The sequence below is a fragment of the Bubalus kerabau genome, chromosome 5, assembly GCF_029407905.1.
Source record: "Bubalus kerabau isolate K-KA32 ecotype Philippines breed swamp buffalo chromosome 5, PCC_UOA_SB_1v2, whole genome shotgun sequence".
NCBI lineage: Eukaryota > Metazoa > Chordata > Mammalia > Artiodactyla > Bovidae > Bubalus > Bubalus kerabau.
The window spans coordinates 39,707,188-39,851,366 of NC_073628.1; the positions used below are offsets into that span (position 1 = coordinate 39,707,188).

Here is a 144,179-nt window from a genome sequence, read left to right on the forward strand (position 1 = left end):
AACAAAAGAGTCTGAAATCCAGTACTTGGATGTGATCTCAAAAACGACAGAATGATGTCTGTTCGTTTCCAAGGCAAACCATTCAACATCACGGTAATCCAAGTCTCTGCCCCAACCAGTAATGCTGAAGAAGCTGAAGTTGAACGGGTTCTATGAAGACCTACAAGACCTTTTAGAACTAACACCCAAAAAAGATGTCCTTTTCATTATAGGGGACTGGAATGCAAAAGTAGGAAGTCAAGAGCACCTGGAGTAACAGGCAAATTTGGCCTTGGACTACGGAATGAAGCAGGGCAAAGGCTAATAGAGTTTTGCCAAGAGAACGCACTGGTCATAACAATCACCCTCTTCCAACAACACAAGAGAAGACTCTACACATGGACATCACCAGATGGTCAACACCGAAATCAGATTGATTATATCCTTTGCAGCCAAAGATGGAGAAGCTCTATACAGTCAGCAAAAACAAGACTGGAAGCTGACTGTGGCTCAGACCATGAACTCCTTATTGCCAAATTCAGACTTAAATTGAAGAAAGTAGGGAAAACCACTAGACCATTCAGATATGACCTAAATGAAATCCCTTACGATTATACAGTGGAAGTGACAAATAGATTCGAGGTATTAGATCTGATAGACAGAGTGCCTGAAGAACTATGGATGGAGGTTCATGACATTGTACAGGATGCAGGGATCAAGACCATCCCCAAGAAAAAGAAATGCAAAAAGGGAAAATGGTGGTCTGAGGAGGCCTTACAAATAGCTGTGAAAAGAAGAGAAGTGAAAGGCAAAGGAGAAAAGGAAGGATATACCCATTTGAATACTGAGTTCCAAAGAATAGCAAGGAGAAATAAGAAAGCCTTCCTCAGTGATCAATGCAAAGAAATAGAGGAATAGAATAGAATGGGAAAGACTAGAGATCTCTTTAAGAAAACTAGAGATACCAAGGGAACATTTCATGCAAAGATGGGCACAATAAAGGACAGAAATGGTATGGACCTAACAGAAGAAGATATTAAGAAGTGGCAAGAATACACAGAAGAACTATACAAAAAAGATCTTCATGACCCAGATAATCACGATGATGTGATCACTCATCTAGAGCCAGACATCCTGGAATGTGAAGTTAAGTGGGCCTTAGGAAGCAACACTATGAACAAAGCTAGTGGAGGTGATGGAATTCCAGTTGAGCTATTTCAAATCCTAAAAGATGATGCTGTGAAAGTGCTGTGCTCAATATGCCAGCAAATTTGGAAAACTCAGCAATGGCCACAGGACTGGAAAAGGTCAGTTTTCATTCCAATCCAAAAGAAAGGCAATGCCAAAGAATGCTCAAACTACCACACAATTGCACTCATCTCACACGCTAGTAAAGTAATGCTCAAAATTCTCCAATCCAGGCTTCAACAGTATGTGAACCATGAACTTTCAGATGTTCAAACTGGATTTAGAAAAGGCAGAGGAACCAGAGATCAAATTGCCAACATCCGCTGGATCATGGAAAAAGCAAGAGAGTTCCAGAAAAACATCTACTTCTGCTTTATTGACTATGCCAAAGCCTTTGACTGTGTGGATCACAACAAACTGTGGAAAATTCTGAAAGAGATGGGAATCCCAGACCACCTGACCTGCCTCCTGAGAAATCTGTATGCAGGTCAAGAAGCAACAGTTAGAACTGGACATGGAACAACAGACTGGTTCCAAACTGGGAAAGGAATACATCAAGGCTGTATTTTGTCACCCTTCTTATTTAACTTATGTGCAGAGTACATCATGAGAAACACTGGACTGGAAGAGGCACAAGCTGGAATCAAGATTGCTGGGAGAAATACCAATAACCTCAGATACGACCTCAGATATGACACCACCCTTATGGCAGAAAGCGAAGAACTGAAGATCCTCTTAATGAAAGAGAAAGAGGAGATTGAAAAAGTTGGCTTAAAATTCAACATTCAGAAAACTAAGATCATGGCATCCAGTCACATCACTTTATGGCAAACAGATAGGGAAACAATGGAAACAGTGAGAGACTTTATTTTCCTGGGCTCCAAAATCAGTGCAGATGGTGATTGCAGCCATGAAATTAAAAGATGCTTGCACCTTGGAAGAAAAGCTATGATCAACCTAGACAGCATATTAAAAAGCAGAGACATTACTTTGCCAACAAAGATCCATCTAGTCAAAGCTATGGTTTTTCTAGTAGTCATGTATGGATGTGAGCTGGACTATGAAAAAAAGCTGAGCACCAAAGAATTGATGCTTTTGAACTGTGGTGTTGGAAAAAACTGTTGAAGAGTCCCTTGGACAGCAAGGAGATCCAACCAGTACATGCTAAAGGAAATCAATCCTGAATACTCATTGGAAGGACTAATGCTGAAGCTGAAACCAATACTTTGGCCACCTGATGCCAAGAACTAACTCACTGGCAGTTCTAATGCTGGGAAAGATTGAAGGTGGGAGAAGGGGACGACAGAGGATGAGATGGTTGGATGACATCACTGACTCGATGGACATGAGTTTGAGTAAGTTGTGGGAGTTGGTGATGGACAGGGAAGCCTGGCGTGCTGCAGTCCATGGGGTCGCAAAGAGTTGGACACGACTGAGCAACTGAAATGAACTCAACTGAAAGCATCTTTCTCATTATTAGCAATGTTGCTGCTGCTGCTGAGTTGCTTCAGTCATGTCTGACTCTGTGCAACCCCATAGACCACAGCCCGCCAGGCTCCCCCATCCCTGGGATTCTCCAGACAAGAACACTGGAGTGGGTTGCCATTTCCTTCTGCAATGCATGAAAGTGAAAAGTGAAAGTGAAGTCGTTCAGTTGTGTCTGACTCTTCGCGACCCCATGGACTGCAGCCCACCATGCTCCTCCGTCCATGGGATTTTCCAGGCAAGAGTACTGGAGTGGGTTGTCATTGCCTTCTCTATCATTAGCTATAATTAGCTTATAATTTTCCCATCCTTAATACAGCATAGGAAACTTATTTAATATTATATTTGGAGAAGGCCTTAAAGATTATTCACTACAGCCTCTTATTTTACAGGGAAGAAATCCATAGTGCAAAAAATTTGTCTAAAGTGAACTCATTAGAAAATTGACATTCAAACTCAAGTCTTCAGATCCCGGATCCATAGCACATTCTGTGTCATGCTGGAAGACATTAGTGTACTTAAAACTGGTTTGCTTTTCCATTGTTTGATGGCATATGATCGTCCAAATGTGGGCAACAAGAAATGTTTATTTATTTACAAGTACATGGGAAAGCAATTTCCATTCATCTTTTTTAAAAAATTCTGTTACAAATAAAAAGTTATTAATACATTCATCCTTTGCACACAAAATACATTCTTTTTACTCTCAGTATGAATTATTTCTTAATAATAAAAACCAAAGCTACAATGGACAGTCAAGTGGCTTGGCAATTTGACAATGTTTTTTCAAGATGGAAAATCCACACTTTGAAAGACAGTCGATATTCATAAAGGAATTGTATATTAAAAGTGCTCTTTCATTGCATCCTTGAAGATTGAGTGCTGCTCTCCAGTATGATTTGTAGCCGTCCTTTCCCACGAAATTCTCCATGTGATGAAAACCCAATCTGCACAAGACTGAAGCAGTCTTCATGACATTGGCTATCATATCTAAATGATGGCCTCACAGAAAAATTCTTACAGACACAGTAGTGTGTCAGCCATTGTTCAAGAGTCTCCTAATTGACCAACTGATCTAAGATTATAAGTTGCATTCTCTAAGGATTTTAAGAAGCTCTGCTTAAATGAACACAAGTGACTTGATTTGCTAGACTACTTGCTTAAATTTTAAGAGACATGAAAACATATCCCCACACAGAAAACTTGTACACAAATATATATATATATATATACACACACACATATATATAGCAGCATTATTTATAATAGCCAAAAAGTGAAAACAACCCAAATGTCCATCAACTGCTGGACAAGTAAAATGTGGTATGTGTATACATACAATGGAATATTATTTAGCCATAAAAAATGTATTAATTCATGCTACAACATGACACTTGGTACAACATGAAACTTAAAAACATTATGCTAAGTGAAAGAAGCCAGACACAAAAGAGGACATATTGTATGATTCTATTTATATGGAATGCCCAGGATAGGCAAATCTGTAGCAACAAAATAGATTAGTGGTTGTGAGAGGTTGATGGGAATCAGGAAGAGTGATTGCTAATGGGTACAGAATTTTTTTGGGAGATGATGAAAATGTTCTGGAGTCAAAGAATGGTGATGGTTGCACAACTTTGTGAAAACACCAAAAAACATTGAATTGTACACTTTACAGGGGTAAATTACATGATGTTCGAATTATGTCTGCATTTTGAAAAGAGAAATGCAACTTCATTTTAAAATATCTTGTCAGATTCCTGCTCCCTCTACCACTTTTTAATGTGGATTAAAGTGTTCAGACAATCACCTTTCTACAAAATGTTTTCAGATAATTGCACTCACATCATCATCGGCTTATATTTCTAACAGGCATTTTATTAAAAAGGAATACATGAACACAGAAGACATGATACAGCATACCGTTAATATCTGCATATTAACATTTAAAATCAAGTATTTTGCTTGTGTTGAAGCTAATAGTTAGATTTTATATATTGATGTATTTAGATATTATTGAGAGCCTATGCTTAAAACCAATAAAGAGCTGAGTTCATAAGATTCCATGATGAACAAGTTTGTTTATGTTTGTTGGTTACACCTATGTTTGTTAAAGATCCACTTCGATGGAAAGAGATATGTAAAGGGAAACTAGGGATTTTCTAAGTCTTCATAAAACAGCTTATCTAAATATTTTAACTAGCTGCTGAGAAGACCTCCAGAATTATATATTTTGTATTTTATTTCATCCCTATACTAAAAGTCATGCATTAAAATGTATGCAACAATATATATGGGGCATACTTTTTCCTTTTAGGTTATGAAAAAAAATCTCTTCTTAACCCTTTATTATCTGAAAGTTTGATCAAAAGTGGTTGGTTTTTTTTTTGTTTGTTTTTTTTTTTTTTTTTGCTGAAAACAGCAATTTTATTCACACACTTTATGTAAGTGTATTTAAGTAGCTCCCTTCAGATCATCAAAGAGGCCCCAACCATCTGGTATGTCTAGAGGCCACTTCAGTGAGCAGAAATTAGAAGCCAGCATTCCAGTCATTTGAAATTTTCTACAACAGGAACATGAAAGCCCCAAAATGCCTTAAAGGAATAAAAGGATTCACACACAATTTTTTTTAAAATAAATCAGTTGACATTCAAGTAGCCTACAAGAAATTTCCACTAACATTCGGCAATTGTATAGAACAAGAGAATATTTATTCTTAATGATTACTTTCCAGAAAGCAGTATGTTTAGCAGCTGTTTTTCAGAGGGCTTCTCAAGTTTTGCTATTGTTATTTAATCCAGGCATAACTGTGTAACTTTAAACAAAAGCTCTGCACCATTCAACCAACTAGTGACAAATTATTCTAGCAGACCAGATTCTTACCTTTTGCTATTCTGTGCAAAGAATTTTTGCTTTATTAGGCATTTGGTATTCTGATTTTTATTTCAGAATGTAGAAAAGGCAAGAAACCCTGCTAATATTAGGTGTTGGTAATTATGTCCATCAAATTATGTCATATATGAAATTACATTCTAAAAGTAGTTGACAAAGCTGGGATTCGTGACTCCACTTTTACCAAGAGGAGAAAACGAGAGCCACACAACCAGAATAAGTCTTCAGAAGCACACTTGGTTATCAATAATATGTTAACTAAAGAAGAAAATACTGACTAACTGAAGAGTTACAACAGTGTTTGTGATCTAAATCTGATCACTATCAATAAGAATCCTGACATTCCCCAAGGGGATAATAATTATCACCTTAATGAACTTTTTCTATCAGCTTTTTTAAAATGAGGCAAAAGGGTAATAATAAATGGCAAACATGGCCCTTTAAAAAGAAGACAGGATCAACCAATTTTTCTTCTCATGGAGGATGGGATCAAGAAGAAAGAGGTTCAAATTGCACTGTGAGGTATTTCAGTAAGAAGGTTAAGTTTCCTGATAATGCGTTTACAACCCTGGAATTGCCCATTGGAAGAGAAAGAATACCTTTCTTGAAGTAGGTAAAGAAGTGGAGTCTCTTGGGTAACAGTTATGCACTAAGGCAGAAAAGTGGATTAAATACATGACTTTCTTTTAAGGCTCTTTCAGAAACAGAGTTTTCGTTTTTGTTTTTCTGAAGTCAGGAGGGCTCCTTGTTTTGTTCAAAGGATCTATACTTGTATCAAACCATCCAAAGTCTGCTCTTCATCAAGGAGAAAAGAACAAATATTTGGGTGCTTACTGTTTACCAAGTTCAGTACTTTCAATTTATCTAATCTTCACAATAATCCTGACAGGTATAGTACTATTAGTCTATCTGGTAGATGAGGAAATGGATGCTCAAGAGATTGTGCTTTGCATAATGTTACAGCTAATTCAAGGGAATTCTAGGACTCCTCACCTCTACCCTAGTGTTCCATCTTCTAATCACCTCCCTACATCACTCCCTGATGTGTCAAAGTCACAACCCACCAAGGATTCCATCAGGAACTAGAACACAACACCTCTAAAAATTTTGCTTTAAATCAGTGGAAAAGTAAAATTTTTACTCATGCACATCATGCAGTCAATTAAAGAGGAGGCTAGCTTTTGTGCTCTGATTTCTCATCCAAAGGAATCAAAGAAAGTCTCACCCAGACTCAATGTTTCTCACCATAGTGATGCAAGACCAATGACTTTTGTTTAAGAAGACCAATAAAGAGCCATCTACCAGCCTTGCAAGGATGCAAGTTATTTTGCAGGTGGAATCATTAGAGTGGGCTTAATTAGTAAATGTTGCTTATAATTACCTCTGATTTTCAAATCAAAGATCTATATGTTGTTACTTTCTACATGAAGCAACTTGGTCTCCATTCTTTTAAAACCATTTTCAGATCATGTTTTTTCAAAGGATCAAACAAACTAACCAAACTTCATTTGAGATTTTTCCAAGATCGATCTTGGGGACTGTTCTATGCCAGTGACCACCAGCCCATCTGTGATGGGAGCTGTAAAACTTCATGTTTGTGTATTTATGGGATGTTTTACTGAAGATTCTGCTCTGCTAAAAAGGTTTATCCTGAAGAGATAGCAACTATTCACTAAAACTGAGCATGGCCTATGTTTGGCAAGAGACAGATACATAATTTCCATGATTTCACGTGGGCTTCCCTGGGGGTTCAGATGGTAAAGAGTCCGTCCGCAATTTGGGAGATCTGGGTTTGATCCCTGGGTTGGGAAAATCCCCTAGAGAAGGGAACGGTTCATGCAACTTCTACTAAAACAATACGTTTTTAATCTTTAACTCAAGACCCAGTTTGTGATTTCAACAAGACATCAATGAATGGACCAAAAAAAGCAATTCCAGCCTAAGGGTATAATAGCCAGTCTTGACCTAATGACATGTAAGCAACCTCCTTCCTGGTGAGGGGCATGCACTTTGGGCAGAAGAGAAAAACCTTTAAAAAATTATTGGCTGTGGGTCAACAGATATTTAATTGAACATGTTATGAGGAGCAAAGTGCTAGAAACAGAATTTTAATAGGTCATCTTGTCCACCCCAAGAAGTGCTGGGATCCTCTCCACACCATCTTTGCCAAGTTCTCATTGAGCCTTTGCTTGACAGAGGCCGCCCCTTCCATGGGGAACCAACTTGTTCTTTCTAATGTGAAGTTCAAATCCATGGCCCTGTGACCTCTATTCAGTGGGTCTTATTCCACCCCTTCAAACCAGAGTCTTATTCTAATATACCCACTGTATTCCTCTTTCCCAAGCTAAACGTCCCCAAATCCTTCAAATATTGTTCAAACATTTTAAATCTAAAACTCCTTCACCACCTTTGCTTTGCCTCAATTTGGTTTCTTTTTTTAATCACCAAAAACATTTTGTATTGGGCTATAGCTGATCCCAATTTGTTTTTAAACAATGGCTCCCCAAAATGACTGCAAAGTTCCCATGGGCTTAGGAAAGGAGATGAAGTGTTGTCTCCCCTGCTCTAACATTACTATAATTAATGAGCTATTGGAAGTGATGATAATTTCTCAGTTCAGTATGCTCTCTCCCCAGTCTGAAGAATCTAAGGAAAATCATTTTTCCCTCCAAACGCAAATAGGCTCAGGTCACAGATATGAAACCCAGGAAGAAGAAGATTAAAAAAAAAAAAAAAAAACCACAAAGCACATCCCTTTCTTAGCCCCAAATTAGTGTTTAACCATACTGCTTATGTAGAGTACATTTTGTCAGAAGGGTAACATGTTTTTTCCCTGTTTTTCATTTTCTAGTTAAGTCTCAAGAGTATTAGTTGCACTAAAACACATCTATCAGGGCCATGGTTGAAGAGAATAAGTAACCAGTTGAAGTTGAAAAAAAAAAAACAAAACTAAAAACTTCTAGAAAAAAACAAAGGGTAAACTCTAGAAGAGCTCTTTCAGAAGCTAACAGGGCAGTGATCCTTAAAGTACTTATGATTATGAAATACACAGGGTTTTGCAGGATTGAGAAACAGAAAATGTCTATCTTTAAAGCTGTTGGTTTGATACATGGAAAAAACTAGCTTTTTTTCTGACTATAATATGATCCCATTCATGTAGATTATTTAAAAAGGAAGAAGAAGTTTTCATTTTAGTCAGAGTACCAATTCAAAATCATTTGCAACTGGTATTTACTCAGAAAGATTCGTTGACTGAACCTTGATAATGGATCTGGAAGAATTATGGTAAATGAGGCAAATCATTATCTAACACTGGAAGTCACCAGTGTCCTCCAAAGACATATATTCATCAACAGAAGAGGAAAGAAGAATCCAGTCCTTGGTTAAATACTGCCTCTTCTCTCCAACAAGTCTAAATTGCTTAAATAGCCCTAATCCAAGTATCTTATTTTGGCCAATGGCTTTTGCCTCTCTTACCAAACTGTAACTCAGAAACTAACACACTGTCAATCCATTTCATTTTCACTTTTAGTTATTTTCTTGCCTCTTTACTCAGAGGTGCTAATATGAAACAAAAAAAAAAGAAGAAGAAGAAGAAGAAAAGGCCAGGGAAAGCTAATGGCCTACTCGAAGTAATCCACAGAAGGATAACTGGCTATATATAATCAAACTTAAATGTGACTATAATTCAATAGCTCTAACAAAACACATGGAGGACTAAAAAGCCTTGCATAGGTAAAGGACAAAGCATAAAATCCTTTGAGGATACAGCCTATACAAAGCCATAATATCATTAACATGAGTAAACTATATGATTTCACAGATTCTCCAGATCTGGCTCTATGACATGATTATGATGCATTGTAAACAGAAAAAAGTTTGCCATATATTTAGTAACTTTATTTAAATTAAAAAAAAAAATCACACCAAAACGGAGGCAGACATGGACTCTGGTGGTCTCACGAATCAGATTAGGCCAAACTCAACTATGAGAACACAACCCTCTTTTTCATCCATCATTAAATGAGAATTTGTTTTCATTTAAGAAGGCTCATCTTAGCAAATATGACCAAGGCAATAGCAACTAATAGACAAATCAACACGTTTGGGTCCTGGCCTGGGTTAAGATGACCATATTTAAATGGTGTCCTTTCTCAAGTTCTATTTGAGAAATTTCTGTTTAACCAGAAAAGCTCCTCTTGGCACTAAGTTGTTTATTCAACTAATATTTACTGAGCACCTACAATATTGTCAGGGCTTGTTCTCAAACTTAGATACATTAGGGAACAAGTGTCCATAAGGCCTAATCTAGAATTCATACAGCTAAGAGAGAAAAAAAAGAAACAAAGCCCTACATTCTCATATGTCCCTGCTGATGTGGTGTAGATGGGTGACTGTTAAGTACAGAAAGGCTGCAAGGAATAAAGGAGGAAAGGGGCCAAGAGCAGAGCCTTCTAATCCCCTTAAAGTTAAGCCAAGAGTAGATAAAGGAGACTGTTCCCTAGGAAATAATCTCAGAATGCAAGAGTGGCCCTACAGCCTGCTATTTTACAACTATTGTGTCCAATCTAACAGTATTCTAGCCTCTATTTCATAAAGCAACTTTATTTTCAACATACTTGCTGCTATGAAACAAAGTTGGGTCATGATGTATTGGGGACTTTGGATTTTGCTCTAAATGAGACCTAAACTTAAGGGCATTTCCTCACCATGTAAAAAGAGCTCTTCCGCTCACCTTGATCAACTTTTCTGAATACCTTTTATTTGCTGGCTTGATGAGGAAGATGGGGAGGGAAAGGCAACCATGATAAGTTATTTTGGTTGGTGTTTATGAAAATGATTTTCTTTCCTATAGAGACAGATTCTGAAATAAAAGCAACTCCAACTTCTAGGATCCCTTTCTCTTACCCACAGTATCAGGACAACCATGGTGAAGCCAACCATAGCATCAGTCCCTTAAACAATATGTACAGTTCCCATGTGCAAGTGACAGGTCACTCTGAAACCTGCCCTAGAAATGCTAGAAAGGCTTCACCAATATTGTGTCTGTACATGACTCGTTGCTTTAAAATTCAATAGCTTTCACACATCAGTATATCAGGACCAAGACTGCCACCATCTACAACAACAGTGGAATTACCTATCATATCCTAATCCCATGACTCATCCCTCAGTTATGCTAAGCAGCAAGCTACTGAAACATCTGACAGCATCAGCAGCAAACAGCTTTAATCATTTTCCCAATTTGCATTTATATCCGTGAACAAATTGGAAGCATGGCACTGAAGAAACAGGAACACACATTCAGCATCACGGCTCCCATTTGAGTTCTGTTTTTTAAATTGGCTAAGTAAAGGCATACACACCTCCATCTGAATTGGAGATTTGCAGGAACATATGCATACAAGGGAGGGTGGGGAGGAGAGGGATAAGGTAAAAAGGGGAAAATCGGGAAAGAAAGCGAGGAAAAGAAAAAGATATCGGAAAGAATGACTGGTCATGAGTCTGAGAGTAACATTACTACAAGGAGATGACAAATGACTACTCCATCTGCTTCCACAAGCAGATTTTTTTCTAAGTTATCACTGCAGATACAAAAATGGTTCGTGAGACTTTTCATCCACTGCAACTCTCACTTACCATACTAAAAACATCTACAAAATCCTAAGTGTTGGTCTGTCCAAGATGGATAGTACCAGGAAGCAAAAGACAAGACTTGCTATCAAGGACTGTGCTCTGCTTGGAACTCCGCACTGCAGTCCATTAATCCACAGTATTTTGGTCAGATCAGGTCTGGTTTTTCATACTACTCATAATGTCTTAGAGCTAATCTCTTATATGGGGGTGTCAACCATTCTCTCTCTTTTTTTTTTTTCCTTTTTCAAACTTTTTCATTTACTTGAGGGGCAGGAAAGATGGGAGAATGGAAGAAGAAAATGGTAGAGACTTAGAGGGGAAGAGGAAAGGAAAAGTATTCTCTTTTCCAATAAATCTATCCTAGGACAGGTCGTAATGAAACTTCGAGAAAGAGAGCTGATTCATGGACTTCCCTTAATTTTTGTTTTATTTCTATGTAAGGTATGTAAGGACATCGATGTACTAAAATGTTTGGTCTGTGAAAGAGCAGAATCATTAGCACCAGAAGGAGTCATGGAGCTTGTTGTGTACAGTATTAAAACAATGATTGTTACTGTTGTCATGGGTAAAGGTTTCATCTCACTATTACATCCCAAAGTTCTTGAAAGTGCCCGTGGAAAAAAGAGAAATAACACTTGTCAAAATCTCCATGGAGTCATCCACACGCACCACAGAGACAGGACTTGGCCTTCCTGGTTTTGGTTTATCTGGTAGACAAGAAAACCAGGGCCCCCAGAAGCCCTAAAGAGCAGCCCCCACATGCAGCCACTGACGTGCAGGAGGGGTCCCTACAGTACGTTTCCCCCTGGACCATGTTCAGGAATGCGTTTTACTTGCTTGTTTAAAAAAACAAAAGCAACATGCTCTGCAGATCATGGAGCGCCTAGTGCAATCTTCTCCTTGACCCGACTCCAGACTGCAAAAGGGTGAAACCATTATATGTTCCGCGAATGCTGGCCTGCGGACGAGGCCCTGGCCCGCCGTGCTTTGTAAGCTCGGGAGCCCGCAGGAGTCAGAAGGTCCCAGAGCGGGAGCCACAGTCATCGCCAGGTCTCCCCAGCAACTGGTGGCCCATCAGGGCAGCTGCGGATTCCTCTCGCCTCGCCTTGCCTCAGCCTTTAGTTGAAATTACAACAAGTCAAATAGCTGATACTTTTCCCTTCTCCAGGTAAGGGTGAGGATACATTGTTCACCAGGGTGTTCTGCCTGGCTTCACTGATGAGGCGGCAAGCCAAGTCAAGGAAGAGTTTCTCCACGTTATCGGATTCCTTGGCTGAGGTCTCCAGATAATACATGTCCTGAGCTTCTGAGAATTCTTCGGCTCTCTGCTGGGAGACCTCTCTCCTTTCAGCCAGATCAATCTTGTTGCCTAAAACAGCAGTAAAATTAGAGAGAGAGGGTCGTCATTTGACTTTTTTGCAGATTCAGAAACATCCAATTCAGCTCCGTATCTGAAGTCAAACCAGACAGATGGAAAGTAAAGCAAAACAAATGGGACTATGATTCCTGGGTTGTTTATTTTAAAATATCAGTTCCATTTGTAATGGCAAAGAACTGGAACTAACCCAAAAGCCCACCAGCTGGGTACTGGCTGAATAAAGTGTTATAACCATAGCTATCTGGAGTTATGTGCCACAGGAAAAAGCAATAAGGAAGGACTTCCCTGGTGGTCTGGTGGTTAAGAATCTGCCTGCCAACACAGGGGACATGAGTTTGGTCCCTGGTCTGGAAGATCCTACAGCTGTGGGGCATCTAAGCTCATGTACCACAATTACTGAGCCCTCACATCACACTTAACAGAACCCACACACCCTAGAGACCGTGCTCCACAACAAGAGAAGCCTGTACACCACAACTAGAGAAAGCTTGCGCTCAGCAACGAAGACACAGTGCAGCCAAATATGAATAAATGAATAAAAGTAAACAATATTACTTTAAAAAAGCAATGAGGACTATCTCTACAGGCTATCATGGAATGAGACATTAGGACTGGTCATTAAGCAAATAAAGCAGGAAAAAAGTATATATAAGACCCAGCTCTGGATCTAAGGAAAGGGGATGAAAAAATACATACATACAGTGTCTTATTTTATTAATGAGAGACTGAAACAAAATTTTAATTTTAAAGATAATTATTACCTGTGAAAGGAACAAGGGTGAGGGGTGAAAATCAGACCTCTCTAAATATACTTTGTGTCATAGATTTGACTTCAGAACCTTATCAATGTTTTATATGACTATACAATATGAAATTGAATTTAAAAAGCAATTCCTAACATTGAAAACAAAATTAAACAAATGAAGCTGGTTATCACAAAGTGGCATGACCACACAAAAAGGAACTATTTCAGGTAAGTTGAAGGGAATTTAACCAGTAATGGAACTACGCATGCCCAGCGGCGTATAAGGACAAACAGAACTGAAGGAAAAAATCTTAAAGTGCTGCAGAAATCATCTTGTTAGTGGTCATGTTAGCAGCATTACTCTGTGGCTGCTGTACAGGTTTTAGGGGATAAAGCGAATAAGTAATTAAGCTGGTGACATGGAGTCAGGGATTTGGGACATGGGAGAATGGAAACACGGATATAAGCTTAATGAGGTAAAGGAAAATTCCTGTAGTCCTGAATTACAAATGGAAGTATCGGTGTGAATAATTCATGGTGTTACTTTATCTTTAAAAACTGTTGTACTTCTGTTTTGGAAATCTGACAAAGGTGATACATCGACTGTGGTGGCTGGCAACATTGCTCATGGTAAAAGTGACCCTTGATTGATACACTCCATCCGGCCTGGGAATTCTGTGTATGAATTATAAATACCTAATGGAAAGCCTTAACTTTGGGCTTCCCTAAGTGTGGCAATTCTTCATTTGGAAAGACCCTGGAAGTTAGGGCTGTTGGGCTACTACAAGAGAGACTGGCTCCTATGGGGGCACTGAGGCTGCAGCCAGAGCGGACCCTGCACTTGCCTGAGTGAGCCTTGCTGCCTCACGCCTGAACTGTCCCGGGAGGTCCTGGGCAGCTCTGTGGACTCACTCTATGAGGGCTGCTTCCACTGAAGGGGAACGCTTGGCACTGACCTGCTGTTAAGCTGTGTTTGCTGTCCTGTATCCCCCTAAATGTCTGTGATGCCATGTGGCCGATGGTAGTCTTGTGGGTCAAAGTGTTCCGCAGAGCCTAATGAGACACTCCCCTGTAGAAGCTACAGAATCCACCACACAAACACACGTACACGAGCTCTGTCCACTGGAAAGCCTAAAAGCCGTCACACCCCCCGCCCCAACTCTACGGTAAAGATGATTCCTATCACCTTGGCTTAGCTTCTAAATACAACTTCCCATTGAAAATCAATAGAATTTCTTAAAGAAATTGCTAATTCCAGGTCAGGGATAGGAAATGCATTAGATGCACCTGGAACATGTCATCCCAGAAAGCAAGAAAATCATCAAGGATTCCCAGGTCATGTCAAAAGGACTCAAGAGTGAAGAGGCTCCCCCTGTCAAAGTTGGAACAATAGAAGCATCAATAATAATAACTGCAAAGGACTAGAATACATCAAATATATTTAAATCTATAACAATATTTAAAACAAAAACAAACTTTAATAGTTACTTTTGGAAGACTTGGGAACCAACTCATTATTTTGAAAAGTAATAAATGAAAAAGAGTGCTTTCCTGGTGATCCGGTGGTTAAGAGTCCACCTTGCAATGCAGGGGACACCGGTTCAATCCCTGGTCTGGGAAGATCCCAACGTGCCACGGGGCAACTAAGCCCTTGCACCACAGCTACTGAAGCCCACGCACCTGGAGCCTGTGTTCCGAAACAAGAGAAGCCACCACAAGGAGAAGCCCGCACCACAGTGAAGAGTAGTCCCTGATCTCTGCAACTAGAGAAAGCCTGCACGCGACAGTGAAGGCCCAGAACGGCCCAAACTAACTAACACAATAAAAAGACTTTTTACAAAACTTCTGTGACTAAGCTTAAAAAATAAAAACAAAGAATCAAGCATTTTTCTCGACTGCCCTGAGAACAGCACCTCAGAACACCAACTACACAATATATTTGCTACAACAAAAAACAAAAACCATGAATCTGAGCAGGCTCTAGATTCCCCTGCAAATCTGCCAGAGATTTAAGTGACAGAAGAATGCATCAAATGACACCGCCAAGCTGAAATAGTAAAATGCAGACTTGAAAACGCCACCGCACAAACAAATGCTTTAACAAGCAAATCCCCAGGAAGCAAATATGGAAGGATAACCTCCAGCTAAAAGGAGAATTAAAAGACATATCTTTTATAGAGATGCACACTGACATAATACAAACTGAATTAATACGACATCTTGGATTGGCTTCAAAATAACCTGAAGGGGAGGGCAGACAGAAGAGGTGGGGAACAGATAAAACAAGACCGGCTGTGAGCTGTTCACTGTCAACTCTGAGAGACGTGCAGATGGGTGTTCATTATACGGTTTGCTCTATTTTGCTTATGTTTAAAATTTCCCATAATAAAAAGTTTTTTAAAAAAAGCCAGTGCCTCTTTCATATCGAGCTGACTAATTATGTTCCCTCATCTGTGCATTTAACTTCCTTAAACAGAATCCCAAGTAGTAATGCTTTGACTCAAGTTCTCAGGGCTTTCTGTCCAGAGCAGAGGGCTTTCAAGCTCTTCCCAGCAAAGATTCTCCAATGTGCAGGTGGGTTTTCAGATCTGAGTAGGGGGCACTGGTACTCATAGAGAGGCAAATACTTAACCCAGCAGCCTGAAGGAAAAGTCCAGCAATTTGTTACAAGGCAGCACATCACAGCTGGATAAACACAGCCTCTGGAGTCGATCTAACATGCTGTGTGACCTTGAACAAAGAACTTGACTTCTCTGAGCCTTGCTTTCCTCATCTGTAAATTTGAGATCGTGACACACAATGTCCTTAATATGATTCCTCGCACACACACACCAGCTATAATGCTTTATTCTAATGTGTTTGTTTAACTTACTGTTAACCATGATTTTTAACTTAATGTTTCTGAGAATCTCTATCAGATTTCCAAAATTTGGGTCTTTCTAGAACATACAACAATGTTACTTCTTAGGAAGAAAAAAATCTTCTTCTGGCCACATCACACGGTGTGCAGGGTCTTAGTTTCCCGACAAGACATAAACGAGAGATCAAACCTGTGCCCCCTGCAGTGGAAGCGTGTGGTGTCCCAACTGGACCACCATGGAATTCCCAGGAAGGAAACTTTTTAACAACCATATATTATTAACATTTTTCCATCACCAGTAGAGGATTTTTAATAATCTGGTCCATTTCACTGCAATTCCATTTATAACGGGTGCATTTATTACCACAAAAAAACCATGGGTTGTTTTCTGTTTTCCCCTCATACTAGAGGTTCTACCCTCCTATAAGATGAAATACACTGCAGAATTTCCCTTAAGGGATTCTTTCTGAAAATTAGAATTTCTCAGATCAGTATAAACATAAGAAGGGGAAAAAAGTTAACCAAGATCCATTTTTTAAGCAAAACACAATTGCTTCAATAGTGAATTCCTTATCAACTTAGATATATCTTCTAGATCAGCAGTTTCCATGGCCTAGATTTTTTTTTTTTAATGCTTAGTATTAGTGCTGTTAGTTGCTCAGTCATGCCTGACTTTTTGCAACTCCATGGACTGTACCCTGCCAGGCTCCTTTGTCCATGGGATTCTCCAGGCAAGAATACTGGAGTGGGTTGCCATACCCTTCTCCAGAGCATCTCCCCAACCCAGAAATCAAACCTGGGTCTCCTGCATTGCAGGCAGATTCCTTACCATATGAGCTGCAGGGAAGTTCCTTTTTTAATGCTTAGCAGCCCATATAACTTTCATGGCAATCCACCTTCTTCTAGAGACTATGCTGATAGGAAAATCAATCAGCAGTGTTCTCTACTTTTCTAAATCATCACCGTGGGTTAGACTCTATTTCATTTTCTCTTCAACTGCAATCAGAAGAACTGAACGCTGACTGCATGAATTACAGAGCTGTAGACCAGTGGTCCCCAACCTTTTTGGCACCAGGGACCAGTTTTGTGGAAGACAATTTTCCCATGGGCAGAGTAGGGGCATGGTTTCAGGACGATTCAAGCTCATCACATTCATTGCGCACTTTAGTTCTCCTCTAATGCTGCTGCTGATCTCACATGAGGCACTGGTCCATGGCCCAGAGGTTGGGGACCCCTGGTGAAGACTATTCTTGCAAGGTGCCAAGGCACAAGCCTTATGTGATTATAAATTCTCTGATGCTCACAAATCAATTTCCCTCCTCATCAGTCCTTACTTACCCACTAGCACAGTGATGACCTTGTTGCTAGCATATTGTTCTATCTCCCGCAGCCACTCAGGAAGGCAACGGAAGGATTCCTCACAGGTTATGTCATAGGTAAGGATCAAGGCATTGGCGCTTCGGTAATAACTCTGGGTGATGGACCGAAATCTCTCTTGACCTGCTGTGTCCCAGATCTGAAGCTGTAAAGGCATAAAAGAAGGATCAGGTTGGCGAAGCAAAGAAGAAAGAAAGCCTTGCCTTCTTGTTGTTGGTTGGTCACTCAGTCACGTCCAACTCTTTGCGACCACATGGACTGCAGCACGCCTGTCCTTCAGTGTCTCCTGGAGTTTGCTCAAACTCATGTCCATTGAGTCACTGATGCCATCTAACTATCTCATCATCTGCCACCACCTCTCCCTCATCAGGGTCTTTCCCAATTAGTCAGCTCTTTGCATCAGGTGGCCAAAGTACTGGAGTTTCAGCTTCAGCATCAGTCCTTCCAATGAACCCCCTTCATGGATCACAGCCTTGTCATGGTGAAGGGGCTTGTGTAACTCAGCTATAAGTCATGCTGTGCAGGCCCGCCCAAGATGGAGTTCTGACAAAACGTGGTTCACTGAAGAAGGAAATGGCAACCCACTCCAGTACGCTTCCAGTGTGTAGAAATAGAAACACCTTCACCCAAATAAGTTCATGGCTGTTTTTTGCTGTAAAAGAAAGGCACCTCTAATTTTTTAAAAATTCCTTCTGGTGAAAGAGAGGGACTTGCTTTGCGTTTTCTTTGCTAAATTTTTTTTAGTTTCCCCGTTATTCTTTTTTTAAAAGGCATTCAGATTATTTTCATACAATTTCATTTAAAACGTAAAATTAGGGTATTTACAATTACTTAACTTTTATTATAAGCCTGTTTCCCCTAAGAAGTGCTATTTTTTTAATTTATTTATTTTTAATTGAAGGATAATTACAATACTGTGTTGGTTTCTACCATATAAGAACTGCTATTTTTATCCATAGATTCTTCATTGTTCATATCTTTAATTTTTCTTTTTGTTGGTTTTCTAAATCAGAAAGTATATTCCTGGGTCTTGTTAAAGATTTACACTCTTAGAACATATTTTAAATGCTCTCCTTTTTATTTTGAAAATTCCCTCTATTCTTTATTAAAAAAAAAAAAACTAGACAATCAAACTGTCAAGCATTTATGTGCCAAGCTCTATTCTAAGTACTCTACACATAATAACTCATTTACTCCTCACAAGAACTCTATGAGGTAGGTAAATACTATTCCTGTATCATTTCTCATGTGAGGAAACTGAGGCACAGAGAGATTAATTAACTTGCCCAGTGTCTCACAGCCAATATGTCCTAAAGCTGATTCAACCATGCATTGTGGTCCGAGTCCTTGCTCTTTTTTTTGAATTGGCCATGCCAAGTGGCCTGTGGGATCCTAGTTCCCTGACCAGGAACTAAACTCACACCTTCTGCACTGGAAGCATAGAGTCTCAACCCCTGGACCACCAGGAAGTCCCAGAGTCTCTGCCCTTCATCACAATGCCCTAGTACAAAAGTCGGGATCCAGGGCAAGGTATCACTCTGTGACTGTTGGCATTTCAGCCAACAACTGGAGAGGGGGAAAAAAATCCATTCACATGAATATATTAAGGTATGATCTTTGATCATGAAAACAGGAGCAATGCCATGGCAGACAAGGAAAATAATTTCCCTCCACCATCTGTAAGCCCTCTGACCTTCGGCAAGTCACTTAATCTCCTTTGGCTTTGGCGGCTTCTTTATTAAAAGAGGTTAATAACATGCAAACCTGCTGAAGTCATTTACTAGTTTGAAGACCTCATAACTGATGGTTCTAAAAACAAAGAAGGCGAAACACCTCTCACTTCAACCTGAATTTCCCTGCACAGAGCAGACTTCTGCGAGAGAAACTGTTCCCCAGAGAGACTGCTGAGAGCGGAACAAAGCCGAGGCCTTGAGAAATCACACTGAGAGTAATCTTCCCTTCTCACTGCATTGATGTCATGTGTCACAGGGTGCATCCACCCCATTAACGGACATCATTTCCTCAGGGAAGACTTCTGGAACCTTCAGATTAGGCCAGGTTCCCCATCTCCACCCCCAAATCATCTCAACTCTAACCAAGCCTATAATTTCCTATCACAGCACCAAACACACTTTTTCTCTGGGGCTGCACGGGGCCTTGGTTGCTACTTGCAGGCTTCCTCGAGTTGCAATGAGCAGGGACTACTCTCTAGCTGCACTGCATGAGCTGCTCAGTGCAGTGGTTTCTCTCCCTGTGGCCCATGAGCTCCTGAGTACAGGCTCAGTAGCTGGGCACACGGGCTTAGCTGGCCCCACAGCATGTGGGATCTTCCCAGACCAGGGATCAAACCCGTGTCCCCTGCATCGGCAGGCAGATTCTTCACCACTGGACCAGCAGGGAAGTCCCACCTGAAACACTTGAATCACTTATGTATTTGTAATAACGTGTTCCATAACCATCTTTCTCATTAGATGGAAAGTTTCATGACGGGGGGAGTTTGGGGTCCATTTTCCTCTCAGTTATCCCCTACAGTGTCTGGAAAATAGTAAATGTTCAAATAGTTATTCATGGTCTCATCTCATCCTTACAAATCCCAGTGAGGTAGGCGAGTTTACGCCTCCCTTTCATTAGCAGGTAACTCACAAGGCTGGGAATCAGACTCCGGACTCTGACCCCCCAAGAGAGGACTCAGTCCATACACCGTGCTGCTCTGCTGCCAGAGGCTGATTTAGACATCCAACTGCATCCAGAGAGGACGAGGCAGTCGGTGTCACCCTCTGCTCAGATCAGCTTAGCCGAGAAGACTGAGACTGACCAGTGGTCCCTGCCACCAAAGAGAGGCACACAGGCTCTCCTTTGATTTGAAGTCACAGCTGCCCTTTGACGATGTACATGAAAGCCTGTGTGTGCTGAGGGCAGCCATACAGATGTTACAGCTTTTGCCAGGACAAAAGCTACTTCTCTTCTCTGTCTCAAACCTAGGGACATGGTTCCCCTCTCCAGGCTGTGTCTTAGAACAAAAGACTATTATCTTAATGCCACAGTGAACCTTGAAAAACACTTGTGATTGGATTTAATACTGCTGATCCTTAGACATCAGTATGTTCTCGTGACAGGCATATCTTGAGAACAGCTCTGAGAATTAAAACCACCAAAATATTTTCCAGAAAAGCGATTAGATGTCTTGGCGGAGATGCAGGCTGCTTTCCCAAAGGGAGCTTCCTCTTTCTAGCCTTATGGTTAATTTCTGAGGCGATCCATATTCCACTGCCTTTATTACTCAACTTGGTTTCACTGTTCTCTCTGCAATTTGCTTGCTCTTTTTCAGCATTTACAGATCATAAATAGATGCAGAGCACTGTGCTAAGCTGAGGGAAGATTCAAAGATAAATAAAACACAATCCCTGATATCAAAATGCTCATAGTAAAGGAGGATGAATACACAGTTGACTAACTATGATAAGATAGGCGTGCATGCGAAGTCGTCCGGTCATGTCTGCCTCTTTGCAGCCCTAGGAACTGTAGCCCACCAGGCTCCTCTGTTCATGGAATTCTCCAGGCCAGAATCCTTGGCGTGGGTTGCCATGCCCTCCACCAGGGAATCTTCCCCACCCAGGGACTGAACCCATGTCTCGTACATCTCCTGCACTGGCAGGCAGCGTCTTCACCACTAGCATCACTTGGGAAGCCCGTGGTAAGATATGAGATGTTCTATTAAAGAGGGGCCAGCAGGAGAGTGTCTCCTGGTATGGGTCTTCTGCCCATTGATATGTTCTCAATAACCCTGCCTGGGGCTTTCTAACCACTCTCACTTCCAGCATGAGGCTGTGCTATCGTCCACTCTCTTCTTTGCACTACCACTCACACCTCTACTGCCTCACTGCTACAAAAATGTACTACAGGGACTTCCCAAGTGGTCCAAAGGTTAAGATTCTGCACTTCCAGTGCAGGGAGTGCAGGTTCGAACCCTGGTCAGGGAACTAAGATCCCACATGCCATGTGGCACAGCCAAAAAAAAAAAAGTATTGCAATCTACTGTGTCCCCTTGTAAGACTGAGTTCTCTGAGGGCAAAGGCTGTCTCTTATTTAACCATATACCCCAGGGCCCCGCCTAAAACAGTCCGTGGTTCATGCTGGACACACTGAAGTGATGGCTAACTGAATGACCTGAGGATGGTGGAATCACAAAGGAAGGATGGGCTCATCCTGCTTAAGTGATGAATAGGGAGTAAAGAAGGTTTCACAGATGAAATGTTTGTGAAAGATGACAGGAAGTTACTAGGGAAGAAAGACGCTTTAGCATACCACAGTGCTTGGTACAAAGCATTCACTCTGACACAGGATGGCTGGATGAACAAAAGGATGGACAGATGGTTGTAAAAGCAAACACGTGTGCATATTCTCAAGACTTTCCTATCTACACAATGCATACCTGATGAGAGAAAAATCCAGCAAATCTTCTATTTCTATTATAACGAATCTCCTAAGGTTAAAATGTCATAGACTGAGCTTCAAGTTTTACTTAATACACATTAATTTATGACAGGCTAAGAGAAATCAATGGATAAGAGAAAATTCTATATAGGTTTTAATTATATTTTCTACCCAAGGTCACCTTCATAATGCAGACCACTTTAAGAGAAGGGCCCCTTCTTTAACTTTGCCTCCACTGATTTGACTCTAAACCTCAATAGCTATGGGCTTCCCTGGTGGCTCAGACAGTAAAGAATCTGCCTGCAATGCAGGAGATCTGGGTTCAATTCCAGAGTTGGGAAGATCCCCTAGAGAAAGGAACGGCAACCCACTCCAGTATTCTTGCCTGGATAATTCCAAGGACAGAGAGGAGCCTGGTGAGCTACAGTCCATGGGGTAGCTCGGAAAGAGTTGGACACAAATGAGTGACTAACACTTCCACTTTCTTCACTTAATTGCTATGGGAATCCTTCTAATACCGTTGATTAGCTGCCTGTGATCCTGGGAGCCATCCTAGAAAGAAAGGGACTTGTAGGGAAAGCTGAGAGAGGATGGTGAGCAGTCGGGAGAAAAATTAGCATTCAGGTCTTGCCCTGCCTCTCACCAGGTGGGTGATTATGTGCAAACCAGCAGTGAATTCTCTTTCCACGGGCTCTCCAGGGCACTGGGAAAGCCTGCAGACTCCCAGCAAAAACTCACTAAACTCTCATTAAGAAGAGGTACTCGGTTCCTGTTAATGAACACTGACAATAGTGAGAAAATAACTGTTTCCTCAGTGAGACGCGGCTGCTCTCCTCCTGTGTCCGTGTTCATGAGACCCTTGGATTACTGTGGTTGAAGAGGGTCATCTTCTGTCTTGATTCTACAAATATGGCTAGAAAGATTCACAGGCAAAGAGTCATTAAAGCTGGATTTGGGAGATGAGCCAGCTCTCACTTCTCACAGAGGCCTGAAGTGACGATAGAAACGGGAACTGTGCTGTGATCCAAAGATGAGTAAGACACAAACCTTCTCAGGGAGTCTGAGGTAGATTCAGATGCTATAAAAAGATGGATTTTTAGCTGAGTATAATAAGTACTTAAAAATGAGGTTATGGTTCACAGAAAGTGGAATAAATGTAATAACTAAACTTGGGAATTGAGGAAAGAAAAATAAGCCTGTTCTTTAACAATGGGGACCATTTCTTTATTCGCTGCTTTCTATTCCCAGAACCTGGCACACGGCAGGCGCGAACCTTTCGGTCAAAGGAATGAACTCGTACATATATATGGATATAAATGAGAAAACCAAATCTCTGGAAATAAAATGCCTGGTGATCTTAACCCAGCTCCTTGGGATGGCAACCAGCTCCCTCTGCTGGAACAAGAGAGAACTACTCATGGCTCTTCCTGCCACTGCCTCGTGAGTGCACACTCCTGGCTTCCTCCTCTCCCCACAGCCCAGCGCCTTCTCTCCACCTCAGCGCACTGGTTTTCTGACCTTTCCAGTGGACGCTCACATGGAGTCCACATGCTGTTTTCCAGAAGGCCCAGCTCTCCATCACTATTGTATCTGGTGTAGATGTCTGCAGTAACGAACCCCTCTGAGGAGTCAGGGCTGGAAGCGACACTGGGAAAGTTTCTGTCCCCCACTCAGGAGCCTCATCCTAAACACAGTTTTGTGTGCCTGTGGCATGCTGTAAGAGCACCCTGGAGCTTCTCTGTCCTTTCTGAGGCATCCGAAGGCAGGACTGCAGGTACCTGTGGGAGAAGGATGCAAGTGGCATGGACTCACACTTAGGATGCTGAGGTTGGGGTATGAGGTTGGGGTACTGAGGTTGGGGTGCTGAGGTTGGGGTGCTTAGGTTGGGATGCTGAGGCTGGGGTATGAGATTGGGGTGCTGAGGGGGTGCTGAGGTTGGGATGCTGAGGTTGGGGTACTGAGGTTGGGGTACTGAGGTTGGGATGCTGAGGCTGGGATATGAGGTTGGGGTACTGAGGTTGGGGTGCTGAGGTTGGGGTGCTTAGGTTGGGATGCTGAGGCTGGGGTATGAGATTGGGGTGCTGAGGGGGTGCTGAGGTTGGGATGCTGGGGTTGGGGTACTGAGGTTGGGATGCTGAGGCTGGGATATGAGGTTGGGGTGCTGAGGTTGGGGTGCTTAGGTTGGGATGCTGAGGCTGGGGTATGAGGTTGGGATGCTGAGGCTGGGGTATGAGGTTGGGATGCTGAGGTTGGGGTGCTGAGATTGGGATGCTGAGGCTGGGGTACTGAGGTTGGGGTACTGAGGTTGGGATGCTGAGGCTGGGGTATGAGGTTGGGGTGCTGAGGTTGGGGTATGAGGTTGGGATGCTGAGGTGGGGTATGAGGTTGGGGTGCTGAGGTTGAGGTGCCGAGGATGGGATACTGAGGTTGAAGTGCTGAAGTTGGGGTCTGGCTAGAACGCTGATGCCACATGTTGATCCAAGGATCATCCCTTCTTTCCATAGCCCTCAGCTCTGAAAGGTCTGACTGTGGAATCTCACTCAGTCTGATGGGCATAGTGCCAAAGATCAGTATCTCTACCCGCCTTCCAAGTAACTTAGTCTTACCGCACATTTCTTTCCATCATCTCCCTCTTTCCTTGCTCCAAGGTAATGGCTCATTATGCCTGCCTTCTCCCCTGCTCCATAGCAGGGGAGACCCCAGGGAGGCGATGGGGTTCACTGGCTCATATAAAACCAATTCATATCCCACCTACCACCCTTGCTAACTGTGTAATCATGGATAAATAAATCACTCGACCTCTCTAAAAAATACAAAATGAAGATAATTTAGCATTTACCTCACAGGGTTTACAATAAGGATTGAGTTAAATGTAAAAGAAGGCAGCGGAGGGATTGACACATATTAGGCACTTGAAAACCACTCCCTCCCTTTTCTTGTTACTGAACCCAATGTAGCTCTTTCAGGTATCAAAGTACCCAGAGGCCACAAAGCAGGTGTGGGGGGCAGATCATGGACCCTTCCTGGACCCTTAATTTAGTATTTCTCACTTATCAGGGGTTGGGGTAGGGTGGGAGACGGAATAATTTGAATAAATGATTCACATGACAGAATGAGGAATGTAGAAATCAGCAGGCTCTCTAACGAGGCTGTGATTAAGAAAGAGGTAGGGAATTCCCTGGTAGGCCAGTGGTTAGGACTGGGTGCTTTCACTGCCGAGGGCCCAGATTCGATCCGTGGTTGGGGAACTAAGAGCCTGCAAAGTGTGCAGTGTGGAAAGAAAGGAGGGAAGGAGGGAGAGACAGAGAAAAAGAAAGAAAGAAAAAAAGAAGTACCTAGGTCTTAAGAGCCCAACTCAAGACATTTCCAGAGGAAATTTCTTCCTTGTTTTTACATCTCATCCGACATGACCAGAGCAAGACAAACTGGCCTTAGCTCTTCTCTCAGTGTCTTCTGATCTGTAAACACATTATCCTCAACCCCCTCCTGCCCCTGTGAAGGGAACAGAGGCACTCTGTCTGGAAATAAGCTGTCACGGCTGAGTACGTCATTTTCAATGTGGGTTTCCACTCGGTGATTTAATAAATGTTATGAAAACAACTGCTTCTTCTCACATAGCACAATGAAAGCCTTATTGGACATTTAGCATCTTACCTTTACTTTTTCACCATTAATCTCCACTGTCTTAATCATAAAATCAACTCCAATTGTGGCTCCTTGTCCTGGGGGGAAAAGACCCTAAAGCAGAAATAATAGAAAAATAACAATAAGCAAACCTTTCAATTAAATGAAATCCTCCCCTACCCCCATTGCCAGCCCCTTGCTTTGGCTGAGTTAACTGACAGAAGAGAGAACTCTGGTTAGTGTCATGGGAACCCTATTTAATTTAGCTTTGTGTGTATGTTTTGAGAGAGGAGAAAGGGGAATGAATGGGGGAGAAAGAAATGTTGAAAGAAGAAGGAAGGGGAAAGAGGGACAAAGAAAGAAGGAAGCAGACAGAGAGGGTAAAAGGAAGAGAACTGGGAAAGGACGGGGGAATTAACTCCAAAGAATGAAACAAAACTCAGACACAAGGATAAGACTCAGGAACATGGAGCCGTAGGGATGAAACTGGGATGGTTAGGGTGCGGGCAAAGTGGATAGGTGCTCTAAAAGATAAGGTCAAGGAAGATTACAACTGGCTATTAGTCTAGGGCATGAAGAGCCATGGGTGTGAACCACCAGGCTGAAGAAACAAACAAGAAATCAACACAAGAAACATGAAGGAGACAGTGATGCTCTGAATTTCCCTCTCCCCTGACAGTGATAACTATTTCCTCTATACAGATACAACTACATGAGATCAGGGCCAACGACCCTGGGACAATAACTGAAAAAGATAAATTCATCCGGGGGACAGAATAGTAGAATAGCACCAACCCAAGAGGCAGTAAGCAGCCTATGGAGCTCCGGGTGACCTCAGAAAAACCAGTCCCTCTCTGGTCTAACGTAAGTACTTCAAAACAAAGCTTTACATCAAATTGGAAGCTGAACTAAAAAGGTATGATTTTAGTAAAATCATATGTATACTGTAATTTACTGTTACATAATACTTCCCATAAGCTTAGAGAGGAAGTTGGAGGGAAAGAACTCTATCAAGAAAAAACCCTCCACCTAGCTTCTCTTCCCTCTTCACATTCACACTCCAGAATTTCCAGAAATTAAAATAAAATGGACTTTATTAGCTCTGGGAGCTAAGATTGGGGGCATCATTAATTAAGTCTATTCCCTAATAAGAGAGGTCTTTAATTAAAGTTTGAACTTGAAAGACTGAGCATCAAACTGACAGCAAATGTTTCACTGCACGTCTGCAAACCATGTAAATATAAACATTCATAACTTTACTTACAAATATTGAATCAATTCTCTTCTATTTTGGTTTGGCTCAAACACAAGGCTGCCAAGCTTCAAGTTTATAGCTCCAGCTGTTTTGCAGTGGAACAAATGCCAAAAAATAAAACAAACCCTTCCCAATGTCTCGCTCATCATTTCAGTCCCCAATTCCTCGTGCCTCAAAAACAGCTGAATCCAATCCATTTTTAACTGTCAACTAAATAACAAAACCAAACATACTCCTGTCTATGAAATATGAACTCTAAGGGGGGTGGAGTTGAGGAGTCAAGACGGATATAAAGTAAACAGAAAAGAAAAACTAAGGGGTGGTGTGCTTATTGGTTGGGCTTCCCTCATAGCTCAGTTGGTAAAGAATCTGCCTGCAATGAAGAAGACCCTGGTTCGATTCTTGGGTTGGGAAAGATCTGCTAGAGAAGGGATAGGCTGCCCACTCCAGTATTCTTGGGCTTCCCTTGTGGCTCAGCTGGTAAAGAATCCACCTGCAGTGCAGGAGACCTGGGTTCGATCCCTGGGTTGGAAAAGATCCCCGGAAGAAGGGAAAGGCTATCCATTCCAGTATTCTGGCCTGAAGAATTCCACAGACTGTATAGTCCATAGGGTCACAAAGAGTCTGCTAAATATAACTGTTTAAAAATGGAAACATTTCTGGACTTCCCTGGTGGTCCAGTAGTTTAGACTCCAAGCTTCCACTGCAGGGGCACGGGTTCGATCCCTGGTAAGGGAACAAAGATCCCACATGCCTAGTGGTGTGACCAAAAAAGGGGTGGGGAGGCATTTTTACCCCTAATGATAAGAATTAGGCTTTTAAATAAGAAAGGCCAGATTCCTATGATCTCCAAGGAAAGAACATGAAGAAGATAAAAATGATCAAGCTGTGAGCTAGAAGATCTAGCTTCTCATCCCAGCCTTGCCACTAACATGGTACCAGATTGCTAATAAGTCATTTCATTCCTCTAGACCTCAGGGGGTTTTTAACCTATTAAATGAGAAGAGTGAGCTGAAAAATTTCTAAGGGAACTTTCAGTAATAAGACAAGGTCAAGGGAATTTTCAATAAAGGGGCTGCAAACTTCTTTACATCTCTGCAGTCTCATCTCATCCGCTTGCCAAAAGCAGAAAAGATTACTAACGTTAGATGGAAGTAAAACCAGCTGGAGTTTCAAATATTATGCCATGGTGGCTGACTGAACCCAGAAGCCAGTAAGCTTGTCATTTTTTCTTTCACCAGACCATGGTTAAGTAGACTTTCCCAGTGGCTCTGTGGTAAAGAATCTGCCTGCAACACAGGAGAAGCAGGAAATGTGGGTTTGATCCCTGGGTGGGGAAGATCCTCTGGAGAAGGGAATGGCAACCCAGTCCAGTATTCTTGGTGGAGAATCCCATAAACAGAGGAGCCTGGTGGCCTACAGTCCACAGGGCTGCAAAGAGTCGGACACAACTGAAGCAACTTAAGCACACATGCACACCAGCTCAGTAACAAGTTCTATTCTGTGTTCATTATCCTGGGAAAATCCTTGACATTTCCATAGACTGCTCTGTGCCCCCCAGCTGTTTGTGTTATTCAATCGGCCTCTCTGGTTTTCCATAGAACCACAGACTCTCAGAGCTGGAAGGGGCCTTGGAGATCAAAGGAAAGCAGGGAGGCTGGGCAAGGCTCCCAGGCGAGCCTGGGCAGAGTTGGGATGAAGGTCCAGGTCTTCTCAAGCCAGTGCACTTTCCCCAGCATCAAACTGCCCTCTGCCTTAGACAGAAGAGCTCTTCTCAACTTCCTCACTAGCACTTGATGAAAATGCAAGATGCGTGCATGATAAATCCTGAAAAGGATGCCATTCATCATCTTCCGGGAAAACACAAAAGAAGATCAATCTCAGAACGATTTCCCACCCATTTCTGGGTAAAATCAGGTATATAATCTCTGGCAGTAATTCTCAAAAGGGCAGCCCCTCAAAGGGAACTTATACTTAGAACAAAGGACTCAACTCAGAGGGAACATCTAATTTGGTTCAAATGGTCCTTCATTGTTCTCATTTCATTCTCATGGAGTAGGTTAGAAAAATCAGCATATCTGATTCTAAACCAAAATGATTCAGTCAGTTTTCTGGGAGGAACTGAGAGGGCATCAGCAGGGAGCTTGAGGGGTTTAATTTGAATCTGAGTTTTTAAAAAGTGAACATGTTTGTTTAACTTGATGTACAAATTCGTTTCCACTTAATTATTATTGGTTTTCATTTGTATTATTATTAATGAGTAATCTGCGGGGTTTTTTTTTAATCCAATAAGGTATTTTTGATGGGTTTCCCAGGTGGCTCAGTGGTAAAAGAATTCGCCTGCCAAGCAGGAGACACGGGTTCGATTCCTGGATTGTGAAGACTCCCTGGAGAAGTAGATGGCAACCAACTCCAATATTCTTGCCTGGAAAATCCCATGGACAGAGCGTGGAGGGCTACAGTCCATGGGGTCACAAAGAGTTGGACACGACTTAATGATTAAACAACAACAAAGGTATTTTTGATCCTGAAGACTGAAAGCAAAACCACTCACCCCTTTCACTAGAGGAAGCCACGGGAGGCTTGGGAGGGTTGGTGGTAACTCACTGAGCCGTGCTCCCTGGGGATGGTTTAAAATCTCTAGTCTATACATACTATTATGTATAAAATAAATAAGCTGTGTGGATCTTTTACACAACACAGGGAATACAGCCAATATTTTAAACTCTCAATGGAGTATAACCTTTTAAAAATGGTGAATCACACCTGTAACATATAATACTGCTCACCAACTATACTTCAATTTAAAAAAATCAAAACAAAAGGAAAGAAAAGAGCAAAGGGTATCTCACAGAGGAAGGAGTGGTCGTGTTCACCACTGCTGAGATTTCAAATAAGATGGAAAATTTTAAATGTTAAAAACCAACCTTCTAGTTTAGGCTACAGAGCTGGTACACTTGGAAAGGGCTTGGAAAGGACTGGCAGCCAAGAGGCTGGGGCGGGTACCGCTCACCCATCCTATTAAGATCCCCTAACCCTGTAAAGGGCTTAAAGGCCCTGGTGGCTCAGCAGCAAAGAATCCGCCTGCCAAGCAGGAGACTCGAGTTCGATCCCTGGGTCAGGAAGATCCCCTGGAGAAGGGAATGGCAACTCACTCCAGTTTTCTTGCCTGGAGAATCCCACGGACAGAGGAGCCTGGCGGGCTACAGCCCATGCAGTTGCAAGAGTCAGACACGACTCAGGAAGTAAACCACCAGCATCTCCACAGGCCACACAGAGAAACCCACCCCAGACTCCAGAGTTCTTACCTGAGTGAACCGTCGGACTAGGCACGTCTTCCCCACACCAGCATTGCCGATTAAAACAATTTTAAACAGGAAATCATAATCTTCCATACTCATTTACACAGCTGCAAGGCAAACACAGGCACGAGTGAGATGGGCCTGGTCAGACTTGCCCACAGAGCTCAAGCTGCGCCAGCCCGTCTCCCCGGGAACCACGGGGCTGACTCATAGGAGGAGCAATGTACCGCTCCCCTCCCGTGATCCTGCCAGCGAGAGAGGAACACAGGTGTGTGGTCACAGATGGCCTTTATCCCTTCCCGGTCCCCTCACGCTATGGAGAGCAAATGACACAGACGGCCTTTCACCTGGTAACCTTTACTCTTCCAAGCAGTCAGGTCGCAGGTCGCTCCTGTGGTCAGCTGTTTTCTTTTAGCCACAAAAAGGAGATTATGAATCTCTGAGCAGACAAGCTGGGGGTGCAAGGAAGCGGAGCGAAGCGGAGCCCATGCAAAGCTGACAGGTGGTTTACGTAGATGCTGTGAGTGCCTCTGGGAGGAAGGGCTAGAGACTGGGAGTGTGAATGAAGGGAGGAAGCTTTCAGTCTCTTGCAAGTCCTGGGGGACCTGGGGTCCTACCGGGGGGAGATGCTGCCATCTTCCCCTCAACCACCTCCCTGTTGCTGTTCACCTCCTGCCAGCCGTGTGGATGCTGCAGAACCTCTCAAAGTACCCTTCTTCTCATCCCCCTGGGCTCTGTTCCAGTATTTCCTCTGCTCAGGAAACCCTCTCGATCACTTTCTGTGTGTGTGTGTGTTTATTACAAATGTTTATTGAGTACTTGTAACTGTAGGGAATCAAATGTATATAAAAAAACAATCCTTAACCTTTCTATGTTTGGAAGTTAGTCCTTTAGGGACTGATGGAAGCACCTCTTTCTCTCTGAGTTTTCTGCTCATCTTCCCCAAATAAACATGTTCACCATTCCTCTGTCCTAAAACGTCATACAATTCTTTGTTCTAATGTCTGCCTCATCTTTGAGGGAAAGGATGATGTCTTTCAGCTCTATTTTCCTAGCCCATGGGACACAGTTACACTTAGTCAACATCTACTCTGCAGAATTAAATAATTAACTAATGAGCCTACAGCTGAAGTAAAGGCCTTAGTTTCTCGACTGTGCTAAAAAGAAGACTACCTGCTTTGTCTCCTTCAGAGAACTGTTATGAAGACTTAAAGGAAAAAAGAAGACCGTGTAAAAGAGCCTTGGTACCCATAAACCCCATCCTGGTAAAAACAATTCAGTACCTACTATAGCACTGTGCTAGTCTCTTGGACTTCCCTGGTGGCTCAGAGGTAGGGAATCTGCCTGCCAAGCAGAAGACGTGAGTTTGATCCCTGGTTTGGGAAGATCCCCTGGAGAAGGGAATGGCAGCCCACTCCCATAGAGAAGGGACTGCCTGGGAAATCCCATGGACAGAGGAGCCTGGCAGGCTCCAGTCCATGGGGCTGCAAAAGAGTCAGACAAGACTTAGCGACTAAACAATAAAAACAGTCATCCCAGGAAACAGAGAGATGAAACAGTCTCTGCCCTTGAGATCAACATAAGAAAAGCTAAAGAACAATGACGAAGTTAGTCACAATTCAAAACACCAGGAGCACAGCTCATTTCATAAGGTGAAGGCGGAACAAGCCTGGTGGACTCGAGTAAAGGAGGGTCAGTGTAAAGGAGGTAAAGGGGGGTCAGTGAGCACATGGGGGCGAGGGAGCCTTGGGTGGGGGGGCCATCCAGGGTGATGCCCACCTGCCGCCAGAGCTCCAAGGGCTGAGGGCTGCAGGGCGCAGGGATGGAGGGAGAGGCCACTGCAAAGCGACCTGCGAAGGAGCCAAGGCAGTTCCATGTGAACAAGGGTGATTTCTATGTGGATTCCAACGATCCTCGGAAAGACGACTGACAGCCAAGCCAACATGCAGGTCTCTGTTCCCTGGGACAGCGGAGGAAAAGTATCTCTCTGTCAAGAATCTGGGTCCATAAATGGTCACTCAACTCACCATATGTCAGGCACCATACTTGGCACTTTATGTCTATTTCCATTTCTTTTTATAAGTCTATGAGGCGGATGTTTCATGTGACCCAGTTTACAGGTGAGTAAACTGAGGGTAGTCCAAACATAAAGACAACTGCCAGACTTCAAGTCCAGAAGATATACATGCCATCAAAAGGAGCCTCCCCTATCCCCTCCCCTCACCAAGTTTTACTGTATTTTTTTATATCTGCCTCACGTTCCAAGTGCATCCCTCAGCACACGCGTGCACGTGCATACGCGACTGCGGGCAGCAGGAAAGCAGTGAAGGGCTCTCTGGTTGAGCCCTGATCCTAGTCCCTCCGTATCATCGTCATTGCTGTCAATATCGTCTTCGCCACTACCACCACCACCATCATCACCTCATTCTATATTATTAACTCATTTAATCCTCACAACACTCCTATAAGGTAGACACTATTAGCATCCTAACTTGACAGATGGGGACACTGACGCACGGGCTAAGAAGTCATTAAGGTCCCACTTAAAAAGCTGATGGAGCTGAAATTCAAACCCAGATAGCCTGGGTCCACCACCCACATGGCCCGAAGCACCACCCTAGAGTGCCTTTCACAAAGCCCGGCTCATACTAGCAACTTCAGAAAAACCCGACAAATCGAACGACGAGGGCAAGACTCAGTAAACATGATTTCCCTTTTCTTTTCCCCTCTGGGTCCAAATCCAAAATTCTTTCTACCACACTGGAGCAGTTTAGATAAGAATCAAGATCAGGGTTCAGCTAAAAACGCAAAGGTTAAAACTCAGTAAAGTTGTTAAAAGCAAAAAGAAAAGAAATCTCATGGTTAGGTGCAAGGAGAGCGGGAAGATGTGCGGCCGTGTGACTCACACACAGACCACAACTCACACTTCCTAAGTCAACGAAAGAGAACGCAGCCCTGTGTCATGTGCTTTTTCTGTGCTCAGATCATTTGCGACACATGGATGTCTCCATCTTGGGCAGAGGTCAAAGAAACAAAGCGGAGGATCGAGAGGAGAACGTCCAAAAATAAAGGGCTGAGATACAGGGCTCCTAAGAGAAGGTCAGCAGAGCCCAAATTATGCGCCTTCGGGGAAAGAAGATGAAGTCACCTGCCCAGAGTCACGCTCAAGCTGCAGGCAGTGACCACCTGGAGCGAGCCACAGACTAAGAGCAAAGGTCCCGCCCCTTTCTGTAAGAAATTACTTCAGTGCTCCATTGAGTGGTTCTCTTTTTTTTTTTTAATAAACCTCTGAGAGGGAAAGTGTTTGGTCCCTTTAAAAACGCAGACTGCCCGTGGTGAATGCTACACTGTAAACTCCTGGGGATTGGCCGTGGTTACAGTTTCGTTTTTAATAGAAGACACACTGCTGGGTGAAAAGCTCACAAGACTGGAAACTGCGCTCTGAGGAAGTCTTTCTGTTTGGGAAGTAACGGAAGAGCCCAGGCATCACCAACCGCCCTGACACAGCATTCCGGGAGGGGGGATCCACTCAGGAGCTGTCAGTTACACCCCGTCCCAAAACTGACAACAAAAGTCACACCTTCTCTGGAGCAAACACGTCGCAAGATATGCTACTGGCCAAGCACAATTCTAGGAACTGTATGTTCTATTATTGTTAATAATAGCTGCCACTTATTCCATGTTTCTCGTTAAAATTTTTTAAAATCTGTTTTTGGCGGGGCTGGGTCTTTGTTGCTGCAGGCAGGCTTTCTCCAGTTGCGGCGAGCAGGGGCTCCTCTCCAGCTGCGGCGAGCGGGGGCTCCTCTCCAGCTGCGGCGAGCGGGGGCTCCTCTCCAGCTGCGGCGAGCGGGGGCTCCTCTCCAGCTGCAGTGCGCAGGTTGCTCATTGCAGTGGCTTCTCTTGTAATTCAGCGTTTCTGGCAACTGCTGTCCAGTCGCTCAGTCGTGTTCGACTCTTGGTGACCCCGTGGACTGTAGCCTGCCAGGCTTCTCTCTCCATGTGATTTCCCAGGCGAGAATACTGGAGTGGGGTGCCATGTTCTTCTCTTCAATGTTTCTTACATGCAAGATATTCTTCTACATGTATTTGCTCATTTACTCCTCACAACGTATGTGCATACTAAGTCGCTTCACTCTGTGTGACCCCCATGGACTGTAGCTCTCCAGGCTCCTCTATCCATGGGATTCTCCAGGCAAGAATACTGGAGTGGGTTGCCATGCCCTCCTCCTGCGGATCTTCCCAAACCAGGGATCAAACCTGGTTCTCCTGCATTGCAGGCAGATTCTTTACTACTAGCTGGGAAGTCCCACAACGTATGAGGTAGGTACTATTATGACCATCCCTAACTTGCTGTTGTTGTTCAGTCACTCAGTCATGTCCGACTCTTTGTAACCCCATGGACTGCAGCACACCAGGCTTCCCTGTCCTTCACTGTCCCCTGGAGTTTGCTCAAATTGATGTCCATTGAGTCAGTGATGCCATTCAACCATCTTATCCTCTGTTGTCCCCTTCTCCTCCCACCTTCAGTCTTTCCCAGAATCAGGGTCTTTTTCAGTAAGTCAGCTCTTCAAATCACATGGCCAAAGTATTGGAGCTTCAGCTTCAGCATCAGTCCTTCTAGGGAATGTGAAGGGTTTATTTCCTTTAGGATTGACTGGTTGGATCTCCTCGCAGTCCAAGAGACTCTCAAGAGTCTTCTCCAACACCACAGTTCAAAAGCATCAATTCTTCAGTGCTCAGCCTTCTTGATGGTCCAATTCTCACATCCATACGTGACTACTAGAAAAACCATAGCTTTGACTAGACGGACCTTTGTCGGGGCAAAGTAGTATCTCTTCTTTTTAATATGTTGTCTAGGTTGGTCAAAGTTTTTCTTGCGAGGAGCAAGTGTCTTTTAATTTCATGGCTGCAGTCACCATCTGCAGTAAGTTTGCAGCCCAAGAAAATAAAGTCTGTCACTGTTTTTATTGTTTCCCCATCTATTTGCCATGAAGTGATAGGACCAGATGCCATGATCTTCATTTTTTGAATGTTGAGTTTTAAGACAGCTTTTCACCCTTCTCTTTCACCTTCATCAAGAGGCTCTTTAGTTCTTCTTTGCTTTCTGCCATAAGGGTGGTGTCATCTGTGTGTCTGAGGTTATTGATATTTCTCCTAGCCATCTTGATTCCAGCTTGTGCTTCATCCAGTCCAGCACTTCTCATTATGCACTCTGTATATTAGTTAAACAAGCAGGGTGACAATATACAGCCTTGACGTACTCCTTTCCCAATTTGGAACCAGTCTGTTACTTCATGTCCAGTTCTAACTGTTGCTTCTTGACCTGCATACAAGTTTCACAGGAGGCAAGTAAGGTGGTCTGGTATTCCCGTCTCTTTAAGAATTTTCCACCATTTGCTGTGAAACACACAGTCAAAGGCTTTAGCAGAGTCAATGAAGCAGATGTTTTTCTGGAACTCTCTTGCTTTTTCTATGAGTCAACAGATGTTAGCAATTTGATCTCTGGTTCCTCTGCCTTTTCTAACTGAGGCACAGAGGGCTTATTCTAAAGTCACGCAGCTAGTTAGTCTTAAGACCAGGATTTGAAGCCAGATGCATCTAACTCCTAATTCCAGCTCCTTCTGAAGTAGAATGCTGCTGCCCTCTGCCTGGTGGTAGAGAGCACTGCTGCAACTGTCAGGAGGACTGGAGGCTAAGCTGAATGGACCCCCAGGCCTCTCTGAACTGCAGTGTTCTGGAACCTCCCTGCTCTGGGAGCAGCACACCACACTGAAAGGGCCGCACACTGATGCCAGTCATACAAGCACAGCTCCACCCTCTGTGCCCAGGTCTCTTTTCAGAGCTGGATCCAGACTTTCCCCAGCAAACCACATCCACCATTCAGTTTGTCCTGTAACCAAGTATCGGCACAAGGGATATAAACAGGAACACTGCTCAGATAAACAAGCCAAGCCTCAAATACCGTAAATACCGCAATAGCTCTAAGTAAGTGGATATGTACATACAATTCAAAAAAGGAAAAACAGAGGAAAAGAAAAAAATGAGTTTAAAAAAGATAAAGAGGGGCTTCCCTGATGGCTCCATGGGAAAGAATTCCCCTGCCAGTGCAGGAGACATGAGTTCGATCCCTGGTTGGGGAAGATCTCCCATGCCTTAGAGCAAGTAAACCTTTGCACCACAACTATTGAGCCTGTGCTCAAGAGCTGGGAGCCACAACTACTGAGCCCGTCTGCCGCAACTTCTGAAGCTGGCATGCCCTAGAGCCCGTGCTCCACAACAAGAGAAGCCACCGCAATGAGAAGCCCGCGTGCTGCAACCGGAGAGTAGCCCCCACTCTCCGCAACTAGAAAAAGCCCACGCAGCAATTAAGAGCCAGCACAATCAAAAATAAATAAATAGATCATGTTTAAATATATATTTTTAAAAAGATAAGGAAACAAGATGTACTGTGAAAAGCTTAAAAGGAAAAAAAACATTCTAAGCAATGTGATTTTGGCAATATAGAAGCACTTATCAAAGTGACCTTTTCAAAAAACGAAACAAACTGTACTCACTGCTGTACATCAGAACATTCTCCCCTTGCTCTTTTGGGCTCAGCACAACCTATTAAAGTCAAGGCTTCTGGTGAACACAGGGCCAGATCCCTGCCCTACCTTCTGTCCCCCAGCCCCTGCCAAAGAAAATGATATTTGGGGGTTTGTCCTTGTTCAAAGGCTGTATGTCTCATGCAGGTCCTTCTCCTGTTCAAGGTCTCAACCTTGCTCTACAAACTGAGAGAGTCAGTGAACAGAAGCCATGGTCCCTCCCCAACACTGCACGTGCCGCCCCTTCGCTAACCCAAAAAGGCAGCATGAGTGTTTCAGGAAAGCGAGAGACCTGGGTCAGCCAAAGAGCAGTTTCCTCATCCATAAAGCGGGGATTTATGAGGCTTCCCTGGCGGCTCAGTGGTAAAGAATCTGCCTGCCAAGCAGGAGATGTGGGTTCAATCCCTGGGTCCAGAAGATTTCTCTGGAGAAGGAAATGGCAACCCACTCCAGTATTTCTGCCTGAAGAACTCCATGGACAGAGGAGCCTGGAGGGCTACAGTCCATGGGGTCGCAAAGAATCGAACACAACTTAGTGATTAAATAACAACAACATTAGAACCTATGTCACTGAGTTGCAAATCAGGAAATAAACAGAAAAGCAGTGTGTAAATAAATATACAATAATCAAATGTTTTCAAAAGTATAATAATCAATTTAAATCCCTAACCCTCAGTCAAGAGTCATATATACTGATTGCAGAGCATATAGTCAAACAAGAAGGAAAGCAAGTCCGCTAGGGAAAATCTCTTTCCCTACCCACACCCGCCCCGGGGACAGTACAGTTAATAATTTGTTCTACAATCTTCTAGCTTTTTTAATATATATATTCTCACATCAATGTGTTTTTTTTTAATTTACAGATTTTTAAAACAAAAACAGAATCATAATATTGTACAAACTCTTTTTTTATTTTCTACAGAGGGCTTAGAGAAGGAAATGGCAACCCACTCCAATATTCTTGCCTGCAAAATCCCATGGATGGAGGAGCCTGGCGGGCTACGTACACTCCATAGGATTGCAAAGAGTCGGACACGACTGAGTGACTACACACTGAGGGCTATTTTTCCAAAACCCCAAATCAGAACTCATTGTCTGCAAATAGGACAGACACCCAGAAGGCCCATCAGCATTCACTCAACATTTGCTCCTAAGACCCTAAAAACGCAGGAAGTGGGAGGGGGAGGACAGTGATATAACTTCAAGAAACACTAAATACTATAATCCAGGGTTGGAGACTTTAAAAGTTCTGGAAGTTTTTCCACAATGAAGAAAACTGGTTAACTGTTTAATCTAGGATTTACCAAACATGATTTTAGCTGAAAAATCTTTTCTAAGATTAATACCTTTTACTACCCCTTGCTACTTGGACTCCATGAAACATGAGTATGTTCCTCCCAGCTGTGGAGAAAGATGGGTAGGGCCCGAGAAACAAGATATGAGACTGATGAATCCAAAACAACCAAATGAGGAACAGAAAAGGGCGACAAGTAACATCTGAAGAAAGCATTACTGAGCCGGGGCTCTTCAGTCTGGGCCGGGCTGCAGGGACCGGGTGCAGACGGACACACAGGGCTAAGCAAGTGGTTCTCTCCCTCCCGGACAATCACAGGGCGCTGTGGCCCTTCCTCCCAGTTTATCTCCACATGTGCTCTGTCTGCTGCAGGGGGCTGTGTGCTACACGTCTATGGCTCCTCCCGTCTGTTCTTAAAGACAAGGACCACACTTCCCCAAGGTACTCGTGTCTGCATACTCCCCTGGCTGTGTTTAAGAAGCCTACGTTGAACTGGAAGGGCTTGATCTATCTTTTGCTCTAACAAGGTTCTGTCTCAGGAAGCTCATTATTGCTTAATTACTAGAAGGCAATTACTAAACATTACTATAATCAAGTACTGCAAGCTCACTTGCTTTACATCAGCTGCTAATTTCAGGTTATTGCAAGTTAATTATTCTCCCCGGCCAGGGATGGCAAACACCCACCTGTGTCGTGGCTGCTTCTCATTCATCAGGCTGTAATCTCCAGCTTTTCTGTTATGGCCCTTTACAGTTGACCAAATGCTTTCACAGACATGATCTAATCCAGACCTCTCCACAAGTACTGGTTCTTATCATTCATTACGCAGGTGAGGAAACCAAGGGTTTAAGTGATTCACCCGAAGTCACACGCTGGCGAGTTGCAAGGTAACCTCTGTATCCCACGTACCTCAAACTTCTCCCCTTGTGGAAACGCCCTGTTTTCCCAGGTTCCTGGGTATTTGGACCATGATTTGAACACTTAACTATATGCAGGAACTATTCTGTTTCCATATATAATCTTATTTAACCTTTTCAACAGCCTCACTAGGTAGGCATTATTATTCCTATTCCACAGATAAAGAAATTGAGGTTCAGAGGGGTTAACTTATTTGTTTAAAATTACACAGCTAATGAGCTAAAGTGCCAGGATTCAAAACCCATGTTTTTCTGTGAAAAAAAATTAAGCTGGAATCCTGTCTCACTCCTCTTACTGAAATAAATTCCAGATGGATTAGAGATTTGGATTTTTAAAAATGAAAATATGCAAGTGCTAGAAGAAAGCATGATATACATAAATACAGAATCTTAAAGTGAGGAAGGCTTTCTAAGAACTGCACAAAATCAAAGCCATTAAATAAAGATATTGACCCATTTGACTAATTTTTTAAAATTCTGCATCATAAAACAAAGATGAACTAAAATATCTGAAATCCATATAACTAAGGGCTGCTGCTGCTAAGTCACGTCAGTCATATCCGACTCTGTGCGACCCCATAGACGGCAGCCCACCAGGCTCTCCCGTCCCTGGGATTCTCCAGGCAAGAACACTGGAGCAGGTTGCCATTTCCTTCTCCAATGCATGAAAGTGAAAAGTGAAAGTGAAGTTGCTCAGTCATGTCCGACTCCTAGCGAACCCATGGTCTGCAGCCTACCAGGCTCCTCCGTCCATGGGATTTTTCCAGGCAAGAGTATTGGAGTGGGGTGCCATTGCCTTCTCTGTAACTGAGGGCTGCTGCTACTGCTGCTGCTAAGTCACGTCAGTCATGTCCGACTCTGTGCGACCCCATAGACGGCAGCCCACCAGGCTCTCCTGTCCCTGGGATTCTCCAGGCAAGAACACTGGAGTGGGCTGCCATTTCTTTTTCCAATGCATGAAAGTGAAAAGTGAAAGTGAAGTCACTCAGTCGTGTCTGACTCTTAGCGACCCCATGGACTGCAGCCTACCAGCCTCCTCCATCCATGGGATTTTCCAGGCAAGAGTACTGGAGTGGGGTGCCATTGCCTTCTCCGAACTACGGGCTAATTTCCTATAAATCAATAAGAAAAGGTGAATAACCCAATAGAAAAAAAAAAGGGTAAAAGACATGAGCAGACAGTTTATCAGATGAAATTAAAATGGTACTTACATTAAAAAAAATCAGCCTCGCTCACGAGTAAATTCAAATGGTAATGAATTTATAAATTATAATTTATGATGAAAACTACAATGAATTTGTTATCAGAGGCCATTTTTCACATCACATTGTTAACATTCACTCTGTATTGGACAGAGTATAGAGAAATAGGGCACCTGTATACTGCTGGTGGGAGGCAAACCAATGCAATTTCTATGCAAAGCTATATCAACTGAAAACTAAAAAGACTATTATAATTCCTCTGACTCAACAATTCTACTTCGAGGAATTTATCCTGCACTGATACTGACACATATGTGCAAAGACACATGGAGTGGGATATATTCAACCATGTTTATAATAGCAAATATGAAATCAGCCTAACTCCATCAGCAGGAAAATGGTTGTACAGACTGTGAAAACTATACATCAATATTCCATGCAGCCCAGTATGGACATCTGCAGAATACATTAAGTGAAAAAAGCAAGGTGGAGAACAGTGTGCATAGTATGAAAAGCTGCTGCTGTGCTCAGTTGCTCAGTTGTGTCTGATTCTTTGCGACCCCATGAACTGTAGCCCGCCAGGCTCCTCTGTCCATGGGATTTTCCCAGCAAGAATACTGGAGTGAGTCTCCATATCCTCCTCCAGGGGATCTTCCTACAGAGTCTCCTGCATTGCAGGCAGATTCTTTACCACTGAGCCACTGGGGAAGTCCATAGTATGAAAAGAGGGCATATAATTAATTAACTGCTCCTGCATGGGGTTCCCAGGTGGCACTAGTGGAAAAGAATCCACCTGTAATGTAGGAGACATAAGAGACTGTGGGTTCAATCCCTGAAGACCCACTGCAAGAGGGCATAGCAACCCACTCCAGTATTCTTGCCTGGAGAATCCCAGGTACAGGGGAGCCTGGCAGGCTACAGTCCACAGGGTCGCAAAGAGTCGGACATGACTGAAGCAACTTAGCATAGCCCAGCACATCTGCATAAAATATCTCCAGAAAAACTACAAAAGAAAACTAGTACAGTGTTTGCTTTTGGAGAGACTGTAGTATCTAGCTCTTTTTGGGAAAGAAGATAACCTCCAACTCTTAATAAATTATAGGGACTTCCCTGATGGTCCAGTAGCTAAGACTCCACACTCCCAAGGCAGGGGGCCCAGGTGTGATTCCCGGTCAGGGAACTCGATCCCACATGCCGTAACTAAGACCCAGTGCAGACAAATAAACATTTAAAACAAAAAAGAAAATTATACTCTGCCCTTTCATTCAGTCTTACAATAGTGCTTAAAAGGCAAGGTAGCTATCCTGATACAGTGAAAGGGGCCCTTTTAAAAATATCTATTTGAGGTGCTCTGTCTGTCTCTGTTTTCTCTTTGCCCTGCTACACCCCTTACTGTGACAAGAGACCCTTTAAGGAATGTCCCACCCAGGTTCTGGAGTTGCCTTTTCCAGTTCGTGGTGTATATTAAACCATGTCTCTCTACATGGTAGGCTCATTCTTTCACGCCATATTCCCTTAAAACCAAGTATCCATCGTGTGTATGACAGCAAAATCCAACGGGTAGAACGATAGGCTATTTGTGTCCCTAATAAAAACAAAACTCTCGCCCATGAGGATCATGTACTGCCGCTCAGAAACTGCTCTCACTGGGCTCTGACACAGAACCCTCCTGAGAAGGCAGGAGGAACCTGTCTCCTTCTCCCCATTTTACAGAAATGGCCTTTGAAAGGACAAAGAGTGACTTGCCTCCAGCTGCACAGCATGCAACCCACAGAGTCAGAAGAGACACCTGCGTTCCCAGACTCTAAATCAGAGCTGCTGCCAGGACAAATAAAGTCTGCAAATATAAATCCCCACTGGGCAAGGCTGGGGCCTAACCACCAGGGAGGTTGGCAGGGACCCATGGATGGGAGGGAGGTCAAAAGCAGCCCTGGGTTTGCCTGCATTTCCAACTTGGGAGGCGTATTATGAATCCAATAAATGGGAAGAAAAAAAAAAGCAGCCTCTGAGATTTTTTTTTGGAGGTGGGGGATGGGCCTGCTCCAGGTCTTCCTTGCAACATGCGTAATTTAGTTCCTTGACCAGGGATCGAATCTGGGCCACCTGCTTTGGAAGCAGAGTGTCCCGTCACTGTACCGCCAAGGAAGTCCCAAGAATATTTTTTGAGACACATGAAAAAAATAAAGATAAAGAACAAAGTAGGCCTGAGATCTCCACAGTATTATTTTCAAAGGCAAGACAGTAAGATATTTTATCTTATTCTTCGTACACATTATCTTCCATATTTGCCTCTTTGCTCTAAATACAAAATGGATTTGGGAATCCAGAGGAATAAGGAGAGTGAAAAGTAATCCAAGGAATGGCATTTCAAGAGAACAGTTCACCAAAGGCCATATCGGAACGATCCTACTTAAGTAAACAACGCTCTTTCACTTTCGGTGGGAGAAGGCATCACTGCCCTGGGCCCAGATGTGTCTTCCCACAGAGAAGGGAGACGAGGGGGCGGGCTGCCCCCCACCCACTTGGGCCCCGTTCCGCGCACTCCCCCAGCAGGCAGGGCCAATTTGTTTTGCACCACAGCACCTGGGCACAGGGTACACTGGGTGGTCCAGGCCCCTTGTCTACCGGGGAGACGGAAGATACTCTTCCACTCATTAATCTCTTTCCAAGATGGGGAGCTTCTGTCTGCAAAACATGTTTGTTGCACTGATCGAAGAAAACGCCTTCCCAGACCCAACTCGCTGTTTCCGGCTTCTGCACAAGCCTGCCAGGCTCCCTCTGTTGTCCTCCTCCAACAATAAACAAAACCACCCGCCAAGAGCTCTGGAGAGGCGGGGAAGGTGTGTTCTCCACGTTGTGTAAATCAGGCAGTGTGTCTAATCTTTCCGCCGCAGAAGCTTTCCTGTGCCTGTTTGGCTGGACCGGAAGGACCTCGTTATCAGCATCCTTAGGCTCCTCCCCCGGGCCGAGATTCAGGGCAGCGAGGGGCCAGGCAGCCAAAGGTCAGAGCTTCAGCCCCAAGCACTTCCCTCCAAGGCAGACCAAGGATGGGGGTATCTCCTTCCCTGTCTCTCCAGGCTGGACCCTACCCTCAACTGTTAAACAGATTCCCTCCTCACTGGAAGCAGGAGAAAAGGAAAAAGGGAAGCAGGTGTCCACATGCTCTGTGACTCAAATGGAGGAGGATAAAATGTAGCAATTCTCCCAAGTTTTATCTCCCAAGACCTTGCCAGGTCCGCTGTCAACACAGAAGAATGCCTATTCGTCTAGAGCGTAGATGCTTTATACACATCAGCCTAGGGGTGAGATTTCTTGGTGACTATTACTATCAATAACCTTTTACATCTATAGAAGGCCTCAGGTTTGCTGTCCTAAAAATTATCTTATCTGTATGTGTGTCAGTTGCTCAGTTGTGTCTGACTCTTTGTGATCCCATAGGCTGTAGCCTGCCAGGCCCTGTCATGGAATTCTCCAGGCAAGAAAACTGCAGTGGGTTGCCATTCCCTTCTCCAGGGGATCTTCCCGACCCAGGGATGGAACGTAGGTTTTCTGCAATGCAGGCAGATTCTTTATCATCTGCGCCACCAGGGAAGACCCTTATCTGTATCCTCGCAAATTCCTACATGGAATATGGGGTAAAAATTCTCCAGTCTACCTCGAACACCACACGCACACACACACACACACAGAAGGCCACAAGCCATTTATCGCCAAGGTCTGCTGATGTGCTGTCAGAAATGTAGCCTGGGGCTTCCCTGGTGGTGCAGTAGGTAAGAATCTATCTGCCAATGCAGGGGACATGGGTTCCCAAGCTGGGAAGATCCCACATGCCTCAGAGCAAGTCAGGCCTGTGCCACAACTACTGAGCTCTCATGCTGCAACTGAAGTCCGTGCGCCCAGAGCCTGTGCTCCATGACAGACGCCACGCCATGAGAAGCCCGAACACCATAGCAAGAGAGTGGCCTCCTGCTCGCCACAAAAGCAATGCAGTGCAGCCAAAAATGAATAAATAAAATTGAAAAAGAAAGAGAAGAAAGAAATGCAGCCTGACTACCCCCCTCCACCGCACCTTTGTCTCTACTGCACCAGCCTGGCTCCAGCCCTTGTCACCTCTCACCCAGCCAGCGATGTCTAACCAGGTTAAGCCTAACAAGCAACGACTGTCCTCACTAGCAGGCCTTCAATATTTATCAAAAGCCTTAACAACATCCACACTCTTTGATCTAGCAATTTTGCTTCTGGGAGTTTTCCCTAAGGAATGATTCCAAGACATACACACAGATTTATTCACAGTAGAGCACAACGGAACTTCATTCCAGTATTATTTAATATAGTCCCCGAAAACGGAGAGGGTAAAGCCTCTATCCAACAGTGGAGAAATGGTTACATGGAACCACATGATGTAACATTATGAAACATATACATGGAAGAAAATACATTTTAAAAATGCTTCCTCTAAGCGGTGGGGTTATAGATTATTTTCTTCTTGATCTATTTATATATTTTCTAAACTGTCTTCAATAAACATGACTTATTGAGAAATAATATGCTTTATTAAAATATAGGGACTCAATACTGGTTAAGGGAAACATGGAACAGGTAGACACATAATCAGCTAGTGACCATCCACATTTAATTAGCTCTTCTGAAAGCAGAATCTTCTACAGGTACAAATCAAAAGCCATAACTGCATTCACACTTTCCATGCTGGGAACTCACTTCTGGAAATTCACTCTAAGGAACAAACTCAAAATGCAATATAAACAGAAATGCTCATTACGTCTTACCTAAAAGAACTGGAAACAATCCAGTTGTTCCACTCGGGCAGTGTTGTATGGAACATCAACACCATGGAATGCAGGGCAGCTATTAGAAATGCCAGTTATGAAAACTATGTAGAAATATGCAATAATGTTGAACATAGGCTACAAAACTAAAAGAATACACAAAGCTGCATTTATCAGGACTGCAGCTATAAAAAAATAAGCATGGATTTGAACAAGGGCATTTCCAAAGCAAGAACATATATTGCGTTTAGTTTATGAGATCACAGGGAGCTTTTTGTTTTTTAAGTTTCATCCTCCCCACCTTTTAAACAAGTTTTAACATTTTGCATATACCATAGACACATTTTTTAAAAACACAGAAGACATAGAAAAAGGAATTACCAAAAGCAACACAAACAGCATGTTGATGTGTTCCGCCCTGTCTCTTTTTCCTAAGCACTACATGCTTTAGTTTGGTTTTGATCACTGTAATCATGGCAAGATTTCCTTCAAAGTAGTTTAAAAAATCACTTCAATTTTTAAAACCAGAGAACATAACAAAGACCTATAGGAACATATACCAATGGTTTTTTCAAGTGCTGTCAAGAGAACTGACCTCATACAATGTCTGACTGTAAAGAAAACAGCAATTTCACACCTTGGTGGCAGACAGCTGGAATGATCAAAGTCCCTAACACCTGCGGAAGACTCTTAGGCCTGTGTTGTTGTTGTTCATTCACTAAATTGTGTCTGACTCTGCAAACCCATGGGACTGCAGCACGCCAGGCTTCCCTGTCCTTCACTGTCTTCCGGAGTTTACTCAAACTCACATCCATCAAGTCAGTGGTACCACCCAACCATCTTATCCTCTGTCTCCCCCTTTCCCTCCAGCCCTCAGTCTTTCACAGCATCACGGTTTTTTCCAGTATGTCATCTCTTCAAATCAGATGGCCAAAGTATTGGAGCTTCCACATCAGTCCTTCCAATGAACACCCAGGACTGATTTCCTTTAGGATGGACTGGTTGGATCTCCTGGCTGTCCAAGGGGCTCTGAAGAGTCTTCTCCAGCACCATGGTTCAAAAGCATCAATTCTTCAGCGCTCAGTCTTCTTAGGCCTGTATCAATAGCCATAAGCCAGGAGCGTGGAGAGTGCTGTGCTACTAAAGCTGACATTGTTGTAAATTAGAAGGAATTTTCTCAGATTTGGAAAAGATAATGGGGGGCTTCCCTGGTGGCCCAGTGGTTAAGAATCCAGTTTCCAGTGAAGGGACATGGGTTCGATCCCTGGTCGGGGAACTAAGATCCCATACGCTACTGAACAACGAAGCCCGTGAACAACAAGTACTGAGCCCATGCGCTCGAGAGCCCGTGCTCTGCTATTAGAGAGAAGCCCCTCACACTGCAACTACCTACAGAAGCTCCCATGAGCCACAACAAAGACCCAGCACAGCCTAAATAAAAATGTTTTAAATTAAAAAAAGAAAAGATAATAGATATAACAATGGATTAAGTTTTCAAATCAGGAAAAGCTTGAAGGGATCCAATCCAACTGATTGCTTGATCCAGCATATTTAACCTCCTTGACACTGAACTGACGACCTCACCAGCAAGGATCCCTCCAGAAAGAGAAACAGGGATCGCTATGCAAGCAAGGCCTGGGCTCCGCTGCCTATTGAATGTGGGCCCTGCAGACAGGGAGGTGAGACTAAGTCTGCTTTCCTCATGGACGGGCTCAGTTTCTGCAGGAGTGTGACATTTTAGGGCTTTTCAAACAACAGGGCCCCTCGAGACAAACTGACTATTCATCTCCTCCATGTGTGTCTAGCAAAGCCTCTGTCCTCTGTCACAAGGCTGGGGAAAGCAGCTGGGCTGGGCTGATGAAGACATAAGATGCCACTGTGAACACGGCCAACCTCATTCAGATACTGCCCACATCAAGGCAAAAAGTCACATTGCATTCGTTGCCTTAGAAGTTCTTGGAAACAAACTCGTGGACAAGATGCAATGTGACGACTCCACTACAATATTAATTTCCAAAGAACTAATCTGACCATGCCATTCCCAGACTTCAAACTCCTCGGAGATCCTGGCTGCCCACACAAGCTCACTGTGAGAGGAAGAACAGGGCCTGGTGAAGGAGGTAAACCTAGGAGCCAAACTGCCCGAGTCTGAGTCTGTCTCTGCCCGGAAGAGTTGGGCGACTGTGGGCAAGTTCCCTTTCCTCTCGGTGCCCACGTTTCTTTATTTGTAAATAGGGATAATAACAGCACCTACTTCATGGGGTTATTTTACAGATGAAAAGATTTAATACAACAAAGCACGAAGAAGAGAGCCTGGCACCCGGTAAATCTCAGGTGCTTATACATGGAACTCTGCATAATGCTATGTGGCAGCCTCAAAAGGAGGGGAATTTGGGGGGGAATGGATACGTGTATGTGTATGTCTGAGTCCCTTCACTGTCAGCCCGAAACTGTCACAACATTGTTAATTGGCTCTACCCCAAAACAAAATAAAAAGTTAAAAAAAAAATTTTTTTTAAGTACTTATAAATCTTATTAAGTCATTGCTGGAAAGTTCAAATTCCCTAGCAGGGCACACAGAGCCACCCATAACCCAGTCCCCGCTCATCTCTTTGGCTTCGTTTCTCATGACCTTTGAGTTACCACCACCACCACGATGATCACACAGCCATGCCAAGCTCCCAGAAAGCGGCCCCTGAGGTAGGTTCATCTCTCCACGGCTCTACTCACAAGGAGAGGCCATTCTCTCCTTGTTGCTGTGAGCAATCACACAGCTCTGGACCCCTCCACCCGCCCCTGTGGGAATTAGCCCGTCTCTCCTTTACACTTCCACCTGTGCCATGAGACTCCCTTCATAGAGACTTCATTATCCTCACTGGTTCAGGGATCCTGCTATACTTCATTATCCTCACTGGTTCAGGGATCCTGCTTCCCCTACTAGACCTTAAGGACAGAGGCGCCTATGAATTTCTGTCTGTACCCCCACTGCCTGGCACTCAGGAGATCCTGAGTAAATAGTTGTTAAATAAATGCAAAAGAAATATTGATCAGAATATGCAAAAGCTAGGAATCGTTTTCAGAGAACCACAACACCAGGATGAGGAAACCAAACCCCAAAACACTTTGATCCTGAAGAGAGTTAATTGGCAAAGATCATATTACCAAAGAGAAGAAAGAAAATGATAATTTCCCAGGGGAAAGCCAAACCTTATTATAATGCAGTGTCTCTGTGTGTGTTGGAGGAGGGGGAGGAGAAGTGACATTAATAATGGTTCTAAACTAACTGATGTTGACTAATCACTGAACAGCAGGTTTTAAATGTTTTCTTTAGGGGAAAAAAAAAAGCTGATTGGGAAGTATTTTTTTACCTTGTTCAGAGTACAGGTTATTTCAATATAAAATACTACACAGGACCCAGAATGCAAGAACAGAGATGTAATTTTTGCTCAATGTCTATAGTGAGCCAGCTACTTTAAAAATAACATCATTTCTATTTACTAAGCAGAAGGTGCTAGACACAGAACCATTCACTTCAGATGCATCATCAGATTTGATAATGCAAGTCCTCAACAACTCTGAGAACTAAGTATTCCCCTCTGCATTCTATAGATGAGAAAAACATATTCATCATTCCATACATTTTTAGTGAGCATATTCTCTGTGTAAGTCACTGACCCAGGAGCCCAGGCTACAGTAATGAACAGGCAGACAAAGTTCTCCACACCCTTCGCATCCTAGCTGAACAGAAAAGAGAGCAAGGAATGAATGGGGAAAGGAACATATACACAGATAAACTAGAAAAATATCAAATAGTGGCAACTGCCAGTAGAGAACAAAAATAAAAGGAAAGGACAGAGTGTATACAGACAGCAATTTTATTTTATTTGGCTGCAGCATGACATATGGGATCTTCATTCACTGACCAGATACTGAAATTGTGCCCCCCTGCATTGAAATCGCAGAATCTTAACCATTGGACCACAAAGGAAATCCCCAGACAGCAATTTTAGAGTGAGGTGTCAGAGAAGGCCTCTCTGGGCTGGCTCTATTTAAAATAAGATTAGAATAAGAAAAAACCAAGCACATGAAGATAGGAAGAACAGGGACTTCCCTGGTGGTCCAGTGGTTAAGAATTTGCCTTCCAATGCAGGGTACACATGTTCAGTCCCTGGTTGGGGTCCTAGGATCCTACATGTCATGAGGCAAATAAGCCCACATGCCCTAATGAAGACCCAGTTCAGCCAAAAAAAAAACAAAAACAAAACTGGAAGAGCGTTTTGGGCTGAAGGAATAAGTAGTACAAAGAGGCCTAAAAAGCAAGAATGGACTTGGCATGTTCAAGGAGCCAAAAATAGAACAATGAGGCTGGGTGCATGGTCAAGGAGTAAAGGCTAAGAAACAGACCACAGGGCAGGTCACACACAGCTCAGTCAGTCACCGCCAGGAGCAGGATTTCATTCTGAGTGCAACAGGAGGCCACCTGGAGGGGGAGGGATGGTTGGGAATGTAACATAAACCACTTAACCTTTTCCAAAGATTTCTCTGGTCCTTGTACTGTAGGGTCTTGTGGCAGAGATACAGGTTGAAGCAGGGCTACTAGTTAGGAGATTACTGCAGGAAGCCTAGGTAAGAGATGATGTGGCTTGGACTGCTGCTGCTGCTAAGTCGCTTCAGTCTAGGGTGTTAGTAATGAAGATGGAAACTCCAATACTTTGGCCACCTCATTCGAAGAGTTGACTCATTGGAAAAGACTCTGATGCTGGGAAGGATTGGGGGCAGGAGGAAAAGGGGACGACAGAGGATGAGATGGCTGGATGGCATCACCAACTCGATGAACAGGGCTTTGAGTAAACTCCGGGAGTTGGTGATGGACCGGGAGGCCTGGCGTGCTGCAATTTATGGGGTCGCAGAGTCGGACACGACTGAGCGACTGAACTGAACTGAAACTGAATGAAGATGGCAGGAAGGTGATAAGATTTGGGAATGTTTTTGAAGATAGAGCTGCTGCTGCTGCTGCTAAGTCGCTTCAGTCTTGTCCAACTCTGTGCGACCCCATAGACGGCAGCCCACCAGGCTCCCCCGTCCCAGGGATTCTCAAGGCAAGAACACTGGAGTGGGTTGCCATTTCCTTCTCCAATGCATGAAAGTGAGAAGTCAAAGTGAAGTCACTCAGTCGTGTCCGACTCTTAGCGACCCCATGGACTGCAGCCTACCATGCTCCTCCATCCATGGGATTTTCCAGGCAAGAGTACGTTTCCAGGCAATGTAGTTGAAGATAGAACTAGAAGACTGAAATTGCTTAAGGATTGGATGATGATGGTAGAAGAAGAAAGAAATCAAAAGTAAGACCTAGGGCCGCGGGCCGGGCAGAGTGGGGAGCATGCTACCAGCTGCCCAGTGCCCGCTGCCTGCAGCCCGGGAGGGAGGAGCGCCCGGCGGCCCCGCCCCGGCACTGCCGGCACGCCCCGCGGGGCCCGGGCAAGGCAGCCTCGGAGGCGCCCGCCAGCCCCCAGCGCGCCCAGCTTCTGCGCATCCAGAGTCGGAGCGCCGGACCTTCCCTGCCTCCCAGCCCTGCCTCCTTCTACAGAGCAGAGCTCAATAGAGCTTGGTGGGTTTTGCCTTTTACTCTGGGAGGAGAGGAGCAGATGATGCAGAGTAAAGAATGAATGTCAAAGGAAAAGTGATTCTGTCAATGCTGGTTGTCTCAGCTGTCAATGTTGTGTGTGGGGAATACAGCCACAGCCCAGAAGGCTCTCTGTTCTGGATAAACCCGTCAAAAAACCCCGAAGTTGGTGGCAGCAGCATTCAGAAGGGTTGGTGGTTTCCGAGATGGCTTAACAATGGTTACCACGAAGAAGACGAAGACACAGAAGAAAAGGAACAGAGAAAGGAAGACAAAAGAAAGCTTCATCTCTCGGACTGACTGAACCCACTTAGACGACCCGAGGTTGTGACCATGACGGAATGGAAGGCGCCTGTAGTGTGGGAAGGCACTTACAACAGAGCCATCTGGGATGATTATTAATGCCAAATAGAAAATTACCATCAGCCTGACAGTTTTTGCTGTCGGAAGTTACATTGAGCGTTACTTGGAGGAGTTCTTAACGTCTGCTAATAAGCACTTCATGGTTGGCCACAGAGGCATATTTTACATCATGGTGGATGATGTCTCCAGGATGCTTTTGATAGACCTGGGTCCTCCGCGCTCCATCAAAGTGTCTGAGATCAAGCCTGAGAGGAGTTGGCTGGGCATCCTCACGATGCGCGTGAAGACCATTGCGGAGCACGTTGTAGCCCACATCTGGCATGAGGCTGACTTCCTCTTCTCTATGGACGTGGACCAGGTCTTCCACGACAAGTTTGGAGTGGAGACCCTGGGTGAGTTGGTGAGCAAAGCTTCAGGCCTGGTGGTACAAGGCAGATCCCCGTAAGTTCACCTACGAGAGGTGGAAGGAGTCTGCAGCATACATTCGCTTCCGCAGAGGGGATTTTTATTACCACGAGGCCATTTCGGGGGGAGCACCCACTCAGGTCCTGAACATCACCCAGGAGTGCTTCAGGGGAGTCCACAAGGACAAGAAAAATGACGTAGAAACCCAAAGGCATGATGAAAGCCATCTAAACAAGTATTTCCTTCTCAACAAACTCACTAAAATCTTATCTCCGGCATACTGCTGGGATTATCATATAGGCCTGCCTTCCCATATTAAGCTTGTCAAGCTATCTTGGCAGACAAAAGACTATCATGTGGTTAGAAATAACTTTGACTTTGTGCCAGTACATTTCTGAATTTGAGAGAGTATTATTCTGGCTACTTCCTCAGAAAAGTAACACTTAATTTTAACTTAAAAAAAAATATTAACAAAAGACCAACACAGCAAGTACATATTATTTCTCCTTGTAACTCTGAGCCTTATAATATGAGAGAATGAACCTGTGGTAATCAGATGTAAATTCCCAGTTATTTCTTATCTATTCTCGGTTGGGGAGGCAGGGAAGAGGATACACTCAATGCAGGGAGAGGATACACTATCAGTTGAACCAAAAAAAAAAAAAAAAAAAATTGCCATAGACAAAGAAAAAACCAGAAACACTCTATGAGTGCCAGCTGACGTACTGGAGAGAAGTATGCGAAGGGAAGTGTTTGGCAACAAGATACGATTGTGACGGGCTGTCCTCTTGATTTCAGTGTCTTCCAATCTCTGCTGGGTCTGAAGCAACAGAGTTGCTTTTGCAGCAGAACTCTTAGTAGGCCCCAGTCTACCTTGGTGATCCTCAAATGGTTTAGTCAACGCCCTTTCCTTATCAGGACATTGTTTGGCTTCTGTGCCAAGACTAGTCAGGATTCCCAGTGGATGTGGTGGAGATGTTGGGAGTCACAGGCAATCTGAATGAGCCAGTGGGTGCTCCGTATGAAGTGAGAACAAAGCCTCAAAGTAAGTTGGTGATGAGTTGTTGTAAGTTGGCATGAAATAAGCAAAGAGAGGGTAGAAAGACAGGGAGCTGATCACTGTCAGTGCCTCCTCTGAGGGGCACAGGGCATGCGGTTGGCATATAAATATGGCATGGATCCAGGCGCTGAATGGGAGGCAGTGTGGGTGGTCTCCAGTCTCCTCATCCATTATGACAGCCAGAGCAGTGTTGTCTTAGAAGAGGCTTCTTGTTTTGGCCAAGTCATATTCAGTATGCCAGACTCTGGAACTTGAGTCTTCAGATCCTAGGCCAGAAGAAGTGGATGGTGTCACAGGAGACCAAAACCTGCAGGGGACTGAGGAGGCTTGCAAGGGGTTACATTTCCTGGACCTGGACTTCATAACAGTCAGTCATCAGTGAGTTCTGCTACCACGGCTCCAACCTGCAGCCCATCAAGCCCCAAGTTGGAGGGCTAACATCAAGGAACCTCTCATTTCCCCTTGCACTACTGACGTATAACAACCAGACGTGTTTAATAAAATGGGTAATTGATTTTATATCAAAAGTAGAGGGGATGGCAATGGGAGATCCAGCCCTTGTAACTAAACATCTTATCATTCAGTTCCTTTCTCTAAAAGAAGCTATGAAATCTTATATATTCTTTAAAGCCAAGCGAGTCGATGTAAAGGAGGTTAGGAGGCAACAGTTACATATGCAGGCACGTTTATATTTTGCTTGTGTTCCAGTTTGCGATACTGCTTTCCATTTTCAAGCAGTTGACTTGAAGAGCCACTGCATTGGCTTGATGCTCAGCACTGTCAGCTTCTTTGATAAAATGAAACCTCCATTTTCTCTGCTGTTTCACTGTGCCTCCTACTCTTCGGTTCTTGCCAAAATTTTTCACAACCCAGTAGAACAAAAGAAAACCAACAAAAATCATGAAGCAGTGGGCTTGTTAAAAAAAAAAAAAAGGCAATCAAAGGTCGGTTAGGACTCTTGTCTCTCTATAATTCAAGTTTTTTGGGATCCATACTGGAGTAGGGAAAGTTCATAATTTAAGTCTGAAAGCAAAGAAATGACATACCTTCAAGAATCAGAGAAAAGGAATGATGTTTCCTTTTGAAGGTATCTTTAAGTTCACTTAAATTCAAAATCCAAATGGACAAACTCAAAAATCTTATTAATAATGTTAAAAATCTAAAATTCCTGATTTACAATTAAATAAATTATTTTCTCAATTAAAAAAAAGTAAGGCCTAGATATTTTGGCGTGAGTACTTAGAAGGAATACTAGCAGCACTTACTGAGGTGGGGAAGACTGAAAGAACAGGTTTAGACTACACCCAGAGTTCTCTTTCAGTCACATTAAATTTGCAACATTGCCTAGACATCTCTCTAGATAGGAATCTAGAGTTCCAGAGAAAGTCTGAGGATAAAGCTACAGATTTGAGGGTCATTAACCAATGGATGTATGGCAAGCCATCAGATTAAAACAGGACATCTACAGAGGGTGAATAAATAGAGAAGAGGCCATTTCAGAACATGAGGCACATTATCATTTAGAGGTTGAAGACAGACAGAGATTTTCTTTTCAAGAGTTTGGTTTTTAAAAATATTTACTTATTTGGCTGCACTGGGTCTCAGTTGTGGCACATGGGATCTTAGATCTCCGCAGAGGCATGGGAACTCTTAATTGCAGCACGTGGGATCTAGTTCCCTGACCAGGGATCGAACCCAGAGCCCCTGCACTGGGAGCAGAGCCCTAGCCCCTGGACCACAGGGAAGTCCCGAGAGAAGGAGACTTGAAGAGAGTCAAGGGAGGTATGAAGAGACCCAGGAAAGCAGAGTGTCAAAGAGAGATCAGCCTCATCACATGCTGCTGAGAGAATAAGTAAGACCAAAACAAAGCAGTGGCCTTCAGCTTGGCAACATGAAGGTCACTGGATGACACAGACAAGAATAGTCCCTGTGGAATGATGAGAAGAGATCAGAGTGAGGGGAAGTAGTCAAAGCCAAAACAAGAGACAATTTTTAAGTTTTACTGAGAAAGGGAATGCAGAAACTAGATGACAGCTCAAGAGGGGAATACGATCAACAGAGTTTTAAATTAATGAATTTACCTTGTAACATTTGAGAAACAAAATTAGAAAACATTTTTAATTTTGGGGGGGCTGTTTTCAGGTAATAAATATTCATTTCAGTTCAGTTGCTCAGTCGTGTCCAACTCTTTGGGACACCATGGACTGCAGCATGCCAGGCCTCCCTGTCCATCACCAACTCCCGGAGTTTACTCAAACTCATGTCCATTGAGTCAGTGATGCCATCCAGCCATCTCATCGTCTGTTGTCCCCTTAGAGCATATTTATTTGTTACTGAAAATTATCCAGTGATGCGTAAATTTCACAATGGCAGAAAGAAGTGGCATAATTATAAGATCAGAGATCCATAAGACTTGGTCTTAAGACAGTTCATAATGCGCTCAAGGTAAAAGAATTGGTAGGAAGGGAGCTGGAATACTTTCCTGGGTCTGTTTGATTCATATATACATCCTTTTTTTCCCACACCATCGACAGTAATATAATAGAGTAGCATTTGCAAAAGATTCCAACTCCAGGCTTTGAATATCATAAGAACAGTTAGAAGGAATCTTAACTTGGGAGAATTAACACAAACACACACCCCCTTCTACATAAGCAAGCTCTGTTCATCATACAGAATCCTATGATTGCATTTTCACTCAAATGTCATTTATGTGTGTACATGTGGCTATGGCCCTACCAGCTGTAGAATCTTTATTGTTGTCCTTTTATGTACAGAGTGGCTTTGAGGAGGAGATGGGGACATTGAGATACATCACTGTGCAGAGTAAGGGGGAACAGGGCAGGAAATAAACTCTCTAGTAACTGCAATCAGGCAGTTAAAAATATTTTAAGAATGTCAGTTGTGTATTTATATTTAGCAAAAGTGAAGATGGAAATCAAGTTATATGATCGTTTTTTCTCTCCTCTTTCACAGTGATCTTTGGAAGGGAGTGGCTATGGCTGTGCCAGGAAGTGAGTGTCCTCTTGTCATCTGTTTCCCACGCCCACTCCTGCTCTACCATGTGGATGCACAACCCCACCCCCTCAGCCCCATCATTCTCTCACCTGGTTTCGCATTATCTGTTTTAGTTTACTTCTTCCTTCAGGGCAACACAGATGCCATCTCTCCCATGATGTCCTCCCTGATTCCTCCTTCTCTGAACCTTTACAGCACTAAGTACTAGTACCATGTAACTTTAGCTCTTGATCACATTAAGCTTTTTTTTTTTTTTTGATCAGAAAAAAGGTGTATTACAAGGGCCAACCAAGGAGAACAGATGGGCTTATGCTCAAAAAAAAAGTCATACATATATATATATGAGACATTACTTTGCCAACAAAGGTCCATCTAGTCAAAGCTATGGTTTTTCCAGTAGTCATATATGGATGTGAGAGTTGGACTATAAAGAAAGCTGAACACTGAAGAACTGATGCTTTTGAACTATGTTGTTGGAGAAGACTCTTGAGAGTCCCTAGGACAGCAAGGAGATCCAAGCAGTCCACCCTAAAGGAAATCAGTCCTGAATATTCATTTGAAGGACTGATGCTGTAGTTGAAACTCCAATACTTTGGCCACCTGATGCCAAGAACTGACTCATTGGAAAAGACCCTGATGCTGGGAAAGATTGAAGGCAGGAGGAGAAGGGGACAACAGAGGATGAGATGGTTGTATGGCATCACTGGCTCAATGTACATGAGTTTGAGCAAGCTCCGGGAGTTGATGATGGACAGGGAGGCCTGGCATGCTGCAGTCCATGGGGTCACAAAAAGTCAGACATGACTGAGCAACTGAACTGAACTGAACTGACTGGGTCACTCTGCTGTGCACCTGCAATTATCACAACATTATTAATCCACTATACTCCAATATAAAATAAAAAGTTTAAATAAAAAAATAAAATAACAAATAAAAAATGAATAGGAAAAATGAATAAAGAATGCCACTTTACACTGATAAATTTTCACTATCTTCATCCATCATTAGACTATCTTTAAATGTATTAAAGCTAAAACTTTAAATGTATTAGAAGCTAAAACTTCTGGAAAATAAGAACTTTTATTGGAAGCAAATGGGTTTTATTATAAAGCATATTTTATCTCCTAACTTTGTCCAGTGTTTCTTTACTCTGAAAATAAATACATAGGGAGAAAAAAAAAAGAACAACCTTTTTTTTATCATATTAAGTCTTAAAACTATTGTCTGATTCCAATATCAGAGTGAGAGTACTTTTCAGTAGAAAATTCAGTGTGATGACTGTCCATTGTTACTTTGAGAGGCTGCTTAGTCATGGAAAGATCCAGATGGATTTGAGTTGAAATTGTAGCTCTGCTTCACCTCTGATAAGCTGAGTGAGCTTGGGCAAGTCTCTTTCTGAGCCTGGCTTCCCTCACAGACAATGGGAATAACACTACCTACCACCATGTATCCACAACAGGCTTGCCCTTCTGCTAAAAACCCTGCAGCGGCTTCCTATGGTTTTCAAAAATCAAATCCAAAACTCTTCAACCTGTCTACAACTTCCTCAGCCTCACTTCTCGAAACCTACCTGACATGCCATACTCCAGTGGCAATGAATTTCTTGGGATATTCCTCACCCCCAAGCTTTTGCTTTTTCGGTCCCTGCTGTCCTCACACTCTCAGCCCCCCTGGCTCCAGCCTCACTCCTGGAAGCCTTTCTGGATTTGTCAGCTCCCACCCCTTCCCCACATACACACACTGGGTTCTCGCTTGTGACCCTGACTGCAGCTTGATCACTGTAGTCACCCCACTGCTTATAATTATTTATTTACAGGACCACCTATTCCATAAAACAAGGGTTCGTTGGGGGAAAGGCCTGGGCTTTATTCATCTCTGTATCCTCAGCACAAACACTGATGTCTGCTTCACCTTGCTGATGCCATTTCTTCATCGAGCAAATGGGAAGAATATCACCTATTTGAAAGGTCAGGATTAAGTTTAAATATTCAATGGTTAGGGGACTTCCCTGGTGATCCAGGGTTTAAGAATCCACCTTCCAAGGCAGAGGACATGGGTTCAATTCCTGGTCAGGGAACTAAGATCCCTCCTGCCTAGGAGAAACTAAGCCACACCATAGCTGAAGAGTCTGCATGTGTGAAAGATCACGCATAACGCAACAGCCCGCGTGCTACAACTAAGACCTGATGCAGCCATATAAAGAAAGAAATGTTTAAAAAAAAAAAACAAAACAGAAACAAACAACAACAAAAACCAGAGTCTACCACAGGGTGTCAGACACAGAGCTGGCCTTCGGTACATTTGATTTATATTCTCAGCATGTCCAGATTTTGCTCTCTTTTTCTGTCCTCTGTGTCCAGGCTCTTACACTGGTCCCGTGTCTTCCCTGAGTCCTCTCCCTGATCCCTATCCCTGAGCAGTGAGGGTCCCAAGCCCGGGACCTCTCTTGGGCTCCCACTCCGGCCAGTGCCTTTTGAAGTCTAAGGCTGACTCAGCTAAGGCACCAATAGAGTACTGCAAGTATCTCCTGAGTACCTCTGTGTAAGACAAGGATGTCCCGGATGCAGTGAGACTGATACAATATGGACAAGGAGGTAGTGGGTAGACAGGGCTTCACTTGTAGCTCAGTCGGTAAAGAATCTGCCTTCAATGCAGGAGTCCCGGATTCTATTCCTAGGTCAGGAAGCTCCCCTGGAGAAGGGAATGGCAACACATTCCAGTATTCTTGCCTGGAGAACCTCATGGACAGAGGAGCCTGGAGGGCTACAGTCCATGGGGTCGCAACACGACTTAAGAGTCAGACACGACTTGGCGACTAAACGACCACCACCACATTGGGTAGGGAAGAGGTAGGGAGACAACGAGACAAAGGAAAGTCAGGCAATTCACGAAAGAAAAGTTTACATATCTCCAGGGGCAGCTTAGATGAAGTGGCACGTCCGGGGGACCTCAAAGGATGAACTTAAGCTGAGGGGCTGTTTCCAGAATTACTCGTGTTCCACAAAACACATTACTGAAGTCCTCTTGCTTCTCAGATGAAACGTAAAATAAACTCAGGAAACGTTGCTACTACACATCCCTCTCGGAGTCACAAGGCACAGCAGCGAGGTGCTGACAGGTCTTGAAGGGACCCTATTTAACTTTGTTTAATCTAGCATCCCACATTTGTTTGGCCACTAGTTCTTGATTTCCTTCCCCCGCCCCGTGAGGATATTTATAGCTTCTTGAGGATCCCACTTCAAGAAACACGAAATCAGGGATTTCCCTGGTGGTGCAGTAGCTAAGACTCTGAGCTCCCAAGGCAGGGGGCATAGGTTCTATCCCTGGTCAGGGAACTAGATCCCTCAAGCTGCAACTAAGGGTTTACATGCCATAACTAAAGACCCTGGATGTTGCAATGAAGACGGAAGATCCCATGTGCAGCAACTAAGGCCTGGCACAGCCAAATGTGTATATATATACATATATAACAAAACAACACGTTAAATCCTTTCAAAGTTATATATTTGCATTTTTAACAGGACCTCTCAAATGATATCTTAACATCAGATTTTTTTTTAATAACATAATCATCAATTTAAAAAATCCTCCTGGCATCACGTCCAAAGGAAAACACAATGGAAGACCCTGGAGAGCTGAGAGAATAGCTGTCAAGACAGGATGAACTGCCTCCCTTCCCTAGTTGGAGCAGGGCATTGCGGGGGTGGAGACTACAAGCCTTTCTCTCAAGGGAGGGAAACTCAGCATCTGTGAGTGAGTCCCTTCCTTCTTTGGTAGGATGTTTATGACCTTACAGCGGCCCTCCCACCCTCTCTGACCCACTGACTGGCTAAAAAAACACCAGACTTGAAAGCAAAGGGAGCAACGTTGCATAACAACAAGCCGACAACATGTTCTGCTCCTTAATATTTAGCAAACAGTCACGCCTGTAAGAGGCAAGAAGGAAAGGGTCATTGTCCACTTCCTGCCCCCACCCTAGAAGCACGGTGCTCCATGAGCCAGTCTGGGGGTTAACATGTGTTTACTGGGAACCAGACACTGCTCATGGTACAGAGAAAAACAAGATCTAGTTCCTAGTCTCAGGTCCTACTTCCCCGGCCAGCAAGGAAGATGAAAACAAATAGCAGTGCAGCACTCGGAGCTCAGGCAAACAACGCCAGAAAAAGAGGCGAGGACAAAAATGCCTGCAAGGCATAACGCAGGGGCTCCATAACTTTGCCTGGGCTTAGGGCTTCCTGGTGGCTCAGACGGTAACGCGTCTGCCCGCAATGCGGGAGAGCCAGGTTGGATCCTGGGTCGGGAAGATCCTCTGGAGAAGAAATGGCAACCCACTCCAGTATTCTTGCCTGGAAAATCTCATGGATGGAGCCTGGGAGGCTACAGTCCATGAGGTCGCAAAGAGTCAGACACCTCTGAGCGACTTCACTTCACTTCAAGGTTGGAACAGAGGTGTGTTAAAACAAGGACATTCCTCTTAGGTCTTGAAGATTGGAAAGGGGTTTTCCAGGCAAATAGATCAATCATCTATAAATAAATAAAAGGGTTCCAGTTTGAGTAGAAGACGGTTGGACAAAGCAAAAATAAATAAATGAATAATAAAGGGGAAAAAAATGAAAAAGCAGTTGATCTTTCTGACAGGCTGGCATAGTGAACAGATGCCTCTACTTTCACCCACTCCTGCTTTTTTCTTAATAACAAAACCACTCAGGGAACTTCTCTGGTGGCCCAGTGGTTAAGAATCCACCTTCCATTGCAGGGGATGTGGTTTGATACCTGGTCAGGAAATGAAGATCCCATACGCTGTGGGGCAACTAAGCTACAACTAGAGAAGCCCCCATGCCACAACTAGAGGAAGCGTGCCACAGCGATGAGACCTACCGCAGCCAAACAGAGTTCAGGACAGGGCACGTGGAGAGACGATGCTGATGTCAAATTTGGGAAGCTTGGGATACAATGAGTAAGTAGTAACAGACTTAGCAGACTCAAGAAATCGGAATCTTAAATCAGATGCAAGGAAAGCTGAGAATTCGACTGATTTAAACCACAGAATCCTTACCGGGCCCAAGACTAGCCATACTGGGTGCTCCGGAAAAGAAAGTATTTAGTCGCTCAGTCGTGTCTGACCCTGCGACCCCATGGACTAACGCCTGTCAGGCTCCTCTGTCCATGGAATTTTCCAGGCAAGAATACTGGAGTGGGTTGCCATGCCCTTCTCCAGGGGACCTAGAGCAGGGGAACAGGATGCTAAAGTAAGGACCACAGTGAAAGCAGTTTGAAAAGAGGTTGGAGCCCTTGACAACCCCCTTACTGACAGAATTCAGGATGCTTTGTATCCTCTTTCTCTCCAAGAAAAAGAACTGCAAAAGGCAAAATGGCTGTCTAACGAGGCCTTACAAATAGCTGAGAAAAGAAGAGAAGGGAAAGACAAAGGAGAAAAGGAAAGATATACCCATTTGAATGCAGACTTCCAAAGAATAGCAAGAAGAGATAAGAAGGCCTTCCTCATTGATCAATGCAAAGAAACAGAGGAAAACAATAGAATGAGAAAGACTAGAGCTCTCTTCAAGAAAATTAGAGATACCAAGGGAACATTTCATGCAAAGATGGGCACAATAAAGGACAGAAATGGTATGGACCTAACAGAAGCAGAAGATATTAAGAAGAGGTGGCAAGAATACACAGAACTATACAAAAAAGATCTTCATGACCCAGATAACCACAATGGTGTGATCACTCACCTAGAGTCAGACATCCTGGAATGCAAAGTCAAGAGGGCCTTAGGAAGTATCACTATGAACAAAGCTAGTGGAGGTGATGGAATTCCAGTTGAGCTATTTCAAATCCTAAGATGATGCTGTGAAAGTGTTCCACTCATGCCAGCAAATTTAGAACACTCAGCAGTGGCCACAGGACTGGAAAAGGTCAGGTTTCATTCCAATCCCAAAGAAACGCAATGCCAAAGAAGGCTCAAACTACCGCACAATTGCACTCATCTCACACACTAGTAAAGTAATGCTCAAAATTCTCCAAGCCAGACTTCAACAGTACATGAACCATGAACTTCCAGATGCTCAAGCTGGTTTTAGAAAAGGCAGAGGAACCAGAATTCAAATTGCCAACATCCATTGGATCATAGAAAAAGCAAGAGAATTCCAGAAACACATCTATTTCTGCTTTATTGACTATGCCAAAGCCTTTGACTGTGTGGATCACAACAAACTGTGGAAAATTCTTAAAGAGATGGGAATACCAGACCATCTGACCTGCCTCCTGTGAAACCTGTATGCAGGTCAAGAAGCAACAGTTAGAACTGGACATGGAACAACAGACTGGTTCCAAATTGGGAAAGGAGTATGTCAAGGCTGCATATCGTCACTCTGCTTATTTAACTTATATGCACAGCATATCATGAGAAATGCCGGGCTGGATGAAGCACAAGCTGGAATCAAGATTGCTGGGAGAAATATCAATAACCTCAGATATGCAGATGATACCACTCTTACGGCAGAAAGCAAAGAAGAACTAAAGAGCCTCTTGATGAAAGTGAAAGAGGAGAGTGAAAAAGTTGGCTTAAAACTCAACATTCAGAAAACTAAGATCATGGCATCCGGTCCCATCACTTCATGGCAAATAGATGGGAAAACAATGAAAACAGTGAGAGACTATTTTTTGGAGCTCCAAAATCACTGCAGATGGTGACTGCAGCTGTGAAATTAAAAGACGCTTGCTCCTTGGACGAAAAGCTATGACCAACCTAGACAGCATATTAAAAAGCAGAGACATTACTTTGCCAACAAAGGTCCATCTAGTCAAAATGATGGGTTTTCCCAGTAGTCATGTATGGATGTGAGAGTTGGACCATAAAGAAGGCTGAGTGCCAAAGAATTGATGCTTTTGAACTGTGATGTTGGAGAAGACTCTTGAGAGTCCCTTGAACTGCAAGGAGAACCAACCAGTCCATCCTAAAGGAAATCAGTCCTGAATATTAATTGAAAGGACTGATGCTGAAGCTGAAACTCCAATACTTTGGCCACCTGATACGAAGAGCTGGCCCACTGGAAAAGACCCTAATGCTGGGAAAGATTGATGGTGGGAGAAGAATGGGATGACAGAGGATGCGATGGTTGGATAGCATCACTGACAGATGGACATGAGTTTGAGCAAGCTCCAGGGAGGTGATGGACAGGGAAGCCTGGCAGGCTGCAGTCTATGGGGTCACAAAGAGTCGGACACAACTGAGCGACTGAACTGAACTGAACAGAGGGCTTCCCTGATGGCTCAGATGGTAAAGAATCCACCTGCAATGCAGCAGACCTGCATTTGATCCCTGGGTTGAGAAGATCCCAGGAGCAGGGCCCAGTCACCCACTCCAGTATTCTTGACAGGAGAATCCCCATGGACAGAAGAGCCTGGCAGGCTACCGTCCATGGGGCTGCAAAGAGTTGGATACAACTGAGCAACTAAGCACAGCACAGCAGAGTGTCTAGACAGCATGAAAGAGAAATGTCTAGTATTTGCTGTAAAATAGTCTAAGGAACGGGGTGGGAGATATAGATGAAAGGAAAATGTTCATGAAGGGATCATTTGTGAACCTGGATAGTGGGAACATGGAGGTTTATTGCACTATTCTCTCCACTTTTGTCAATCTTTGAAATTCTCCATAGGAAAAAGCAAGAGTGTCTCTGGCGCAAGAGTACCCAGCACGACTGAAGGCGAACAGAAAAAGTCAGGGCACTGTGTCTACTGAAGGCGAAATGTCAGAGGAGCGGCTCTCATACGCTCTCTCCTGTTGACTGCCATAATGTTGTCCGGTGGCCCACACTCTGCAAGAGGATGAAAGACTCCTCCAGGTGAAGAGAGCAGAAGGAAAACCAGAAGACGCTGCTCCAGAGGCTCCCCGGAGACAGCCCTCCCAGATCAAGCTACAGGGAGGCTCAGAGTTAATGATCTCCATCCCATATTTGGTTTCCTGACAGCTTTTTTTTTTTTTAAGTTATTAAGATATAACTCACAACTCAGTTCACCCTTTTAAAAAGTGTACAATTAAATGGTGTTTAGTAGTATAACCATCATCACTGGGGTGGTTTATTAAGCTATAATATTAAGCTTTATTAAGATATAACTCAATTCCATTTTTAAAATTAATTTATTTATTTTAATTGGAAGCTAATTACTTTATAATAATGCAGTGGTCTTTGCCATACATCGACATGAATCAGCCACGGGTGCACACGTGTCCCCCCATCCTGATCAATTCAGTTTTTTAAAGTGTACAATTCAGCGGTGTTTAGTATATACACAGAGTTGTACAACCGTCACCACAATCAATTTCATAATATTTTCATCACCCCAAAGAAAACGCTATGCCCATTAACAGTCACCCCATTCTCCAGCCCCAGGCAACTACTGATCTGTTTTCTGTCTCTGTGAATTTGCTTATTCTGGACATTTCGTTAAAATGAAATCATACACCATGTGGTACTTTGTGGGTGGCTTCTTTCATTTACCACAATGTCAAGGTCTTGAGAGCTCTTTTTTAATTCCCCTGCCCTGCCCTCAATCAGAAGCAACACAGCCAAAGATCACATTCACAGTGACATATTGGGAAAGCCTCTAATGAAGATACAGACCACAGCAAACACACAAAAACAAGCTGAAGGAAACAGCTACTATTTGGAGGGGGACGGGGAGGTGGGGTGGAGAATACCATTAGTATTTTCACAAAAAATGAAATAAAACTGTGCCTATGAAACAAAAATAGGATACTATTAAAAAAAGAAACCCTAAGAGAACAACAACCAAAAAAAGCTCTCAGAAATTGACAATTTAATAGCAGAAATTTTAAAAATTCAACAAAAGGACTGAAAGATAAAATTAAGGAGATCTCCTTGAGAGCAAAATCGAAAGACAAAAATATGGAAAAAAGGAAGGAAAATATTTGTAACAATATTCCAGAGAACCAATATTCCAGAGAATCAATACAGGGGTTCAAAGTCTGAACAAGAGAAATTTCCAAGAAAGAGAAAAACAGAAAAAAAGACAGAACAATGAAATCAGTACAGTAATTCTCAACAGCATCAATAAAAACAAGATGGAACAATGACTTAAAAATTCTGAAGGCAAATTATTTCCAACTTAGAATGAAATCTAAGAACCCAAACTATTGATCAAGTATGAGAACAGAACAAAGACTTTTCAGGTATTTAAGATCTCAGAAATCCACATTCCAATGAACCTTTTCTTAAGAAGCTCCTGTAGGATGTCCTTCACTAAGCTGTATTCAAGAAACAGAGGATCTAGTAGAGACAGGCAACAGAGCACCCCAAGAGACCACATGAAGAAGCCAACCAGACTAGCAAAGTACAACCCAAGCGGTAGACACGTTGAAGACTGTCGTAACCAACAGCCCCACGGCCATTAAACTCTCTTTGCTTCTGTTGACCCAAATACTTAAAAGTATGATTATACAATTTTCAAACATACTCAAAAGTAAGCTCCTGACACCCAATCACCCAGATTCAATAATTACCAACACTTTGGCCTATTAGTCAATCGATCTCCTTGCTTTCTGTTTTTTCTTGAAGTATTCTAAAACCAATTCCACATCATATCATTCCACCTCTGTATACTTCAGAATCCATCTCTACACTACCCATTTTTTAACACCACATTACTATTAAGGCACCTAGAAAAAATAACGATACTCCCTTGACATTGGTCCACAACAAAACATCCCCCACATCTCAAAAATGCCTTTTTTAAATTAGGCTGTTACAAGCTCAATTGTATTCCCCTCAAAAAAAAATTGTATATGTTGAATCCTTATGCTCTGGTATACCTCAGAATGTGACGGTAATTGGGGATAGGGGTTTTAAAGAGGTAACTAAGTTAAAATAAGGCCTTTAGGGTGGGCCCTATTTCAACCTGACTGAAGTCCTTAAAAGAAGAAAGGAGATTGATGGAAAAGGATATGGAAAAGAACATGTATATGTATAACTGAATCACTGCTGTACGGCAGAAATTAACACTGCACTGTAAAACCACCATGTATCAATAAAATAAATTAGAAGAAGGAGGAGGAAGATAAGGAGAAGAAGAAGAGGAAAGGAGATTAGAACATATGGAGAGAAACCAGAGCCACGTGCATGCCGAGGGACCACCATGTGAAGACGCAGGAACAGGGTAGGCATGGCCAGCCACGGAGAGAGGTTGCAGAGGAAATTAACCACTGGTACCTTGATCTTGGGCCTCCAACTGCCAGAACTGTGAGAAAATAAATTTCTGTTGTTTAAGCTAGCCCGTCTGTGATATTTTGTTATGACAGTCGTAGCCAACTAATCCACAGACTCTCTGAATCAAAATAGGGTTCATACATTACATTTGGTTCTGATTCTTCACTCATATTATTTTTTCATGCTCTTGACTTGTTACAGAAGCCAAGTCAGTCGTCCAACACTCTGAATTCATGTTTGCTTCCTTAGAGTATAATTTGTCATCCTTTCCCCTCTCTTTCTAATAAACCAAAGTTAGCTAGAAGAGAGTAAATCTTAAGAGTTCTCATCACAAGAGAAAAATTCTTTTTCTATTTCTTTAATGTTATATTTATATGTGATGATGGATATTCATGAAACTTATGATGATAACCACTTCATGGTGAATGTAAATCAAATCATTACACCGTATCCATTGAACCTATACAGGGTTGGATGTCAGTTATATCTTAATAATACTGGAAGAAAAAAGGAAATTTGCAAAAATGTAAACAAAGTGTTCTTGCTAATTCCTTTTTGTTTGGGAAAATATCATTTTTACTCATGTTAAGAAATGATTCAATTTGTTATTATTATTTTAAAGTACATTAGTAAATTTGAAAAGTTAGCTCTAGAGGCCTGATTGATTTAGAGGTCAACTTTAAGGTAAGACTATTCCATAGGTGGTACTGCATCCTCTCTTTAACCTGACAAAGAATGATTCGGTAAACTTGATCCTGACTTTTTCTGGCAATACTGGCCTTCACCATGAGCTAGTGAAGTACCTGCTCATCCCTTCCACTCTGTCCATCTGAGTTAGCTGAGGGCATTCACTGCTTCCCACAGAACAGTTTTGCTTTGATCTACTTGCTGAGAACGGAGGTAGGCCACAGAGAAATCAGAAGTAGAAAAGACACGGCAGACCATTCTCTGTGACCATATCTTACCAAATGTGTGATGTCTGACCCACGAGATGCCCCATTAGATGCCCCAGTAGTGGTCAGCCTTATATCTCCTAGGAGTCACTCACAACCCTGCCCACTGGCTTTCCCATCAAGACCTTGTATAACCCTCAGGGAAGCTAATGCCAGACTATGAACCTGAGTTCATTCAGTTTATTTTTAGATCTAACAGTGGTGTTGCCCTTTTTAAACAAAGTTTGCTAGATCTGTGCTTGCTCCTTTATTTTAAAAAACTAAACAGTGTATAGTTTTAGAAATACAGATATGATTTTGGGACAGAGGGTACACAAGTAGCTTCTCAGGGATCATTAATGTTCAATTCGATAAACTGGATGGTGGATACACAATTTTCACTTGATTGTTCTTTACCTGTTAATATATATTTAAAGCATTCTTTGGTATTTATGACAGAGTTTTGTATGAATTCTTTTTTGTGAGTAGTCCACCGTGGCTAGAATAGTGAGTTTGAAGAGTACAGTGAAAGGCAGGTTTTGAGAACGAACTTATGGTTACCAGGGGGGAAGACAGGGAGAAGGAATAGTTATGGAATTTGGGATCAACATGTACATGCTTCTATATTTAAAATGGATAACCAACAAGGTCCTACTATATAGCACAGGGAACTCTGCTCAACGTTATATGGCAGCCTGGATGGGAGGGGAGTTTGGGAGAGAATGGATACATGTCTATGGATGGCTGAGTCCCTTCACCGAGCACCTGAAACCATGACAACATTGTTAATCGGCTACAGCAGGAGTACTATCAGTTGCTCAGTTGTGCCCGACTCTTTGTGACCCCATGGACATTGACTGTAGCCCATGAAGTTCTTCTGTCCACGCGACTCCCCAGGCAAACATACTGGAGTGGGTTGCCATTTCCTTCTCCAGTTAATCAGCTATGCTGCTGCTGCTGCTGCTAAGTCGAGTCAGTCGTGTCCGACTCTGTGCGACCCCACAGACGGCAGCCCACCAGGCTCCCCCGTCCCTTGGATTCTCCAGGCAAGAACACTGGAGTGGGTTGCCATTTCCTTCTCCAATGCATGAAAGTGAAAAGTGAAAGTGAATTCGCTCAGTCGCGTCCGACTCCTAGCGAACCCATGGTCTGCAGCCTACCAGGCTCTTCCATCCATGGGATTTTCTAGGCAAGAGTACTGGAGTGGGGTGCCATTGCCTTCTCCTAATAAGCTATACTCCAATATAAAATTTTAAAAAAAATGATTCCAGTGAAAGGAGAAAAGACCGGAAATGGAACTAACTCTGAAGGCCAATGGGAGTCTCAGTGATGCTCTCTTGGGAGGATCATCAAGGATATTTATACCCAAGGTCCATTAAAATGGCTTTCTTGCAATCTATCCATGAAGAAGGACAGGAAAAAAAATTTTTTTTTCCCTACTAAGTTACCTGAAGATGAAATATCCAACATTGTAAGCTTCTCACAGAGAGACATATAATATGGTTTTGAAGTATTTTTCCAACGAAAGGAAATCCAGCTTGCCCTAGGAAACACATTTACCTCAAATTCTTAAAAGACACAGAGCTGAGACAGATGCAGAACAAAGATTTTAGATGACAGACCTGGGATATATCTTGGTGAGCCGAGTGACAGGTCAAAACTAGCCAAATTTATCTCAGCATCTACCATCTACTGAGAACATACGATATGCCAGGAGCTTAACAGAGTTTATCTCATTTAATCCTCACAACCTCACTGGGAAGCTGAGACCCAGGGAAGTCACTTATTCAAGGTCACAAAGCAACTCAATTAGCAACCTAGTTTGCTAGGCTGAACCTAGGTTTTCAGATTTAAGTTTCAACCTCAAATAAGATTTCTTCAACTGCCAGAAATTAACATTCAAAACCAGAATCTTCTTTACTCTCACGCCATCTCTTACCCTCAGAGAAGTGCCATTCAACCCCAATCCCTGGGGCATATGAGGGTATCGGCACCTTAGAAAAAGGATTTGACCAGGTTGATTTCATTCATTAAGCACTTGGGGATCCTCTGACAGCTGCCAAGAAACATTTATCTGCTCTCAAGGGCAAGTTTGTCTTCAGGAGTAAGCTCCAAGAGGATTCTCTCGGCCACTCGTTCCCAGCTTACCTTTGTCTACCTCCCCATCAGGACTTAAAGACTTTGCAAAGGTCAAGTTCTGACATTGTAGATGGGGATCCCTTATCACAAAGACTGCCGAGCAAGACCCCTTAGCCAGCCTATTCCCCACCTGCAATTTTCTCTCATCCTCGGGGCCGCTGAGATTTGATGGGTGTGTGTAGCTGAGAGAACAGCACAACCAGCCCTAGTGTGGAGTCATAGCCAACGGAGCAGTCCCGAAAGACAGCCAGAGAATTTTAATGAAAACCAGAAAACTCCTGGCCGCTGAGTCCAACTACAGTCCAGGCCTGCCAGCCCCTCCCCCTGCGGCTGAGAATCCCTGAGCAAGCTTCATCCCCAAGAGCAGGGAAGAAGATCCATTTCGTATTCAGCAATGCCTTCCATGGCAGCCACTTTCCAGGGTCATTTAGGTGAGAGGCAAGGCACAGGCTAATTGCAGCAGGACCCAGGGACCCTGAGAAGCACAGGGTGTGGCAGCAGCCGGTCTGAGCCAAGAGATTATGAAACAGTCATTTGAAAAAAATAAATAAATAAAAGCCTCTTTCCTTCTGCCAAAGCTGTCTGAACACAGCTGCATACAAGGCTAGCGAGGAATCTTAACAAGCTTAAAGGGACCGTATTTCAGATACTAGAGAACCAAAGGGGAAGAAAGGGATTTTGATCACTTACTACATGTCAGGTGCTCTGATTTCATTTGACTATGAATTTAACTATGAATTCTATTTGACTATGATTCCACCTTGACTAAAAGGTGGGAATTATAAACTGCATTTAACACATAAAAATACTGACTGGGAGAGGTTAGATAGCTTGTCCAAGGCACACAGCTGGCAAGTGGGGGAACTAAGACTCAAAGATCAATATGGGTGAGGTTCATCAGAAATAAACTCAGCATCCTGATTTGTCCTGTTTGATAAAAAGAAGGATCATTTACTGAACATCAGCTTTGTGCCTGGAAGTAAGCTAAGATTTTTATACACACAATAACATCGAATCCTCACAGCAACCAGATAAAAGTCTTTATTATCTCCATTTTTGATGAGGAAACTAACACTAGATGCTAAGTAACTTGGCCAAAGTCATGACACTACCAGGATTTGAACCCAAATCTGTCTATTTCTGGAGCCACCTCACTCTTCCATGTATTAATAAAACACTCACCTTAACAGTCTGCAGGCTTCCCTGGTGGCTCAGATGGTAAAGAATCTGCCTGCGATGCAGGGTTCAATCCCTGGGTTGGGAAGATCCCCTAGAGGAGGAAATGGCAACCCACTTCAGTAGTCTTGCCTGGAGAATTCCATGGACAGAGGAACCTGGAGTGCTACAGTCCATGGGGTCCCAAAGAGTTGGACATGACTGAATGACTAATACACATACACACACACACACACACACACAAAGCCTACAGAGGGGAACCACAGACACCATCACACTAAGCAACGAGCTGCAAAGAGACCACTGCCCACTTCTTAACAGGTAATTTACATTCAAGGATTACCTTTCAGTTCTCCCAAGCGCTCCTCAGAATCGTGACTCTGAGAAGGCTAACAGGGTTGCTTCCCACGGACTGTGGGCTGTGTTGACACTGCGTATGAAGGAGAAGGCCACCACCACGACGGTGTACCTGTGACACGGGTGCCTGTAGAAGCCGACAGCTCCCTTCTTCAGGCTCTGTTCCACAGGCCCACATACCTCACGGCAGCCCCCCTCCTTCCCCCATCAACAGCTCACAGGCCTGTTTTATATTCCTAACAGGAGACCATGTGCCTTCTCTTAGAGCAACTGTGATTTCCCAAGGGAGACTACTGTCTAGACAAAGCATCCCAATCCATCTTGACGAGAGAAGGGCCACACGATGTCAGCTTTGCTCATTTAGTTTTTGGGGGGAGTCTGTGTTCAGCAGCCCAGGGAAGGCCCTGGGCTTGGCGTCTCTGGGTTATCAGACCAAGCATCACTCTGTACCACAGCCAACGGGCAGGGTTGGAACTGTCTTCCCAGCCTGGCAAGTGTTACCCGAGGGCAGTCACAGGGGTCTTATACCCAGACGACGGGGCACACACTCACAGGCAGTTCCATCAATCGGGCTGAAGCTTGATACGGCTCTTTCTCACATGGTCACAGCTAAGCACCGGGCTGGGAGGAGGACTGAACGGCTGATACTGCCAAGCGCTGGGGCAGGTACCGTCGCAGTCACTGTCTTCATTAATCTTCGCAGATTAATAGGTAGATGAGGTAGATAAGATGGCTATCACACAGATAAGGCACCTGAAGCTCAGAGAGGTGCCGTGCTGTGTCCCAAGCCACACAGAAAGTGGCAAAGCTCAGATTCGAATGCATTTTCAATAAGACTCTCAACGTTCAGTCGTGAGGCCAAGCATTTATTCCTCAGACACGTACTGAGCCCCTTCTCTGGACAGCTATTGTGCCACCTGTAGAAGATCCGACTCTTAACGTGTCACGTAGGTCCAGTCACCAAAGAACTTACATCCCATGAGGAGACAAGACGAGGTGATCCGAAAGAGAGGTGCAGACGATAAGATCAGGACCTCAGATGAGCGATCAGGGTGGGCTGCCCTGAAGAAGTGGCATTTTAGCGGAGACCTGAAAGATGAGGAGGAGCTGGGCATTTGCAAAACTCGGACAAGAGCGCAGGCAGAAGGAACTAAAAGGGCCAGCACCATTTGTAGGTAGAGGCTTGGCGTGTCTGTAAAACAAAGCACGCCGAGGACCAAGGCTGCGTGATCAAACGTTTGAGATAAGGCAGGGCCTTGTTAAGCACAGAAGGGAGTTTGGATTTTGTCAGGAGGTCCCTGGGAAATTAAAGAAGAGTTTTAATTAAATGAGTGCCGTGATCTGATCTGTGCTTTAAAGAGATGATTCTGGCTACTGCGTGGAGGACAGAGAACAGGGAGGGGGCAAGAGTTAGGAATCGTAGCTTGGACCAAGATGATGGTAGTAGAGATGGATTTTATATTTGGAGATAGGACTTAACAGACTCGCTGATGGACTGTAGTGAATGCGGAAGGAAACAAACTCCTGGGTTTCTAGCTTCAACAACTGGGTAGATGATGGTACCATGTATTATGAGAAAGATAAGAGGAAAAAGCAAAATGCTCATGAGATAGCCATGCTTTTTATTCTTATCACATTAAGAAGGAAAAAAAAAAAGTAGACAAGTAGACCCAATTGTGTTTGTTCAGGGAAAGCTGTGAATTAAAGGCTTGAAGCTACTTAACCTGGTAAAGAGAAGGTGTTGGGTGTGAAAGTGGAAAATAAATAGCTAGAATTTCTGAAAGGCTGACTTAGGAAACAGGGGTTCCACTTACTTTCTGGGCCATTCATCACTGCCACACCAGGGTCAATGGATGGGAGACTCAGGAACAGAATTCAGTTATAGGTAAGGAAGGGCTGTCTTGTGGTCAGAAGTGTGGAAAGTGGAATGAGGTGCCCAGAGATATAATGACTTCCCTCTCACTGGAAGGGGTTAAAGAATAAATGACCCCCTGGTTAGATGGTTAGTGAATTCAATAACTGGGTAGGCAAATCCTTCTAAATCTAAAATCTTTTCAGAATTCTGTGGTTTTAAGATAAAATATTTATTAATCTGATCTTCAGACTTGGAGTTTGCCCAATAGGGCAGAGCTTCTCTGGTATGTTCTACCTTCTAGAAGATAAATAAAAACAATATTGGCTTATGTCATTCACTATAAAGTGAGTCCCAGTTTACTTTTAAGTGTCATACAAGATGATGAAAGGCTTTCTGTATAAGCAAAAGGCAGAAGCTACAGAATCAGATATCCTAGATTTGTAATTTATTAGCTCTGTGACATCAGGTAATGTATTTAAATCCTGTAAGTCTTGGTTTTTCTCTTTGAAAAATAGGAAAAACTATGCCTGATTTAGGATGTTTGTTGTGCAGACCCAAGTCCAGCATCTCACAGGTGATAGTAAGATTAATAACAATAACTAACATTTATTGAACCATTACTATACGCTAGCATGTGCTATGTGTTCTAAGTACATTTTTTCCATCTAATCCTTATAACAACCCAGAACGTAGGCACTTATTATCCCTGTATTAAACATTAGAAAACAGACATAAGAGGTTACATAACTTATCCAGCTCTGGAGAAGGTAATGGCAACCCACTCCAGTACTCTTGCCTGGAGAATCCCACGGACAGGGGAGCCTGGTGGGCTGCAGTCCATGGGGCCGCAAAGAGTTGGACACAACTGAAGCAACTGAGTACAACCTATCCAAGAGTCATACAGCTAGTAATACTCAAATTGAGGGGTGGGGGGCTGAACCAACTAAATAAAGACTTCAACAAAGGTTGAAAGAAAAAGACAAAGAAAATCATATTTCCATCATTTGAAAAAATGTAACGTACTGTTGCAGACTTCCCCAATGGCTCAGTAGTAAAGAATCCATCTGCAATGCAGGAGTGTGGGTTTGATCCTTGGTTCGAGAAGATCCCCTGGAGAAGGAGATGGCAACCCACTCCAGGATTCTTGCCTGGGAAACCCCATGGACAGAGAAGTCTGGTGGGCTATAGTCCATAGAGTCAGAAAGAGTCAGCCACGACTGAGCCACTGAGCACATGCAAGCTACTGTTACATTTCACAAATAATTCAATTAATTTAGTAAATATTTGTTGAAATTGTAAGTGCATAATTGAATGAATAAGTGATTCCAACAAACATTTATTGAGTTCCTACCAGGCACAGCAGACAGAGAAGGGGGTGGCAGAGAAAGAGATGGTTAGACAGCCTCATAGACTCAATGAACATGAATCTGACCAAACTCCAGGACAGAGTGAAGGACAGAGGACCTGGTGTGCTGCAGTCTATGGGGTCTCAAAGAGGTGGACATGCCTGAGCGACTGAACAACAACAGGCAAAGCATCAAGAAACTAAGGTTACAGAGAACTTACATTAATTTAATGGAGAAGGAAATGGCAACCCACTCCAGTACTCTTGCCTGGAAAATCCCATAGACAGAGGAGCCTGGTAGGCTACAGTCCATGGGGTCGCAAAGAGTCAGACACAACTGAGCAACCTCACTTCACTTCACTTGAGAGTTTGCTATTAAAACCACAATCTTCAAACTTCAGATAAACTGCCAACATAATGACCCATATTCCATGAAAAAAAGTTCTAAAAAATATCCTCATACAGACCAAAGGAAGCTAGGATTACTGTTGTTCTTTGGGAAGTCAAAACTGTTAAAGAGACAGAGCAGTAGGCAGAAGCACATAATACATGGAAGCCAAGTAAAGAGGGAGTCTCAAGCAAAAGAAGAGTAACACCACCAAAGGAAGCAGAAATCTAAGAGAACAGAGGTTGACTTAGGAACTTGGGGTGTTCATGAACTTCACCAGAACTGTGGGGAGAGAAACCAAATTGCATAAGGCATTTGGAAGAATGGGTTAAAGAGGAAGGGGAGGCAATCTTTTAATGTGCTTCTGTGCTTACGCGCTCAGTCATGTCCGACTCTTTGCAACCCCATGGACTGCAGCCCACCAGGCTTCTCTGTCCATGGGGATTCTCTAGGCAAGAATACTGGAGTGGGTTGCCATGCCCTCCTCCAGAGGATCTTCCCAACCCAGTGATCAAACCCAGGTCTCCCACTTTGCAGGCGGGTTCTTTGTTGTCTGAGCCAGCAGGGAAGCCCAAGAATACTGGAGTGGGTAGCCTATCCCTTCTCCAGAGGATCTTCCTGACCCAGGAATCAAACTGGGGTCTCCTGCATTGCAGGTGGATTCTTTACCATCTGAGACACCAGAGAAGCCCAATCTTTTAATAAGTTTGGGGATTAAAAAGAGAGAGAAAGTGACTTCCCTGGTGGTCCAGTGACTAAGACTCCCCACTCCCAATGCAGGGGGGTCCAGCTTCGATCACTGGTCAGAGAACTAGATTCCACATACTGCAACTAAGATCAAAGATCCCCCCATGTGCCACAATTAAGTCCCACAGCAGCCAAATAAACAAACAAATATTGGGGGAGAAAAAAAAGGAAAGGGAGAGAATAGCAGCCTGATGAGGAGAATCAGAAGGACCACTGATAAGTATAGAAGGTTAAGGAGCAGGAGCCAAAGGAAAGGAGAAACTGAAGACAAAAGGTAGATGGAGGAGATGGAAGTAAGAAACGGCAAGAGGACTAGACCCAAGGAAGACAAAGAGGAGGGACAGAATGCACAGAGAAAGGCCACCCTTGGGAAAGGAGAAGTCACCTTCTGCTCTGGGACAGGAGTCAAGGAGGAGAGCCTGCTGTATGGACATTATGAAAGAGACTCTCATCAAGCTGGACAAATACAGAGTGATCAAGTTCTCTAACACCATTTTGAAATCAATAGCAAAATGATACCGATTTTCCTGAGCCACTCAAAAATTGGTATTGAAAAAGACAAACATCATTTAGATACCAGTTCTATATGGTTAAAAACCAGGCTTATTGAGACGTGATTATATTCAGTTTCTTAATCTGGGTACTGTTACTCTGATGTGTTCACTTTGAAAACTTCATCAAGCTATATGCTTATACATGCCCTTTTCTGTATGTGGGCTTCCCTGGTGGCTCAGATGGTAAAGAATCTGCCTGCAATGCAGGAGACACAGGTTCAATCCCTGGGTCAGGAAGATCCCCTGGAGAAGGGAATAGCAACCCATGCCAGTATTCTTGCTTATAAAATCCCACACACAGAGGAGCCTGGCAGGCTACAGTTCATGGGGTTGCAAAGAGTTGGACACAACTGAGCAACTTTCACTTTTTCTGTATGTATATTATACATCAATAAAAAGTTTTTATAAACCAATCATTAACTTAGAATTACCACTCCTGTACTTTTTGTTCAGTTTTTAAAAGAGTAACTCAGCCTCAAACTATACATTCCTTCTGACAGGTAACATTCCTTACCATTCTTTTAGATCTGCCATATGGTATCTAATAAATATATGTTGATGTCACTGGAAGAACTTTAGTCCAGATGTTCAGACTTAATACAAATCTACCTACAGGAAATGCACCTTTAGGATTGTAAAATCTTGCAGATCCTACCTGAGCCAAATGATTACACTAAACATCACCAGTAATGGGATAATCTAACATTACTTGTGTCCTCTTGTGAAGCAATGGGAAGTACACAACATCAGCTATTTAGAATTCTTGCCCAAAATGGCTAACTTAAATATAATCATAGAGAAATAATTAGATAAACTCAGCTTGTGAGATAGTCTTAAGAAAACAGGCCTGTTATCTTAAAAATATCAATGTCATAAAACACAATAAAAGAGAAAGAGACTTGTAGATTAAAAGAGACTTAGAGAGAGAGAAAGACTAAAGACACATACTTAAATTTAATGTACAGTCCTTGATTAGCTCCTTGAATTAAAAATAATGACTGTCATGAACATTATAAAACTAACATTATTCATGTTATCTGGCCAATAGGGGTATGCTAGATTGTTTGCAAAAATGCCTGCACTTGCTCATGCCCTTGAGCAAAATGACTTTGCAGCATCTCCCTTCAAAAGGAGCTTGTGACTTGCTTTGGCAAAAAGACTGCAACAGAAGTTGTGCTGTGCCAGCTCCAAGAGTAAGCCTCAGAAGGCTTTGCACACTTCCACTCTCTCTCAGCCTCTGCCTGTGTGCAGTGGGTAAGTCTGGGCTGTACTCCTGGAAGCTGAGAGACCCTCTGGATTAGAGACCCAGCCAGCACCTAGTGGATCCAGCATGGACTGCAAGTGTTGAGGGGGCCATCAAGGTCAGCTGAGCTTGATCCACATTAGAAGAAGCACACAGCTGACCTGCAGAATTATGAGCATTAATAAATAGGGGTTGTGTGAAGCCACAAAGTTTTGGTAGGATTAATTATGCAGTGAAAGCTAACTGATCAAAAGTAAGATTTACATATAGACTGTATATTAGACAATATGCAATCAATGTAAGTTTCCAGGGCATGACACTGGTATTGTGGTTACACAGAAGGTTGTCCTTACACGTAGGTGATAAATACTGACATATTTAGAAACCAAGTATGATGATGTCTGCCCCCCCAAACATAAATTTGTGTATACAGAGAAAGCAAATGTGGCAAAATGTTAATAGTAAACCTAAGAGTTTTCTTTAATGTTCTTTGCACTAATCTGTCCATTTGAGATTTTTCAAAATATACAGTTAGAAAGAAAAATAACCCACCTATCTCCAGAACATGGTGATGCTGAGTATTTATCTGGGAGCCCAGCACACTGCCTAGCAGTGAACAGATCCTTCTCAAGCCTCTTTTTCCATCCTCCCCCCACCCACCCCTTTGTACTGATAATGACTACTGTTTCTGAGGCTTCCCCAATGACAACAGGTAAAGAATCTGCCTGCAACGCAGGAGACACAGGAGATACGGGTTCAGTCCCTGAGTGAGGAAGATCCCCTGGAGAAGGAAATGGCAACCACTCCAGTATTCTTGCCTGAAAAATCCCAAGGACAGAGGAGCGTGGCGGGCTGCAGTCCATGCGTGCGTGTCTGCAGGCATGCTAAGTCGCTTCAGTTGTGTCTGACTCTTTGCCACCCAGTGGACTGTAGCCCTGGTGGGCTGCAGTCCATAGAGTCAAAAAGAGTCAGACATGACCAAGCGACTAAGCACAATTGTTGCTGAAAAGGGAGGCAGAACAGAAAGTACAGTAAACCAGAGGTATACTCTGGTAGAGTTAAAAGAAAGACTCATTCATAGATAAGAAATGTTTAAAAGTAGCAAGCAATCACTGAGGTTTTCTCCCTGATATAATCAGAAAAAAAAAAAAAAAAAACTGTGGCAAGCTGGCTAGAGCATGAAAAGAGAAAAAGCTTTGGCAAGAAACACGGGCAGGTCTTTGAATTATTTTGTGTTAGAAAACAAATATTCATGTGTTTCTCTATTTTAAGGGATTTCTCCAACGCCTACAAATGAGAAGAGTATCTTGTATTACATCTCTTCTCCCTGAAAATCCCTCAAGATTCTTACCAATAGAGCGGAAATCCATTTTTTCACAATTGGATGAAAGCCTCCATTATTTAATTTGAATTTTCCTCCAAGTGATATGCAGCAATTATTAACGCTGTGTATTGACTTATATGAACCAACCCAAGGGCCTAGGTTCAAAGAATATGGTTTTCTGAGCTGAAATTCAAGGACCTTGGCTTTCCTGTGCCTTAAGTCTGCTTAACAATGAACAGCAAACAAAGCCTGCACTGTTCCTCATATAAAAAAAGTAATCTAGGTGGAGTGATTAATTTTTTAGAACAATCTCTACAAATCTATTAAAATTTATTTGACTTCAAAAAGCTCCAATCAAGTATTCCCAGGACTTCTATTGTCAGGTGAGAAAAACATTCAACTTATATAAGAGAGGAAAGAAAATGTCTCAAGGTACTATACCTTTAATGAGCTGGGTGTTCTCATCCATCAAAACCAAATGTTCAATGCAGCAGAAATATTTGTTAAGGCAGCATTTGACTCAAAGCCAAATCCATGCCCACTTTTTCTTATACAATCCCTGAGTTCTCTAGCCCACAAACCCCAGGATGTCTCAGACTACAGTTTGAACCTAGCACTTTAGGTTCAAATGGTTGTGCAAAAGGAAGAAGGGATCACATACAGGGAGAATCTTCCAATGGTTCCACAAACTTGATCCAGAGAAAAACACCAGGCTGTCATGTTTTCAAGGGAACGTTTATGTTCAAAGAGAATTCTGCGCACATTAATTCTCAAAATTGTTCATTGACACTGTGAAGACAGCTGCTGAATGGCAGGCTTTCCTGGCCCACATCTGCATGTAAGCATATCTGTCTGGTAGAAGGACTAGGCAGCAGCCGACCTGGGTGCGGGTCTGGTTCAGCCCCTGAGTCCCCACTCACTGGTTACTGAAAGTGTTAACTGCTTAAAGCATAGACTGATTGATACGGTCATTGATTCATTCATTGAGAAAACATCTATTGAGGAAATTTTGCATGCCAAACCTAGAATGGGGAAACACAGATGAAGGGGATATGGTGCCTAGTCCCTTCCCACAAGAAGCTCATAAACTAACAGAGATGCACAGTGCAAACACTTAGGCAGGAGCAGAGAGCTCTGAATAGGTTAATCACTTGAGTCTGTACATGAATCCAGGCTCTTCCACTTGGCTGGGTGACTTTGGGCAAATTTTATTTAATCTCTCCAAGCTTAGTTTCCTTAGCTATAAAGTAGGAATGGTAACCACACCTCTTACATTGAGTTATTGTCAGAATCAAATGGGATAATACATACTACAACGTGTGTTAGTCGCTCAGTTGTGTCCAACTCTTTGCAACCCCATGGACCGTAGCCCACCATGCTCCTCTGTCCATGGAATTCTCTAGGCAAGAATACTAGAGTGGGTTGCCATTTCCTTCTCCAGGGGATCTTCCCGATCCGGGGACTGAACCTGGGTCTCCTGTATTGCAGGCAGATTTTTTACTGTCTGAGCCACAGGGAAACCCAATATATAATAAATTACTACACATGCCAATAAACTTTTGATAAATGTTGGCTATGATTACTATTCTTTATTATTATCTGGGTAGTTGCATTATACATCTTTTTGGGTCCTTTATGACCTTGAGATTATAATTAGCTTTGACCTGGAGTAAGAAATTTAACATCTCTGGGTCTTTATCTGTTAAATGAAAGGGTATAGCTAAGGGATCTCTAAAATTCCTTCCAGCTCTAAAATATTAAATGGCTCTATGGGACTTCCCTGAAGTCTTAACCACTACTTCTTCAGTGGTTAAGAATCAGCCTTTCAATACAGGGGATGCAGGTTTGATTCCTAGTCAGGGAACTAACATTCCACACGCCTTGGAGCAACTAAGCCCAAGAGCGACAATTAGAGACCCCGTGTGCTGCATAGCACAACAAAGATTCTGCGTGCCGCCACTATGACCTGACCCAGCCAAATAAATAACAAATAAATTTTAAGGTATATTAAAAAATTTTAAAGACTCTATGATTGATCTTATATGATTTCGTATGTGCCTCAGTATCACCACTTAGATAAACTGGCACAACAAAACAACGGTCATAAACCACCTTTCTCTGGTGACTGAATCTTTTTTCCCTTCTGTTCCTTTAATCTCTTAGCCTACCTATGCACATATGGAATGTGTACAGGAATGAGTCTCCAGAGAGGAAAAACAGACAGGTCCAGGGAAAGCCAGGTCGCTGCCCTCTTCCTTTAGGCTGGGTGAAAGGGAAAGTGTTAGTCTCTCAGTCATGTCAGACTCTTTTGCGACCTCATGAACTGTAGCCTGCCAGGCTCCTCTGTCCATGGGATTCTCCAGGCAAGAATACTGGAATGGGTTACCATGCCCTCCTCCAGGGGAATCTTCCTGAGGGAGGGATGGTAACTCAGTCTCCTGCATTGCAGGCAGATTTGGCTTTCAAAATACAATTGGCAGAGCTGCAATGAATGAGCAGATTCATTCATTCGTTCGCACAATACTGAAGGAAGATGGCCTTCCTGTGCTCCCAGGGCAGCTCGATTTGTCCCGTATGCCACTCCCCACCCTGCCATCTTATCTGCCTGCATCAGCAACTAAGCTGACTGCGTGCTGAGACTTTGTCATGCTAACTTTGCATCCTCAATCCCAACCCAGTGCCTGCAATGTGGCAGAGGCCTAATGACTTAATAATTAACTAAAATTCATACTGCCCTCAGAAACGAAACCATACATTTGCAAAGTGACTAGGCATTTTGAGGTGCGGGCCTAAACCTCTCAGGATCCTTCACAGAGGGTCACTGATCTAGTAGTGTCAAGAAATAACTGTGGGACCTGGGGTGGGGGTGGCGGGGGGAGGATCATTTCAGTTTCCTCTTTTTAAAAAAATATTTATTATTATTATTTCTTTGCATTGGGTGTTAATTGTGACATACAGGGTTTTCGTCTCAGGCTCTCTAGTTGTGGCACAAGGGCTTTAACTGCCCCGAGGCACTTGGGATCTTAGTTCCCCAACCAGGGACCAAACTCAAATCCTCTGCATTGCAAGGTGAATTCTTAACCATTGGACCACCATGGAAGTTCATCAGTTTCCTCTCTGATAAAATGAGGATTAGATCACAGGTTGGCAAACTATGGCTCCTGGGCCAAACCCAGCTCAGCTTATGGTCCCCTCCAGTTTAGGGCTATTTTTACATTTTTTAAAGGTTATAAAAGCAAATAAAGAATAACATGCATCAGAGAACCCCTAAGCCTATGTGGTTCTCTATACCTAATATGTTTACATTCTGGCCCTTTACAGAAAAAAGCTTGCGGACTCTGGATTAGATGTGACTCACACACACACACACACGCGCGGTCCCTTTAAACCTGGACATTTTTGCATTCTCATTCTGCATGATCAGCCCCATTCTGGCTCCGTGCACCAAGCATTCCCAAGTCTCAACCAGTACACACAGCGGGAGCTCAATTGTCATTTGTCTAACTGAATAAATGGATTCTGCATCAGTAACCCTAAGAACTAAATCCCCCACCAAGAGGGTAAATTGGGTCAATGTGCATCAAATGAAGCCCTAAGAGATGTCCCCAGCATCCGCTTGCCACAACAAGGGGGTGGCGCAGCAGCTCCGCTGGCTCTTTGGATGACGATGACACCAAAACTGACCCAGAGCTCAGATAACCAGGATTAAGACTCACCTTGCTTCACCAAATAAAAAATACATTTAGCCATCCCCTGCGCAAACCCCTTGGATAAATTATAAAGCTATCGAGAAGCAGCTCTCAAAACACAGATCATCTCAACAGATTATCTTAATAGCCATGGACCCAAGAGAGGAAATCCCACCCAAAATAAGGCACATAGAAGAATTTAGCTCACCACATTCTGTTTCTCTTGCCCTCTGTTGTTAAGGATACAGAATACCAAAACAAGGAATTCAAACATTTATGTCAGGGCAGCAAGCCAAGGAAAGCCTAGAATATATGATCCTATTAACACTAATGGAAGTTGAAGCAAGCTAACAGAGACAATAAAGCCTGCCCCCGCTCTCACTACACGTACATTTCCAAAATAAACAGCCAGCAATTATTCTTTTAATGTTCCTTCTCTGAACATCCATAAATCACTCCTGGGCATATACCTCTTGCTGATTTCAAAGTACAGGCTTCTGGTTTTTCTTTTTTTCCTACCTTGCCTTCACTCTTCCTGTTTCTGGATGCTTACAGAGGACCTTCCTGAATGGGCCTGGGGTTGCTTTTCTATGATCCCTCAGTTAAGCATCCTCAGTACACGTGCAGCACACGCCAACCACCACCTCCTTCAACAGACTGAACCTTAGGAATCACCAAATTAATATGGGGTTTCTGCCCTCTCCATTCTCCTCTAAAGAAGCCGGTTGGAGCTCTCCCTTCTCCCAGCTGGCCGAGAAGTCTAAAGGTCCCCCACACCCAATGACGCGGTGGACTCATACATCTCACTCCCACCCCCAGCCCCCGGCACCATGCTCCCAATATACTGAGCTGGAAGCCTAAAAACAACAATAACAAAAACCTGTATATCTCAAAGCTTACTTCCAGAAACCAAAGAACAGAAGAACAGTTTAAATTTGGATTCTTTTCCTGACTTATTAGGTAAGCTTTTTCCAATAGCCAAGACAGATAGACAGACACTGACCCACTGCCAACCTCTGCATGAACTTCAAAAAAAAAAAAAATCCCATTCCTTCTCAGAGTCTTGTTATTCTCATGGGTTTCTCAACCATTAAAAATGGGTTTAATCTCAGCTGGCATCTTTGCTTGAAAGGTTAAGAATCCAACACCTAGGATTATATTATTGGAGCTCTGAGTTCCCCCCGCCCCTAGGGAAGAACCCTGCAACGACTGTTCTCTGATTCCAGGAGCAAACAGCCACACCTATATTTTCTGCAAATGCCATCCCTGGAACCCCTGCTGGGGGACCCAGAGCAGACCTGAGTACCTATTTCTGGCTCTTCTCCCTGTTGAGTATGGGATCCAGACTAGATCCAGACCATCCGTAGCACCAGAAGAAAATCATCACTTGGTTAAAAAAAAAAAAAAAAATCCCTGGAAAGCACCTAGATAATTAATGTACAGAAATGCAGACTCCCTCCAACATAAGATAAATCTAATATCTACTGATTTTGTCTCTATAAAAGATTTTGCAGGCTATTCATTAATATTTGCATAAAGAAAAGAGACCCACATGTGCCTTTTTAAAAACATACTTGTCTATTTGACTGTGCCAGGTCTTAACTGCAGCATGAAGGATCTTAGTTCTTGAACCTGGGCCCCTGTATTGGAAGCATAGAGTCTTCACCACTAGACCACCAGGGAAGTCCCCTACCTGTGCCTTGTGAATGTGACATTTCATAGGAAGGTTTAAGGTGATTCAAGTAGGTGTTAGAAAACACAATGGACTACTCAGATATTATTATCAAGTATATATGGAAAAAAGTGTATATGGAAAAATGCATATTAATGCTCAAAATACACTATGGCTTATTCTTTTAACAGTGCACAATCATCTTACATCATCCAGGCTGGATGAATCACAACTGGAATCAAGATTGCTGGGAGAAATATCAGCAACCTCAGATATGCAGATGATACCACTCTAATGGCAGAAAGGAGAACTAAAGAGCCTTTTGATGAAGGTGCAAGAGGAGAGTGATAATGCTGTCTTAAAACTCAACATTCAGAAAATGAAGATCATGGCATCCGGTCCCATCACTTCATGGCAAATAGATGGGTTAACAATGGAAACAGTGACAGACTATTTCCTTGGGCTCCAATATCACTGTGGATGGTGACTGCAACCACAAAATTAAAAGATGTTTATTCCTTAGAAGAAAAGCTATGACAAACCTAGACAGCATATTAAAAAGTAGAGACATCACTTTGCCAACAAAGGTCTGTATAGTCAAAGCTATGGTCTTTCTAGTAGTCATGTACGGACATGAAACTTGGACCATAAAGAAAGCTGAGCACTGAAGAATTGATGCTTTTGAACTGTGGTGTTGGAGAAGACTCTTGAGAGTCCATTGGACTGCAAGGAGATCAAACCAGTCAATTCTATAGGAAATCAACCCTGACATTCACTGGAAGGACTGATGCTAAAGCTGAAGCTCCAATACTTTGGCCACCTGATGCAAAGAGCCAACTCATTAGAAAAGAACCTAATGTTGGGAAAGATTGAGGGCAAGAGGAGAAGGGGTCGACAGAGAATGAGATGGTTGGATGGCATCACTGACTCAATAGACATGAGTTTGAGGAAATTCAGGGAGAAAGTAAAGGACAGGAAAAGCTGGTGTGCTACAGTTCATGGGGTCGCTAAGAGTCGGACATGACTTAATGACTGAACAACAACAACAAATCATATTATAAACATGGTACAACCATTCTTACTCCTTAAAGCAGAAATAATTATTTCCTCTACTTTGTGGATCCACTGGACCCCATAAGGATGTTAATAACAGGACCTATGACCTCTTATTTACTCATATGTTTACTCTCCTCACACTTCACTACCCTAGACCATAAGTCCCTTGAAGACAAGGACCCCATCATATTCCTTCTTGAGTCCTCAGTACCCAAGAGACTGCCTAGCATCTAGCAGGTGTCTCATAACACCCGAATGGAAAAGCAAGAGACGCAGCAGGTATTAAGAGAGCAGAAGCTGAATCTGTCTTATTCATTGTTGCCTGGCCTATAAATATTTTTCGAATGAATGGATGAAAGAAATAAAAGAACAGTGGTACTAGAGCATGAAAATACAGAGTTTGGTTGTGGCATAATAAGTATCATCTTTCTTCAGTTCTAAAACATGTTTTCTTACCTTCTGGCAGCTTGTAAATCAGGATGCATTTTGCAATAGATGGCAACTTGGTATTGTGTTAGGGTTTATTTGGAACTTGCTCTTCCTTCCTTCCTCAGTGGTACACAGAAAAGTCTTACATGCTAAAAATAATGGCATTGGGACATCCCTGGCGATCCAACGGTTGAGAATCTGCTTTGCAATGCAGAGGACTTGGGTTTGATCCCGGATAGGGGAACTAGGATCCCATAGGCTGCAGGGCAACGAAATCTGTGCACCACAGCTAGAGAAGCCCATGTGCTGCAACTAGGAAAGGCCCATGCATGGCAACAAAGACCCAGCACAGCCAAAATTTAAAAAACCAAAAAATATTTTTTAAAAATAATGGTGTCATAGATTTAGTGAAATATAACCATTTGATATGGCTGTAGTAACAGAGTTGGAAAGACAACTGTAAAATTGTACTGAATTTTCCACAAGAGTAGAAACAATAAGAGAGGCTGGGCTTTTTAGGGACTTCCCTGGTAGCTCAGCTGGTAAAGAATTCACCTGCAATGCAGGAGACCCCGGTTCAATTCCTGGGTCTGGATGATCCACTGGAGAAGGGATAGGCTACCAACTCCAGTATTCTTGGGCTTCCCTGGTGGCTCAGACAGTAAAGAATCCACCTGCAATGTGGGAGACCTGGGTTTGATCCCTTAGTTGGGAAGATCCTCTGGAGGAGGGCATGGCAATCCACTCCAGTATTCTTGCCTGGAAAATCCCCATGGACAGAGGAGCTTGGTGGGCTATAGTCCATGGGGTAGCAAAGAGTCAGACACGACTGAGCAACAGCACAGTACAAGTGGAGTGGCTATTTCTCTCACAGTGGTTGCCCCTTCTCTAAAAGTAGCCCACAGGCCAGTTTATGCTAAATAAATGTCCTTCTGCCCACCACCGATTGGTCCAGGGGTGGTCACATGATCCAAAGTGAGTCAATCATTACTCTAAGATTTTTTTACTTGGAGCCAATGAGAGTGTAGAGGCTTCCCTGGTGGCTCAGTGGTAAAGAATCTGCCTGCCAATTCAGGAGACCCGGGTTCAATCCCTGAGTTGGGAAGATCCCCTGGGGGAGGAGGAAATGGCAACCCACTCTGGTATTCTTGCCTGGGAAATCCCATGCACAGAGAAGCCTGGTGGGCTATAGTCCACTGTGTCACAAAGAATTGGACACAACTTAGCAACTGAGCGTACACACAGGCACCCAATGAGAGTGCAGGTCAGTTTGTCTCTGGTGTTAGCCACAGAGTTAGAGTTCAGGAGCAATCCCTGGCCATGCTCCCTGCCATGGAGGAGAGAATCAAAGGCAAGAGACGGAGCCTTGACATCATTTGAGTCCCTGTGTGGCTCATATTAGCCACATGCTCACCAAACCCATTTCTTTTTCTTCTTAGGCCTTATTTCTCAGCCTCCTTTACCATTAGGTGGGGTCATGTATTGAGTAATAACTGATAGAATGAGGCCAGAAGTCATATAAACTACTTTCAGACCTGGCTCCTGAAAACCTGCCACATGAGATGCTCCAAGCTTCTTCTCCATCTGCAGATTGAAAGGAGAGCACTCTGAGATCCCTAGAGGAGAAGGGGACTACAAGATGGCAGGCGCCTGGCATGTTATAGAAAGTGGCCTAACTAGGACAAACTATGCTGCACTGGTGAATAAACAAGAAATAAACTTCATTTGTGTTAAGCACCAATATTCGGGGGGATTATTAGGGCAATTACCTGCTTCAGTCTTCCTTGGTTCCAGGTATACCCATCCCTCCCCTGGTTACACAAAACACCCCACTATTCTTCCCATAAATTCCCTCTTCACCCAAACTAGTTGGAACTGGATGTCTTTCCTTTACAACTTGAAGAGTTCTGGGAAATGAACTACAATCATTTGAAATGGCAAGAATATAGACTGGGAAGCAACAGTCCCTAAGTGTCTAGGGAACATGAGAAAATTTCTCAGAACAGAGTAATAAGTCCAACAAACTAATGGCAAATCACAAGACTCTTTCCAGTGTCCAAGAGCTTCCAGCTGTAAACTCATAAGCCACTTAGAGTGAGATCCTCTCTCCAATCTCCTTCTACTACCAGAAGCATGTATAAAGTTGTAATAGCCATGCTTTAGGGTATACACACTCATGAGTTCACACCCACCTAGAATCCTAGCAAGCAAGATAAACGTCACTTTTCACACAGAGTCAGCCCTGCAGTCCCCAGATTTATTGGGAAATGGGTCCACAAGCAACCCTGAGAAGTCAGATAACTACCCTGCACCTCAGAGCTCTGGGTATGAGAGTACAAGGCTGACCAGGGTTTTTAAAAACAAATATTCAAGACTCAACAAAGCTTGAGGGAGCATTTATAAGACTATAAATGAAAAGATTACAGAAATAAACAGAAGAGTGATGCCATGAATGCCTACATCAGCAGGGAAAAGGTCTGCCTGAACTGGGAGCCAGCGATGACAGAGCATGCATCCTGCTCAGTTTTGAGAAATGTCTCTCAATGAGCCAAGATTTATAACAAGCACTGACGTCTATAATGCATTCTAGGGGCTAGTTGCAGAGCACTTTTGCACTACACATAGAGTAATCTGACTCTCACAAGGACAGTAGGAAGCTGGGATTGTCATCAGTTCTTTATTTACAGCTAAGAACACAGGCTCAGACAGGTCAAGTGCTCAGAGCCCCAGGATTTGCGGTTTGAGCCAAGACTTGAGCTCCCATTTCCTGACCCCATATCTGCTGTCCATTTCGTTGTCCCCCAAACGATGGAAAGCCGGGGCAGAGAGGGCCCAGCTGGAGGAGACTTTTCCCAATGCCATAAGATCCATCAACCCACTTGGAGGGTGGTTTTCTTTGCTTCATGCAGCCATATGTGGGAACTTTTGGGGGGTGGGGAGAGTGGGGTTAAAGGGCCTGGGATAAATGCCTGGTCTGCCTCCAAACTCAGCTGGGAAAATACTCTCTGATAAGACACCGTAGCTTGTGCCCACAAGCAGGCCCTGAGAGAGGAAGGAGCCTGAGGCACGGGGTCAAGAGAGCTAAGGCCTTCGTGTGATCCTGGCAGAACCTCAGAGTCGGAAGCCTCTGAGAACCAGGCCACAAGCTCTCTCAGGATCCTAAAGATAGAATCTGGGGCAAAGGAACTGAATTTACCCTTTGCTGGGATGGGAGAGAAGATCAAATATATAAACTCAACTGGCCTTAGACAGTTCATGAGCTACCTCTGAGAGGCAAATTGCCAAGATCAAACACTCACATATTACCTGGGAAAGATGAAAAGAGAAAAAAAAAAAAAAAAAAATCAGGTGGCCTAGTGGTAAAGAATCTGCCTGCCAATGCAGGAGATACAAGAGATGCAGGTTCGATTCCTGGCTCAGGAAGATACCCTGGAGAAGGGAATGGCAACCCACTCCAGTATTCTTGCCCAGAGAATCCCATGGAAAGAGGCACCTAGCGGGCTACAGTCCATAGGCTTGCAAAGAGGTGGACATGACTTAGCGACTGAGCACACACACAAGAGCCATTTATCCCTGGCAGTTGGCAGTCCACCACCTTGGAAAGAAGACATGGGAAATTGGAGGACATGCCCTTTGGGGTGTTGGAAAACTTGAAGAGTGGGCCTCTCCTGAATATCACTACTTCCCAGGCAACACAGATGAGAGGAAGGGCCTTCATCCTGGTGCACTTCCCAAGAGATAGAAAATCCAAGATCCTGATGAATATGGAATAGGGAAGGGGCAATGGCCTTGATCTGAACAAACTTGGGCTTGAACCACGGCTCAGTGTCTTGTTAGCTGTGACCTTAAACAACTCACAACCTCTTTGAGCCTCAGTTTCAATATCTGTAGAGGATACAACACTGACCTTTCAGGATTTGGAGGGGGATGAAGAAAAATTAGAAATGTAAAGGGCATAGCACACCATCTGATACACAGGAGCTACTCAACAAATGTGAGCTCTTTGTGAGCCCTTGCAATCCTCACTTCAATTCCTTATTATTGCAATTTTAATACTTGGTCATTTTAATTCTTAGGAATTCACTAGTCAGTAGTCTTGAGAGAATCATGTATATCTTGGCTGTTTCGCTAGTCTCTTTGAAATATAACCATCTGTGATTTTGGCTGTGAACATCTCAAATAAGTCTAGACCCTTGGGTCTCTTACTAGTCTACTTCATGCTTCCTAAATTCCCTTAACAAACAAACAAAAAACCCTGCAACCTTATCGTCTTTCTCCAACTTGAAAGAGAATCCAAACCTTATGGATATTTGGCACATAGCTGCACCTAACAACTTAACAATAGTCAAGTTCAACTAACGTTCCACAAGGCTTAAAATGAAGAGTTCTGAGTTCACCAAAGCTTTACAGAGTTCAATCAATATGTAGCGTGCCTATGAACATAGGAACAACAGCAAGGAGGAGTTTCTTGTGGAGTTCTTCATTATCTTCCGGGTCTCTGGGATCATTTCCTCTTGACATGCTATTATCCAAGTCAGGGTCACACCCATCCTCTATACTCCAGTCTTTCATATACATCACTACCAGTGCTTTGACTATACTACACAATAACTGTCTATTTTATGCTCTCTTCACTACCCTACAATCTCCTTTCAGGCAAGAACAGTGTTCTGCCATATCTCAATTACCAGTACCTACCAACACAGTACCTGGTGTGTAACAGACATTGAATTAATACTGGAGGTGTATAAGATGGATAAATAAATAAATAGGGTTTCTAGATGGTTGAATGGCATCACCAACTCAATGGACATGAGTTTGAGCAAACTCTGGGAGATGGTGAAGGACAGGGAAGCCTGGCGTGCTGCAGTCCAATAGTTGCAAATAGTCGGACACGACCGAGTAACTAAGCAACAACAACAAAGATCTGGGAGAAACTTTAGAAATCATCTGGTCTAACACAAGGCCTTCATCTTACAGACAAGGATCCTGAGGCTCAGAGCTGTAAGAAGATTCAGCCCAGGCGGCCTCACAATCAGCAAGAAGATGACAAGTGGCTGCAGTCACATGCCATTTTGACTGTGAGTTCAAAGACAGACATCACTTCACACTCGCTCCCAAGGGGAGGCCATGTAGCCTGGTGGCTTCCCAGGTGAAGTCTTCGGCTACCTACCTGTCATGTGATTTTGGATAAATTACTTTATCTCTCTGAGTCACAATGGCTACATCTGTTAACTGGGGCTACGAATAACTCCAGAGTTATTGGGGGTATAAAGCCTGCCAACACACATGAAGTGCCATGCATAGAACAAATGTTTACTGAATGAATCATGAATGAGTCCCTGTCCAGCATACCACAAGAACCTGGTTTAGACTTTGTATTTAAATCTCTGCCTGCATGGAAGGTGGCTGGATCACCCATAATTACACAGCTATGTACTTGGAATTTGTTTCTTGCTGGAATTAGACCTTAAAGCCAAGTAGCCTCTATAACGCTGTTCACCATTCCTTTCACCTTGGTTGCCCTTGCTTCACAAATCTGCCCCACAAATTACCCATCTTCTATCACCCAGCTAGTTACACCTTGTCTAAAAAGCTGTCTCTGATTCCTACGATGTCCTTAGTCCTTCCTCTCTCACTAATTAACAGAGCAGAAGGGTGTATCCATTTGGCTTTTTAAATTGTGGCAAAATATACACAATGTGAAATTTACCACCTTACCCATTTTTTTTTCGGCTGTGCCACACAGCATGTGGGATATTAGCTCTGCAACAAGGGATCGAACCTGTGCCCCTCGCGGTGGAAGCTGAGAGTCTTAACAGCTGAACCACCAAGGAAGCCCCCACCTTAACCATTTTTAAGTGTACAACTCAGCACTGTTGAGTACATTCACATTGTTGTGCGGCCAATTGCCAGAACTTCTTTATCTTGTGAAACCAAAATTCTACACTCATTAAACAACAACTCCCCCGATTGCTTCCTCCTCCAGCCCCTGGCGAGCATTCTACTTTCTGTCTCTCTGAGTCTGATTACTCTAGGTACCTCATTTAAATGGAATTATACAATATTTGTCCATTTCTGTCTGATTTATATCGCTTAGCAAAGTGTCCTCGAGGTTCATCCATGTTGTAGCATGTGTTCAGAATTTCCTTCAAAGGCTATTCAGCTTTGAAATACATTCAAGGCTGAATACACGGAATAATTATTCAATGTTCCATTGCATGCACATACTACATTTTGCTTATCCATTCATCTGTTGATGGGCGCTTGAGCTGCTTCCACTTCCTAGCTATCGTGAATAATGCTGATGTGAACATCTGTGTACAGGGTTTATCTGTCTCATCTCCTCTACTTAAATGTGAACTTCCCAAAGACAATGGATGAGTCTCAGTCATCTCTATAGTTCTCGAGGTGCCTGACACGTGATGGCACTTAATAAATACCTATCAAGTAAATAAGACAGTTGTTGTTTAGTGGCTAAGTCGTGTCCAACTCTGTGACCCCATGTACTGTAGCCCTGCAGGCTCCTCTTTCTGTGGGATTTCCCAGGCAAGAATTTGCAAATGGCAGTATCACACAGCAGAAAAACACAGGCTTTGCAATAAGACAGTCTTGATTTCTGGTCCTGGATCTGCCTCTTCCTACTCATATGATCTTAGGCGTGTTGCTTAAGCTTTCAGAGTTTCAGTTCCTTATGTGGTTTTTGCCACAATTAAATATTATAACTTATGTAAAGCAGTTGGCACAGCACTTGGCACACCATAAACTTAAAAAAATGTATGCCAGTATTATGATTATAAAGTTAAATAATAAAAGTAATTTACTGCACATACAAACAGGCCATTTAGTTTTCTGGCCATGATAATTTTAAAGGCAGAGTACGCAGAATTCTGAGAGCAAACAATTCATTACAGGTAACAGTCAAAACAGAAAGACACTACATAGCACTAACAATGAACTCGGATTGGTATCTCTCTACTGAAATCTTGAGCTATTCTGCTACAGGTCTGGATGTTGGAAATTTTGCCACTTCAAAGGGACAGAATTAAACGTACTGAGGAGCACCTCCCTGAGCAAAGCAGCCTGTCAAAGATCTCACATTTTTTAATCAGGATGACTTGAGGGTTTTTTTTTTTTTTTTTTTTTGGTGCCTGGGCTGAGTCTGTCTTGAATTTGATCATTCAAGTTTGAACTTTTTAGCAAAATGATGAAAGAAAGAAATAGATCTTTATGACTATTTCAGACAGACATATTTATTTCAATCTGTCTCAAAGGAAAGTGAGCTCCCCGCCCTACTCCTAGTTCCTCCTGGACATGAATTCCTTTTGCGGTTGCTCTCCAAATTTTCCAGACCAGAAACATTCATTCCAAAGTTAGCTCTTAGAAAGTAGAGTTCTTAAGTCTTAGAAGGAAAACTTATTGGAGTTTCTTTTTGTCTGCTGAAACAATTAACATTCCTCATGGCTAATTTAAATGACTCTCTGAGACAAAAATCAGAAACTTGGTTGTGTGGTGGAGGAAAGGGAAGGGAAGGAAAAGAGAAGGTAAGAGAAAGTTCTTCAAATGCTAGTGTCAGTCGCTCAGTTGTGTCGGACTCTTTGCGTCTCTCTGGACTGTAGCCCACCAGGCTCCTCCTTCTGTAGGATTCTCCAGGCAAAAATACTGGAGTGGGTTGCCATGCCCTCCTCCAGGGGATCTTCCCAACCCAGGGATCGAATCCGAGTCTCGTGTTTCCTACATTAGAAGGCACATTCTTTACCACTAGTGCCACCTGGGAAGCCCCCCATATGCCACAGGTCAATTTTAATTTGCCCCCCAAATAACAGCTAAGGGCTACTGAATGCCTTCCCCAACCAGGACACCCAAATGACTTCGAGGCCTACCGGGTGAAGGGCACCAGACTGAGATTTGAAACAGAGCCTCCACTATGCTCTAAGTATTAATTTTGGTGATGACTGCATGACTCTGTGAACATCCTAAATCAAATGACTCAATACATACAGTTCATGTGAATTTTATCTCAACAAAGTCATTTAAAAGCCAGCATCATATAAAAGAGTATATTTTAAGAAATCTCACTACGTACACACATGCACACATACCCTCCTACTGCGCTGATATCAGTAACCATTTTGTTATTTTATATCCTTCCCAGATTCCTTTCTGCAAATTCAAATGTATTTTTTTAACCCCCTACTTCTTTTACAAAACATGCACTCTTCTGCATCAGCCTTCTTTTTGAGGGATGTGGAGGAACCATCTTTCTTTCACTTAAAATATCCTTGGAGATCTTTGCATATCAACACTTAGAGAAACCTAATTCTTGTTGGTAGTTTAATAGCTTTCCCTTTTGTGAACATACCCATTTATTTAACCAGCTTCCCACTGATGCACACTTAGGTGGTCTCCAATCATTTGCTATTAGCAATGGTGATGCAATGCTTGTGCTTTCTTCTTAACTTGGTTTCATCAGGTAACATTCTGCTTCTGGACTGAAGGGAGACAGCCTCAACAGCAGGAACCTCTTCACAGTTAGTTGGAACTGGATCTGCATACAGCCTCTTCTGTCCATGTGCATGTTAGTCGTTCAGTCTTGTCCAACTCTTTGCAACCCCATGGACTGTAGCCCACCAGGCTCCTCTCTCCATAGGATTTCCCAGGCAAGAACACTGGAGTGGGTTGCCATTTCCTTCTCCAGGGGATCTTCCCCACCCAGGGACTGAAGCCAGGTCTCCTGCATTGCAGGCGGATGCTTTACCATCTGAGCTACTAGAGAAGGCACAGTCTCTTCTGCTGACTAGCTATTAGCTCCATGACTGGGAAGGTTTCTTTTATCTTCTGAGCTTTAATTTCCTCACTTCATAAAGTAGGCAAAAATCCCACCTACTTTATCAGGTTGCTTCTAGGGCTCAATAGGCTCCCACTGGCCAAATTTGGACAATTTTTGTATCAAAAAAGCATAAATATAGGAGCAGGGGAGGCAGAAGGTTGGAAATGGATTATAACATAGGGAAGAATCCAGGAATCCAGGTGATACTAAAAATAAATAAACAGTAGGGGAGTTGAAAGCTAATCTATCAGAAAAATGCTGGAAAACAAATATAGAACAAAAGAGAAAATTAGAAAATCATCCTTTTACTTATTGCATAGCACAGGGAACTCTGCTCAGTCTTATGTGGCAGTCTAGATGGGAGGGGAGTTTGGGGGAGAATGGATACACGTATATGTGTGGCTGAGTCCCTTCGCCGTTCACCTGAAACTATCACATTGTTTATCAGCTATACTCCAATACAAAATAAAAAGTTTAAAAAAAGAAATAGAAAATCATCCTTTTATAGATATTAATTGATCTAGGCCAGGATTATCAATAGATGTTTAAACCAGAGAGATAAAAGTTGCTGAGGAACAGGAGTTTGAAACAATCTCAAAGTATCACCCCAAAGGCAACGTTATTAATTAGAAAGAGAAGAGGGTTCCTTTACCATGTAGAGATCTGGCAAGGCCACCACATTCAAAATACAAACTTCTCATCACCAGTGTGGGGACAAACCAACGTGTGTCACCCTGATGTGATGCGAGGGGAAGGACACAGCATCGCCTGTGGGTTATTCTTATCGCGAATGTTCACCCTGAGTATAAGAATAACAAAACCAGCAGACAAATCCAACCTACCGTCTACAAAGCAGCTTAGAATCTTCAAACTGTCAATGTTATGAAAGACAAAAAAAAAAAGGCAGGGAACTTAGCCACATTAAACTAAACTCAAGAGACACAACTACACTGTATAAGCAATCTTTGATTAAATTCTGCATCCCTCTTCCCCTAAAAGGTTATAAATATCATTAGAACAACTGGGGGAATCTGAAAAATATTATTGTTCCAGTGTAATGGTATTGTGGTTACAGGGGAGAATGTCCTTGTTCTTTAGACATACACACTTCAGTGCTTAGAGATAAAGTGTTGTGGTGTCTGCAACTTACTTTCAAATGATTTTGAAAAATAAAAATCAATGTGTGTGTCAGTGTGTGTGTGTGTGTGTGTGCATGCACACAATCAGGATGGGAAGGCAAATAAATCTAGATGAAGGGTATAGGAGTTTTTGCTGTAATATTTTTGCAGTTTTTCTATGTTTGAAATTGTTCAAAATAAGTTGTGGGGCTGGGGGGGGCGGGGGGGCGGAATCAAACAAATCATGTAAATCAACTGACATCCATTAGGTCCTATAAGAGTTCCCATCATGGCTTCAACCAACTCAACAGATGTACAGAAAGCTCCGGCCCTCTAACCATGCTATGTGCTGGGGCTAAGTCACTTCAGTCGTGTCTGACTCTGTGACTCTATGGACTCCTCTGAGGATTGGACTCCTCTGAGCCAACAGGCTCCTCTGACCATGGGATTCTCTTGGCAAGAATACTGGAGTGGGTTGCCGTGTTCTCCTCTGGCAGATTTTCCCGACCCAGGGATTGAACCCAAGCAGATTTTTCTGATCCAGGGAGCGAACCCAGGGATTGAACTCCAGCAGATTTTCCCGACCAAGGGATTGAACCCATTGAGACTTGGGTTCAATCCCTGGGTCAGGAAAATCTGCTGGAGGAGAACACGGCAACCCACTCCAGTATTCTTGCCAAGAGAATCCCATGGTCAGAGGAGCCTGTTGGGCTACAGTCCATAACGTCACAACGAGTCAGACACGACTGAAGTGACTTAGCCCAGCACATAGCATGGTTAGAGGGCAGCAGACAGTGCTGCCTTCGGAAAGCTTACACCTCTGATCAGATGACAAGACAAAAACAGGAAACACCTAGAGATTCAGAAAGGTTTTGGTTCCAGAAAAACTACCTGGGGCCTACATCTGTGAATTTTTTAAAGATTGGTAACCTTTTAAAAAACAGAACAGAACCACTACTTAACCTCACTAAGAATTATTTCCTCATTTACATGGAAAAATGGAGCTGGAATCTACAAGCTAAGTTGAGAGAATAAGATAGCGTACATAGTACACCTCTGTAAAGCATATGTTATTGAAGGCTTAGCAAAAGATTAATCTCCTAGAATAAAAGCAGAGAAGGAAAGCTCCAGGAAGGTTCCACCTTTGTTTCCCTATCAGAACACCCAGCACAGGAATTTGCATTTAGCTTATGCTCCAAACATTGGATGAAGAAGTAATAGTAAGACATTACGAGATAGAATACCTAAAGAAAGTCTTTGTGGCTACAAATGCCACTGGAATTAGAGGAACGATTAATATATGAGCTGGCCCAGCCAGAGACTGCAGCACCTTAACAAAAGCACATATTTATGTGCACATAAATTGGCAAATTTATGTGACATGAGTTTGAGCAAACTCTGGGGGATAGTGAAGGACAGGGAAGCCTGGCATACTGCAGTCCATAGGTTTGTAAAGAGTCTGACACGACTCAGTGACTGAACAACAAAATTAGCAAAAGTCCTACTATACAGATTATCTCATCTGAGCCTCAAAGTAATCCATATTTTAGAGATGAATAAACTGAGGTTTCAAAAAATAAATTACCCACTGAGCACACAACTCAAATTTCTGTTTGCCCAACCCAGCCACAGAAGAATGAAAATAACTGGTTAAAAGAATGGAAATACCTCACAGCTCAGTGATCCCATGGTCTCTGTAGAACAGTGAGTCACTGATGGCCACTCCTAAAGTCAGGCCTTTTCTACAAAAAAAAATGCCAAAAATCTGCCTTGGGATTGCTTCTCTGGCTATCCAGAAAGATGAAAAATCAGGCCTTTTAGCCACCAGCTTCAGATATTAAAACAGCAGAGCTTAAATTCCCCTTTCTTGTGTGGCTGCGTAACGGAGATGGAGAGGAAGTGAGCAGAAGAGATGATTTTCAATTCAAGGTTAACGGTGTCTGCATTTTAGTGAAGTTAACCTTAACTCAAAAATAAAATTTCCCTGCAAAATGTTCTGGGGGAAGACTCGTGACTGCGTTACTGTTCCTATTCACTTTTTAAACATCATGCCGTGTTGCAGTCTGGGATAATATATTTTATTTCTCTCTTCCAGAGGTTTCCATGTTATGGATGTACCAACCTTTACTACAGCAATCACAAAAACCATTACAACTCCCTTCCCTTAGTAAAAGAGGGTAGTCTAAGTGGCTAAATGGACTTGGCAAAAGTATATAAAAATAACACTTCAAAGATTGTGATAGGAATTTAAATTGGGGGGCAGTTGAAATGAAAAATATCTATGCCCTTTGCCCCAGCATTTCTACCTTAGAAATGAATCCTACAGAAATACTCCCACAAGTTTATTACAAACGGATGCATGCTCAAATGCTCACTGCAGCAGTGTCTGACAGCCACTGAAAAGGGTATGTTAGAGGAACATGCAAATACTTGGGGCAGATGCCTAAAATATATTAAGTGCCAGAGAGCAAGCAGAATACGTATTAAAATAACATCTTTAGCATACACGTGAGGGAAAATGACAGCGTGTGTGTGTGCTTAGTCGCTCAGCTGTGTCCAACTCTTTGCGACCCCATGGACTGCAGCCCACCAGGCTCCTCTCTCCATGGGATTCTCCAGGCAAGAATACTGGAGTGGGTTGCCTTCCCTTCTCCGCAGGATCTTCCCGACCCAGGGATCAAACCTGAGTCTCTTTCATTGCAGATGGATTCTTTACCATCAGAGCTACCAGGGAGGCCAGAAAAATGACAGCAATATACATCAAAATCGCAACAGTTGACTACGTGAGGCGGAATTAAGGGAATTTTCCCTTTGTAGTTCATCGGACATTTCTGTAATGGATTTTGATTTCTCTTATGTCTAGAATCAAAAAACTAATTTAAAATATATGTTTATGTCCTCTTTCATGTCCTTTCCTCTTTGCAGTCAAATGCTCTACTCCTGAGTTATTCCCCCGCTTATCTCTCTTTTTTACTCAGGAAACAGCCACCTGCATCATTACCTCTAGAAATAAACAGCGCCAGCTGCAGAGGTCTGCACCCTTTAGGGAATGACAGAATCGTGGTCAGAAAGGACAGAAAAGATCACCTACAGTATCTGCCAACAAACAGTATTCCAGCCCATAGGCTGATTAAATACAGGCAGTGACCAAAACAATCACTATCTTCTGAAGCAGGCCTTGATGTCGTCTAGATTTGCTGTGATATTCCTAAAGATGACATTCAGGAATGGGCAACTGACTTGAACAATAATATTCACCACATGACAGGCTAAGCAGACAGAATCATTACCATATCCAAGAAAACTAACCTTGTTTCTGATTATTTCCCGTGCAGCTCCCATTCAAATTTCCCCAACTGTCCTCTCAGTGTCCTTTATAGCTTTTGCTTTTTTAAGTCCAGTATTCAATCAAGGGTTGCATGCAGCATTTGGTTGTCATAGCTCTTTGCTCATGCTTGCTCAGTCGCTAAGTTGTGTCCAACTCTTTGTGACCCCATGGCCTTGTAGCCCACCAGGTTCCTCTGTCCATGGGATTTTCCAGGCAAGAATACTGGAGTGGGCTGCCATTTCCTTGTCCACGGGATCTTCCCGAACCAGGGATCGAACCCATGTCTCCTACACTAGTAGGCAGATTCTTTATCTCTAAGCCACCAGGGAAGCCTGCCGTGGCTCTTTAGTCTTTTTTAATCTAGATTAGTCCCCTGACATTTTGTATTCTTTTGCTTTCTCTGTCACGACATTGACACTTTTGAAGATCACAGTCCAGCTGTTCTACAGTACGTCCCACAATCTGAATTTGCCTGATTATTTCCTCATGATTAGATTGAGGTTAAATATTCCTGGCAAGAATTCTACCTTGGCAATGGGTGTGTGGTTGCCATTGCATTCGGTTGTCTAGTTACACTGAGATATCTTCCTCTTCATTATGTCACTGGGGGTACCAGGAAAGCCATAAGTCAATAAATAAGATGTTCAAAATAGTAAATAATACCAAAAACAGCCTCAACGAACACCAGCTATTCCAGGCATAGTACCAGACATTTTAAAAAAATATATTATCTCATTTAAACCTCACAACAATCTTGTAAAGAAGCAGCAGTTCAAAGAGGTTAAGTCGCTTGTCCAGTGACACATATATAGTGATTAAAAAAAATGTACACTTTCACATGCGGACTCATTCTCACACACAAACCCCCCTACACACGTCAACATATGATCTCTGGGGTTCATGGTCTCCCTGAGGATCTTCCAGGGACAAGTTAAGAAGCCCTACCTTAGACTAATCTTGAGGAGGCCTAGCTAGCTTTCAAGAGTTGAATTCCTATGGAGAAGAAATTGAAAATAAATTATCTGTGGTCCACATAAAATTCTTCCACACTTGGAAATCTTCTTATTTGGAGATGGGCCACCTTTCCACCATAGCCAAGAAAATAGGGCAATGGCTCCATAAATTATTATAACATTCTGGTATTTGGCTTGTTTTTTTGCTATTCTGCAACAAACTGAAAAAAAAATAAAGACAATGTACAGAATTTTTCACAATATATTTCTAATTTTAATTAGATTTCTATATAAAATATAATTTCTAAATATATTTCTAATTTTAAAATGATGGTCTTTCCACAAGCTTTGGTATTAAATACGCTTTATTTCATGAGATAAAGTAAAGGAGGACATGTTTTTTAAAACAACTTTAACTATAGAAGAATAACTGCTGGAAAAATCTCACCCAATTTTATCTTAATTTTTTGTATTTTCACTTACCTATAAAAGTCTGAAACCCATTATTTATGGCATTCTATACAATCAACATTATTTCAGAGAAACTAACTGGAATAAAGGAAATTCAGCCCCCAAAGAAACCAGGTCTGCTTTTATTTCCAATATTCTGGGAGGTGGGTCATAGAGGATCCTGCTGTGATGTATGTCAGAGAGTGTTTTGCCTATGTTCTCCTCTAGGAGTTTTATAGTTTCTGGTCTTACGTTTAGATCTTTAATCCATTTTGAGTTTATTTTTGTGTATGGTGTTAGAAAGTGTTCTAGTTTCATTCTTCTACAAGTGGTGATGGAATGGGGAGGGAGGAGGGAGGAGGGTTCAGGATGGGGAACACATGTATACCTGTGGCGGATTCATTTTGATATTTGGCAAAACTAATACAATTATGTAAAGTTTAAAAATAAAATAAAAAAAAAAATTAAATCAAAAAAAAAAAAAAAAAAGAAACCAGGTCTGAAATCATTCTGAATTTTCCCTGAAAATCATCCACAAAACATCTCAAAGGTCTCCTCAGCCTCAGGTCTCCTCATGTCAACGCATTTGTTAAAAGCATTTTACATTTTATATTTGCATTACTAATTGCCCTCTTCCGATGTGTTGATATTTCCTGCCTTTGAATGCGTGCTTATGACTTAGGTTAATATACTCAATCGACAAACATTCAGTGAGTCCCCAGTTTGTGCAAGGCAGTCTATTAGATGCATAGGAACTCACTCTGGAGAGTTGTTTCTTGCCTCCAAGTCTCAGGTCACAGGTAACCTACCACAGGTCACCCCCTTCTCCCCACGACTCAGCTTTCAAAGACGTATGAAAACTTCCCTTGGGACTGTCCTCTCCCAGCACTGCCATCGAACCTCCTTGTGTGTGGTTATTTGTTTATATTCCTCTCCCTCACCTACATGAATTTTTCCAAAGCAAACACTGTCTTATTCAATGCTGTATTCCTAACACAGTGCACATACAGCTGCCAGGGATCAGTATAAATTAGTGGAATAAATATATTTTACATATGAGGAAAATAAAGCTTGCAAAAAGAATATGATGTGTCTAAAATCATAAATAAGAAGTCGCTAGTCGTAAAAAGCCTCACCAGAGGTCTCTTCTGTTCCACCATGATGCATTCTACACACAGACAAAGTGAGCTAGAGATCTTAGATGTCTTCATGGAACCTCAAACTCAGTATGTCCAAAAGTCCCTCCTCCTTGAAAAAACAAATAAAAATCTGGTCCCCATCCAATGTCCTCTTTCTCTTTTAAGTGATATATCCAGTAGCTTAAGGAAAACCGAAGTCATCTTAACTCCATCTTTTCTCTATCTCCACACCCAATCTAGCAACAACCGTATCAAGTATAGTCTTCAAATTTAGTGTCTCCCAATCACTTCCCTTCTCTCCAAGCCCCCAGCCACCACCCTAGATCCAAGGCCACCACCATCCCACAGGTAGACTACAAAAATGACTTTCCACCTCATCTTGTGTTCACTTTAGCTAATTCTCTCCAGTCTCTTCCCCAACTTAACAGCCAAGGTGATGTTTTTAATATCATCCTACCTGCATATGGAATTCATCTAGCTAATTAAAATCCTTCACTTAGGATAAAGACCAAATTCACCAGTGACTCAGAAAACTGCCCACTCTCTAGACTCTGTCCACCTATCCAGCTTCATTCTTCCTCATTCTGGTCTCTCTCTCCTTGCTTCGTGCCCATAAACTGTCTAACCCCCATAAGTAACTAACTTTTAAATTCGTATAGTCATCTATTTCCTTTGTACTTTGAACATGTAGTTCCCGTGTTAGAAACCCCTTGTCCTCATCTCAGCACCTCCTATTGTCATCCTAAATTACTTCCTCTCACTCTCCAAGTCTCTTGAAATGTCACTTCCTACAGGAAGCCCTCCCTGATTCCTCCAGGCAAGGGAAGCACACCAAGTTAACCACTCCTCTCCTACCTTGTTGTACATCCCACTTTGGCAGGAGAATTCATCACAGTTGCAATTGCTTCTCCAATGATTATCTCCCCTATCAGAACATAAATTATCTGATGGTGGTGGAAGCATCTCTTTTTAAGGAGCCTGGCGGGCTGCAGTCAGTGGGGCTGCAAAGAGGCAGACAGGGCTGGGCGACTGAGCACGCACATGTGCACGCACGCACACACACACACACACACACCCAGTCCTTAGACCACAGTGGTGGTGGTGGTGGTTTAGTCACTAAGTCGTGTCCAACTCTTGCGACCCCGTAGACTATAGCCTGCCAGGCTCCTCTGCCTATGGGATTCCCCAGGCAAGAATACTGGAGTGGGTTGCCATTTCCTTCTACAGGGGATCTTCCCAACCCAAGAATCAAACCCAGGCCTCCTGCATTGAAGGCAGATTCTTTACCGACTGAGCTACAGGGAAGATCTAGCTGCTCTCAATATCTGTTGTCAGAAGGACAGGCTGGGGCCATATCACCAGGCCAAGGGGCAAGGATCCTTAAACAAAGGGGCAAGGATCCTTATCCCTTTGCAAAGGATTTAAACAAAGGGAGAAAGAAATGCAGAGTTATTCAAGGTCACAGAGATAGTCGAAATAGGGCCAAAACTAACCTCCCATTCAGCTCATTTCTCCTCCCTAAAACACTAAAAAGCCTGGGTAGAAGAGGGAGCAACTCAGAAGAAGAAAATTAGGAATGAAAAGATGGTGAGTGAGAGGTCTCAGGTGGTGAGAGCTTCTGAATCTGCCTGTCACACTAGCTGCTTCTGGATGGGCAGCAGTTAGACTTTTCCTGCCTAGAGGAGCATCTTACTACACAAACAAACATAACCACTACCACCTCCTTAATGGGGCAGTGGGTATAAAACAACAAACTTCTTTCATCCAAAGAAGAGAAGAAATGACACGAAGAAAAGCTGTTATTGCTCCAAGCATCTTCAAAAAAAAAAACCCAAATGGGCAGTGTGGTCACCTGGACCAGCTCCTCAGCAATCAACAGGAAGGGAGTAGAAAAGACTTAACTGCAGCAGGGAAGGGCAAGGGAGGAATAAATTAGAAGCCACTCAAAGTCTACTGATTCTTTGAGAATTAGGAGAACATTTTGTGTAGAGCATTTAAAAACCTTGCCAGGGGCTTCACTGGTAGCTCAGGGGTAAATAATCCTCCTGCCAATGCAGGAGACACGGGTTCAATCCCCAGTCCGGAAAGATACCACGTGCCGTGGAACAACTAAGCCCGTGTCCCGCATACTGCGCCTGTGCTCTAGAGCCCGAGAGCCACACCTACTGAAGCCCGCGCTCTGCAACATGCGAAGCCGCTGCAACGAGAGGCCCGGGCACCGCCACCAAGAGTAGCCCACGCTGGCTACAACTAGGTAAAAGCCTTCGCAGCAACGAAGACCCAGCACAGCCAAAAATAAAGAAAGAAATAAAATTATATTTAAAAAAAAAAAAAAAAACTTGCTAATGCACCGGCAGCTCTTAAAACACGTACCCATGAAAGGAAAAGTATCATGAGCTCAACTGTAACAGTTCACTGTCCTCGGGCTGCGGGGGTCAAATTATATCCATGACAGAAGCCACAAACCAGGCCAAGGGGTTAGGTTCATTGCCATTCATCCTACCAAGCACCAACTGCAAGAAGAAAAGGCAAAGCCTCTTCAATGAGGACTCAGTAGAATAAATATTTGAAGTCTCAACTACCCTACCCTGGATGTTCTGGGTGAGGCAGAGAAGGGATGGAAGGGTATCCAGAGCCGGGAAGGACTCTTAGAGAGAGAGATGTGATATACTGGTGATAGGGAGATTTTGAAACACAGAGGGAAAAATGAGAATTGCAAATTGAGAGACAGGGAGAGAAACTGGAAGAACTTCAAGAGACACAGAGGGGTGTGGAAAGGAAGACAGCGTGGAAGGGGTGCTCAGGAAAGCAGACAATAAGCAACAGAGGGACACAGAGAGAGGCAAAGCCAGGCAGACCATCTTTCCCCAAATCCCAAAGCTGCTCATTGCATTCCAATAAATCACTCTACTACAAAGCCCATACAATGGACTGCCCTTTGCATTCAGTAACAAGCGGCATGTAACGAAGCATCGCCCAGCTGCAACTTTGGAGACCTAAGGGTCTGAATTAAAAATGAACAAAAAATAGGTTCAGCAGCAGAAGATAACCAGTAATGACTTTCCCCCAGTGGCTGACTTGGCTCCGAAAAGGTTTGGCATTTTGGAGTTAAGCATAAAACACTCTGGCATTTCTCCTTTTGACATTCCAAGAGGGGGTGTGGTTGACCCCAGGTCCATTCATTTCCAAGGTTGTAGATCTCTCAGCTAAGATTGGCCCCATCTGTTCTGGAGTCAGCCAGCTGTTTATTCCAAAATGACATATTTATTTTACTAATCATCCTAGTAACTCTTACAAGAACAGAGCCAATAGCACATGAGTCAAAATGCTCTCTGTCCTGTTAGACGTGTCAGTTTGCTTAAAAAAACAAAACCAAAAATCCAAAAAAGCTCTACGTGCTTTTCGGTTTCCAAGTCCATGATCACTCTTCCATGCCGTACCTTTCAGTAATGGCAAATGAAGGTTAACAGCGCTTCTAACTTTTCCTTTCCCTAATGCGTTAAAAATGAACCCTAATGATCCATTCTCCAAACCGTTATTTGTGACTGGTGACTGCCTCAGGAAAGGACAGCTCATTACGGTACCACTGTCAGTGGCAAGAAGCCTATTGGAATGTAATTTAAAACCTTCGCACAAGTACAAATCTGTCGGCTCCACTTCCAAACAATCCTGAAACCTTGCAGTTGGGAGAGGAAAAACACTCAACGAAAATGTTGCTTCCAGCAGCCTCAGAGAACCTTGCCCAGACACGTGAAATGTTTCTGACTGGCACGGAGTGCACCATTAAAGGACACTGTCACCTCAAATCGGCAGAAAAGGCGAGACAAACGACGTACACACACACACACACACAGAATAAAGACCCACAAAACTTAACCTACTCAGAAGCACGCTCATCTTAAAAATGAATAGTGTGTGCTCGCCCAAGTGACACTAAATGTTCCAAAGTAGTGCGACCACATGAAATCACTGTCTCCATTTCTCCCCACGCATCACCCCTTCCCACTCAAATCTCAGCACTCGGGCCGTATGTGACAGGACTGCAGTCTCCCACCACTGCCTTCCTCTGATTATTTTCCAAGAGCACTTCCCAACATCCTCCCCAACCCAGCTCCCTCTCCCAGCCTTCAAAAAGGTTGAGGGGAGTTGCGACTAGGGAATTGGCAAGCATCCGTCCTCTGGCGGGGGAAGGCTGCTGGAGTTGTTCTTTGCAGTGACCCAAATTGCAGAGAGCTTTTCGCTTAGCAGCGCTTGCGAGCAACCTTCCCAATCCTCCCGCCCCCATCTTCCCAAAAGAAAGCCTTGAGAACTAAGCGGGAGGAATAACTTGGTAGAATCATTTGAATAAATCACTTCAACTCACCTGGTTTGGGATTTTTCTCCCCACCCCAGGCATAAACAGAAAGGATGTGCGAATGAGTCACGCAAGCAATGGAGGGTGTTGCGATGTCCTAAGTCCAAGGGCTGAAGTCAGTCCTTGCCCTGGTGCTGCTGCTACGCTTAGCTCAGCTGGAGCGAGCGGCAATCGCAAGCCTAGCAGCAGCAGGGGGGTGGATAGATCGTAGCACAATGAATGCAGTGGGGTTTTTGCAATGACATCATCCCACTGTCCAAAAGGCCCCAATAGCCATGCTCAGAAGCGGTGCGTTCTGGGAATTGTAGTTTCCTCAAGGCCCGGCAGACCAGCCGGGCTATCCCCCGGAACTACAATGCCCAAAATGCGCCATGGTCGGACGCGCCTGGAGCGGGCGAAGAGAGCGAAGTGGACAAGGCCGCCATGTTAGGGGTGCTGGAAAGATTCCGCGGAGCCGGCTGAGGTTTTAGGGAACTCGGGAGCCGAGTGGTGGTGCAGAGGGGACAGTGAGGAGGAGGATAAGTCGGTTGGTGAGCCTGGGTTCCTAACCTGGGCATCGGGGGATGGAGGCGGCGTCTGGGGCCGAGTAGGACGTGTCCGGCTGGTGGTGGCATGAGAGGCCGAGTGGGCCTCGGCCTTAACGGTCCTGCAGGAGTTGCGGAGGTCGCCTACGCCTCTTGCCCCATGTTGTGACAAAGGGATTGAGGGAGTCAGTTTACTTTTGGATTCAGAGCATCAAATTGATCCGCTGACAGGATAGTAAGGGGCGGTTGTGTTTTTCCTCGGGGAGTGGGGTGCGCTTCGGGGATCCCGGGTGGCGACCCTCTAACCTTTAGTCGCAGAACCTTCTACCTACGGAACTGGGCTGTCCCTCCCAGATTTTTTTTTTTTAATTGTTTTGTCATTCTCCAACCTTCCTTACTCCTTTCCCAAGGTGTCGGACCCTCATTGGTCTTTCATGCAGAAATGGTTTGCAAAAGGTTCGAAAGACATCGATGTTGAAAGGTAGCTAAACTGGAAGGGAACGGCGCTTTGGCCCCGCAGTAAAGAAAACACAAAGTCCCTGTTTAAAATGACATCTTCATACTTGCCAGCGAAGGCAGGGAGACGTTAAAAGGGAATACTGATGACCGACCTGTGGACGGCTGGAGATTGGTTACTGAGTAAGAGGGTTCTTGAATAAACATAGAGTGGATACTAAAATTACTGCCCAGACGGGATCTTCAGGACCATGGACCACCAACTTACTTTAAAAATACAATTAGTGTTTAATTTGCAGAACTCCATATATACCACTACGTTAGCAACTAATTTTCTTTCAAACTAAGTAGCTGAAACTAAAGTCATTGGTCTTTCAAGTTGTTCTGCCCAGTATCTCGAATGAACTGTGTTTTTTCTCCAGTTGTGTTATTAAAACAATGCTGTGTGTTCTTTTTCAGAATCTGTCTTCACTATGAAAAGATGAGAAATTTTCTTTCTTCTCGAGGGTGTCGGAAGGTCTTAAAAGGCTGATATATTAGTGCTGTTTTTCTCCTTTCCTTTTGCATATTATCCTGAAAACATAACATCACTTTGGGTCAGTAGGGGTATGCACTTCACTTCTTAGGAGTTAAAATTATAGCTGATAAGTGGATTACTGTATCAAGGAAAGACTAGTCAGAGTGATTATAAATGACAAAAACATGGTCAAAACATTTCTCAGATGTATGCAGATGATAATTACAGAAACAGTTTTATAAAGAATGATCTTACATATTGTCATGTTTCTAGGAACAAGACAGATGAATGGCTTTCATTTTTAAACAGAGGTAGTATGTGTTGGTCTCAGTTATGCATGGAGCTTATGGAATTATTTGTTATTCAGAAATACCTTCTTTACAAGTAATGTTGGTAAGTATAGGAAAAGGAACAAAATGTGTACTGTTTTCTTTGTGATCTATGTTTCTTTGTATAACTATAGACATGTTTTAACCTTAAGAGAGACAAAATAGACTGAACAGATTTACATTTAGGCTTCCTTTCAAACTCATACAAATTATTTTTAGGGGTTGGTGATTCATGGGTGTTGTTGTGTCTCATATGAACTTATCTTGTTCATTTTGTAAGAGACTCCTTTATATAAGCAATAACCTCCTCAAGTTGAGTTACTATAAAACAAAAATTTGTTGGGGTCGGAGGAACCCAGCAGATTTCTCAGAAACATTGTATGAGAGAAATGAGACCTGTATAATATAGTGATTTCTGTAATTTGTCATGTGTTTGGGTAGTTAGAAATTCTTTTCAGCCTTTTATCTAATGGGCATCAAGCCATAAAGAAATGAAATCTAGTTACTGTCTCAAAAAACAACTCCCTGACCCTTAAGTTTTAGGAAAAAAATTATGTACTCTATGTGGATATTTTGTTTAAAAAATTAGTATTACAGGAGTTGATGATGCCAACTTGTGAAAGAATAACCTCAGTGTTCCAGAATGAACACTGTAGGGGGCGTCCCTGGTGATGCTGTAGTTAGGACTCCACCCCCCAGTGCGGCAGGTGCAGGTGGACCAGGTGGCTCGGTGGTAAGGGGGCCACCTGCCAATACAGGAGATGTGGGTTTGATCCCTGTGTCTGCAAGATCCCTGGAAAAGGAAATGGCAGCCCATTCCAGTATTCTTGCCTGGAAAATCCCACGGACAGCGGAGCCTGGGGGGCTCTAATCCATGGGGTCTTCAAGAGTCAGACACAGCTGAGCAGCAGCAGCAGGGAACTAAGATCCCACATGCTGTGGGGTGTGGCCGAAGTGAAGGAAACTGCGAAGTGCAGTTAGGAATGCCTTACGTAGGTAAACCTCCTTTCTTTTTATCTCAAAACAGAATTAGGACATTGATTTGTATTATACATAGCTCATTAAAGAGTATTGAGTTGTTAGGTCAAGGGTTTTCTCAATAGGGTCAAGTGTCTGGATCACCTGTGGAACTCTAGATATGTGAAGCTATTTCCTACCCATTCACCCAGCTGAATAATTTTTGTTCAGGGTTGTCACCAGCTGTTGTATATCTTTAAAACACTATAGGTGAGTTTACAGCGGTAGGGTAGAGCAGCCTTCTGCATCCTAGATTTGTAGCTTTTTGTGGTGTGTGACATGAGTAATAAAGTTTTGGCCAAGATTTTAGGTTCATTAATATATTCATAAATGAATTTTCAAGACGTGTAGATGACCTAAGGATTAATTTATGTAGAGGAGGGGCATCAATTTTACCTTAAGAATACCATAATATCCTGACTTCTTGAATATTTCTTTGAGTGAAATTTAGTCTAAGAAACTCTGATCGCAAAAGACACTTAGCAATAAGCTCAGAGCTATGACAAACTTACGGTAAAGTTATTCAGATAGTTAAACTGAAGTATCTAGACAGAATCAACAAGATATTTGAATTTCTGAAAATAATTTTTCTTTAACTCCTTGCTCTCAATCCTAATTTTTAAAAATTATTGATGATCTGTAGTATTCTTGGTATTTGAGTACATGACATATATAAAGAGAATATCTTTTTTAGCTGCAAATTCTTTGACATTACTAAATTTGTGATCTTTACATTCAAAATCATGTAACATTTTTATCCATATCTACTAAAGAATAAAGACAGAATAAATATAAGAAAATTTTAAAGCAACGCCAAGAGTCAAACTCTCCGTGAGTACTTTTATAAAAGGAGATCCTCTTAGAGATGGTATGTGAAGACTGACTTTAGTGTTTTGGATAGTATTAATGGCCTATCTGGGTTCCTGCTGCTTCAGTGTCAGATCTGTTTTGAATGGCTTGCTAATTTTTTATAGGAAATTTGTAACCTAAGTCTCAGGGATGATGGGGAAGATTAAACAAAGTTATGTAAAGCATTTAGTAGAGGACTTTGAACATGTAAATTTGTTGTGGGTTTTTTTTTAAGTTTTTAAAAAGTAGTCTCAAAGTACTTAGGACCCAAGGACAGGGATTACCTTAGATGAACTCTTCTCACAGTTTGTTGGTAAGTCAAACTTGTATGACCAAATTCTTAACAAAGTATAGTTCCAGTTTCTCCTTTGATAGAATTATGATATAAGACATTTTTTTTCAGCCCGTACCACGTAAGGAATGTAAAATTCCTGTTACTGTTTTCATGGTAGTGCCTGGGGTAGCTGAAATTGAAAAAAATTACAATAAAATTTTGCTTGTGTACTTGTATAGTTTGAAAAACCCTCAATTGGTTATGAAAATTAGGCCCTGTCTTCATTGAGAATCAGTGTAGTTAGTTAATTCTCTAAAAGGTGATGTCCCAAATTATAAAAAATGTTAGAATTGTTTCATGCCTGCAGAGATCTAAAATAATGCTTTTATATTTCAAGCTATGAAATTTGAGAGAGCAACTATCAGTTATATTGTCTGCCTTTCTTTATCGCTTCCAAAATAAAATCAATTTTCTTAACCATTCTCAGAAATGAAATGCCAGCAATCCAAAGGTGATGTAAACCCCAGCAGTTACAGTAAGACTTATTTTAAGTTGGTCACAGAATTAAGACATGGAAACTTAAGGGGGAAAATGAAAAGCATTTTACCAAAATTATCATATTGGATAGCCTTATATTGAGTTAAATGTTTTCTACACCATTTATTTTTAAAGTGGACACAGATGAGCATGTTATACAGGGTTCAGCATTTGGAGTTTCTCAGGAAACTCAGATTTTTAACTTATTCTAGAAACAAATATTTCATATTTACACATTTTACTTTAACAGCATTCAGAAAACTTAAGCATATGTTTTCTAGTCTTGTTTAGTTGACCCACTGTTGTTTTTGTAACAGGTTGGTATAATTGTAGCTGCTGTGTTTAATTAACCAGAAAAATGAGGCTTTCATGATTTTTATTTCTCAGTTTTTAGTAGGTTTGGATAATTAAAGTGGCACTAGAACATTTCTTTGCAAGAATAAGTATATAAAGCTGAACTTAATCCAATATAAATATGTTCATGAATATAGCCACTTAAGGAAACTGCAGAGATGTACAGTTTTAAGCAATTATGTAAGTAGGTCCGTATAATTCGTAATTCGATTATGGACTTTTTATAGTACTGTTTTTGAACTTGCTGTAAAGGTTAATCCTCAGTGAGTTCTGTCTTAAGACATTTTAGAAAATGTTTTAGAAAATGTTCATCAAAATCATCTATTTACTCCTAAGCCATGACTTGGTGAATTTGGCACATAGGTGCTTATAAATGGAATAGCCTGGGGATTTGTTTGAGTTACTCCACCTCCATAAGGTAAAGTTCAGTAACCATAACCCTTGACATAATCTAAATGATCTTTTTTTTCTACCTTTGAGCCAAAATAAAACTCAGCTTTCCTCCTTCCTTATTCTGTACCATCAGACTTTTAGTCATTAATATAGTATTAAGCAGAATCTTTCATAGTTTCTTGGCAGTTGTCCACATTGAACTGGAGAGCATTTATGCTATTGACTCAATGTTAGCATATGTAGAGGCATTTCCTAGTGAATGTTTCATAGTCTTTTATATTAAGACAGAAAAATTACAGAAAACGTTCATTTAAATGTTAAACATGCTGAAATAAAGCAGTTGCCTAAGTGGTAATGTATAAAAGTATATTGCAAGTAACTAATATAATAGAGCACTTTATTGTAATTGCTTAACTGCAGCTAAGCAGCATCTTACATAAGTGTGATGTAAAAGACCCCCATCAGTCCTGTGCTATTTCAATGGAATACTTTCCTAGTAATGGGATGCAAAAATTGATAATGTATTGAAAATTAAGTGCTGTTTTTGGTGATGAACTTTACATTTATTTATTTTACATTTGACAGTCTCAATGGAAGAATTCCATTTCAACTCTTGTCTTGCTTACTGTTTGTATCTTTAATATTAGGCATTATGCCTTTTGAATTTCAGTCCCATGGCTGTTCTGTTTTCAGTATTCATGTTTGTGTCTTTCTAAAATTGTTTGTTTCTTGATAGTTCTGAGATGAACAGTTTTTGTTGCATCTCATCTGGCAATGTATTTGCCAAAGATGTGTCCTGGATTTTCTTGTTTTCCAGATAAACTCTGCTCACTCATCTTCCTAATTCTTGGAACCTGTTTTGAATTTGTTGCTGTTTTGGGTTCTTGTATGGAAATTCTAAGGTTTATGGAGTACTGAGAGGAAGCCAGATTTCAGGAGTTTGAAGGTTAAGTGAAGGGAAGGGGGAAAGAAGTAGGTACCATATGTAGACAGCTTCTTTAAGAAGTTTGGCTCCAAAAGAGGTAAGAAATAGTTGTTTACAGAGGGAATGTGGGATTAAAAGAGGGTTTGTATTTAAATCGTCCTACTTAGAGATCAGAATCACTTTCTATATTTCATAGCAGTCTGATTATTTCCCAAAGGAATCAAGACTTAAAATTCTGCCTTGCATTGAAATCAGGCCAGGAGGAAAGGGGGAAGAGCTCTGAAGTACTTTTTTGATTTTTTATTTTTTTTTTCCTACGTGTTACTTGATGCTTTTCATTTGATTTAATTATTTTTCATTCCCAGTTTTCAGTTGTTTCATTTAACCAAACTTGTACTCCAGGACTGGAGAAGGGCATGGCAACCCACTCCAGTATTCTTGCCTGGAGAATCCTCACAGACAGAGGAGCCTAGTGGGCTACAGTCCATAGGGTTGTAGAGTTAGACACAACTGAAGTGACTGAGCTCGCACTCATATACTCCAGGATAGCGATTTATATGACAGTTCCAGAAAAAGCATAGCAATGACCGTGAGCCTCAGCTTCTTTTGAAAAATGACATGTTCTTATAGGTGATATCTGCCCTTTATATTCACATGCATGCTCCATCGTGTCTAACTCTTTGCTACTCCTAGTGGACTGTAGCCCACTAGGCTTCTCTGTCCATGAGATTTTCCAGGCAATACTGGAGTGGGTTGCCATTTCCTTCTCCAGGGGATCTCCCCAACCCAGGGATTAAATCTGTGTCTCTGGCATTGCAGGTGGGTTTTTTACCATTGAGCCACCTGGGAAGCCTGCCCTTTATTCCTGTATCATTAATTCTTCCTATCCCTACTGCCTGGGATCCTCACAACCTCTTTTAGAAAAAAATGGTGCTCACTTGAACCAGGAGGTTAGACTTGAACAGGACGTGTCTGTTTCTTGCCCAGCTATGATTTTTCATTATACATTACCTAGAGGAGGAGAAATCTGAGATAGTTACATTCTTTAGTGTCATTAAGCGAGGAGGGTATGATTGTAAAAATCCAGGAAAACATATATGGAGGGAAAAGCAACTAATACTTGAGGGCAACCAGTCCCTACACAAGAGGTGGTAAACCCAATTCTAACTGATAGGAACTAAATTTTCAATAACCTGAACTCTCATTCAGTTACCCAATAATGTAAATGAGCTACTGTTTGCCTCTGGGAGTTTAACTGGCAGAATAAATGGAAAGATGTCACTGAAAGAGGAAAACAACTAAGCCAGATGAGATTTTGCATAATCAGAAAATATAGGAAGTTGGTTACTTCTAGATTTTGGCACAGGAACACAGTATGTCCAAATGTTATCTCACTGCTTTTCATGAGATGCACCAGAAGAAATGAGCTGTTTCCATGAAAAGACAAGCCTGTGGCTACCCGTGAATTGCTGTCTGCTGTGAGTTACTAGCCTCTGTACACCCAGCAAGATGCCCCGTTTTAGGCTAAAACTTGACTGTTTGAGCTAATAACCTATTTTTAGCAAATTTAAGACTCTCACCCACCTCTTCAACCATCTGGAGAGAGGGAAAGATAAAACAGTGTTAACAGAAACAGAATAATTGTTGGTTGTGGGCCCAGAGTTATAGTCAGATTCAGAAAAGTTACTTGCACCCCTCTTTACTGCTGAGTTAATTATTTAAGGCGATTAGTTATTACTTTTTAATATTTGCTCAGTCTGCAAAGTTTACTTAAAGTGCATTTAACAGTTCAGATAACTAGAAAGCAGTTCCTCTGATAAGCAGGATATGCTGTTAAAATATTTTTCTGCTGGTTGAGGTCTATCACACTATTTGTTTATACTATTTTACATTATAAGCACTCAAAAGGCAGTGTAGTGTGGTGGCTTGGAGCATAGTCTCAGAGCCAGTCAGCCTGGTTTGAAGTCACACTTCTTCCCATTGGTTTGACTGAGCAAGTTGTTTAACCCTATGCCTCAGATTCATCTGTACAGTGGGTATAGTACTTCTCTCATTTGGCTGCTATGAGAATTGAATGTATATGGAGATCACTATCAGCTGTAACACAAAAACATGGTTTTTTGCAAATCTCACTAAGGATTCACTGAAAGTACTGTCCTTCAAAAATTAAACCATTTTTAAGCATGAGTATGATTCTCTGCTTTAGATGTTATAAGTTAATGTCCCATCAGTTTTAACTTTACCAAATACCTAGTTTAGTAACTGAAGCTTTATGTAAATATGTATAACATAAATGTGATATTTATACCATAATTTACAATTAACTTAGGGACTCTGCCACTGACAGTTTAAAGATCAAGTAAGAAAAGTATTGTCTAAAATAAATTTAAATTTTCAGGGTTTGGTCTGCAAATACCTGAAGTGAGTTCAAGCTTTATGGTCCACTTTTAAGAATATTAGGTCTGTAAGAAGTTCCAACAGAGAAGGCAATGGCAACCCACTCCAGTACTCTTGCCCGGAGAATCCCAGGGAACGGGGAGCCTGGTGGGCTGCTGTCTATGGGGTTGCACAGAGTCGGACACGACTGAAGCGACTTAGCAGCAGCAGCAGCAACAAGTTCCAAACACATCGCTTGAAAGAATTGCCTTCACGTCAGGAGTGGCTTCTGGATTCCCAAACTAATAGACTAGTGAGTAAGGTATCTCAGCTTAGGCAAATTAACTGTTAAATCTGTTGCCTTATCTTTAAAAATAGGCTAACCTGGAAAACCAAATTGTTTTCTGTTGTATGTATTCTGCAGTGTAATCTAGAGGCTTCAGCAACAGACTCTCCTAGGATAACCACTGAGCCACCAGGGAAGCCCTTTTTGTCCCCCGACCAGGGATCAAACCCACACCCCTGCAGTGGAAGCACGGAGTCTTAACCGCTAGACCACCAGGGAAGTCCCTAGGAATCTGATTTTTAATGAACTCACCTCTTCACCTAGTTCTACTTGAAAGCACAAAGGTAAAACAGCTTGCTAAAATCACACCTCAATACATTCTCCCCCTTCCTCATTTTTGTGTTCTAACTCTTCTTTCCATTGTGCTCAATACTTCTTGCTGCAGTTCCAAGACACAGAGCAAAAACTTTCAAAATCTTCTCTTTGTAGTTGTATTCAATAAAGACTATAATTCAACCACGGCACGTATTGCTTAAATCGGGTGTATAATAGTTTATTTTAGGGAAAGGCATGAATTATATGATCCATGCTTGTATCTAAAGCATTTGATTAAAAGATTTTGAATAAAAAGTAGTTCAGTAGCTCAGTCGTGTCTGACTCTGCAAGCCCACAGGCTGCAGCACACCAGGCTTCCCTGTCGATCACCAACTCCAGAGTTTGCTCAAACTCATGTCCCTTGAGTCGGTGATGCCATCCAACTATGTCATCCTCTGTTGTCCCCTTCTCTTCCTGTCTTCAGTCTTTCCCAGCATCAGGATCTGTTCAAATGAGTCAGTTCTTTGCATCAGGTGGCCAAAGTATTGGAGTTTCAGCTTACGATCAGTCCTTGCAATGAATATTCAGGACTGATTTCCTTGAGGATTGCCTGGTTTGGCCTCCTTGCAGTCCAAGGGACTCCCAAGAGTCTTCTCCAACACCACAGTTCAAAAGCATCAATTCTTAAGCACTCAGCTTTCATTATACTCCAACTCTCACATCCATACATGACTACCGGAAAAACCATAGCTTTGACTAGACAGACCTTTGTTGACAAAGTAATGTCTCTGCTTTTTAATATGTTGTCTAGGTTGGTCATACTTTTTCTTGCAAGGAGCAAGCATCTTTTAATTTGATGGCCGCAGTCACCATCTGCAGTGATGTGGAGCCCAAGAAAATAAAGTCTCACTGTTTCCGTTGTTTCCCTATCTGTTTGCCTTGAAGTGATGAGACCAGATGCCATGATCTTCATTTTTTGAATGTTGAGTTCTAAGCCAACTTTTTCACTGTCTCACTTTCATCAAGAGGTTCTTTACTTCCTCTTTGCTTTCTGCCATAAGGGTGGTGTCATCTGCATATCTGAGGTTATTGAAATTTCTCCCAGCAGTCTTGATTCCAGCTTGCACTTCATCCATCCTGGCATTTCACATGAGGTACTCTGCATAGAAATTAAATAACAAGGGTGACAAAATACAGCCTTGACCTACTGCTTTCCCACTTTGGGTCAAGTCCATTGTTCCGTGTCGAGTTCTAACTTGCTTCTTGACCTGCATATAGATTTCTCAGGAGGAGATCTGTGCCTGAAGAACTATGGACGGAGTTTCGTGACATTGTACAGGAGGCGACAATCATCCCCAAGAAAAAGGCAAAATGGTTGTCTGATGAGGCCTTACAAATACCTGTGAAAAGAAGAGAGGCTAAAGGCAAAGGAGAAAAGGAAAGATATACCCATTTGAATGCAAAGTTACAAAGAATAGCATGGAGAGATAAGAAAGCCTTCCTCAGTGATCAGTGCAAAGAAATAGAGGAAAGCAATAGAATGAAAAAGACTAGAGATATTTTCAAGGAAATTAGAGATACCAAGTGAACATTTCATGCAAAGATGGGCACAATAAAGGACAGAAATGGTATGGACCTAACAGAAGCAGAAGATATTAAGAGAAGGGAAAAAAATTAAAGAAGAGATGGCAAGAATACACAAAAGAACTGTACAAAAAGATCGCAACCCAGGTAACCACGATGGTGTGATCACTCACCTAGAGCCAGACTTCCTGGAATGCGAAGTCAAGTAGACCTTAGAAAGCATCACTACGAACAAAGCTAGAAGTGATGGAATTCCAGTTGAGCTATTTCAAATCCTAAAAGATGATGCTGTGAAAGTGCTGCACTCAATATGCCAGCAAATTTGGAAAACTCAACAGTGGCCCCAGGACTGGAAAAGGTCAGTTTTCATTCCAATCCCAAAGAAAGTCAATGCCAAAGAATGTTCAAACTACTGCACAATTGCACTCATCTCACATGCTAGTAAAGTAATGCTCAAAATTCTCCAAGCCAGGCTTCAATAGTACGTGAACTTCCAGATGTTCAAGCTGGATTTAAAGGCAGAGGAACCAGAGATCAAATTGCCAACATCCGTTGGATCATAGAAAAAGCAAGAAGAGTAACAGAGAAACATCTGCTTCATTGACTATGCCAAAGCTTTTGACTGTGTGAATCACAACAAACTGGAAAATTCTTAAAGAAGAAACCTTATAGTAGGGTATTCTAGACATCTAGAATATCAGTATTGGGGAATGGGGGTATTATTTCAGACAATTTAAATCCATTTATTTTTTTCTATATATATTGATTACTAAGTAAAAAAGACTGTGGAGGTACAAAAATAACTGAAACTTGGAGACCATTGAAGTGAAAGTGTTAGTCACTGTTGGTTCCAAATCTTTGGGATCCCATAGACTCTGCTAGACTCCTCTGCCCATGAAATTCTCCAGGCAAGAATACTGGACTGGGTTTCCATTCCCTTCTCCAGAGGATCTTCACGATCTAGGGACTCCTAGAACCCAGGTCTCCTGCATTGCAGGCAGACTCTTCACCATCTAAGCCACCAGACTCAACTTTTTACTGTCATGTACCCCTTGGTCATGGCAGCCTGGTGTGCTGCAATCCATGGTGTCTCAATGAGTCTGACGTGACTGAGAGACTGAACTGAACCCCTTAGTCAATCTAGTGAAATCTATGGATCACTTTTCCAAAAAGTTTTTAAAAAGTATATGCAAGGTATAGCATAATAAAGGGATACAATAATACTGAAGTGAACACAAATTTTTTAAATTTTGGACATAGCAACATATATAAATATATATAAACTAACAAGCTCTAGGGACTTTCCTGCTGATCCAGTGGCTAAAAATTTAAGCTCCCAATGCAGGGGGCTCAGGTTCAAACCCATGGTCTGGAAGCTAGATCCCACATGCCGCAACTAAGACCTGGCACAGCCAAATATCTTTTTTAAAGCTCAAGCAAGTTGTCTGTAACAATTGTAATAGGAAAATAATCAGACTTCAGCTATGACAGTCATATTTACTCCTAATACTACTGTAATCTGTTACCTGCATTCAAGTTTTATTAGAAGTTATTGAAAATAGGAATGTAATATTTTCCCATCCAAGTTTATGGAACCCTGAATTCTATTAACCTGTGATTAAGAACCCTGGCTAAACTTTTTAGATAGGAACTTACTCTTTTTCACTGTTGTATTCAAGAGCTGATTAAGATCTTTTTAGAGACCCGAGCTCTGGAAAACTTATGACATCTTACTTCGTATAAGTCTAGACACTGATCAAACATTTCAATATTAACCTACCTCCAACTACGGAAATTAATACCCCCTTTCCTTATATATTCAATAGGTGAATCGAGGGATTTTTTTTCCCTTCCCAACAGTGAGCTAGTACTGCCATAAAGTATACCTTTAGCTCCCATTTTTCCCTTCCCTGGTGGTGCAGACAGTAAAGAATCCACCTGCAATGCAGGAGACCTGGGTTCAATCCCTGGGTCAGGAAGAACCCCTGGAGAAGGGAATGGCAACCCACTCCAGTAATCTTGCCTAGAGAATTCCATGCACAGAGGAGCCTGGTGGGCTACAGTCCATGGAGTCGCAAAGAGACACGACTGAACAACTAACACCATTTTTATTCAATAGTACTTAGGGTAGAAATCACCTCATCTTATAATTAAGAGATAAATCTGTCCAGGGTTACCCATTAACAAGTAGAAATTGAAAATAAAACCCAGGTTTGTTTGGCATTTGAAATACATACGAGAACTGCTATTAATATCTTGCTTTTAGGTGAAACAGTAAATGTTGCAGACCTCAGTATCTCCCATTTGGCCAAGACTACAAATGCATTGTTTACCTACATTTCCCGAAGAGGTAGAACAACCATGTGACACCAAGCCCTTTTGATGACAAAACAGAAGTTCCATAACTCTTTAAATTTTAAAAACTCATTGAAAGCATTTTTAAAACTTTATAGGTAATCTATGGTTTATGCTGTAGTAAACTTGACTTTGTTTTCACTATGTACTTGATATCATTTCATCTTTTCTCCCCTCCAAGAAAAACATTTCAAGGTTGCTGGGATTTGTGTTCGTAATTTACAACTAAGAGGATTTTTTTTAATGCCCGTTCTCCTACCCATACCCATTAATATCAGTGGGTATATTTTCATACAGCTTGTTTTGAAGGCAGTAAAGCAGCTTAGAGAAAAAAAATTGTTTACACTAAGAAAATGTTTATAAAAATGAAGTGATAGTCAAGCCCTTTTGATCCATGTGGGGAGCACTAAATCAATGCTTAAATTAATACATGATACAAATATTTCAGTTTTGATTCAATACTCATTTTAGTCAATCCATAACTTGGAGAAGTTAAATAGAACTTTGTTTTACATATGAAGAAATTGGGTACCTGGTAAGTAAAACTTGGCTTGGCTTGTACTGATATGAGACCATTATAGGTTTTACCCATGCTATTTAGTGTAAGCATACATTCACTTCACTGTAGAAATGTGGTTTGATCACAGTGTGCTGTCCAAGACCCTCCTGGAGACATTCCATACATAACGTGGTATGTGGACCTTACTGCCATTGTAAACTAAGGATTTCTGAATCACACCTGGTCCCAAGGGTTTATAAGAAGGAATTGTTGACCTGTAGTTATTTTCTTTGCAGAACAGTCATCAAGATGATTTGATACTTAGAAGCATAAATACGAGGTCTTCCCCAGTGGCTCAGATGGTAAAGAATCCCCCTGCAATGCAGGAGACCTGAGTTCTAATCCCTGAGTCGGGAAGAACCCCTGGATAAGGGAGTGGCAGTCCACTACCTTGCCTAGAGAGTTCCATGGACAGAGGAGCCGAGTGGGCTACAGTCCATGGAGTCGCAAAGAGTTGGACACGACTGAGCGACTAACACACATAGCATAAATATAGTGACAATATTCTACCTTCTAACTCCATTTTTTGGTACAAAGTTGCAACTTGCTGCTGCTGTCACTTCAGTCGTGTCCGACTCTGTGTGACCCCATAGACGGCAGCCCACCAGGCTCCCCTGTACCTGGGGTTCTCCAGGCAAGAACACTGGAGTGAACTGCCATTTCCTTCTCCAATGCATGAAAGTGAAAGTGAAGTCGCTCAGTGGTGTCTGACTCTTCGAGACCCCATGGACTGCAGCCTACCAGGCTCCTCCATCCATGGGATTTTCCAGGCAAGAGTACTGGAGTGGGGTGCCATTGCCTTCTCCGGTTGTAACTTAACTGGGTCATAAACCAGTAAACTGTCTTTGGCAGCCAGATGTTATTGTTACCTGTAGGTAATATGCTCTTTTCTTCTGCCTGGCACATACCCAGATAGGCATGCAGCAGTTATTTAATAGATAAATAAGTTCTTAAACTATAACACTGATGGATTGCTTAATCTTTTACATAATAATTGACAAATCACTTCTTGTAACCTGATTCTAGCTTATGAATAGATTTTGGCTCCTGAAGTAAACTGTTACAGTGAAGGAAACAGAACATTGTTTACGAAACCCTAGATGACCTGGACAGGAGACTGAATTGGAATCCTTAATTCCCAGAGCAAAGAGGGCCTTGACATTTAAGAATAAAATATTAATAGCTGAACTTTATATCATGTGTTTAATGTCATGATCATACAGCCATTACTGTAACACTTAAGTTTATCTTCTAGAGGAAGCCTGTGAGATATCCAGAATGACTTACTTTTTATTGACATTATTGTTTTCCTTCAGGACCTGATTTTTAATAGATTCCATGGTGATGCGATTTTGTCAAAGGATGCTGCATCCTCAGTTTCACTTTAAAAAACTGCAATTAGGTAAAACATTTTTAGATAGACTATCTCCATCTGGTCTCTTTCTGTCACCCAGGTTTTTCACCAACCACAGCTCCATGAAAATACATTGAAGTGTCGCCTGTTACACACTATACACTAATGCTCATTATAGAACATTAGAATGAGTTTCCATTATCAGTCTGTATGAAAATCTTTCCCCGCCTTCTATCTTCTTTTATTTCCCACTTATGTCTTTGTATTGCTAACTATATTGAGGGTACATGACCATTGGGTTTTAAAGTTCTTTCAGAGCAGGAACTATACCATATTTATTTTCACATTTCCTTTGTACTTAAAACAAGACTTCTGTTTTTTCAGCAGATATTCACTGAGTAACCACTAGGTGTCAGATATACTAGGTAGATTCTGGAGACACCAGGGTAACTGAACAGGGACATTTCATTCGGAGTTCTAACAGTTTTGTGTAGGAGAGGTGGAAAAAGAGATCTGTAAGTCAAAAAAACTGCAATATAATACAGTGGAATAGATGATTTCCTAGTTTAAAAATTCTAAAAAAAAAAATCATTCCCCAAAATATCTGAACAAGTCTGACTCTAAATTTCCACCACTGGAATGTCATAAGACCAGCACTGCACTGTGGTTGCCTCTGGGCAGAAAGATTAAAGAATGTTGATGGATATGAAATCATTTTTCCATTCCTCTTTTTAAATTTTTTAAAAAAACTTTACATGGTACGATTCACTCCTTTTGATGTAAAATTCTACAGATTTTGGCAAATGCATAGTCATGTAATCACAATCAAGATACAAAACAGTTCCATCACCCCCAAAATTCTCTTGTGCTGCCCTTTTTATTTGTTGTTGTTCAGCCGCTCAGCCATGTCCGACTCTTTTGCTACCCCAGTGAACTGCAGCATGCCAGGCTTCCCTGTCCTTCGCCATCTCCAGGACTTTGTTCAAACTCATGTCCATTGAGTTAGTGATGCCATCCAACCATCTTGTCCTCTGTCGTCCCCTTCTCCTTCTGCCTTCAGTCTTTCCCAGCATCAGAGTCTTTTCTAATGAGTCAGCTTTTCACATCAGGCCAAAGTATTGGAGCTTCAGCTTCAGCATTAATCCTTCTAATGTATATTCAGGATTGATTTCCTTTAGGATTGACTGGTTTCATCTCTTTGCCGTCCAAGGGACTCTTAAGAGTCTTCAACACCACAGTTCAAAAGCATCAATTCTTCAGTGTTCAGCTTTCTTTATAGTCCAGCTCTCACATTCATACATGACTACTGGAAAAACCATAGCTTGGACTAGATGAACCTTTGTGGGCAAAGTAATGTCTCTGCTTTTTAATACACTGCCCTTTTTATAGTTTGTGATAAAAAATAATTTTATCCTTCAAAAATTAATGCTTGCATTTTCTACGTATACTTATTTCTATTCCAACAAATAGACAGTACCTTTTTTTTTTTTTTTTTTCAGACAGTACCTTTTATCTTAAGCAAGTTTAGAAATATAGATATCCAGGGAGGGGCTGAATCATTACACCATTGTTAGTCATCACTGTGTTGGAGCTGTTGAAAGGATTTAGAACTAAGAAAAGGTAAAGGGTGTATGATGTATGTAGAGTGTGTCTTAGGCTAGAAAGAGGATAGGGGTCAGCGGGTAGAATTGGAGATTAGGGCCTGAATAAAACAGTGTACATGAAAGGGTAGATACGGGTACTGTGTTCATGTTAGTATAAGGGCCCTGGGTTATCAAAAATAGGAAACACCAAGTAAAGAGAGGAGCCCTGAAGAGGAGCCCTTCATGTGAGGATTGAGTGTCTATCTGGAGCTACAGAAGTGGGATTCTAGAACTGATTCCCAAAAAGTCACATCCCCTTTCTGGGCCTCAGTTTCATCATTTATAAAAAATAAATATATTCAAAAGTCCATTTCAGTTTTCTTCAACTAGAAACAAACTCTCATGTTTGTGTGTGTGTTCCAATTTTCTGTCCTCCAATTACAACTGAAGAACACATCTGTAGATAACAATAACCAAACTAGCCAGCCTTATAGTCCTCTAAAGTTTCATGCAGTTTGGTGTCATAGGCTGCAGAGCAAAATTAAGGTTGATCTGAATTGGGCTTTATTGACACAGCTCTGAGCCTCAGTCTTCTCATTTATAGAATGACTGTATATACTAAGGTTTCCTGTAGTTCTCACATTTTATGACCATGAAATCTTAAAACTTACCAGTGTTACTTTTGTTCTCACTGCCTCTGGGTTTGCACCTGTTCTGACAATGATTTTTGTAATTTTAGTGAGCCACTGTTCACTCAGTACCTTCTATGTGCCATGATTTTAATGTAGGGTATTTTCCTACTCTCTTCAAGGATTTTTATAGTGCTGCTGACCTTTATACCTTTACAGGTATGGGAAAATCACACCATGCCTCCCCCTCTCATCACGGATAACATATTCCGAGATATGCAAGATCTCATTTCAATGAATATTAAAAGTAGTGCTAGACAGGGGGAAAGGGTGGGGAAGATGTATATTGCTTTAACATGATATGTGAAGAGAAAGGAACTAACAGTTGAGGGCCAACAGTTGTGTACGTCAAAGTGGTATATTGTCACCCTACTTATTTAACTTATATGTAGACTACATCATGCGAAATGCCAGGCTGGATGAAGCACAATCTGGAATCAAGATTGCTGAGAGAAATATCAATAACCTCAGATATGCAGATGACACCACCCTTATGGCAGAAAGCGAAGAACTAAAAAGCCTCTTGATAAAAGTGAAAGACGGGAGTGAAAAAGCTGGCTCAAAACTCAGCATTCAGAAAACTAAGATCATGGCATCCGGTCGCATCGTTTCATGGCAAATAGATGGGGAAACAATAGAAACAGTGACAGACTCTTTTCTTGGGCTCCAAAATCACCACAGATGGTGACTGCAGCCATGAAATTAAAAGACATTTGCTCCTTAAAAGCTATGACAAACCTAGACAACATATTAAAAAGCAGAGACATTACTTTGCAAACAAAGGTCTCTCTAGTCAAAGCTATGGTTTTTCCAGTAATCATGTATGGATATGAGACTTGAGCCATAAAGAAAGCTGAGCGCTGAAGAATTGATGCTTTTGAACTGTGGTGTTGGAAAAAACTCTTGAGAGTTCCTTGCACTGCAAGGAGATCAAACCAGTCAATCCTCAAGGAAATTAATCCTGAATATTCACTGGAAGGACATGCTGAAGCTGAAGCTCTGATATTTTGGCCACCTGATGTGAAAAACTGACTCATTACAAAAGACCCTGATGCTGGGAAAACTTGAAGGCAGGAGGAGAAGGGGACAACAGAGAATGAGATGGTTGGATGACATCACCGACTCAATGGACATGAGTTTGAGCAAGCTTCGGGAGTTGGTGATGGACAGGGTGGACCGGCATGCTGCAGTCCATGGGATCGCAAAGAGTCAGACATGACTGAGCGACTGAACTGAACTGATGTGTTAGGCATTTTGTACACGTCTATCTTTAGATCAGAGTTTCCCAGGTGGCTCAGTGGTAAAGAATTCACCTGCCAATGCAAGAGACACGGGTTTGAGTCCTGGGTCAGGAAGATCACCTGGAGGAGAAAATAGTAATGCACTCTAGTATTCTTGTCTGGAGAATTTCATGGATAGAAGAGCTTGGAGGCCTCAGTCCATGGGGTCTCAAAGACTCGGACATGACAGAGCGTGCATGCCACACACACATACCCGTTCAGAAACCCACTTAAAACACTTAGGCCAGTGTTTTCATCTGGATAGAGAAAGATGATGAAAAAAATTTCCTTGTCTCATAGTGGAGAAGAATGATGTGTAAAAAATCCACATATGGAATGATAACTACCCTCATAAAGTTGTGAGGATCAAATTGGTTAAAGGAAAACGAGATGCCTTGTAAACTATAAAGTTTTCTAAACGCATTTGCCCCTACCTTTATATAAAGTCCTCAGGGCCTCTCACAGTCTAACTAGAGAAACTATTTGGATGCTTACCTAATCTCCAATAGTGTCCTCCCTTTTACAAATGAGAGTAGGACTGCACCCAGTCTTGTCAAAGAAGAAACTTGAATTGTTTACTAGTAAAACTGGAAACCTGGGGCCAAACTGTGGTGGAGGTAATGAAGATAATGTAAACAGCAGGGAGGGAACACACTTCCACCCATCAACAGAAAATTGGATTAAAGATTTACTGAGCATGGCCCCGCCCATCAGAACAAGACCCAGTATCCCCCTCAGTCAGTCTATCCCATCAGGTTAGACTTTTATAAGCCTCTTATCCTTCTCTATCAGAAGGCAGACAGACTGAAAACCACCATCACAGAAAACTAACCAATTTAATCACATGGACCACAGCCTTGTCTAACAAAACTATGAGCCATGCCATGTAGGGCCCCCCAAAACTCACAGGTTATGGTGGAGAGTTCTGACAAAATGTTGTCCACTAGAGAAGGGAATGGCACACCACTTTAGTATTCCTGCCTTGAGATCCCCATGAACAGTATGAAAAGGCAAAAAGATAGGACACTGAAAGATGAACTCCCCAGGTCGGTAGGTGCCCAGTATGCTACTGGAGATCAGTGGAGAAATAATTCCAGAAAGAATGAACAGATGGAGCCAAAGCAAAAGCAACACCCAGTTGTGAATGTGACTGGTGATGGAAGCAAACTCCGATGCTGTAAAGAGCAATACTGCATAGGAACCTGGAGTGTTAGGTCCATGAATCAGGGCAAATTGGAAGTGGTCAAACAGGAGATGGCAAGAGGGAACATCAACATTCTAGGAACCAGCTAATTAAAATGGACTGGAATGGGTGGATTTAACTCAGATGACCATTATATCTACTACTGTGGGCAGGAATCCCTTAAAAGAAATGGAGTAGCCATCATAATCAACAAGAGTCCAAAATGCAGTACTTGGATGAAGTCTCAAAAATGACAGTATGATCTCTGTTTGTTTCCAAGGCAAACCATTCAATATCACGGTAATCCAAGTCTATGCCCCAACCAGGAATGCTGAAGAAGCTGAAGTTGAACAATTCTATGAAGACCTACAAGACCTTCTAGAATTAACACCCCAAGAAGATGCCCTTTTCATTATAGGGGACTGGAATGCAAAAGTAGAAAGTCAAGAAACACCTAGAGTAACAGGCAAATTTCAGAGAAGACAATGGCAACCCACTCCAGTATGCTTGCCTGGACAATCCCATGGATGGAGGAGTCTGGTAGGCTGCAGTCCATGGGGTCGCTAAGAGTCGGATACGACTGAGCGACTTCACTTTCAATTTCATACAGTATCTTTGGAGAAGGAAATGGCAACCCACTCCAGTGTTCTTGCCTGGAGAATCCCAGGGACAGGGGAGCCTGGTGGGCTGCCATCTATGGGGTCACACAGAGTTGAACATGACTGAAGCGACTTAGCAGCAGCAGCAGCAGCAGCAACAGGCAAATTTGGCCTTAGAGTAAAAAATGAATCAGGGCAAAGGCTAATAGAGTTCTGCCAGGAGAATGCACTGGTCATAGCAAACATGCTCTTCCAACAACACAAGAGAAGACTCTACACATGGACATCACCAGATGGTCAATACCAAAATCAGATTGATTATATTATTTGCCACCAAAGATGGAGAAGCTCTATACAGTCAGCAAAAACAAGACTGGGAGCTGACTGTGGCTCAGATCATAAACTCCTTATTGCCAAATTCAGACTTAAATTGAAGAAAGTAGGGAAAACCATTAGACCATTCAGGTATGACCTAAATCAAATCCCTAACAATTATACAGTGGAAGTGAGAAATGGATTTAAGGGGCTAGATCTGATAGACAGAGTGCCTGATGAACTATGGATGGAGGTTCCTGACACTGTACAGGAAACAGAGATCAAGACCATCCCCAAGAAAAAAGATATGCTAAAAAGCAAAATGACTATCTAAGGAGGACTTACAAATAGCTGTGAAAAGAAGAGAAGCCAAAAGCAAAGGAGAAAAGGAAAGATATACCCATTTGAATCCAGAGTTCCAAAGAATAGCAAGGAGAGATAAAGCCTTCCTCGGTGATCAGTGCAAAGAAATAGAGGAAAACAATAGAATGGGAAAGACTAGAGATCTCTTCAAGAAAATTAGAGATACCAAGGGAACATTTCATGCAAGATCAGATCAGATCAGATCAGTCCGACTCTTTGCGACACCATGAATCGCAGCACGCCAGGCCTCCCTGTCCATCACCAACTCCCGGAGTCCACCCAGACTCACGTCCATCGAGTCAGTGATGCCATCCAGCCATCTCATCCTCTGGCGTCCCCTTCTCCTCCTGCCCTCAATCCCTCCCAGCATCAGAGTCTTTTCCAACGAGTCAACTCTTCGCATGAGGTGACCAAAGTACTGGAGTTTCAGCTTTAGCATCATTCCTTCCAAAGAAATCCCAGGGCTGATCTCCTTCAGAATGGACTGGTTCGATCTCCTTGCAGTCCAAGGGACTCTCAAGAGTCTACTCCAACACCACAGTTCAAAAGCATCAATTCTTCGGCGCTCAGCCTTCTTCACAGTCCAACTCTCACATCCATACATGACCACAGGAAAAACCATAGCCTTGACTAGATGAATCTTTGTTGGCAAAGTAATGTCTCTGCTTTTGAATATGCTATCTAGGTTGGTCATAACTTTCCTTCCAAGGAGTAAGCATCTTTTAATTTCATGGCTGCGATCACCATCTGTAGTGATTTTGGACCCCAGAAAAATAAAGTCTGACAGTTTCCACTGTTTCCCCATCTATTTCCCACGAAGTGGTGGGACCGGATGCCATGATCTTCGTTTTCTGAATGTTGAGCTATAAGCCAACTTTTTCACTCTCCACTTTCACTTTCATCAAGAGGCTTTTTAGTTCCTCTTCACTTTCTGCCATAAGGGTGGTGTCATCTGCATATCTGAGGTTATTGATATTTCTCCCAGCAATCTTGATTCCAGCTTGTGCTTCTTCCAGTCCAGCGTTTCTCATGATGTACTCTGCATATAAGTTAAATAAACAGGGTGACCATATACAGCCTTGACGAACTCCTTTTCCTATTTGGAACCAGTCTGTTGTTCCATGTCCAGTTCTAACTGTTGCTTCCTGACCTGCATACAAATTTCTCAAGAGGCAGATCAGGTGGTCTGGTATTCCCATCTCTTTCAGAGTTTTCCACAGTTTATTGTGATCCACACAGTCAAAGGCTTTGGCATAGTCAATAAAGCAGAAATAGATGTTTTTCTGGAACTCTCTTGCTTTTTCCATGATCCAGCGGATGTTGGCAATTTGATCTCTGGTTCCTCTGCCTTTTCTAAAGCCAGCTTGAACATCAGGAAGTTCACGGTTCACATATTGCTGAAGCCTGGCTTGGAGAATTTTGAGCATTACTTTACTAGCGTGTGAGATGAGTGCAATTGTGCGGTAGTTTGAGCATTCTTTGGCATTGCCTTTCTTTGGGATTGGAATGAAAACTAACCTTTTCCAGTCCTGTGGCCACTGCTGAGTTTTCCAAATTTGCTGGCAAAGAAGGGCACAATAAAGGACAGAAATGGTATGGACCTAACAGAAGCAGAAGATATTAAGAAGAGTTGGCAAGAATACACAGAAGAACTGTACAAAAAAGATCTTCACCACCTAGATAATCACGATGGTGTGATCACTCACATAGAGCCAGACATCCTGGAATGTGAAGTCAAGTGAGCCTTAGGAAGCATCGCTATGAACAAAGCTAGTATAGGTGAAGGAATTCCATTTGAGCTATTTCAAATCCTATAAAATGATGCTGTGAAAGTGCTGCACTCAATATGCCAGCAAAGTTGGAAAACTCAGCAGTGGCCACAGGACTGGAAAAGGTCAGTTTTCATTCCAATCCCAAAGAAAGGCAATGCCAAAGAATGCTCAAACTACCGCACAATTGCACTCATCTCACACGCTAGTAAAGTAATGCTCAAAATTCTCCAAGCCAGGCTTCAGCAATACGTGAACCGTGAACTTCCAGATGTTCAAGCTGGTTTTAGAAAAGGCAGAGGAACCAGAGATCAAACTGCCAACATCAACTGGATCATGGAAAAAGTAAGAGAGTTCCAGAAAAACATCTATTTCTGCTTTATTGACTATGCCAAAGCCTTTGACTGTGTGGATCACAGTAAACTGTGGAAAATTGTGAAAGAGATGGAAATACCAGACCACCTGACCTGCCTCTTGAGAAATCTGTATGCAGATCAGGAAGCAACAGTTAGAACTGGACATGGAACAACAGACTGGTTCCAAATAGTAAAAGGAGTACGTCAAAGTTATATATTGCTACCCTGCTTATTTAATTTATGTATAGAGTACATCATGTGGAGTAGGCAATGGCACCCCACTCCAGTGTTCCTGCCTGGAGAATCCCAGGGACGGGGGAGCCTGGTGGGCTGCCATCTATGGGGTCACACAGAGTCGGACACGACTGAAGTAACTTAGCAGCAGCAGCAGCAGAGTACATCATGAGAGATGCTGGGCTGGAGGAAGCACAAGCTGGAATCAAGATTGCCAGGAGAAATATCAATAACCTCAGATATACAGATGACACCACCCTTATGGCAGAAAGTGAAGAAGAACTGAAGAGCCTCTGGATGAAAGTGAAAGAGGAGAGTGAAAAAGTTGGCTTAAAACTCAACATTGAGAAAACGAAGATCATGGCAATTGGTCCCATCACTTCATGGCTAATAGATGGGGAAAGAGTGGAAACAGTGACAGACTTTTTGGGGGGGCTCCAAAATCACTGCAGATGGTGACTGCAGCCATGAAATAAAAAGGCGCTTACTCCTTGGAAGAAAAGTTATGACCAACCTAGAAAGCATATTAAAAAGCAGAGACATTACTTTGCCAACAAAGGTCTATTTAGTCAAGGCTATGGATTTTCCCGTAGTCATGTTTGGATGTGAGACTTGGACTATAAAGAAAGCTGAGAGCCGAATAATTGATGCTTTTGAACTGTGGTGTTGAAGACTCTTAAGGGTCCCTTGGACTGCAAGGAGATCCAACCAGTCCATCCTAAAGGAAATCAGTCCTAAATATACATTGAAAGGATTGATGTTGAAGCTGAAATTCCAATACTTTGGCCACCTGATGCCAAGAGCTGACTCATTTGAAAAGACCCTGATGCTGGAAAAGGTTGAAGGCAAGAGGAGAAGGGGACAATAGAAGATGAGATGGTTGGATGGCATCACCAACTCAATGGACATAAGTTTGAGTAAACTCCAGGAGTTGGTGATGGACAAGGAGGCCTGGCATGCTGCAGTCCATGGAGTCGCAGAGTCAGACACGACTAAGCAACTAAACTGAACTGAAAACTGGAAAACAGGAAGTTTGTTGATCAAATGGATTAATATTTTGAGCACTTACTATGTGCCCGGGGCTTTTTAAATTCCATAAGAACTTTCTGAATGAAGAGTAATCAAGGCACTTCCCTGGGGCACTTCCCTAGTGGTGCAGTGGATAGCTAACATTTGAATGCTTACTGTAAACAAAGGCACTGCTCCAAGGGCATTACATTCATTCCTTTCACATTTCTCAGTCTTTATAACAACTCAGTAAAATACTGCTGGGTATTGTCATTAAATTAGCCATAAGAAAACTGATGTTTAAAGAGGTTAGACAATTTGCTCAGCAATATTTCATAGTTGAGACTTTGAACCCTGGCTGATTTGACACCAAACTGTACTCCATTCCAATCCACTACCAAAGCTTCCAGTGTTAATTACCACTAATCGCTCTTGTCATTTACCAAGTAAGTATAACTGTCCATGGCAGGGAGTCAGAAAAAGACTAAGTGTGTGTCCATTGGGCAATTTCTGAAAGAAGTGGAGCATTTCATACAAGTTTCTTGTGGTGAAATAAAGTTGGGAGGATAAGAAAGGTTGAGCAGGGTGGAGGTGGCATGGTTGAGCCTATCCAGGAACTGATTACATCTGAGCCTCTGGCCCTTTGCCTGTCAGCTGACTCAGAGCTGAGGGGCTGAACAAAACCCAGGCATGTTTATATCACAGGCTGTATACTTCAAAGGATCTAATTCCTGGCACTGAGATGCCCATTGCTTTTCAGAGAACACAGCCTTGTGGGGAAGAGAACAGGCTAATCTCCATGAAGTGTTTGCAAAAGGACTAGGCAGTATTTGCTCTAAGTCCAAATATTAATATATAGAGCTTATTCTGGGTTTGGCAATAAAAACCACAGGGCCAGCCCTAAGCATGGTTGAAAATTGGAAATTAAACCTGAAGTATTCCTCTGCCGTAAATAAGCAGTTAAGAACATGGGCCCTAGAGTTAGATCGACTTGGATTCCAGTCTTGACTCCCCTACTCAACTGTGGATAAATTACTAAGCCTCAATATTCTCATTTGTGAAATGGGAATTAAGGTAGTACCTATGTTAAATAATTATTGTGAAGATTAAATGACTATAAAGCATATATCATAGTGCCTAAGACATAAGCAGTCTTGATCCATTAGTCATTTAAAGAAAAGTCATATAAGAGAATCTCAAGACTTAAAAAATTAATCTCACTTTCTTTCATTTAACATACATCCAAAAGGCATTTATTATTGTGTTCAATGGGAAGGTTAGAGAAAATAATAACTGTCTTTGAACACCTAAGATGAGTCAAATATATTTTTAAAATGTGCTGTCTCACTTAATGGTCACAGCAGCCTTATGAGATATTTTCCCACTTTAGAGACTAAGTCAAGAGGCATAGCTAAGATGTTTTATAGTTAGCACTAACTCCAAGCTTGTGAATAAGATAGGCTTTGTGCCCCGCAGAGGATGTTATTCTTCAGGCAGGCAGACACATGAATAAGTATCTGTATTCAAAGTGCTGTTATCGAGACTTATACAGTAAACTCTTTTGCAACCCCTTGGACTGTAGCCCACCAGGCTCCTCTGTCCATGGGATTCTCCAGGCAAGAATACTGGAAGAGGGTTGCCATGCCCTCCTCCAGAGGATCTCCTGACCCAGGGATGGTACCTGCACCTCTTACGTCTCCTGCATTGGCAGGCAGGTTCTTTACCACTAGCACCACCTGGAAAGCCCAAGTTTGGATTAATACTTTAAAAAATCAAAATGTAATTGATACTTTAACTGATTGCTAGGATAAACATATTTGTCATTTTAATAGATGCAGAAAAATTTCAATGAAATTCAGTGTCCATTCATAAAAACAAAACTCTTGCCAAACTGGGACTAGAAAGAGAACCTCTTAAATTGATAAAGGGTATCTAGTTTTTAAAAAGTTATGCTTAAGGAAGCAGAAGCTGTGAAATTGATAAAGGATAACTTTTTAAAGTATATAATAATTATTGGTTAAAAGATGAAAAATTTCTCTTTGAGGTCTATAATAAAAGACTTAAGCAAAAAAAGAAAGAAAAAAAAAAAAAGACTTATTTTATCCTTGTCCTGTAGGGCCTATCCAGCTCTGTAAAGCAAGAAAAATATATAAAGAGAGGTATTAATGATTGGAAAGGAAGAAAGAAAATTCAACTATATTTAAATTATTAGACTTAATAAGAGCTTGGACAGTTATTTTTATACAAGACTAATTACAAAAGTCAATTGTATTTTTATATACCAGCCACAAATAGTTTTTAAGTGTCTGAAATAGACAACTTACAATACCATTAAAAATGTCAAGTATCTAGGTATAATCTAACAAAAGATATGTCTGTCTTTAGAGAGAAGACCAAAACTTTATTCAGAGACCTTAAAGAAGGCACAAATAAATGAAGAAAATATACTGTATTCAGACCATCTTTCACCCTATGTCTTAATGATTTGAATGTAATATCCTCTCTGAAACCCAAGTCCTGGTGCATCAGAAACCGTCCTGCCTCCAGTTCCTTGCTGCTGTAACAAATGTCTGTATAAGAAGGAATAACTAAAACTCTACACAGAAATATCTCCTAATAGTCTTAATAGTCTTAGCACTATATGTCCAATCCAAGACACAAACTTACTGTCACCAGCTCTGATGACAAGAGACACTCTACCGGGACTACATGCCACACTCTGACCTTTGCGAGTTCTGGGGAAGCCCAGCACATCTCTGAACAGTCAGCATTTTATAGGTGGGTTCACCTTACCCAAATCACATTCTTTCTTTTGATCCTTAGTACAAGCCATTGCGGAGAGTTTTTTATGATACCTATTTCACATGTGAGAAAGCCGAGGATCCTCGAGATTAATGACAACCAAAAACCCACAGTCAACCATAAAGCTGGGACTCAAATCCAGGGCTTTTGACATCAAATTTAATATATTTTCTATAAAAACAGTATATCTTTTGAGAGCAAACCTGTCCTACCATTTTGGTCAGGGCAAATACAATGTCTTACAGATTGTTGAGTTTTTTGATTGGGCAAATCTTTTCCTGATCCTTCTATTCTCAAACAGTTGAGTTTCTGAAGGCATTATATTTTTATATCTTAGAAGGAAAGGGAAAGAAAGAAGAACACAAAAAAGTAGGGACTTTATAAGTCTTGTTTCACAAATTGGCCATTGATTGTTTTTTTCAATTTAAATGTAGTTGATTTTTACAACTTTGTGCAGCATAGTGATTCATGTGTGTGTGTGTGTGTGTGTGTGTGTGTATGTATATGTATATATCTCCTGTTTTTGGATTCTTTTCTGTTATAGGTTATTACAAAATACTGAATTAGTTCCTTGTACTATACAATAAGTCCTTGCTGCTTGTCTATTTTATGTATAGTACTGTGTATATGTTCAGAGAAGGCGATGGCACCCCACTCCAGAACTCTTGCCTGGAAAATCCCATGGATGGAGGAGCCTGGTGGGCTACAGTCCATGGGGTCACTGAGAGTCAGACACAACTGAGCGACTTCACGTTCATGCACTGGAGAAAGAAATGACAACCGACTCCAGTGTTCTTGCCTGGAGAATCCCAGGGACGGGGGAGACTGGTGGGCTGCTGTCTATGGGGTCACACAGAGTCGGACACGACTGAAGCCACTTAGCAGCAGCAGCAGTAGTGTATATGTTAAACCCAACCTCCTAATTTATCCCTTCCCCTCTGGTAGTTTACTTTCATAATCAAGCCAGAATCTTCTTTCTCTTACCTGTAACATGAGATAATATACTTACCTCTCTTTCTCAGACTTATTAGGATTAAATAAGCAAAACATGGAAAGGGCTTAGCACAGTGCCTAGCACATAGTATATGCTCCATAAATGTTGTTGGTATTTATTGTTATTGGCAACTACTTCCCAGGTAGCAGGTGGTAAAGGATCCACCTGCCAATGCAGGAGATGCAAGAGATCCCTGGGTTCAGAAGATCTTCTGGAATAGAAAATGCCAACCCACTCCAGTATTCTTGCCTGGAAAACTCCAAGGACAGAGGAGCCTGGAGGGCTACAGTCCATGAAGTCACAAGGAGTTGGATGTGACTGAGTGGGAGGCGCACATGCACCCTACCCCCCACCACCAGAAGGTAATCCTACAGGCTTTACAACTAGAATATTGCCCAGATCAAGGCAGAGGAAGCACAACACCAGATTAACTGCAGCCTCTTTTTGCCAGGTCCTTTGTGCTGTTCTTGAAGAGACATCCTTTCCCTAAAGAGCTGCACAGGGGAGGAGGATCCTCAACATGTGATTCAAAGGGAAGCTATATTGTTTAAGACATCTCCTTTGTCCATTTGTTCATTCATTTTTTACTCAATGTATGTTTATTGAACAGCCAGCCATGAACTAGGCACTATGCTAGTCAGTGAGAATGGAGAGAAATAGATCATGAAATAGCATCGTAGAGGGAATTCTAGGCCGACTATCTCAAATACAAATCTCTGGGGGTCCCAGACTGTTCACTGGAGGAAGACGTGGCACACTGCCAGTTAGGTGGCAAATGTATGAGTTTGACATCAGAGGGATCAAGGTTTCAATCAATATGCTGTTTACTTTCCATGTGAACTGGAACAAATTCATCATATCTCTAAACCCCCTGTTTCTTCATCTGTTAAATGGGAACTGTATACATAACCATGAAAGGTTATTATAGTTGATGTATGGCAGAAACCAACACAATATTGTAAAGCAATTATCCTCCAGTTAAAAATAAATATATTAAAAAAAGAAAAGTTATTATGAAGATTCAATGGTGTCATGTAAATGACATGCTCAGCCTTTCATGGCTCCTCCTCCTCTTGAAATTGATCCCCCTCTGCCCCACCAACTTCTCCACTCCAAATTGTAATTTTCTCTGTTGTGATTTCTTTTCCCCTTGACTTTAATGTGGTGTGAAACTGCTCTGCAACATATTATAATAATAAAATAAATGGAGAAGTGGGTAGGACACACAGTGTACTTTGCCCCCGACCAGAAAGCCACACTCCCCACTTGTCTTCCCACACAAGCATGGTTGTTTGAAGCACGAACTTCTGGGTCTCAAAGGCTAGCCATCCTTAATCGTCCATAACCAAGCATTTCAGGCTATTTCTGATTAATACATTAAAAGGAGCCCATTTGGTGCAGGTGGACTATTTCCACATTTGCTCCTTATCCCTCAGTAACTGGTCAGACTATTCAGAGAGGAAAGGATCTTGAAAAGTTGTTGACTCTAAAGGAATGCTGAGGATGTCATCTTGGGCTCTTGCTGCATCCAAACAAATATCTTTTGTCCTCTCCTGGATAGTGATGGGATGGCCTCTATTTGAACCCTGCTCTAAACACTGAATAAGTTGTTTTTGCTTATTTACTTCATTGTTTATTCATTCATTCACTCACTAGACATTATTGACCACCAACTCTGCACCAGGCCTATGCTAGATCTTGGGGTTATATCAATGAGAAAGGTGGACAAACTAGACCCTGACCCTCATGAAGCTTATATTCTACCAGGGTAGACAGACCAAAAAAAAAAAAAAAAAAATCATGTCATCAAATAAATTAATAAGAAAACTCTGGTAAATAAGCACTGCAAAAGAACTAAACAAGGAATATATAAAAGTGTAAATAAGTAGAAGGGGCAAACAGAGCAGTGAAGTGGGCTTTTCCGCATGCATGCTGAGTTGCTTCAGTCGTGTCCAACTCTTTGCGACCCTATGGACTGTAGCCCACCAGGCTCTTCCGTCCATGGGATTCTCCAGGCAAGAATACTGGAGTGGGTTGACGTGCCCTTCTCCAGGGGATCTTCCCAACCCAGGGATAGAACCCACATCTCTTACGTCTCCTGCAGTAGCAGGCAGGTTCTTTACCACTAGTGCCACCTGGGAAGCCTGGGCTTTTCTGTGGAGGAAATATTTCACTGAGCCCCGAGCTGCCAATATGAGAAAATCTAGGAAGAAGTTTTCTTAGCAGAGGGAACAGTAAGTGTAAAGGTCTCAGAGAGGGGGAAGGGCTTGATATATTTAGAGAAGTTAAAGGGGTATGAAATGAATACAAATTAACCTGGGCTTTATAAGCTAGAACTATGGATTTTACTTTAAGTGTACTTCAGTAACTAGTCAACAATCGCTGAGTGCCTAATGTGTTGTTCAGCCGCTCAGTTGTGTCTGACTCTTTGTGACCCCCTGGACTGCAGCATACCGGGCTTCCCTGTCCACCACCATCTCCAGGAGCTTGCTCAAACTCATGTCCATTGAGTGATGCCATCCATCCAGCTCGCCCTCTGTTGTCCCCTTGTCCTCCTGCCTTCAATCTTTCCCAGCATCAAGGTCTTTTCCAATGAATCGGCGCTTCACATCAGGTGGCCATAGTATTGGAGCTTCAGCATCAGTCCTTCCAATAAATATTCAGGATTGATTTCCTTGAGGATTGACTGGTTTGATCTCCTTGCTGTCCAGGGGACTCTCAAGTGTCTTCTCCAACACCGCAGTTCAAAAACATCAATTCTTCAGTGCTCAGTTTTATGTTCCAACTCTCACATCCGTACGTGACCACTGGAAAAAACATATCTTTGACTGTACAGACCTTTGTCAGTAATGTTTCTTCTTTTTAATATATTGTTAGATTAAATAGTGCCTAAAGAGTTGGACTGTGAAGCAAGCTGAGCACCAAAGAATTGATGCTTTTGAACCGTGGTGTTGGAGAAGACTCTTGAGAGTCCCTTGGACTGCAAGGAGATCCAACCAGTCCATCCTAAAGGAGATCAGTCCTGGGTGTTCTTTGGAAGGACTGATGCTAAAGCTGAAACTCCAGTACTTTGGCCACCTCATGCGAAGAGCTGACTCATTGGAAAAGACTCTGATGCTGGGAGGGATTGGGGGCAGGAGGAGAAGGGGACGACAGAGGATGAGATGGCTGGATGGCATCACCGACTCAACGGACGTCTCCGTGAACTCCGGGAGATGTTGATGGACAGGGAGGCCTGGCGTGCTGCAATTCATGGGGTCGAAAAGAGTCGGACATGACTGAGCGACTGATCTGAACTGAACTGAACATGTGCCACGCACTCTTTTAGGTTCTGGATGTGCAACATTGAAAGTAACTCCTGAAAGTTACATTTTAGTCTGGATGTGCAACATTGAAAGTAACTCCTGAAAGTTACATTTTAGTGGTGGAGACAAGGAGTAAACAAAATAAATAAGTAAAATAGATAGCATTTTTAGATAGTGCTAAGGAGAATATTTTAAGAAACTAAGAAAAGGAGTTATGTATAGGGGTGCAATTTTAGATAACAGTGAACAGATAAGGTCACATTTAAAAACTTACATTTAAGTAAAGACTTGAAATGTCCATGTGCTTGTCCAGGGACAAAGCCCAGTATTTAGAGGTCAGGGAAGATGAAGAACGTCAGGAAAGGAGAATATCAAGAAGCATCTGGAATGGTAAGAGAAAAATCAGGCAATTGTCTTGGAAGCTGGAAAGTATTTCAGGATGGAGAGAGATCAACAATGTAAAATACTTCCGATAGTAAATAAAGATAAGAACTGAGACACAAACACTGGAGCTCATTGGTGACCTTGAAAGAACCGTTTCACTGCTATAGTGGAAGCAAACCACTGATAGGAGTATGTTCAGAGAGCGTTAGAAGAAGGAAACTGGAGGCAAACCACTGATAGGAGTATACTCAGAGAGCATTAGAAGAAGGAAACTGGAGGCAAACCACTGACAGGAGTATGCTCAGAGAGCATTAGAAGAAGGAAACTGGAAGCAAACCACTGATAGGAGTATGCTCAGAGAGCATTAGAAGAAGGAAACTGGAAGCAAACCACTGATAGGAGTATGCTCAGAGAGCATTAGAAGAAGGAAACTGGAGGCCCTTAAAACAGACAACACTTTCAAGGAGTTTTGCCTTAAGGAAAGGGATGAAATTAGGTAGGAGCCGCAGGAGAAGTTAGGTCAAAAGAGAATTTTTCCTCCAACTTTTAAAAAGTGTTCATTTACACAAAAGTTGAAAGAATTAAACAATATTCTTCACCTAGTTGTAACAATTGTTGACATTTTGACATATTTGCTTTCTCTCTAGAGACAGGGGTTTCTTTAAACCTATTTTTTCAAACTGTGAAATACAATGCACTATAGAAAAGTCCGCAAAACACGTAACTTCAGTGAATGATCACAAAGCCAACAGTTATGTAACCACCACCACCATCAAGAACTGGCGCACTGCCTGAATCCCCACAGCCCCCTTGGGCTCCCTCCCTCCCATCAAAAGGTAACCACCTTCCTGAATTTTCATACTAATAACTTCTTGCTTTTCTTTATAGTTTTACTGCATAATGTTGTTGTTTAGTTGCTAAATCAAGTCTGATTCTTTTGCAACTCCATGGACCTGCTGTGCTCCTCTGTTCATGGGTTTTCCCAGGCAAGAATACTGGAGTGGGTTGCCATTTTCTTCTCCAGGGGATCTTTCTTTTCCCAAGGATCGAACCAGCACTGTCTTGCATTGGCAGGTGGATTCTTTACCACTGAGCCACCAGGGAAACCCTTTACTGCTTAATAGTGAATTCCTAAACACCATAGTTTCATTTTTTCTTGTTTTTGAGCTTTAAGAATGGGATAATACATATAGCAATATTTTTTAATTCTAACATCTTTAACTCATATGTTGTGGGTTTTATTTCTTCATTGGATAGTATTCTGTTAAAAAAGCATGCCACCGTTTATTGTTCATTATACCGTTTATTATTCATTATATTGTTTATGATTATGTTGTTTACAGTTTTTAACTTTTACAAATAATGAATGCTGTGTGCTGCTAGGAATGTGCTTGTATATGTCTCTCAGTGCACACATAAATGTATTTCTGTTGTGTATATTCCCAGGAGTAGACTTGTGGGGTCATAGGTGTATATATATATATATATATATATATATATATACAACTTCCATAGCTAATACCAAAGAGTTTCCCCGTTGGTTGAACCAATTTACATTCTCATCTGCAATGCATGAAAAGGTGTTGCTCCACATCCTTTTCCTTCTTTTTCAACGCTTGCCATCTTAGTGGGTATGTTGTGGTCTATCATTGTGTAATTAACATTTCCTTGAGTACTGATGTTCTTTGGCCATTTGGATATTGTCTTTTGTGACAAGTCTTTGAAGACTTTTGCCCATCTATACATTTGAATTGTTTGACTTCTATTGATTTGTAGGTGTTTTTCCTGTATGCTAGATGTAAGTCCTTGTAGATTATATGTTTTATACATCTTCTCTCAGTCTGTGCTTTGCCTTTTCATTTTCTTAATGCTGTCTCTAGCTGAATAGAAGTTCTTCATTTAATGTAGTAAACTGATCTTTCTGTTATTATACTTTTTAAGATTCTGTTTAGGTACTTTTTATCTATCTTAAGGTAACTATGCCCCAGAGAAATATCCTAGAAGTTGTATTGTTCCACTTTCCACATTTAGGGTGATGCTTTACCTGGTGTTGAGTTTTGTGTATTGTCTTTCCTTTTTTTAGTATATGGATATCTAATGACCCAGTACTATTTATTAAAAGACCATCCTTTCCTAACTGTCGGGAAGATCCCCTGGAGGAGAAAATGTCAACCCACTCCAGTATTCTTGCCTAAATAACTTGATGGACAGAGGAGCCTGGCGGGGCCGCAGTCTATGGGGTTGCAGAGTCAGACACAACTGAAACAACTTAGCATGCATGCACGCTTTCCTCAGTGTTTTGAAGTTCCACCTCTACAATAAATCAGGTGTTAGTGAGCTAGTTCATCATTCCTGTGCTTCACGGTCCATTCCATTCGTCCATTTTCTTCTCTTGCACCATTACCACACTGACTTAATTACTATAGCTTTGTAATAAATCTTGATATCTTATGAAGCAATTACTCCTACGTTGTTCTTTTTCGAAAGTGTCTTGGCTATGATTGGATATTCCATGTCCCTATAAATTTTAGATTAGCTTATGGAGTTTCATAAACAAAACAAAATAAAAGTCATCTTGGGACCTGGGTTGGAATTGCATTGCATCTATAGATAACAGAATTCACATCTATATAACTGAATCTTCCAACCGATGAATATAGTATATCCCTCTTTTTTTTTTTTTTAGTTCTCCTTTAATTTTTCTCAGTAAAGTTTACATTTTTCTACATAAAGATCTTGCTCATTTTTTGGTATGAATTTATTTCTAAGTACTTGAAACTTTAGAAATTTTAATTCCTGTTCGTTGCCAATACAGAAAAGTACAGCTGATTTGTATATTCAGCAACCTTCTTTTTCCAGCAACCTTCTTAAAGTTGCTTTTTAATTCTAGTAATTTATCTGTGAGTTCTTTTGAATTTTCTATGTATATAACCATGTGGTGTGTGAATAATGACAGTTTATTCCTTTTCTTTACTCTGAAATTTACTCTGAAACTTACAAAATACCTCCATACTTCTATTTGTAATTTTAAAATAATAATTAAATCTTTGACTTATCTGGAATTTATTTTTGGTATATGGTAAGAGATATGGCACCAAGCTAATTTTTTCCCCAGATGGATATCCTGATTTTTATTTAGCAGTTATTGAGTAAACAATGTTTCCCTAATAATTTGAAATGAGACTTGTATGATAGATATATTAAATTTCTATGTGTACTTGATTGTATTTTTTAATGTTTTTTTCTCTGTTCACTGATCTCTTTCTGTCTTAGTTATTGTGACTTTAAAATGCTTTAATATCTGGTGGGACTTTTATTTTTAGAGTACTTATTACTATTTTTTTTAATTATATGAATTTGAGAATCAGCTTATCTATTTCCAAAAAATAGAATCCATTGGGATATTTATTAGGAGAGTTTTAATGATAGATTCTCTTCCTATTATTGAATGTTCACGCTCATGAATGGGCTTCCCTGGTGTCTCAGTAGTAGAGTCCACCTGCCAATGCAGGAGACAAAAAGTTCAGTTCCTGGGTCAGGAAGATCCCCTGGAGAAGGAAATGGCAACCCACTCCAGTATTCTTGTCTGGGAAATACCATGGACAGAAGGACTCTGGCAGGCTACAGACAGGACCTGCCTTTCTAATTGTTCAAATCTTTTGTGTTCCTTAGTATTATAATACAGAGCTTGTGCATTTCTCATAATTTATTCCTAGACATTTGTCTTTTTTTATATTACTAATGAAGATATTACTACATTATATTTTCAACTGGTCATTGTTTGCTTGAAGTTTGCATATTGGTTTTTCTCTGAACTAAATTCTCTTCCTGTCTATAAGGAAGAGATTTTCCTTATATTTTATATATCTCCAAGATGCTCTTGTTTTTCCCCAGGCCAGCAAATCTGGAAAACTCAGCAGTGGCCACAGGACTGGAAAAGGTAGGTTTTCATTCCAATCCCAAAGAAAGGCAATGCCAAAGAATGCTCAAACTACCACACAATTGCACTCATCTCACACACTAGTAAAGTAATGCTCAAAATTCTCCAATCCAGGCTTCAGCAATACGTAAACTGTGAACTTCCAGATGTTCAAGCTGGTTTTAGAAAAGGCAGAGGAACCAGAGATCAAATTGCCAACATCAACTGGATCATGGAAAAAGCAAGAGAGTTCCAGAAAAACATCTATTTCTGCTTTATTGACTATGCCAAAGCCTTTGACTGTGTGGATCACAATAAACTGTGGAAAATTCTGAAAGAGATGGGAATACCAGACCACCTGACCTGCCTCTTGAGAAATCTGTATGCAGGTCAGGGAGCAACAGTTAGAACTGGACATGGAACAACAGACTGGTTGCAAATAGGAAAAGGAGTACATCAAGGCTGTATATTGTCACCCTGCTTATTTAACTTATATGCAGAGTACATCATGAGAAACGCTGGACTGGAAGAAGCACAAGCTGGAATCAAGATTGCCGGGAGAAGTATCAATAACCTCAGATATGCAGATGACACCACCCTTATGGCAGAAAGTGAAGAGGAACTCAAAAGCCTCTTGATGAAAGTGAAAGAGGAGAGTGAAAAAGTTGGCTTAAAGCTCAACATTCAAAAAACAAAGATCATAGCATCTGGTCCTATCACTTCATGGGAATTAGATGGGGAAACAGTGGAAACAGTGTCAGACTTTATTTTTTGGGGCTCCAAAATGACTGCAGATGGTGACTGCAGCCATGAAATTAAAAGACGCTTACTCCTTGGAAGGAAAGTTATGACCAACCTAGAGAGCATATTCAAAAGCAGAGACATTACTTTGCCAACAAAGGTCCGTCTAGTCAAGGCTATGGTTTTTCCTGTGGTCATGTATGAATGTGAGAGTTGGACTGTGAAGAAGGCTGAGTGCCGAAGAATTGATGCTTTTGAACTGTGGTGGTGGAGAAGACTCTTGAGAGTCCCTTGGACTGCAAGGAGATCCAACCAGTCCATTCTAAAGGAGATCAGCCCTGGGTGTTCTTTGGAAGGACTGATGCTAAAGCTGAAACTCCAATACTTTGGCCACCTCATGCTTAGAGTTGACTCATTGGAAAAGACTCTGATGCTGGGAGGGATTGGGGGCAGGAGGATAAGGGGACGTCACAGGACGAGATGGCTGGATGGCATCACAGACTTGATGGACAAGAGTTTGGGTGAACTCCGGGAGTTGGTGATGGACAGGGAGGCCTGGCGTGCTGCAATTCATGGGGTCGAAAAGAGTCGGACAGAACTGAGCAACTTCACTGAACTGATCTGAAGCAATTATATCACCTCTAAACAACATACAATTTATTTTTTTCTTTCTACTGTTTCTTATATTTTTTCCACTAAGGGATTACAAGCAGCAGGGCTGTCTTATCTAATTACAATTTTTAATGATATATTTTACTTATTTATTTATTGGCTGCACTGGGTCTTCGTTGTGGAACACAGGCTTTCCCTAGTTGCAGCATGCAGGGGCTTCTCTAGTTGTGGAGCACAGGCTCTAGAGCTCAAGGGCTTAGTTGCCCTGAGGCATGTGGGATCTTAGTTCCCTGACCAGGGATTGAGCCTATGTCCTCAGTCTTAGAAGGTGGATTCTTAACCACTGGACTACCAGGGAAGTCCCTCTGATTATAGTATTAAAGAGTACATTGTCTGCAAATGTAGAACCAAGGAAACCTTTTCAGAGTCCAATGCAGTAGTTCAGATACAAAAAGATGGTGGTTTGGCTAAAAGAGAGGCAGCAGAGATGGATGGAAGTCAATAGACTGGAAATATATTTTGAAGCTATGCGGCAAGTATGTGACAGAGAACAACCTGACTGTATTATGTTAAAGAGTTGCAAACATCTTGGCAATCTTAGAATATAAGAATCATAGTTGGGTAGAAAGGACCACAAATATAATCAAGAGTGTACTCTAATCCTATCTTTTCTTGGATTCACTCCAACTTCCTAGCCACTTCCAGAGATAGAGAACTCACTGCCTCCCATGGAGCCCATTCCATTTAGTTAATTTACTCAACAACCCTCCTCTTTGTCAGGTACTGGGTAGGGTCCTTAGAAACCTGAATAATCAAAATTCATCTCCTCTCTGGAGAGCTGTCTCTCAGAGAAAGGAACAACACTCTTTTTAGACAGTCTCTTTCCCGGCAGACTTTGCCATCTAGTTTCCTATCGGGAAGATCCCTGGAGAAGGAAATGGCAACCCACTCCAGTACTCTTGCCTGGAAAATTCCATGGACGGATGAGCCTGATAGGCTACAGTCCATGGCGGTCGCAAAGAGTCGGACACGACTGAGCTACTTCACTTTCACTTTCACTTTCCTGTCTAAATTCTTTTCTAGAACAAGGCTGGTCTTTTTTCCTATGCTGCTCACTCCTCAGATGTTTGTAAGCTAATTATAACCTCTTGGGGTTTCTTATCCCCTCTTTCTTTGTTTCTTTTTCTTTTCTTTTCTTTTTTTTAACCTAATCTGACTCCAAGTTCTCTCTTTATCCTGGTCCAAATTTGAGAAACTTGGGACTTGTACTTTTGTGTTATTTTTCTGAAGTTATTATGTCATTTCTTTACCTTTACTCCATAATTCAATAGCTGGGGAATTAATGTTCACTATATATTTATATATTTTTGTTTTGACTTAATGTTTACTTTTGTTTTGACTGTCTTTATTAAGGACTTAGTATATGAAGTGTACAGTTAGCTTTGGGAACAACAGACTAAAGAGCCATGTGGTCAATTACCTTGCCAGGCTCAGCAAACACTGAGTGATGAAAGCATTTACCCAATGAAAAGACAAAATAAAATAATAATGCATATGTAAGGAAGCTAGCAAGTTGATTAGTGTTAAGTGAAATATAAATACATGATTTATCCAAGATAAGCAATGATATAGAATCTACTTTTATGGATACTATATATACCATCCAGTCCAAAATAATAAGAATTTCTTTCTCCAATAGCCCATTACTGTTCCAAAGTAGTTATGTTAATTATGTGTTCACAATCCCCATCCAATTTAACAGTCAATATATTTAATGAAGATGTTATCTTCTTGGCCAGGCATTTTCGTGTAACATTTGAATATGACTATACAGTAAAGAGGAAGAACATTCGCAGTCTATAATAAAGTCTTAGAGATTAATTCTTTAAGTTATAATGAGCCCTTATAAATCAATGAAGAAAAAACAACCAACACATTTTTAAATGGGCAAAAATATACCAAGAGAATAAACATGTTTAACTTTATTGATTATAAATAATGTACAAGGTAAAATTAGGAGGGACATGTGTCACCTCCCAAATGGGCCAGAAAGAAGAGTTTGGGAAGGACACTGGCTGGCAAGGGTACCAGGAAATTGGGGGTCTCTAAAGAATGCTAGAGAGAGTGCAAATTTTTACAAGTATGTATCAAAGATTTAAATGCAAGTACTGCTGATACAGTGCTTCCCTGGTGGCTCAGGCAGTAAAGCATCTGTCTACAATGCAGGAGACCTGGGTTCAATCCCTGGGTCAGGAAGATCACCTAGAGAAGGAAATGGCAATCCACTCCAGTACTATTGCCTGGAAAATCCCATGGACAG

The 144,179-nt window shown here is 42.3% G+C and overlaps 1 protein-coding gene, 1 long non-coding RNA gene and 1 pseudogene across 5 annotated transcripts; 2 read left to right on the plus strand and 1 right to left on the minus strand.

Annotated features, from left to right (window-relative positions):
* Positions 1-3,221: 3,221 nt before the first annotated feature.
* RAB30 (RAB30, member RAS oncogene family) lies at positions 3,222-104,923 on the minus strand. Of its 3 annotated transcripts, XM_055581463.1 has the most exons (6): positions 104,729-104,923; positions 69,895-69,982; positions 30,163-30,263; positions 25,630-25,713; positions 17,503-17,686; positions 3,222-12,550 (listed from the first exon to the last, which is right to left on the minus strand). In XM_055581463.1, the coding sequence occupies exons 3-6, from the start codon at positions 30,253-30,255 to the stop codon at positions 12,300-12,302; spliced, it is 612 nt and encodes a 203-aa protein (XP_055437438.1). In that variant the 5' UTR covers positions 30,256-30,263; positions 69,895-69,982; positions 104,729-104,923; the 3' UTR covers positions 3,222-12,299. The 3 variants fall into 3 exon arrangements, with proteins under 3 accessions (XP_055437438.1, XP_055437437.1, XP_055437439.1); XM_055581462.1 differs by lacking the exon at positions 69,895-69,982 and having other exon boundaries at positions 104,729-104,922; XM_055581464.1 differs by lacking the exons at positions 69,895-69,982; positions 104,729-104,923 and adding an exon at positions 30,504-30,677.
* Positions 50,603-51,729, plus strand: LOC129654215 (N-acetyllactosaminide alpha-1,3-galactosyltransferase-like; annotated as a pseudogene).
* Positions 104,924-105,114: 191 nt separating the features above from the next.
* On the plus strand, positions 105,115-116,194 carry LOC129652648 (uncharacterized). Of its 2 annotated transcripts, none has more exons than XR_008714651.1 (3): positions 105,115-113,583; positions 113,695-113,900; positions 115,150-116,194. It is a non-coding gene; the product is annotated as an uncharacterized LOC129652648 (long non-coding RNA). The 2 variants fall into 2 exon arrangements; XR_008714652.1 differs by having other exon boundaries at positions 105,115-106,295; positions 106,490-113,900.
* The last annotated feature ends 27,985 nt before the right edge of the window (positions 116,195-144,179 follow it).

Excerpts from the sequence above, each read along its gene's own strand:
- RAB30 (XM_055581463.1), bottom strand. The coding sequence starts at position 30,255 with ATGAGTATGGAAGATTATGATTTCCTGTTTAAAATTGTTTTAATCGGC. Across the intron at positions 17,687-25,629 it reads TTAATGGTGAAAAAGTAAAG|CTTCAGATCTGGGACACAGC; the intron begins GTAAGATGCTAA and ends ATGCCTTTACAG. Across the intron at positions 12,551-17,502 it reads GGTCATCACTGTGCTAGTGG|GCAACAAGATTGATCTGGCT; the intron begins GTAAGTAAGGAC and ends CTGCTGTTTTAG.